General features: G+C 42.7%; 2 protein-coding genes across 3 annotated transcripts; one reads left to right on the top strand and one right to left on the bottom strand.

The window, feature by feature from the left end:
* Nucleotides 1-14,826: 14,826 nt before the first annotated feature.
* On the bottom strand, nucleotides 14,827-73,377 carry KLHL5 (kelch like family member 5; the record flags this gene model as incomplete). 2 transcript variants are annotated; one of them, XM_080926175.1, is made up of 11 exons in its annotated part: nucleotides 14,827-16,029; nucleotides 17,870-18,041; nucleotides 19,641-19,853; nucleotides 21,361-21,523; nucleotides 23,326-23,550; nucleotides 26,302-26,488; nucleotides 32,598-32,810; nucleotides 37,742-37,938; nucleotides 39,181-39,317; nucleotides 41,100-41,282; nucleotides 73,078-73,377. In XM_080926175.1, the coding sequence occupies 10 exons, from the start codon at nucleotides 41,240-41,242 to the stop codon at nucleotides 15,973-15,975; spliced, it is 1,707 nt and encodes a 568-aa protein (XP_080782301.1). The 2 variants fall into 2 exon arrangements, with proteins under 2 accessions (XP_080782301.1, XP_080782302.1); XM_080926176.1 differs by lacking the exons at nucleotides 14,827-16,029; nucleotides 17,870-18,041; nucleotides 19,641-19,853; ... (2 more) ...; nucleotides 26,302-26,488; nucleotides 73,078-73,377 and adding exons at nucleotides 29,564-29,644; nucleotides 49,194-49,573.
* A 14,401-nt stretch (nucleotides 73,378-87,778) lies between these two features.
* Nucleotides 87,779-121,790, top strand: TMEM156 (transmembrane protein 156; the record flags this gene model as incomplete). The annotated part of the gene is made up of 6 exons (XM_080926194.1): nucleotides 87,779-87,866; nucleotides 100,279-100,548; nucleotides 103,578-103,838; nucleotides 105,345-105,464; nucleotides 114,239-114,322; nucleotides 121,684-121,790. 6 exons carry the CDS (start codon nucleotides 87,779-87,781, stop codon nucleotides 121,788-121,790), a joined length of 930 nt encoding a protein of 309 aa, XP_080782320.1.
* Between the last annotated feature and the right edge of the window lie 14,660 nt (nucleotides 121,791-136,450).

Below are 136,450 nucleotides of genomic sequence, written 5' to 3'. Positions count from 1 at the left end.
CTAACACACACGTGCATACATGCATGCACACACATATGTATGCCCACCATATGCCTACAGACACATACACACACACATCCCTCTATGTACAGGTAATGTCAATCATCTCTGTTTCTGTGGAAACCAGGATTATTACATCTTACAAAAGAAAAAAAAATTGTTAAGCTTAGAATTCTATGACCTAGTTTTTCTATTCATGGATACATTCCCCCAAGGAACTGAAAGCAGACCATCACACAAATATTAAAACAACAACAGCAACAACAAAAAGCCTTCACCAAAGTAAATCAAACACTCAGCTGTGCACAACAGGGCTCTCTTGTACTTATTTCTCTCACTCTTTGTGTCTACGATGCTACTCCGTGTCACTGTGCAAATCAGTAGTTGTTTCTTCATAATGGGGACCAGGTGTTCATCACAACATGGTATAGTTTATGTATTTTCTGTGGCTGGACAGTAGCATATCTTTTTGTGTGAGACTATGCTACATTAGGCTGCCACAGACACTCCTGTATATGTTATTTTTTGTTTCTTTGTTTGATACGGGTCTCAATTAGCCTGGAGTAGCCTTGGACTCACTATGCAGTCAAGGATGACCATGAACTCTAATCATCCCACTTCCTCACCAGCAAAGCGTAGGAGTTTAGTTATTCCATGGTTGCCAATATCTAATGCTGCCCATCTCCTGAAAGCTTACCTGCTTAGAGTGGTGGTTGGAGCTGCATCAATAGACGTACATTGAGTTCACCCAATGGCTGGTGATGTTGAGCACATCATACATTAAGTATACATTAAGCTTTAGATTTATTTTACGAGTGGTGTGTGTTTTTTTGCCTGAATGTGTGTATGTTCACTACAAGTGTGCAACAGCTTCGGAGGCCAGAGTCAGATGCCCTGGACTGGAGATGCAGGCATTTGTCAGTCACCATGTGGGCGCTGAGAAAGGACTCCAGGTTCCCCACAAGAGCAAGTTCTCTGGACCTCGGAGCCATCTCTCAAGACCCACCTTGCATATTTTTATCATCTGTTTTGACATTCCTTCTAGAAATTGTCTTCAAGTCTTTGAGCATTTTTAACTCGGTCATCACTCTTCTTTAAAGTGGGCAGACGTGATTTCCCTGAGCTCTTGGGAGTGGGGCAGTAGCTGCAGCCCTTACATACTTCGATGTATTGATGCCTCATTGGTCAGAGAAAGAGACAAAAGTCTCTAGCATTTTCTGGAAATGTGAAGAGTGAAGAGAACAAACAACAACAACAACAACAAAAACCCCCAAAAAACAAAAAAACTAGAGAACAAAAAACAAAAACAAAGACCCCAAGGAAGCCCAGCATGTTCTGTCACGGGCTCCATAACTATTTTTTTTTTTTTTTTTACCTTGTTGATAGTATCTACTACTCAGGATTTAAGAGGAACAGTAAAGCTGCTTCTCAGATGCCTAAAAATTAAATTCGATAGAATTATTTGTGGAGAGGCATGTGTCCCGGGACCTCCCAGCCCCACGGAAAAACGGTGGACTCTTTCAATCTGCCGGACCAGGTGGATCCAGCTCCTCTCTTCCTACTCCCTGGTGAGCAGCTATAACTAGCCCTGGGTTACAAAGGCTGGCGAGCCCATCTCTCCAATTCTGCACTTTTAGTGATGTCATGCTGATAGCTCAAATGTGCCTGATGGGAACACTTACACCACTAAAGCTAGAAATGCTACCAACTGGAGGGTTGATTGCCAAACATTTACTAAGATGGATGCTTCTTCTTCAGATGCTTCTAGCTGACAAAAATCAATTTCCAGACTCCCACTGGCTTAAGTAACAACATGAAGACGCAGGCCTAGGGGCTGTATCCTGAGAGAATTGCATCTTGGCAATCCTTGCAGGTTTTTACCACTTGGCCTGTCTTCTCAGAGCAAGAGCAAAAAAGTAACTTATTCTTTTCCCTTTAAAATTATTTTTAATTTTGTATTATGTGGGGGGTGGGGTGGGAGTATTTGTGCACATGGGTGTGAATGCTCAAGGAAGCCAGAAGGGGGCGTTGGATCCTTTAGAGCTGAAGATACAGGCAGTTGTGAGTCTCCTGACACGGGTACTGGGAAACACACTTGAACTAGGGTCTTTTCCAAGGGTTGTAAATGCTCTTAAACACTGAACACACACACACACAAACACACACACACACACACACACACACACACACACACACACACACACACGGGTCTACTCACCCCAAATAGAGAGCCCATAACACACCAGAGCAGAAATAACTCAAAAGACGATTGATCACCAAAGCCAATTCCAGCATGGGTGACAAGAGCTGGAAACCTGGAGCCCACTGCACAGCCTGCAGGCAGCTCAGCAGGCTGGAGACGGTTCTTTCCACAAGGCTCTGTTGGACTTTGTTTCTTCTGGGCAGTTCAGCTGGTTTCTGCTTCTTTGGGGATGTTTGGTTGGTCTCTGGTTCTTCCAAGCCTTTGGGCTTGTCTGAGAGTCTTCTTTAAAGCTTATCTCGAGAGTGACTCTTCTATCTGTCCTGTTTATATACTAAAGGGACTCTAGCCAGCCAGAGCATGGCAAACATGGTTCTGGCTGACCTTGCCCTTTCCCCTCATTCCTCTGTCTTGCAAAAACCCATTAGATTATATGACTAAAGCTAGCCAACAATCTCTATTCCCTTATTTGACTACTTCCTCCTGTTGAGGCTCACTACCAAGATCCTACTATCAAGACATTGAAATTAAGCAACCAAGAGTCCCTTTTGGCTCACCTAACTAGGATGCCCAACTAAAATGAAACACCTCATCCTATTGTGAGGCTTCCCCCTTTACCTTATAAACAGCCATTTTCCTATGGGCCACATCTGTCTCTTCTCTATCCAGAGGCAGTCATCCGTACCCCTCTGGGACAAATATTCCTTCCCCCTCTCCTTGTCTCCTACCTGTTCACCCCTTGTTCTCTTGCTCCTGTCTTTGTCTCTTATCCTTGTCCTGTGACCTTCTGGGGCAAATAAATCTCCTTTGTGCTGACAAGTTGGTCTTGAGTGTCCTGAGTTGATATTGTTCCATTTCATATACTTGGGGGGGGGGTGGTTAGTAAATCTGGCCAGTTTCAGGGACTTCCTATAGCCTTTTTGAGTTTACTTTCTGTTTTAAGAAGCTTCCCTCTAGGATGGAGTGTTTCAATCTTGGAAGAAACTATTCTCTCTCTCTCTCTCTCTCTCTCTCTCTCTCTCTCTCTCTCTCTCTCTCTCTCTCTCTGCCTTCCTCACAACGTTCATGCAGTCCTGTCCTGTCAGCTGCTGATATTTTCAGCTTGCCTGACCTTGGCTTTTCTCTTTAATAAAAAAGTCCTCAGGATAGCAGCAGCAGCAGAAGAAGGAGGAGGAGGAGAGGAAGAAGAAGAAGAAGAAGAAGAAGAAGAAGAAGAAGAAGAAGAAGAAGAAGAAGAAGAAGAAGAAGAAGAAGAAGAAGAAGAAGAAGGAGGAGGAGGAGAAGAAGGAGAAAAAGAAGGAGAAAGTGTTTTTAAAACTGGGTGTGGTTGTGCATGCCTGTGATCTTAGTCTTCAAGAGGTAGAGGTAGTAGGATTAAAAAAATAATACAAGGCCACCCTTTTCTACATAGTAAGTTTGTGTCAACCTGGGATACATGAGATGGGATGAAACCATGGGATACCTGAAACAATGATAGAAATAGTCTTAAAAAGTAGAAGGACACAGAAGAGCAGGAAAATAGGATATATATTCCAATACAAAATGTTAGAAACGATACCATGTGGGGAAATGATTGATGATAGTCAACAAAACACTCAAAAGATGTCTTATTAAATCACCTTGTATAGTCACTTGATAAGTTTCTTCCCATTTTAAAATTGGTACCTTCTAGATATTCAACAAACGCCTACTAACCTAAACAGAGCTAATCTTTGAAAATGTTTCAGTTCATTTCTAGTTTAATGTGTGTTTTAAAAATGCTAATGCTTTAAGATGTGATAACTGGAGAAGACAGTAATATTTAAACAGTGGGCAGTATTGTCCCTGGGAAGGTGACCCTGGGTTATATTTTAAAACAAGCTAAGTAGGAGCCAGAATACACAAGCCAGTGAGCAGTGTTACTCCATGGTGTATGGAGATACCGTCACAGACAGGTCCAGAGTTGTTTCCATAGTGATTCTTAATCCAATCAAGCTGACAGCCAAGATTAATCATCATAGTCAAGGGCCAAGGGCTTTAGTTCTCTTCATGTAAACAGTGGACATTGTCTCTCTTTCTCACACTCTCTCTCACATTAGATGAAGAGATAGATAGGTAGGCAGATAGATAGATGGGTGGGTGGGTGGATAAGTGGATGGATGGATAGATGAATAGATAGATGATAGATAGATGAATATATAGATAGATGATGGATAGATGGATAAATGGACGGATGGATACATGGACAGATATATAGATGATGGATGGATGGATGGATGGATGGGTGGATAGATGAAGGATAGATGGATGGATGGGTAGATGGATAGATAGATTGATGGATTAATAGATAGATAGATGATGGGTGGATGGATGGATGAATAGATAGATGATGGATAGATGATGAATGGGTAGATGGATGAATAGATGAATAGATAGATGGATGATGGATAGATGAACTTGTAGAAACAAATGAGATCACAGTTCTTTCTCTTCGACTTTTCACAGCATCTCATTTAGCTGCAACTGGGCACCACTGATAATCTAATCTGCATGTTTTCAGTTTGTTGCTTGTTTTCATATCCACTCTCCTTTGTCTGCTGACTGAGAATGAATATGGATCCTTTTATCCTTTGCCAGGTGGAACAGTTAAGCATTATCAACAGAGGCTGCTAGAGACATTGCAGAAGCGGAGAGTCAGTCTGTCACAGGTCTAGAGTGTCCCTGCCAACACTTGGGCTATTTATCAGGCTTGAGTGTACAGTGAGAAGCTTTGGGGACAAAGCACAGGGCTGTGCCACCGTCTGCAAAGGACTGGGTTTCCTAAGCACGTCACATTTCCACCTGGGCTTCTCTGCAGCTGATCCACACATGGTACCCACAGGACTCTCTGTGCCGTAATAAACATTCTTTGTCTTTCAGTATCTTCTGCTAGCATTCACTGAACTTGTAATAGGTTAACATATCAGCTCAAGCAGGGCAAAGCAGATCTCAGGACCTGGTAACCAGCCAGTGTGCTGGTAGTCCATTCTTCCTCATGTCATACAGTCCTTGTGGTGAACGCCCTGTTCCTCTAACTGCAGGTTTTAGAGGCCTCAATGGCCTCTCACTGATACATCGTAGAGGCACAATTACCTCCTTCACATACCTCTATACTTTCTCTAGACTTGCACAGCAGTTGCCCCTCTTAAGTTATATTAGACTTCTAATAATAGATTGGTGATTTTCCCCGTGGCTCATCTCCTCATTTCCATTCATTACCGATGATCAGCATCCCTGCTCTATTTATAGCTCCAGTGCCTTTCTGCACACCGTAAGCATGCCAGCCCTCTAACACGCCCTTCCTCTGTCCTTCTATTACAGAAAGCACACACCTGTGCATACACACACACACAAAATACACTACACCATGTCACACCACACACACTACAGCACATACCACACCCACATACACCACACATACACACCACACATCATACCACACACACACACAACTGAGAGAGACACAGAGAGAGAAACTGTTCATGCACATAGTAGGCTGAACTGTAGCCTGTTGCTACCCACAGGAAGTAAAAATGTAAACTTTCCTTTAGACTTGGGAACTCTACACGCCACAACATCTAACCTTAGCATGAAACATGTCCTTGTGGGTAAACAAGACACCATGAACTCAACTTCACACAGCAATCTAAACCAGCCTTTAAAGCTCTCTAAACCTGTTGTACAAACCTGGTTTGTCTGTGCCATTTCCTAGAGTTTATGGACCATTAAACGGGACTAATTCTGGGTTCTTCATAAAGCCACCGTAAAGATGAAATGAGATAGCACATATATAAAGTGCTTAGCACATGAACAAGTTGACTGTGACTCACTCCCCTATACTACAGAAAACAAATGCCAAATGCATCTAAGATGGTTAAATAAAACATGAATTTTAAAACTTATTCCTTGTAAATGCTCCCCGGACAAGAGTCTGACTTGAACAAAACTTTATTCACAAAAAAAAACAAACACCAGAGCTGCTATTTGTTATCTCTAAAGCTATATTTTCCCTGAATAAAGATGTGTTTGTATTTAGATTGTTTTAAACTATTTAATTAAGATGTAATTACATTCTTCTCCTCCTTTCAACCCTTCCCATGTACCCCTCCCTGGCTCCCCTTCAAATTCATGGCCTCTTATTAATTAATTATTAGTGTTGTGTGTATATAAATCTAAAGAGATTATAAGTACATCCTGTTTAATGTTTAATAGGTCTGTTTAATGATGCTTGTATGCATTTTTTGTTTGTTTTGTTTTTTAGAGCTGATCACTGAGGATTGGATAACCATTGAAGGTTCTCGTTTTGGGGGAAGATTAATAATTCTCCCCATCACAGGAGTTATCAGCTGTTTGTAGTTCTTCATCCAGGGTTTGCCTCATTCATTTGGGCACATCAGCGGTGTTCTCTTGTTAAGGTCTTATTTAAGCTGTTGAGATTCCATGGTTGAAGCTTCCCTGTCTTGTCTAGAAGATACAGTTTTGGAACTGACTTCCTGGTCTTCTGGCTCTTAAACTTTTCCATTCCTTCTTCCACAACATTGCCTGAGCCATAGGCGTTCGGGTTATGTTATAGCTGCGTCAGCTACAACACCCAGACACCCCACAGTAGGTTGTTTTCTGCCCTTTGATCAATTGTGTGTCTCTGTGATGATTTCTACCTGTTGCAAAAAGATGCTTCTTTGATGAGGGCCGAGAGCTACACTCATCTGTGGGTGCAAGGATGAGCACTTAGAACACAGTTGGGAATCATGCTGGTGACAGTAGTGGGTTCTCCTCTAAGATCTATGACCTCACCAGTCACAGCTGATTGTCTAGGTGTGTGGTTTCCCTCATGTTGGTGAGGTCTTACATCCATTCGGATGGCTCTTGATTACTGCCAAGATGGCAGTGTCACTAGGACATTCCATGGACATCCTGCGATGCTGGCCATGGCTGTGTGTCATGGTGTCAAAGCTGGACAGGACTGTGAATGCTCTCCCCTCCTGGCAGCTGGCATTGCGCCTTCTGGTATGATGAAAGCCAGCACTCTGGGAGGAAGGAAGCTTTGGTGTCAGATCAGCCTGGTTCCTCTGTCCAGTGTCAGAAGCATGTGGTGTCTTCAGTAATAGGGATTTGCCTTCAACTTCTGAGAGGCAACAAAAGGCAACAGCAATTGTTCGGGGGAGTCTTTTGGACTCTCCTGACCAACACCCTGAAGAGAGGTTTTTTTTATGCCTTGGTACTGGGGTTTTTGTTAGATATTCTATGGCTTTTACAGGGAGCATTATCACCCCAAGTGGCACAATTTCCCTTAAATTATATACTTATGTGTATATATTATACATATACTTTTACACAAATATAAAATATGATCCTTTAAATTATATACTTAAGTGTATATAATATACATATACTTTTACACAAATATAAAATATAGTTCCTTATAGACTTTTAAAGCGTCTTTAGTATTATTTATCTCTTCCCTCCCTCTCGATTTGTATTGACTCCCCCAACTAATTTTATACAGGGTCTCAGGTAGCCTAGGCTGGTCTCCAATTCTTTACATAGCAAAGGATGCTCTCAGACTTCTGACCCTCTGCCTCTTCCTCCCAATTGCTGGCATTACAGGTGTGGCCCACTAGGTGATGGTGGGGATCCAGTCAGGGGCTTCATACTTGTTAGGCAAATGCTCTATCAGCTGAGCCACATTGTCAGAGTCTATGGTCTTGCACAGTGGTCTTCAAAAAAGCCTTGGGTAAATATTCATTCACTTGGAACTTCACTGTACTACAGATTTAAAAACACACATTTTAAATGTATTTCCAGTTCTAATAATACTTGCTGCTTTTTACTACTGACCGTCACTGGTAGACCACATCCTGAGACGATATCCTCTCTCTGTAGTCTGCTTCTTACACACTGGGATTATAGGCCTGTACCACCAGGCCCAGCTCTTTAGCTTAGCTTTTAAGCATGCTGTAACTGCTGGAAAACAGCACAGTGAGCTGAATACCCCTCACCACTCAGCATTCGGATCAGCATGATCCGTGAATGTCCTGACAGTGGGACCTGTGCCCTCGGTTCTCCCTCGCCTTAGGATTTGTAAGGCTTAGGGCCTCCAGGGCCATTCTGCTGTGGTCCGAACCTTGCCATGTCCTATGGTCCCTTCTCTAGCTGGTTTCCTGGGAGGTCAACAACACCAAAGGGCGTGTTTATGAGTTTGGCAAAGGTCTCAGGGCAACTGGCGTGATGCTCGGCTGGTCACCGTAGGTTCTTCTGTCGCTTAGATTTCTGTCCTCCTACTATCCCCACTGTCCTTCGATGCTCTAAAGAAAATATATTTCACAGCTTTCTTTTGTTTATGTTTTGATTTTTTGGAGACAGGGTTTCTCTGGGTAGCTCTGACTTTTTACTTTAGATTGTGACAGATACCTTAAGGAGCTTTTTATAAACGTATCCTTTTTATTATATAAGAAACACTGTTGTCTTGAACAGGTTATCCCAGACACTGTGTGCCCATGAGCTGCAATGATCATGATGTGCCTGGAAGACAGTAGACCTCAACCCTCCTCCTCTGGCTCTTACAGTAATTAAAAAAAAAAAAAACCCGAATATGTATGTATGCATGCACTGTGTGTGTGTGTGTGCGTGCACGAGCACATGCATGCATATACACACATATGTATGCCCCAGTACACACATGGAGGTTAGAGAACAAATTGGGGAAATTGGTTTTCTCCTTCTACAGTGTGGATTCTGGGGATTGGAGACAAGTACCCATTGACTATCCCATCACCTCCTATTATATTCTTTCTGTCCCCTCTTCTACGATGTACCCTGGACCTTGGAGGTGTGAAACAAATGTCCTACTCAGGCCAGAGAATTCAACCATCATTTATCTTCAGTTCAGAGTCTGCTGTAACCACTGCCCACTGCGGAAGGCAGCTCCTCTAGCCAAAGCTGAGAGAAGCACTGATCTGTGATCATAAACTTCAGATACATAGACGGCAGTATGTGACGGGCACAGCGTCCACTTAGTAAAACATCGATAGAATTCTCAGCAGGGCTTATGACATCCCCGGCCACAGCTTGTGATGAGGTCACAGCACTGGGCATAGATTCCCTCTCCTGGAGCAGTCTTGAAATCCAACCAGAGGGAAGCTGTTAGTGCTCTAAAAGCCATGCTAGCAATCGTGTCTTGCTCTCACAGGCCCATCTTGTTAGTAGTGAGCGTGCGGGGTCCACAGCTGGGTTAAGATTTGGTGACTTTTGTCCCCAGCTACCAGCACAGCGCATTCAGCACTCTGGAAGCTAGCCAGCCCAGAGGAAGCTTCTGACTCAGCTTCATCTCTACGTCCTTGTGACGACCAATTGTTATTTTGACTATTTCAGATTCCATGTGTAACACATTAACTCTCCCACTACGCAAATATTGAGCAAAATGCCAATACATTTGAAAATGTGCGAGGAAAGAAAACAGACATCTGTTAACATTCCTGTTGAAAGTGGTCCACGCAATTCTTTTAATAGGTCGGGAGGAAGAGCAGACAGGCTGAGTGAACAGGGTCCTGTTGGCCCACTGCAGGCCTCCTCGTAGTTTGGAGTCCTGGCATGGTGGTACACAGTTTTGATCCTAGCCCTCAGGAGGCAGAAGTAGGCAGATCTCTGTGAGTTACAAGCCAGCCAGGGTTACAAGGTCCTCACTGAGATAGTTTTCTTCTCCTCCTCCTCTTCTTCCTCTTCCTCCTTTTTCTCCTCCTCCTTCTAGATTACTAGCCTTAATTCTACTTGAAAAGGATCTCTATTTTAAATTCTGTATATACATGCATGCGTGTGGAAGGAGTGTGTGTGTGGTGCACATGCTTGTGCATACGGTGAAGGGGGCTCGAGATCCTCTGAGGCTGGAGTTACAGGTGGTTGTGAGGCACTGATGTGAGTGCTGGGAATCGAACTCAGTATGTGCCCTTAAGCACCGAGCCATCTCTTTGGCTCCTTATCCTCAATTTTAAACAATTCCAGATTTATTTAACAATAGGATTGGTATGTAAAATAACAAATGAGCTGATCCCCCGCCTCATCCCTCTGCAAATGTATAGCACTGCCGGGATCCCTGACTGCCCCTTAGTTCCCGGTGCTGGTCCGGCTTTCCCATCCCCCCCCCACTCACACTTTCCAGCCCTCCCCTAGCCTGTCTCCATCCCCAGCACAGGAAGAGTGAACCCTCCGGAGAGACTCTTAGTTCACCCTGCGCTCCACTCCCTTGGGTGTGATTCAGCCCAAACATCAAAGCCCCACCAGATCAACATTCATACACATATGAATTCACACATATATACACATATGAATTCATACATATATCGGAGTGAGGGCAGATGACGAGAAGGCATAGCAGGTACATGCTAACTACAAATATGAGTATGTTAACGGACACTAAATAAAAATAAATATAAAACCCCTCCAGGAAGCTCTGGACGAACTAGCATGTGGTCCTCTCCTTTGCTTTATGATCGATTTGTGTGTAAGACACATGCCCCCCTACCCTTTAGCTCAGTGCCGTACTGATCAGAAGGTTTCTGAGGTAAAGGAATTCTCTGTTGGATCGACGCCTTCCCTGCGTCCTCTGCGGCCTTGCCACTGCATTTCCGATACAGAATCCAGTAAGTAGGTCAGCGTTGCCAAACCTGTCATGTGGCATTTTCTCTCTGCCGTTCTCACATGGTGCAGCTATTCCTGTCGCTGCCCAGAGACAGCTCTCTGCACAGCAGCGGCTCACTAACCTCCTCCTCTCTCCAGCTGCCACGGAGCCAGGACTTGGCTGGCCACAAAACCGACTCCATCCACAGCTCTGTTAACTCTGCTTGTCATATATTTACAGACCTGCGTAACTTTAACGAGAGTCTCACGTTGTGCACCCCAGTCCCGCTCATCTCCCCGTCCCCTCGTCCCCGTCCCCTCGTATCTGCCCTCCACCCTTGCAACTCCCCCCGCCCCCACCAAGAGGAAATAAAAAACACACAAAGCAAAGCATAGAAAACATCTCATCGTGGAAGCTGCAGCCGTGTCACAGCGTGTCCCGCCCATCCTCACCGCAATGGATCATTGCTCTGGTTCTAGGCCTCTGGCTTCTGTGACATCATCAATGTTGAGTCCTCACCAGGACTCCTCCCAGTTATCCTGTTGTGGCCCCGTGCCACGGAGATCCTGCAGCTTTGGATCAGGAGGACTGGCCCCTTCACACTCTCCAACCGTTCACAGATGATGTAGGTTTCGGAGTGGGCCAATTGAAAGCTGTGGGTCTGGGGCTGGGGGGTCGCTGAGCTGGTCAGCCTGCTTCTCCCACATCTGCACCACAAGGGCATGCTCTCCAGGACTGCTCCAGCTAGGCCACCCCCAATGCTACCATTAGCAGGAGGCAGATCAGGTGTTGGCTCAACCACATCCAGGCCTCCAGGGCCAGCTCCAGCTCCACTGTGTCGCCCAGTTGAGGTGCTTACCCCCCCCCCCCCCGGGCCATCCTTAGGGCTGGCTCACCCATCCCTTTTGTCATCAGGGCCAGCTGTGTTGTCCAGGCAAGGTGCAGGGCCTGCTCACATGAGTGCTGCAGCCAGTGAGGAACAGGGCACGTGCCGCACAGCCCTTGGACATCTACGCGGTCCCAGGAAGCTTGCCAGACCTTCCCATGGTCTTTAGTGGTGATATGAGCCACAGACATTGACAATGACCCCGGAAGTGGACACATTTCTTCCTTCCTTCCTTCCTTCCTTCCTTTAACAACTCAGCTGTGTTGCATGGTATTTTTTCTGGATCTGTCTTGTGAGAGGGCATGTGATGTTTTGCTGAAAACAGACACTTGAGAGGGTGCACGGTATTTAAAAAGAATATAAATGGAACCCCACAGACAGTGAGAGGATGCTCTTGCATTGCTAAACCGTGTGACGCTTTGTGGGTCTTGGTTCTTTGCTGGTCTCTGCTGGTCCTCACTGGTCTCCGCTGGTCTTCACTTCATAGAGACATGCACCAAAGAGCTTGTGGCATTCCAGCGCTTCTGTTGACTTGTGCTGATTCAGTGGAGCCTTGCTGTTTCTGCTGGATCTAGCTACCACTACTGATTTGAATTTGGGGTTTGCTATTGGGCTGTATTGTTGGTATCCTGACAATGAAGAGGGAATCACCCCCAAAGAACTACTTCTAAACAGGTCCACAATCCCCTTGTCCTATTAACCTTCTTTCTCCCTACCCATGGTTGGTGGGCTAGAAGAGAGGGTGAAGCATTTAAGAATCCTAAATAAAGTATGTTTTGAAAAAAATCTAAGCCTATAGACCTAGATATGGCCCTCAGCGGCAGCCTGAACTGGGACTTCACCACAGCCTCAGGCGGCGGGGCTGGCCACTCAGAATAAGCTGTTCCTTTCTATGCACTCCAGTTCTATCTCTCGCTTCTCTCTCCCATCTGTGCATGGCACACTTGCACACTGTAGTAGCTCCTGCTACATGCCGGCCACACGGCTGGCAGGCCCCTGGATAACCTCCTCCTCTGCCTTCGGTGCATGGCATGGCAGCAAGTGGGCCCCTGGGTGTCCACAGCCCATCCATGCTGTGAGATGGCAGGCAGGTCTCTGGGTGTCTTTCCCTCCCAGAACTGCATGGCATGGTAGTGGGTGTGTTTCTCTGTAGTTGAATTCTTTTTTAAAAGATTTATTTTATTTATATGAGTAGACTGTAGCTGTCTTCAGACACACATCAGATCCCATTACAGAAGGTTGTGAGCCACCATGTGGTTGCTGGGATTTGAACTCAGGACCTCTGGAAGAGCAGTCAGTGCTCTTAACCGCTGAGCCACCACTTCAGCCCCTTAGTGGAATTCTTTATGTCATCTTTTCACTACCTTAGAAAGTGGCAGTAGCAGCTGGAGGTGGCTCAGTTGGTGAAGCATATGCTATGTAAACACGAGGACCCAAGTTCAGAACCCACCAGAGAAGTCAGACACAGCAGCCAGCTGAAGGGGTGGAGGCTGGAGGGTCCCTAGAGCTTGCTGGTCAGATGGTCTAGATAAATCGTTGAGCTCAAGGTTCAGTGAGAAGCTAAGATGGAGAGCCACTGAGGAAGATGCTAGTTATCAACCTCTGGCCTCTGTCTGTGCACATGTGCACCTGTATATGTACCATACATATATACTACACACACACACACACACACACACACACACACACACATACACACACACCAACGAACACACTACACACACATACCACACTACATACACAGACACCAAAATACTGTATACATACCACACACACACACTCACACCACATACACTCACACACACATACCACACACACATCCATCACAGATGACATACACCACACACATACACCACAGACCGCACACACTCAGAACACACATGACACACACATACATCACAGACCACACACAAACACACCACATACATACATCACAGACCACACACACCACACACATTACTGATCTTCACACAGAGTGGTAACAGGACCTTTCTGAGTAGTGTTTATGCAGAACCAGAAATACTAAGGCACCTGACCTGCTTTTAAGTAGTGTCCTGAAAGTAACTCTGTACCAAGTCAGAACTGGACACAACACATACTGTTTTGGGCACAAACATATAACATGTAATATTAACACAATAATGTAAAAGCACTAAAAAGCCCACAAGTATAGTTTAGTGTCTGCAAAGCAAAGCAATCAAGGCAAAATATGCATTTCTACACTTCCCAGTCAAGGCTGGTCTCAAACTCAGAGGTCTGCCTAAGGCTCACTAGCTCAAGAGAAGTTGTTACCCCAGGGCAGGGAAAGTGGCTGTCAAGTTGTCACGATGCTCCCAGTCAAACCTTTACCTCATTCTCTTCTTGGATTAAAGAGTTAAGAAGCTTTTCTTCATGTCTGAGTTCTAAGATTCATTTATTTAAAAACTATATTAAAAAATCCTCTCTGAGATGCTTATAACTTTGAATTATAATCTTGGTAATGCTATTGTTATGACATTTCAAGAAAAATATAGTGTCTTTAATAAATCCTTTTGTTAGTTTGTTTCAGACAAGGTCTCCTGGCATAGCCCTGGCTGTTCTAGAACTCACTATGCAGACCAGGGTGGCCTTAAACTCACAGATTCTGGGCCTTCCAACTATTGTGATTAATGGAAGATATGCCCAGCTCTCTAATAAAGCTTTTTAAAGAATTTTGGTAAGACAAGGTTCACTACCAGTGACACTTAATACCTTCACCATGTAAAACAATCACCAGAAAGCAGTTCCAGAACATTCATCCCCAAAGGAAACTCCTGAGTCCGCAGGCAGCCATTTCCTCCTCTCCTACAGTCTCGGACGATCACAGATCTGCTTTCTGCACGATTTTGTCTATCTTGGATATTCCGCTCAGTGCACACAGCCTCCAGTGTCATAATTCTATGAGTGATTTAAACAAACTTTTCCTTAATACTAAGGAGCCAGCTGGCATGGAGGTGTTTGCCTTTTATCCCAGCACTCAGGAGGAAATCTGCTCCATTTATTGAGTTCTAGGTAAGCCAGGGCTACACAGTGAGACCCTGTCTCAAAGGGCAAAACCCAAACCAAAAAAGTCAGTTCAATAAAGAGGAACTGTGTTTCACTTTTTAAAGAAAGCAACTAAAATAAAGACTATCTTAATATAAAATAACAACATATTAACCACAAAATAACGTACTTTGAAAGATGGGACTTTAGTTTATATCAATTTTTTATATTAAGGTAATGACTTCTCCCTTAAAGGGGAATTTCATACAATATTGCTGCCTAGGGCATTTTACAAACAATAAACAATCAGACACTATTAACATTCATGTATGTAATTAGAGTTTACAAATGTACAAAACTTTGAGTAACAAATGTTTTAAACTTATTTTTCAAATATTCAGTTAGCATGTCCCCTCAGCCCCCTAGTTTTTGATTACAAAGTACAATGGGTTCCTAACTGTGTCCACATGTCTGGAACAAGGAAGCAGACAGAACACAGGAACAGCTTAACAACTGTATCAGTATCAAAAGGACAAAACCAAATAAATGTTTATGATATAAAAGAAAATAAATCCATTAGTTAAATACTAGTTAGGATGGAGAACATTAGAGATCATATAGCATTTATTTTCTCTACATAAACTTGCATATCTTAATGTACGCATCCTGCTCTAATCTCAGTGGTGCCCTATCCAGGCCTGGATGGATCTAGACGGAATGGAATGGCCATTTACATAGGTCCAGAGATCCAATCCAGTTTTTATTTGGTCAGTCTTATTTCCAATGCTTTCCGTGCTTTTCTTTATTCTCGGGTTAAACCAATTTTAGTAATAAAATTCACAACTATAGCATACATAATATTATTGTATCTGAAAAAGCTAGCTAGTATAGTCTTTAGTGTATCATTAAAATAGTGGTTTGATTAAACGATAAAAAGTATGGAAGCTCATATATGACAAACTTACAAAATAACATTTTAGAAGTTTGTATGCTTGTATTGTAATAACTCTAGACAATGTGAATCTAGTTAGTTCTGGATTGTTCTGGGGGCAGTGCCCTTGTCTTCATATTGTATACCAAGAAGATGTGTTCCCAGTCCTCCAGCTGTGGCTTTAATGTACTGAGAAATGAAGTATCCAGTCCCTTGGAAAAGAGGCACTTTGTGCCTAGGAATGTGGTACTGCATGGTCACTAAACACGAATCAACAGGAGGACTGTCCTTATGTTGCAGAGGGGAAACAAGGTATGATGTCATATCTTCACAGTCACAACACAGGCTCCAGCTCTTCCCAGGCACAGCGGAGCAACCTGAAAATAGACACGAAACATAGGTGCTGGGTGTGGAGGAAGGTACACGTAAGAGTGCTGTGAGAACAGGTGAGCGGGACAACCAGACAGTTTAACTTAGACAGCTTCGGAAATACACTGCAACCCTTCCTGCTCTGGGGCAATGCTGGCAGCAGGGTATTAGTGGCTCCAGACTTTATAATCTCACCTCAGCCCCTCTATAAATGTGTTTTTATCCATTTATTAACAGTGTAGTGAAAGCAGTTATTTTTCATGCACTATAAGTGTAAGCTCACATTTTTAGGTGCTTAAAACAGCAACCGAAGTAGCAGCATTGTCTAAACAAGATACCTGTGTGGTTACAGATTATTTACTTATAGTAAAGACAAACCAGGTTCATTCCTGATTATGATTAAATCTCTGTTTCTCATGGATTGGGCTATGCCTCACCTGTAACCTTAACTATCGATGGTTCTTTTCTGTCTTCCAGGGAATGACAACTGTGCCTTGGTTTCAGGGGATTGTTATGACCATTTTACAGCCATGTCATGTCTTTGCTTCCGGAAGCTGTCACCACCCTGTTATGTTTATGTTCTCTTCCTCTACCCCCACCCCCATTTGTCTGCCAGATCCATTTGGAAACCTTCTAATCCTGAACTATAAAAACCCTCATCTTCCCCATGTGTAGGATGATGTCATTATACAACAAGGCGGGTCGAGCTTATCATTGGATGGGAAGGAAGGGTGGGCGGGGGAAAAGTCGAGGACAGGAAGCAAGGAGAATTGAGGGAGCTGAAGGAAGAGGTAGAAGGGGAAGGAGGTGGAAGGCAACATGGAAGCAGACAGGATGTTCCTCTCGGCGCATCTCTACATGGATAAGGTTGTTGTGAATAATTTATAAGGGATGGAACTGTACGGGATGATATGACTCATCTAGGTGGGCAAATTATATCATGCTAATTGGATCAGAGTATTTTGGTGAGTTCTTTGATGTGGTGACTTAATTGAGTTCAAAAGAGGGTGTAGTGGCGGAACGCACAAAGCCTGCCACAGAGTGGGGATGTGTGTGTGCCAGGCGTGGTAACAACCTGCCAAGGGAAAGGGAGTGCAAATAGCAAGTTGGGGCAGTCATGGACCACCTGGGTTAGAGAAAGCCGGGTCCACACGTGCCACATGGCCCTAATGGTGCTGAAAGTATTGTGGGTTAAAAGGTTACCACATTTTTTATTTACTGCAACACCCATGTCCAAGACTGATCCTTTCAACACTGAATTAGGGAGAGACAACCCATGTACAGAAATAAAAACGCTTGCTATGCCCCCTACATACGTAGCAGATATACAGTTTGGTCTTCACTCATGTGGGTCCCCCAAAAATTGGAGAGGGGGCTGTACCTGCCTCTGCTTCTGCCTGTTGATCCTCTAACTGTGCTGCTGTGCCTGGCCTCAGTGGGAGAGGATGAGCCTAGTCTTGCGGTAACTTGATGTGACAGGATGGAGTGATGCCTGCAGGGGATCCCCTTCTCAGAGGAGAAAGGGAGGGGTAATGGAGGGAGGAGCTGTGTGTGGGGGACTGGGAGGAGAGCGGGGTCTGCTATTGGGATATAAAGTGAATAAATAAATTATGGAAAAAAGCTTGCTTTAATTGGCCCGGCCATGGTTTGGGTGAGCGATCTTCCTGTGAGCATCTGCGGGATGAACAGTCTCCTCTACCACGTTCCACTGAAGAAGTAAGACTGAGTCGTCTCTCGGTCCCACATCTGTGTGATGCATGTTAGTGTTGGTTAAAAGTGAGAGGGTCTTATGGAAAGATGTTTTCAGGGTAAGAGAGAGGCGAGACAAGGAGAAATGAAACGGCGTACCTGGGTCCATTCATTTGTCTGGGGGTCATAAGCCTCCACTATGTTCAGGTAGGTCTGTCCATCATAACCCCCCACAGCATACAGCTTGTCACCAAGTAAACAGACGCCCACTGCATCTCTGCTAATGCTCATGGACGCCACTGCAGTCCACATGTCTGTTTTGGGATCATATCTGAAAGAAAAGTATACAGTTTGAGCTGACATTGCTCTTGAAATGTCTGTGTCCAAACATTTGTCCTGCAAGTCTGGCTTCTGTATTATCTCTGATAGAAATATGCTGAACGCACTTTAGAGAAAAAGATCAGTATTTTCCTAAGAAACAGCTAACTTATGGTGTTAGAGATTCATTTAGTAGATATAGCACACTTGAGAACTCAACACACGGCCTGGAGAGATGGCTCAGTGGTTAAGAGCACTGACTGCCCTTCCAGAGGTCCTGAGTTCAAATCCCAGCAACCATCTGTCAGTGGGATCCAACAACCTCGGTGTCTGAGAACAGCTAATGTATACTCACATAAATAAGTAAATAAATCTTAAAACAAAAAGAACTCAACATATATAAACTGCTTCAAGGCTTCATCGTCCCCATTGAAACTGTGGGCAAAGCAGTATCTTAAGCTCTATGCAAGGATAAATTCTCAGTTATGGCAGCTAGCCATTTTTTTTTCTTCCTTTAAACTAGAACTGCTCAGTGGCGTCGTCTAAAGGGTATATCGTTCATGATAGCATGTCATTGCTTTTGATGTTTTCTGTGTCAACACCTGTCTTTTCTTGGTGTAATTAATCACACTAAAGACTCCTGGATTTCCTTCCTGGATCATAGCATCAGCGGAGCTGTAATTCCCTTCTCCCCACCCCAGATGAGGTGCAGCTGGAGCTCCACTGCCTTCTGCTGCAGACCAGGTCTGCTTGTTACTGTAGATGGAGAGTGTCTTCAGACCAGCCATCTTGTCTTTTACAGGTAGTTCTCTAAGTAAGCATTCCAACCTTAAACAGCTGGATCTGTCTCCCTTTCTGGTACTCACTGATTTTATGTTCCTCTTTCAGATCTAAAGTCCTCGCCACTGCCCCAGCACGCTGTGCGAGCTGCTCCTCCCCCACCGGCTCCTCTCCAGCATCCTGGCCACACAGCTGTCTTTCATGGCTCAGGTGAACCATATTTTTTTTTTCCTGTTTTGGAGCGTTCATACATGATCCTAGTGATTCTTCCTGTAAAATGCATTCAATTCTCTCTTGTCCTTATACTAAATAAACAAATATACAAAGACTTGCCCTTCCAGCCAGATCCTCACTGCTGTTAGGTCCTCTACCAGGCCTAAAAGCCGAGTTTCTGGTGACTAGCATGTATGACTTGGTTAAGCCTTTTAGACTTGTAAGAATGTCTAATTTTTCTTTGTCATTTCCTATTATTTCATTGTATATCACAGTGGTTCAGCTATGTCCTTATCCTCTGCACTTCCCCTATGGCTTCCAGCCCTCACTCATTCCTTCTGAGACCCATCAAGCTCCTTCACATTTCTGGTAAGGTAGAATCCAGTATAAAACAGCTGGACCATAAATACTTGTCCCAGTGGATGAATTACAGGCTCAAACCCACGGTAATATATGAGGAGACAGAGGAGAGACAGCCAGAGAAGACAATCCAGTGTTCGCAGAACTGTGTGGAGAACGTGCTGATGGGTGCCCAGTGATCTTATGACTCTGTATGGAAGTGTGTGAAACTATTTTTTGTTTGTTGGCTTGCTCTTAGCTTTCCTTCACAGGAAATTACCTCTCCACACAGTCTGAGAGCCTGGAGGTCAAGTTGGATGTGGGAGCGTCATGTCCTCCAATGGCGTACAGCAGCCCGTTCCAAGTTGTGACTCCTACACCGCCTCTCCTTTTTGACATCTGAGCACACAGTGTCCATTTATTGGTATGAGGGTCAAAGCATTCTACTGACTTGAGGCAGGAACTCCCATCCCGACCACCAACTGCATAAAGTCTGTCAAAAAGAACAAAGGAGGTAACGGAGAAGACAGTGCTGGGGTCAGGCTATTGCTGTGACCGTTCCCTGACTTGGACACGCCGCCGGTGCTGCAGCACGCTGCGGGCACTAACAAAGAGGATGCACCACCAGTGAAGCGATACCCACAAAAGCCATCTCAATGCTTTCCATGTCTGTGCCCATTAGGTCCTTAGGACACCAACGCAAAGAACTTAACACATGGCCCCGAGGAAATAAGAGCTTAGAAAGAAATTATTTTCTTCTTTGTTTTGTTCTTCTGAGCCAGGGTCTCACTATGTAGCCTCTGCTGCCTTAGAACCCATTATGTAGACCAGCCTTGCTTGAGACTCAAGAGTTCTGCCTTGGCCTCTGGAATTAAGGATAGAACTTCAAATATTCCATCTGCCTCTGGAATTGAGGATGTGCGGTAACTCCACCCACTGTCTTCTTTTCTTAAATTCAACCTTTCCCCCTCCCTCTACCTGTGATAACATGAACACCATGAAACGAAGAAATTAATTAAAAATCATCTAGGGGTTTACTTTGTGGTAGAAGAAAAGGTGAAAGGGTTTATATTTTGTCTGCATACCATTGAGACCTGTGAGTAACCCCTTACAAATCAGTGCATTTACAGCAGACAGGGTTAGCTAACAGGTTTCCTAAAATGTATCCTGGAGTCAGCAGCCTACCAAGATAAGAAAGAGACACAAAAGTAAAGAGGAAGCAGTGGAAATGATGGAGAAGGTCTTTAGGAAGGTACTGAGAGGGGGGAGAGGGAGAGAGAGAGAGAGAGAGGGAGAGAGAGAGAGAGAAAGAGAGAGAAAGAGAGAGAGAGAGAGGGAGAGAGAGAGACCACATTACTGAGAGAGACCCTATCACTGAGAGACCACAATACTTTAATATTTAAATTTCTGTATCAGTGTTTCCATTTTCATATATGTGCATATACATACTTTGTATGTATGTGGGCACATGGGTTTTCGGGTACACATACATGTGCATATGTGCACGTGTCAAGCCTAATGCTGATGTCACATGTCTTCCTCCATTGCCCTGTACCTTATCCAGCAAGGCAGGTCTCTCACTCAAACCCAGAGTTCCTGGATGAGGCTAGCCTTGCTAGAGGCTTGCTCTGGTGACGCCCTGTCTCTGCCTTTCTGGAATGACAGGTGGGCTGCCGCACGCATCTGATACCTGCATGGGTATTACAGACATAACTGTGTCCTCATGTTCTGTCAGCAGCCACTTTAACCACAAACACCTTCCAGCCCACTGTAGTACTTTAAGAAGAACACCTAACTCTGAAGCTATTTCAACCGACAGATGGTTGCTGTCAGTTAATATTGGGTATTTACAAAAAATGTATACACTCCAAAGTAGCAGCACCTGGTCCCTTATCTCTGAGCAGTGAGGGCTGTTAGGGACAGAGGTTAACTCATGAAAATGCTAGCAATAACAAGTCTGCTTTATTGTGACTGAAATAGAACTTCAAGTATCTTCTTACTTTCCACTTAGTACTGCCACACCTACTGTGCTCCTGGGGGTGGACATAGTAGCAACAAAATTCCACTGGCGGGCCTGAGGGTCCCATCTTTCCACGGTATTCAAATAGCTCCAGCCGTCATGTCCCCCGACTGCATACATGGGGCCTTCCAGTACAGCCACACCTACAGGTGGAGCAGGAAGAGAGGACTTAAATTTGCTCATAGCTGGTATTTAATCAACACGTGAATACAGTGAGTCTGAAACATGCAATCGTAACCCTTCACAAATGAAGGCAATGGCTCCCGGTCTCCCTCAGGGACTTTCTGAGGTGGATGGGGCTGAACCAGTACCTCGACCCTTTCCCTGAAAATTAGAGACAGTATTCTAGGCACAACAGTGGAGAGTTATTTAAAAACTGCCAGATGTGCACACCGCCATCTCCTAAGTTTGTGCTAAGTTTCTACCAGGTAAGGGCCATGCCCTTGTGGATCAACACTGTTTTGCAGGACGCAGATATGAAATACGCATGAGGCATGTGCCAACCGAGACAAAGGAACAGTGTGAGCAAGGGCAGAGCAAGCTGGGGACACCTGTATGACCTGCCAGCAGAAGCTCAAGTGCCATCAGAGACCACGCACAGAGGGAGAGGTGGCACAGCAGGTAACTAGTGGGGAGAGGATGGGAGCCGAGGGAGTCAGAAATAACATTCTCTGACCGTATCCCTCATACAGGATGAGATTTCATTCTGAATGGGAGGGAGTCAGTCAAGGATTTCTTGTTCTGCTCTCAAACTCACAATCCTCCTTCCTCTGTTGGATTACAGGTGTGTACCACCACATCTGGTTAAGTAGAGGATTTTTAAAAAAAGATTTATTTCTTTGTTTTATGTATGAGTACACTGTAGCTGTCTTCAGACACACCACAAGAGGGCATCAGATCCCATTACATATGGTTGTGAGCCACCATGTAGTTGCTGGGATTTGAGCCCAGGACCTCTGGAAGAGCAGTCAGTGCTCTTAAGTGCTGAGCCATCTCAACTGCTGAGTACCCAAGTAGAGGATCTTAAGAAGAGGAATGACATGATTGTGGCCAAAAACACCTCCGTAATTCAAATCTTGGCCAAGTTGGATAAAATAGCCACCACTCATATGTGGCCCAAAGTAGCATATTATTTCACTTGCTATATATTGTGCCAATAGTACTGGCTATTGAACACAAACACATACACACACACACACACGCAAAATATATTTACACAATTTAAGTTTGTACATATTACCAATTTTACAAAATATATCCAATTTTACATATACAATTATCATTCATCAAGGGCCTAAAAGAAGGGCTCATTTAGTCCGACCTCTTGAATGGTGGATCTGAAAATACAGTTCATCAGGGAAAGCCCTTCCTAAATGAAGTCTTCATGTCATTCCCACACATGAAGACATCTAAAAATGTCTTAATTAAGTTCATCTTGTAAGTTCAGATATATGCAATTTACCTTTTAAAAGCATATGGCAGCTAACAACCATTTGTAACTCCAGTTACTGGGTTTCCACCACCCTGCACTGCATACAAATGGTGTCCATATATATGATCAAGTAAACACCCACATATATATAATAGAATGAAAAGAAATGTTCAGTTTGGGGATGTTTGTGAATTCAGTCATATTCTGCTTAAAAACCATAACACGCACACACACACATACACACACACACACACACACACACACACACGAAATTTATCATTATTGCTTTTCATATGATATAGAAGTTAAAATGCTAGTTTTAATGAGCATCTAACAAGGCTATTTAAGTCAATTGCTGACACAAACGTAAAGGCAAGAGCATGGCTTGGCAGACCGGCATGCTTCCCGGATGCTGACTGAGCCCACACACAGGTCTCCCGCCTGGTACAGACGGGAACAACATGGTGGCACCCCGACATCCATCTTGTAAGCAGGTGTGCAAGACTCACTTACCGAGCCCGTGCCGGTGTGTGGACATGGGCGGCATCACACTCCAGGTTTTTGTTTTGGGGTTGTAGCACTCTACAGTGTTCAAAGTCTTCAGCCCATCTCGCCCTCCAACCACGTACAGCTTGTCATCTAACACTGCGACACCGAACTGTAGCCTCCTCCCGTTCATGTTTGCCACAGGAGTCCACATATTTGTACGGAGGTCATACTTCTCAATGCTCGTTGCTCCTTAACAACAGTGAAAAAGAGTTATGAGACCACAAGGCCCACCGCGGCTCCCTTACAGACACAAAAGTAGGATTTATCTTGTGTGTGTACTGTAGGTGTGTGTGTGTGTGATGGTGAGAGGTCGGCGTGTGGTGTCTTCCTCTTTTGCTCTCCACTTTGTCCAGAGGTGTCTTTCTGAACCTGGAACTCACTGTTTTGTTCAGGCTGGCTGGTGAGGGGGCTCCAGCAATCCACCTGTCTGCCTCCTCTGCACTGGCATTACACAAATGTGCCAGCTCTGTCTATGGCTTCTGGGGATCTGAACTCAGCTCCTCTTGCTTGCATGGAGAAGCACTCTACCAATGGAGTCATCCCCCAGCCTCAAAGTATAAAGGTTTTTATCAGTATGGCTAGCCACACTTATTCTGTTTGATGAGGCTCCTGCAGGATGGCCCTAGCCTGCCCTGTGACCTTTTCTCCCATCATTCTCCTTGGCATACTCCAGGCTCCAGCATTAAAACATCCCAGCAGGAAATATTCTTTGTAGTGGAAGGAAGTGGAGGGCAGTGGAGTATTGGGGAAGCCAGAGGTACAAAGGTTTACAGCAGTTAGTCTGCGAACAATATCAACGCAGAAAGGAACAAATGAAAAAAATAAAATAAAAAGCATAGAAATGGGCTGCGAGGTGGACTATGGGGAGGACTCCTTATCGAGTGGCTGAGATGTGGGAGGAGGGAACAGCACGGGCTTATTCTGAGAAGTCTGGCCATGTGCAGACAGGGCTCCAGGACAGGCTGATGGAGGCCGTCTCCCTTGTAAGATCTGGATTGTTGGGTTGTTTATAGAAGTTGAAGGAAGGGTCTAGGGGGAAGGAAGCAGTGACCCAGGAGATAAAGGAGACAATTATTCTGTGCAGTTCTGGAGGAAAGAACAGTGACAGCAAACTGGGTGGAGTAGAGCTGACGCCATGGCAAGGAGGAAGGACAAAGGTCACTCGGGGACCATACTGTGGGCAGTGAAGGGAGTTACAACCCATGGGGTTTACCATGGAAAATTCCAGAACTCTTTTGCTCTCTTTAAGACGTGGGGCAGTGGAGATTCAGGAAAAAGTAAAAGAAAGCATCATCCTTCTTAAAAAAAAAAAAAAAAAAATCTAACTCCCAATTATGCAGAGCTTGAGTCTTTTTCTCTCTCCAAGCTGCTAATTCGCCAGCCTATTTGAACCTTATAAGGACTCCAATCACAGTGTGCACTTATCCTGCAGGCTTGTAACATCGGGCCGTCAGAGCTCTTACTGCAGATGACCCGGGCACTGAATTCTCTGACACTTACCCTACACATTCTTTGAGACTGACACCAAGTGTCACCCATCTTTCTATTCTCACAGCACTATGCAAACTCCCTTCTAGATATCAGCTGGTTAAAAATGATGTTTTCTTTGCATAATCTTTCTTTGTAATACGTGGCAACAGTGACAGTTTATTCATATACTTAGGTTATGTGTGTGTGTAAATTATCAAGATTGCGTGCATTTGATTCTTCGCTCTAACCACAACCTTACAATCTTCTATCAAATAAATTGAGATAAAATAAAAAGTCTTCCATCAAAAAAAAAAAATCTTTCTGGGGGCTGGAGAGATGGCTCAGCAGTTAAGAGCACTGACTGCTCTTCCAAAGGTCCTGAGTTCAATTCCCAGCAACCACATGGTGGCTCACAACCATCTGCAATGGGATTTGATGTCTTCTCTCTTCTGGTGTGTCTGAAGACAGTGTGCTCAAATACATAAAATAAAAACAAAATAATAATTTAAAAAATCTTTCATTGATGAATTTTCAAGCTTTTTTTTTTGTGTTGAATTTTGTTATAAACTGGAAACTCAAAATTAAAAAAAATCTAAAATAATGACACACACATATATATATATATGCCTCTACTACCCTCTTAACTTCCCCTATGACCTGAATAAACTCTATTCTATACTATGCTGGTCCCTCAGGGGGAAAGAATTCCCAATATGGGTCTCCCAGAGGCAACTCTCTTGCCCCCATGTCTCGCCGCACCTCCATGGAGCATACCCACCTACTCTCTTCATCTTTTAATTAACATTGAGCTGAAACCCAGGACATCATCTTTTATTTTTTAAATACACATCATTGGTGCCCCGTGTGAGGAGATTAGATTTCCTCCTTTTACTCAGTGCTTCTAAAGACAGCAGTTTACCTTTTGTAGTAATTGAGCCAGGGGACAGGTGCTCCAACACCTGAATCTCTTTGTCACAACTGCCCCATGAGCTTCTGACTTTCAGATCAGAGATGTTGCATTTTGGTGGCTGCCAAACAGTTAACCTCTCTTTCCTTGGTTTCTTTTCTGCAGCTTGGGGATTGAACCCAGTGTGCCGTGCATGTGACGTGTTCTCTCTGTGCTAGCCCACACCAAATAGTTGCTTTTTCCTAATCTCATCTTTCTTCATCAGTTGGCACCGTACTGAAAAGAAACTTTCCTTTTTCATTTGTGTCACTGTGGACTCATGGACACTCGGATTTTATGTTATCTTCAGTGACATCAGTTACTTTGACACTCAAGTTTAAACTCAGTGGAATCTCCCAATCTTCTCTAGCTTTTGACCTGTCCCTTACCATTCCTTGAATATTTTCTGGCACTGTGGTCTCATCTTTTCCCGCCCTTATCCCTCAACCAGCCATTTCTCCCCAGGGCCTCTTGGTGGTATTCTATTGCCCTCTGCTCCTCTAGATCAAAGATTTTTCCAATACCCTTTGTTGAGTCCATTCCTCCGACTGCAAACAATGTTCCAACAGTTGACTTCCGGGGTTTTGTCCGAGGACTCTGCAACATGGGTCGCCTCTCCGGTAACAGATGATACTTCATTGCTTCCATAATGAGTTTCTGGCATTCTATGTCATCCCGGAAAAGCGCATTGTTTTCCATGTCTGCCAGGAACTAGGAGAGAGCAGAGAGGAGCACAGTGAAGACACAGGAGCTACATTTCTTTGATTCGTTACTTTGTTCTGCTGATTGGTTTATTTCTGGGATTTTATCTTACTTTTGAGACAGGGTCTTGCTATGCGGCCCTGGCTGGCCTGGAATTTATGGTGTAAACCATGCTAGTCATGGACCCCTGAGTCTCCTGCTTTTGTATCTCACATACTGAAATTACAGGCAGCAGCCACCATCATGACCTATGAGTGCTGTGGCCTCGTGAGAGCGAGGATTAGTGACATTCATCAACGCCCCCTCCCCTTCTCTGTGTTGTTTCTGAGGTAGGAACTCATCTATTCTGGCTTTGAACTCTTATGTGCCCCAGGCTGGCCCTGAACTTATGGTCCCCCTGCCTCTGCCTCACAGGTGCTGACACAGCTGGAATATTGGTGTCTTTAAAGCATGCTCTGCAATCTGGTATTTCCATCTCCCCTCATCAGGTTTCACAGTTTAGTGTGAGGTTTAGTTTTCCATGTTGGTTTAAGACAGAGACATCCAGTTCTCTCTCATCATCTCCATTCTCTTGGCTTTCTGGTGTGCATGATGCTAAGTTCTTTCATTAGCTAGAGAACGTTAGGTCTTCTGTTCAAGGAGGCTTCCCACTTGTCTGGCTTTCTTTACTGACTTTGCCTTCATTTTATTAAATCCGTTCTTGTAGATGTAATTATTTTTATTGTTATTTTATTTTATCTTTTGGTCATTTAAACAGCTCCCGGTGACTGGAACTCGTGTCAGCCTGGCCCTTCACCACTCACCTCGGCTCTATCTTATGCATCTGCCCATCATCCAACAGGGATAGCTTGGCATCTTTTCTGGGTGGACGTCAACGCTTTTAGATCATGGCCTTAAGTTGCCCAAGCTTTCAATATGGCGGTAGATAACTGATAACGTAGAGCCTCTTTGCTCCTGGCTGGAGGTAGTATTGGTGCTAACTGTGCCAGGCAGCAGTTGGTATAGCATGCACTGTGTGATCCATTTTTATTTAAGCTGCTCCTTCTCTCCCAACTTTAGTGTTCAAATTAAGAACTGTTACCAATTTTTCCTCAAATATTTTTTATTTTATGCATCTATTGATAAGAACATATGCATTTTTTCCTTTTGCTAGTGATGTAATGACCCCCTTGAAAGGGTCCCTGATAACTGCTGTTCTTGGGAAAATGTCCCTGTCCAGGGTGTATATTCTTAAAGGCATACCACATAACTATCACTGTATAAGCATGGGGTACACAGCAGACTTGATCCGGTTAGATGACGTTTAGCAAGTGTATCACTGGAAAGGTTTGGAGCATTTCTTTCACCCGAGGCAGATCCCAGAACCCTGTTCCTATCAACTGCCACGTGTGTGCCATCTCCTGCCCCGAACACTGATTTACTCAAACAGATTTGTCTTGCCTGTGTATTTCATATAAACAAAATCAGCTCTTCCTGCCTTGCTTAGTTTATTCGGCATCTTCTTCAGGTTTGCCCATGGTGCAGCATGTATCAGTCTTGCCTCTTTGCTGCTGAATTGTTACTCAGTTCTAGTGACTGGCTCTATTTCAGTCTATCCATCCAGCAACGGTTCGACACTTCATTTGTTTCCTGTATGAAACAACTACGAAGTTGCTAAAGTTGTGCCCATTTCACTGGCACCGTGCGAGGCTCCTGTTTCCGTGCACCCTCACCGCCACGCCCGTTTTAGCCAGCTCGGTAAGTAGAAAGTGGTTTTTTTTTTTTTTTTATTTCTCTAACAACTAATAATGCTGGGAGTATATCCAGGCTTTAGTAACTGAAGAGAGCCCAAGTTTCCAATAAAAGTTTCCATAAAAAAACAACCAATCAACCAACCAAACAAACAAAACCTGTGGCATTTGGTAAGTATACATCATAAGCCAAAGGCAAAATAATCCCAGTAAGACTCAGGACTTGGGCCACTCCCCCCCCCCCCCCCAGGCTCACAAAACATAAACTTACCACAGAAGTCATTAGTGGATATGTATTGAGTTGGCTTATTTAGATTAATGTTACTGTTTGTATTAGTCTTGGTATAATTACCCAAGTGCTTTCTAAATAAAAATAGATGTGAAATAAAATATAGGAAGTGATGTCTCAGGAGATCTTATAGAAACTGCGGTATGAAGTAAAACATATTTCTTAATATGCTGGTAAGTTCTGTAGTTTATTAAAAATGAGATTAGTTATATTTAAGTAAAGAAGTGAGAGTAGAAAAATTATAAAGCAATTAATTTAAGAATAACATTAATCAAGTATTAGTGTAGTAGGTTTGCTATTGTGCAGAAAATTATTATGATTGGCTAAATATAAAATATTGATTCTAATACACTCTTGCATTTTTATGAAATCCAAATGCCTTGTCGGCCATAAACAATGGCAAACTATTTTTAAACAATATTTGAAGAGACAGGCATGTTGGCTGTGCAGATTCTTATCTTCACTCTTGCATTTGCTTCTCACGACTGTCCCTCAGACACACAAATGATACTTATCCACATTGCATAAAACCCGGTCGGCTCTGAAGCGTCCTCCCTGGGGCTTCAGCGACGTGCTGCTTCTTTCTTCTTGAATCTGAGTCAGTTTTCAGTAGGATTCCACCCAAGAGTAAAACAGAATGGCCACAAACACTTCCTTTCTGATTATCTAGTGTCTTCGGAAAGTCATGCAGAAGGATCGATTACTTTGGAGACTGGGGAATGGCTCAGCTGGTAAAAAGCCTGCCACACACGTATGAACTTGAATTCAAAACTCCAGTTTCCCCACAAAAGCAAGGTACCACGGCACATATCTGTGACTTCAGCACTGGGTGGGCTGGACCGGTGGATGCTCACTGGCCAGCCAGTCTAGCCATACGACGAGCTCCCGATTCAGTGAAAGATCCCCAAAAAGGTAGAAAGTGGTTGAGAAAGACATCTGATGTTGACCCCTGGTCTCTGCATACATTCACACATCCATGAATGTGCATCTGCAGAGGCATGTGCATATATACAAACAAATATACATAGCACACACAGAAGCAAAAACCAAAATTTTCACACAAGATCATTTTGGGGTTGATGAGATGGCTGAGTGAGTAAAGTCCTTGCTGGGCAAGTCTGACGAGTTGAGTTCCAACCCTGGAACCTATGTAAAGGTGGGAGAGAACACACCTCATGAAGTTGTCCTCTGACCTCCACATGCGCCCTGTGTAGCGCGTGCTCCTCCCCTACCACAGAGTACAAACCCACATATAAATAATAAATTAAACATTTTATAAAGTTCATTTGGGTGGCGTATTATTTCTTCATCATTTACTATGTCTACTGCTGGTGGCACCATAATAGAATTGACACTTGGAAGCTGAATCACTTCTAGCTAGGGTTCACGGTGCTTTGTCTAACATAATAAAAATCTCGTGATATTATTGAGAAAACAGGATTTCACAAGTGTAAATTCTCTAGGTTATTATACCTAGTCTCAGTTCTAAAAATAGTCATTGATTACCTGACAGACATCTGACAATTTTAATAATTGCTATATTTTCTGTATGTAAAGCATACAGAATATAACCTTAGAATTCTACTTGGTAATTAATTGTGTAATTTTGTTTCTCACTTTTATCACCAAAACCAAAATCCAAACCCCTATATTCCTCCCCCATGACTCAGGGAACACTGGAGGTCAGAGAGATTATAAAAGCCAGCTTGAGGGAGGATTGACAATTGTGAGTTGCGGACGTGGCAGGGCCTTTGCACTCAGGAGCTAATGCATCTGTGGTTGTCTGCACAAGACCTGTACAAGCTCAAGTTCAAGGTGTTCAATGCTCCAGCATGGATGGAGGAGGGGCTCATGAGGCTCCCCCTTTAGCTGAGGGGCTTTAGGCAGGTGACAGCCACTGAGGGAGGCACAGTCACCTTTCTACAGCCACACAAAGCACATGTGGAGCCACACAGATTGCCTATGAAGGTCTTCCCCCCCCCCCAGAGTGTGTGTGTGTGTGTGTGTGTGTGTGTGTGTGTGTGTGTGCGCACCCGCCTGTGTGGGTGGGTGAGCCTATGCCTGTGCATATGTGTTCCTTGTGCAGAAGAGAAGAAATGATAAATATCTAAATACATTATATCCTATTCACATCGGAAAGTTACCACAGGTGTATGAGAGTTGGGCAACAGAGTAAGTGTTACATACTGCAACTTAGTTACCGTTTTAAAAAAGAAAAACAGCTCAGAGCTCAGAGCGAAGTACCCTTTGACATTCCACAGGGCACTGTAGCCAACTTAACTGTATTTGCTCCTCCATTACCTCTGCTCACCAGGGTTCTCAAATCTGAGCAGGTACCCAAATCCATGGAGGACTGATTAAATCCCATGTTTCAGAGTTTTGAGATGAGGTCTAGTTATGATTTTATTCCAAAAAAATTCCCAGATGATGCAGATCCTACACTTCAAGAACCACTAGCTAATGCACCAGAGTCCGATCCCTACCTGTCTTCTGTGTAGCTCCCGTTTACATAATGCTTTCTCCTCCTCAGTCATGGGATGGAGTTCTAGTAACTCCCACTTGACTAGGCTACAGTAACGGCCACTGAACTTTAGCATTTCCCACAGTCTGTCCTTAGTACTTTTGCATTCTCCCTAAGCAGAATCATTCCTTTGCTTTGGATTTCAACATGCTGATAAGTTTTCCCATTTTTCCTCTTAATAGTGTGAGAATTTAAGATTTAAGGTGCCAAGCAATTCTGGGAATGATTCTCCATTCCCCTCCCACCAGGTTGTCTCTCACTCCGCATTCTTTGTCTCAGATTACTTCACCTAACCACATTCTGCACACAGGTTAGTCGGGGCCCTTCCAACCCAGTCATTAAGTTTAGCCAGTTCTGAACACCTGCTTTGTTTGCACCCCGGTTGTTGGACTGAATGATCTCCTGCCGTTTACGTTTAAGGGGAAATGTTCTATCCCTAAGTTCACAGGGGCAGGAGTTCTCAAGGTTGGTGGGAAGCCTGCCATACTACAAGCGCCCTTCGAACTGCAGGACTGGGTGATGTTTCCATGCTCTGTGGTTATACAGGCTCCAACATCTAAAAAGAGTTTTTCATGTTTTATTTTCCGTCATTTAGAAAAGAATAGGAAAGAATATCTGCTGGGAAGCAAGAAAATGTAAGTGCCCTTCTTAAATCTGATTTCAAGAGAATTATTTTATTTTGCCATTTTCCCATGCATTCATGCAGTTCCACTGTAAACAGGGCAGACTTAGCGTGAAGCCTTGGCAGTGACTTTTGTCTCTGCTAGAGAGAGTGCAAACAGCAGCTTCCACTCACAATAGCCAGAAACGATGCATTATCTTCAAAAGGAATACAACAAGGCAACATTTGGGGTACTTTAGATAATAAGAAAGAAGAAAAAGAAAAGGAGGCCAGGCCTGAATCAGCAAGCTTTCTCACCTCTGCTTTCAAGGCCATTCTCTGTTCAATGCCCACATAGGCAGAGGAAAAGATGGGGAAGTCCCTATGGACTCCAGGGGAAAGTGTACAAAGGAGAAACCGTGCCACTATGTGAGGGTTGATAACTTTGGATGCACTGTGAGGGCTTCTTCACTCTGAAATGGTGGCCGTATTTACCGCACACTTTGTTTCACAGAATGCATTTCTTTTGTCATAATCCTGACAGTCAGAAAAGAGGCATCTCTACTTGGTCAGAATCAAGTCATCTCTGCTTCATAGATGGAGAGACCATGGAGCTCAAGTGTCAGAACTTCAAGGGCTTCAAGTGTTAGAATGTTTAATCACAGAGCCTAGTACCTAGTGGGTACCTTACCTACATGTGACAATGAGTTAATCTAAACTTTCTGGCTCTTAGTACTACATTTCCTCTAGTTAGTAGAATAGGTATATAGTTACGTCCAAGGAAATTGCTAACTCAAAATCAATAGTTTTACTTAACTGATCAATGCAATTTAGATTGCTTGACCCACTAAACTACAAGAGACAGCATTTGCTAGTTCAATATCTTCTCAGCTATACATACCGCAGGAGTACATATATAAATTACTTTGACTGACTAGCCAAAATATCACACCTCTAGATGGGTGCCTATTAATTACCTGTGGTGCAAGGAGAGGTAGCCTAATGTAAGCCAAAAGTTTACTGAGATCTTTCCGCCTCTGCTCCAAATCGTGCCGGACCCAAGTGAGAAGTGCATTCAGTATGGTCTCCTCATTAGGAATGTTCATGTCATCACTGGCCAACAGTTTGGCAATTTCGTTGGCTGGGAGTAATACAAATTCCTGGTTTCTGATTACTTCCATGAAATGTTCCTAGAGGGGAAAAAGGGCAAATAAATTATACTGTTCCTTTGAATCACTGCTGTTTCATGAAAAAAAGCTCACTGTTTTATATTAGGTGTTTGGAATAATTTGTACTTTAGACACATTTTTATACTTTAGACCTGTTAGGAAAGAAAGCCAAGAAAAACCCTAACCTGAATCATCTTTTAAACATGTGTGAGTGGAAACGGTGTCAGATGACAACACTGTGAGTGGAAACAGTGTCAGAGGAAGACACTGTGAAGTGGGAACAGTGTCAGACAATGACACCATGAAGTGGAAACAGTGTCAGAAGAAGACTGTGAAGTGGAAACAGTGTCAGATGACAATACTGTGAAGTGGAAACAGTGTCAGATGACAACACTGTGAGTGGAAACAGTGTCAGATGACAACACTGTGAAGTGGAAACAGTGTCAGATGACAACACTGTGAAGTGGTAACAGTGTCAGATGACAACACTGTGAAGTGGGAACAGTGTCAGATGACAGTACTGTGAGTGGAAACAGTGTCAGATGAAGACATTGTGAAGTGGGAACAGTGTCAGATGACAATACTGTGAGTGGAAACAGTGTCAGAAGAAGACTGTGAAGTGGAAACAGTGTCAGATGACAATACTGTGAAGTGGAAACAGTGTCAGATGACAACACTGTGAGTGGAAACAGTGTCAGATGACAACACTGTGAAGTGGAAACAGTGTCAGATGACAACACTGTGAGTGGAAACAGTGTCAGATGACAACACTGTGAGTGGAAACAGTGTCAGATGACAACACTGTGAAGTGGGAACAGTGTCAGATGACAATACTGTGAGTGCAAACAGTGTCAGAGGAAGACACTGTGAAGTGGTAACAGTGTCAGACAATGACACCATGAAATGGAAACAGTGTCAGAAGAAGACTGTGAAGTGGGAACAGTGTCAGATGACAACACTGTGAGTGGAAACAGTGTTAGATGAAGACATTGTGAAGTGGGAACAGTGTCAGACAATGACACCATGAAATGGACCTGTGATTTTTATTTAGTGCTTTGTTCAAGTTCGGAAATAGTTTTGACGAGGCTTCTGAAGGAAGATTGAAAAAAATGAACAGCAAGGAAGAGAACTCGGGCTTATACATGTTATGGAATTTAGGCAACAGTGAAGGTGCCTCTGATCCAGGAATTGCCTACAGGTTGGCCAGCTAAGACAACACTGGATCAAAGTCCTACGGCCCACCATGGCAAAGCACAAGTCCTTAATGTTACTTTTATAACCGAAGTGGCTATTAACATTTTGTTCTGGGTTGTTGTGTTTTAAAGACGGGGTCTACCTATGTAGCACAGGCTGGCCTTGAACTTGAGGTTCTTCACTCCTGGGATCATATGTGTGTACCATGCCAGACTGCTCAAAAACACTCCTACGCTTTTTAGATGACCACCTAGGATTTCAGATCTATTCAGAAGACTTAATCCTTCTAATCTGATTTATGCCAAGTTAGTTTGCTTTTAGCAAAAAGAGTCAAAGCAAAACTGATAACCTATTATAACACATATTAGGACCTTAGATTGCTCCTGACTGAGTCCCAGCTATGATTGACATGAGACACTAGAAATGTCCCAGGTGTGAAGTAACTTGTTCATCATTATTATGTTAACTAATCTGGAGAGAAAGAAATCTTTTCTTAAAATCTTTTATTTTTAAAGTGTGTGCATGTACATGAATCTGTGTGTGGGTGCAGGTGCCTGCAGAGGCCAGAGACTAGAGTTATGGGTAGTTGTGAGCCATCTAACATGGTGATGGGAAATAAACATGGGTATTCTACAAGAACAGTGCACGACTGCTAAACTCTACCCTGAAAGAAAGAAATCTTTCTCTGCTCTGAAGTCTGCAAGTGTTAATGCATGAAGAGCTTACCATGGATATAAATGCAAATTCCATACATTCGATCTTGTAATGTCTCCTTTCTACTTTCTAATGTACTATCTGTACATTATCAGCATACAAGCTTTCAGTAAAATAGCCAAAGCTGCTTAAATCAGAGCTAGAGATAAGGCCTATGAATAGCTATCTTCCTTATTGAAATGAGAATCATATTTTCCATTTAGCCTGTGGTAACCCAAGCAAGATACTGATCTGAGATCTATCTTGGGCTGACATTCCTTTCAGCAGAGTCTTAGGAGGAAAACCATTCATGAATAATTAACTAAACTCAATTGCTCCAATTCATCATGATTTGTTAAAAGATACCAAAATGAATCTACTTTGGATGATTGATTATCATTTTCAGGAACATATTTTAATAAAATCTCAGTGCTGGAATGGCTTCAAGCAAACTGTTCTATTCAGTTGCAGACTGACATTATCAGATGATTCGGGAACACACAGCAAGAGCCAAAAATGATCAAGAGTGGGCTGGGGCCGTAGCTCGGGAGTGAAGCGTTTGCCTGGTGTGAGTGAGACCCGGCATTCAGCACTAGCCCTGCAAGCCTTTCAGCATTTAGGGCACTTGTCATGTTAACCCTTAGCAAGTACTTTGCACAATGGGAAACAAAGCCAACACCTGTCAATACTTGGCATAATTTTTATAGTAAAACAGCCTAAAGTCTAACTATGGGAAGTTATAACTCAGTGATTATGAAGTAGGCAATATGAATTTTGAAGATCATATAGTCGTATGCAAAGGTATTTAATATATACCGTTAGGTGGAAAGTATAAAGTTTCTAGTCATTTAACACTATGGTATGGCCGGGTGTGATGGCACACTCCTGAGATCTCAGCCCTAAGGCACAAAGGGCTGTGAATTTGAAGCCAGCCTGGGTCCAAGTATGGCACAGTGGATAAGCAATGCATCTGTACAGTACCAGTGTGACTTTGTTCAACTTTCCAACAGTAGTAATGGCATCTCCTCGGTGAGAGGAGGCTGCTCGGCGAACTGTCAGTGTTATCTATGTGAGAGAAATGCTCCTTCACCCTCAGAAGCTTCCATCACCGAAAGCTGAGTTTTCAATCGATTGTACAACACTATCGGAGCAAGTTTAAACACAAAGTTCTTTTCAGAAACATGATTTTGCTCTAAAGTAGCTGTCTTGGAAAAAAATTCAATGATTTTATATGTTTTCTAGGCTCAGAAATGAAATTTAGAATTTTAAAACGGAATGTTCACATTTGCTTCATAAAACTGACATTAAGTAGTTACAATGATAAAATAATCTAGAATGTCCTTTCTAGAGGTTAAATGACATGTCCAGGTCTTGTTCGGCAGCAATGAGAACTGGAACAGAAGCTTCCAGATTCCAGCATCCCGAGGAGCTGTTACCCCGTTCCTGCCCAAGTATGTGCAAGACGTCTGAGCATGCCCTGGGCACTGTCACACACTAACTGAGCTCACCAGCCCAGCTCTACCTTCGTTTGCCTCATACTTTCAATCTGTTTTAGGAAGCAGGCAGAGCCACCAACATACCAGATGCTTGCTAGACTTGCCCTTTCCCCTTCACAACTGCTCCTAAGCAAATGAAATTACTGAGGGGTTTATTTAAACTGAAGATTGAATTTTGCTTTACATTCTTATTCAGTTCCCATAGCAACATTCAAATCAGACGATCTGCCTCTAAATTACTTATTGTTATTAGAGTTCCAGCGCATATCTCTATTGAAGCTAAGTAATGTCAAGTAATGACCTTGACATAAAAAATCTACTGCAACTAATTGGCTATGAAAATAGCTTTAAAAACATTCAGCTAATTTCAATTGGATTTGCATCTGAGCTTTAAAGCAGCAATCATGCCCACACTGTAAACAGCAGGAGTGACCTAAATGCATACAAATGTTTTCACATGTATAAGATGTACAAGAAAGAGAGACTGGGCCCAGAGAAAAGGGATAAAGGCACTTGTCACCAAGCCTGACGACCTGAGTTCGACTTCTCAGACCCACGTGATGGAGGGAGAGAACCAACTCCTGCAAGCTGTCCTCTGATCTCCACGTGTGCTTAAACACCTACGTAATAAAGACATAGTGTCAACAGCCAGGCACTTGGGAGGCAGAGGTAGGTAGAGCTCTGTGAGTTTGAGGTCAGCCTGGTCTATGAAGTACTCCAGGACAGGCAGGGCTCTGATACAAAGAAAGCTTCCCTAGTGAAGACCGCTGAAGCACCAGGAATCTCTTCCTAGACAAACCAACCACAGGGTGGAAGATGGAAGAGGAGGAGGAACTCAGTCACAGTTCCTCAGCCTTGATAGACTCGTACATTTGGATAGCTACACACGCGTACATGAGCGCACATCTTCTTTCCTCGGCAGCTACCTTGATCTAGTTGAAGCAGCCAAGCCAAACTCTAGTCACTGCTCTGCAAGATGGCCCATTCCTTAGGAAACTGTCCTCCATTGCTGTCCCTCTCTACTGTTGAAACTGAAGGCATGTCCTAAGAAGACTCCGTCAATATGCCCCATCCCCTTGCTATCTTAGATCGATCCATGTTCCATTACCTCTCAGGCTGCTGAATCAGAACTTCCTTTGATTTATTCTGAACACACAATTCATTGCAGTTAGTAGGAAGTTGTCTTCACACAACTGAAGGTGACAAACACTTGTGTGTAATCAGAGGCGTCTGGAGTAGAAGGTCTCCCATTCGCCCTTTTATCTTACTGCGTACACTACGGCCACCTCCACCAGTTCGCATCAGTGACCGTGAGACGGACCCCAAACTCGTCTGCGTACTGCAGCAGAATGATCAGGACACCGTGCTTACGGAAGCAGCGCACGGCCACCAGGGTTCCATCAGGGGTCACGTTGCTTGTTTTCCGTCCCAACTTAGCGCTGGCTCATAAAACGGAACCTCAAAACTTGTGGCAAAGCCACATGAAAAGAGCAACATGTAGCTAAGCTTTCAGAGGCAAGAAGTGGGCCGGGGACGGCAGGACTTTGTGATTCCCAAGGGGATACGTACCATGGTGTAATTGTGAGCCACTTTATGCAAATCTGTGCAGCCTTGGGCGTCAGCAAAAGACCGAATCCCCAGGCAATTGGACGGGTGGAGCTGTTTCATCAGAAACTTGCAGCAGGCTTCCACCACCTGGGAGAGCTGGAGAAGGCACGCTGTGGACAGCAGGCACTCGATGTTATCCTCCTTCAGCTCAAGTCGGCCTAATAAAGGAATCGTTCATGAGGGAGCTTCACAGGTCTTGTTTTTAAACAGTGACTGATGCGGACATGATTTCTAAGTAAGAGCCCATTACACTGTTACAGATCTAGAAGCCTTAAGATTCCAAAAAGAAAAACTACTAAATGTGGGTAATTTTATCCCTTCGTGACCTCTGCTTAAAAAAAAAAAAAAAAGCATGGCTTGTTTTCAGAATTTTTAAATGTTGCACTAATTAGTAACTAATATCCATGATGTATAATTCTTAAATTTTACATGTAAAATTTGACTCTATTATGTGTGTGTTTCTGCACACACGTGCACATGGAGGCCAGGAGAAAGCACCAGCTCTCTTGTCCCACCAGTCCTTTGCTTGATTTCTAAAACAGGGCCTGTGACCGAAACTGTCCAGCCAGCAGCATCCTGCCTCTACCTTCCCTTCTGGGTTATGGGTACATACATCCACACCCAGACTAAGAGTGGTGCTGGAGATCTAAGTTGGGTCCTGTTTGCATGGCATCTAATCTTACCCACCAAGTCATTTCCCCAAACCCAACTCACGGTCATTTTTATATAATTATTTTAAGATGTTATTCAAAGGACTGGGGAGAGATGGCTCGGTGGTGAAGACGTGTATGCTGCTCTTTTCAGCACGTCAGGTGGCTCACAAATGCGGTAACTCCAGCTCCAGGGGAGCCAATGCCTCTGGTCTCCATGGTCACCTGCTCTGCTACACTCGTGTGTGTGTGTGTGTGTGTGTGTGTGTGTGTGTGTGTGTGATAGTTTCTATAGCACAAAAGTAGGCCACGGACACACACACACACAATTATAAAAAAATCTTTAAAACGTATTTTTCAAAAGTTTCATTATGATAATCATTTTAAAGGTTTGACACAGAGATTTTAACCAATAAAGAATAGTATTCTGGTCACCAGCGGTAGTGATGAGCATAGAAAAAAATTAATTGAACTTTATTATTCAAAGCAGAAATCTGAAATCCCGAAGGGAGGCCAGGAGCAGTTCAAGGCCATCTTTGGCTACATAGTGAATTCAATGTCAGCTTGAATATATGAGACCCGTTACCTGTGTGTGTGTACTGACGACCCGTTACCTGTGTGTGTACTGATGACCCGTTACCTGTGTGTGTACTGATGACCCGTTACCTGTGTGTGTGTACTGACGACCCGTTACCTGTGTGTGTGTACTGACGACCCGTTACCTGTGTGTGTGTACTGACGACCCGTTACCTGTGTACGCGTATTGAATCAAGGACCACAAGGAGTTCGGCTCCACACCCTCCATTTTTATTTCTTCTTGTCTTGCTTCCCTGACATCATTAGTAAACATAGCAGCGAAATAATCTGAGACGGAAGACAGCACCAGTCTGAGGAGACATTAGAGAGGCAATCGATGAACGCAGTAAGGCCGCATGCTCATTAATAAATGCATTCTCTCCGTTTTTCATTTGGCACGCACAGGGGTACACGGCACGAGAAGATGCACCCCACATCTGACAAACCCTTTTATGCTCTACTTCCTTCCTTTGCATAATAAATTACCATTACTGGAAATGTTCTGCTGAGGTAAATGATTTTACTTTGCAAACACCACTCTGTGATATCCTTTTTCAAAAGCTGTAAGTGCTTGCTATTAAGTTGACTTTATATGAAAAGAAAAAAAAAAAAAAGAAAAATGTAAAGGTCATTTTTCTCCTTGTCAATTCTGAAAAATAACCTGAATTATTTGGGACAGAGGTGAATGGAATATGTAGGACATAGTTTAAAATGGTGTTAGCAACTTTTATAATATTTTAAACTATCAATTTGTCTATATTTTTTGTTACAGTCTGGTGTAATTAATAAAAAGATGTTAAGTTCTATAGGACAAAAGTAGGCCACTGATAAATGGTGTCACTCGGGCAAAGATCTGTTTCATAAAGTTGTTATTACTGAAGAAGGTGAAGACTTTAGTTCTGGAGGTGCCCTGGAAGGGACAGTGGCTCACACCCACCATGCACAGGGACCCACAGGGACTCTGTGAGGCTCCTGCACAGTGAGCAAGGAGGGTGAGATTCTGAGACAGGCTTCCAGAGAGGCAATGACAAGTTAGGTCACACAGGTCACCAAATGTACTTTGGCTTTCAGCTCAGGGACCTGGGGAGTCACTGAAAGGTTTTCAGAGCTACTGGCTCTTTGCTGCAAACAGTGTAGGACAGAGGGAGCAGAGAGCCCAAGGGGTCATTTGTGTCAAGTTGGTGTCAGCACACGCTGGTGGCTGAGGTGATGAGCTCTGTTTCAGAGCCACTATGAGATGCCTCTGGGACACAGATGTTTATGACAGGAGTTTGTCAACAAATGTATGCTAAGTCACAGCTATAAACCCAAGCTCCTGCTTTCTAATGGGTTTACTGCCACTTTGAAGGGTTTTACGGAAAAACTCTGGACAATGTTAATTAATGTTAAAAGGCAAAAAAGAAAAAACAACAACAACAAAAAAAAAAAAACAAAAAAAACCAAAACCAAAAACAAAAAAAAACCCTTTGTGATCAATGTGGCAATTATCAATGAATACATCAACCTGTCAGAAAAAATTAATTCTTCTTTTCTAAACATTTCTTTTTACCTTAAGAAATGTCATTTGTGCTAAAGGGTTGCCAATGCCACCATCAGTGGGGATCAGAAAACAAATCAGGGAACACGTGGGAGTTTTACGGCTTGCTCAGGGGCGGGGTTCCAGGGTGGCCAGAGTGGCTAGCATTCAGGACAGGATCAACCACAGCATTAAAGAGAGGAAAGAAAACCGTTACAATTTTACCAACTCCATTTTGTGAGGTTTTCTTGGGTTTGGTTTTCTTGTTTCCCCCTTCTGGCTGTCCACAAACTCTAATTTCCATCAGGCTTACTTAAGACATCTAACGAGTATTTAATATGCATGGAAACTGTCTGCCACGGATGTCATCTACAGCAAACAATACTGACTGATTGAGGCTAATGCCTGCGTTTCCACAACAGGAAACACGAACGTTTGTGTCTAGTCGTCTCTCACGCCGTCTTCTTCATAGACATTCCGTGAGACAGGTCACCGCCCTGAGGCCTACGGGCCAACTGGCGTACCTCACCTCACCACAGGAATGTTTCACACATAGAGAAATGCAGAGGACAGTCACCTGTGAGCTGGAATCCTGCGGTCTCCAGCGACTAAAATGACGTCACACAGTTGCTTATGCCTCAAGTAGTTTTCCATTTTCTTAAATGTTTGCTCCGCATGGTTAAGGGCTTGAAAGAATTCGTCCGATGAACATGGCTCCATAGTCTGGCAGGATGACAATGCCTGACTACTGTTGGAAGTCCTGAAAAGAGCAAACGTACATTTCAAAGAAACCACCATGTAAATAAAGCCTTCCCCACTAAGTCCCCTCAGGGTCTTCATGTGCAGTATAAGAAGCAAAGGCGTCAGTCAGTGTTGGTGCAGAACCACTCTTTCCCTTCCTGTGCAGGGTCTCACGGCACAGCCCAGGCTCATCTCAAACGCTAGCCATCTTTGCCTCATGGTACCAAGTCTGGCATTACGGGATGCATGCTTACTACTTCTGTGTTTTAAAATCAGTGCTGCTTTGGGTATTCGTGTCTTGTAAACACATGGATGAAGGTACTACCAACAGCTATAGCTACTGATTGTATACTCTGGTTGCCATTTTTCAGCTGTGTTTGGTAAACTCTGTTACTCTGGTGAAAAAGAGCCAAGCTGTATTCATACTGATGGATCTATCTCCTAATCTCTTTAATAGTGTCATCATTATTGTGTTTGAGGTATAAGTTATCCTTTACTCAAACATGGGTTACTTTCCATAGAATTATCTATAAGATACATTGCCACAAAAACAGCATTGTAAATGATTCTCCCCAAAACTCAGAGAAGCAATGATATATATTTTAGAAGTTAAGTTACTTTAAAGTAACTGGAGGCTGGAGTCCAAGGTGTGTGTGCTGGAGTGAACCACAGCTGACTATGTTTGAGTCAGTTACTACCTAGGTAGGGTTTAACTTGGTTATTTCTCGGCAGCTCTGTAGAATGCCATATTGAAGTAAGCTTTAGATATTGTAAGAGAATCATCTTAATAGAACCAATAACAATATCAAAAACGAAAAAAAGTAAGATCTCTTACTTTTTAAAGTAAAAGGATCTGAAGGTAGTGAGTTCCTTGCCAAGAATTAGGGAGTTTGGTTATGGTTGTAAAGACTGCTGCTTGGTGAATGCCTTCCCAGCCTCTCCTACACAAAGATATGCGGTGAGGAAGGGGCAGGCACACACTAACATCTGAAGAGTAGGAGAAAAAGCACAGCATCTAATTTTTGTATGCCACAATTCTCTCTAAAACAAAGGAGAAGTACTCTTCCTGGGTTTTGATGTTCCTGTCCCACTCCCTTGCATCGCCTGAGTGAGCAAGAATGAAAGCCAGCGAGAAAGCTGAAAGGTCTGAGTCATCCGATCGCAAACACTAATCAACGTTCAATTTGAAAAGAACAGTCATTATTTAATAGTCGTTGCTAAGTTACTATAGTCTTACTTTGATATCGAGAGAAGCCCAATTCATTAGTAGACCATTTTATTTCTCATCAGGAACGTTCAGGGAATTTTGAGTTGAGATAAATCTGGATATCATGGGGATCACTCACATTTGGGGCAGCTTGCTGAGGTGAAAACCATAACCTATATTTTTCAAAAGCCATGAGGTTCTCCTGATATTTCCACAGGCTGAGGGTCACTGCTGTACACTTTGGTTGGGAGGTAGATGCGTGAAAAGGCTGAGTGTGAACCTACAGTTCAGAACACTGCTCTGAAAGATGGAATCTTTACTTCCGATAGATGCAAACAGAATTGCCTAGAAAAATGTAACCACTTTTACATTTTACCTTTTTACTCTCCCTCTGCCTCTCTCCCTCCCTTCTACACACACACACACACACACACACACACACACACACACACCCTCACACGAGTGCTGTGAAACAAACTTCTCTGGAAGAAAAGCAAGTGTTCTCAACTTCGGAGTCACCCTAACACTGTGCACATGAGTGTTAACCGAAACCTCTTATGTGTTTAGAATAACACTTCAAACTTCTTTCTTATTCTCTACAAGTCTTCACTGATGCCACATTAAGAGAACATATTATCTCAATGTGACAATTAACTATAGGTTTCTAGAGACAGAAATCACATCCGCTACTTCAAATGAAGAATCAAGAGACACACAGGTTTGTAGTCTCTGGAAGAGCCCAGGTATGTTCTTACAGTGGGGACGGACAGAAAGACAGAGCACTCCAACAGACTCCAGTGGCTGCACAACTCCCCAGCAAGCCTTGCCTTTATTTTTTTTTTAAAGGAAGTTTGGATAATACAATTCTAATAAGTACTTTCTTTAATTTATTGTACATCCATTCAACTATAAGGAATAAAGCTATATGTATTCAAACTACTATCTATAGAATTTTAACAACTAAAAGAGACATATTCTGTCATTTAGTCCAAATATCTTATCTTGGATATGAATACATTTGAGGTCCTGAAGGGCTAACATAATCAGCCAAAGAAACACAGGGCAGCCGATTACTGTCCTGGAGCAGAAGGTGTTCAAACCGTTTGAATTGTCCACACAAGAATGAGAAACCCTTCCCAACTTTACAGTAAGTCCCAGGACTACAGTACCAGTTCAAAGACTGAAGGTTCGACGGGAGAGTAAAGATCCACTGAGGGCAGACATTAGGATTGCAGATTTCGGGTATGGGAAAAGCTTCCACACGATGGAGCGCACGTCACGCTGGCGGCTTTACTGACAAGTGAACATCTCTAGCTCTGTCTTTTTCAATGTGATTTATTATTATTTTTTGAGAGTTTTGAGAGTTGAGTTGGAGAGCATTGGAGAGTGACTGAGAGCATTTTAGGAAGGTTCTAGAGTTGTTACCCAACGCAACTGGCCATTCTGAATTTATTTTCATCTAAAATAACCCACAGTTTTATTTTTATAAAATAAAAAATTCATTTTTTTAGTAGTTGGACTAGTCACACTTTAAATGCCTAGCTGGACGAGTGGGGACCCGTGCAAACTTCTTATCAACGCATAAAGTCTGATTGCACAGTGCTGGGCCAGAATCCTACCAACCTAGGTTCAACCCAATTCAGTCATCCATTGTAAGTCCCTGGGCACATTATTACTCCTCTAGGCCTCATCCTCTTCACCACCCAAATAGGCGCAATGCACAGTATTTTATTTCAAACGGTTTCTTGTTGGAAGGTTATGAAATGAAACAATTTATGCATTGTCCACCTAGAGTAGATCCATATTCAAGGGCAGTCAGCGTGGAAAAGGGCGCTTTGCAGTGGCCAATGAAAAGCCTTTTGCTGATATAACACTGTCTGCTTGTCTGTTAAAAGACCCCCATTATTACTAATCTTTATAACCCCTTTAAAATGGCCTTTAGTAAACCAAGCAGGCATTCTAAGTTACAACAGAAGCATCTGAGAGTAGGCTGTTTGTGGGACATTAAAGTATATTTCTCTCTGTTCTCCTTGATTCTTGATATCAGAAGAGCTTCACCCAGCATCTCTGCTTGGGCTTGCTCACAGCACATCACTAATGTGGTAAATCGAATTTCAAAGAACTGCCAGAAGTTATTCAAATCATTTGCGGCAGACCTTCAATGTGATGCATTATACATTGAGGAATATTTCCAGGTTGTACAGAAATGTTTACTTTTTAGTCTATGTCACTAAACTGGGGAATGAATTTAAGTCAGAAAATGGCTGAACGTGCACACACACACACAAAAGAGGCCCGAAAAAGGACAAAACAATTCAGATCACCAACTGTTTACATGCCAATCCCCAAGGATTGTCTGTAACGCTGTGACACCAGGATGCTGAGGGGATGCATAGAAAGGACTTTTAGTGAAAGGTCTGGAAATTAAACCTGTTTTATAAGATAGAAAACATCTATCTGGCAACATGACCCAGCGTGTGCCGTTTCCCAGACTTCACACATATGTGCACACATGGTGTGTGCCATGACACTCCTCACCACACCACACCCTCCACCCCTCTGGGACAGAATCTCCCTATGTAGCGGTGGCTGGTCTGGAACCTATTAGAAGATCAGGCTGGCCTCAAACATGGAGATTGCTGACCTCCACCTCTCTACCACTGTATCTGGCACAGTAGAATTTTTTAAAAATGAAGTTATTAATTTTAGTCAAGTTTTAAAGAGTAACTTGTAGAAATTACACTGCACATGGCTTTGAGTAGGTAAAAAGCTGGTTTGGAACTGTGACGAGCCTGCCTGGCTCACTCCCAGTGTAAGTGATTGATGCTTGGCACCTGCATTCTAACAGGTGACACCTAGAATCTACGCCTCTGCAAAGGTGCCACTACTGTACCGTGACCCTTTCGGCATCTTTCATAAATACTCACAACCACAAGTATAAAATAAAATCCAAATTTATTAGTGTAAGTTGTTTGTCTTTAATTTTTTCATGTATACTGTTTAGCATACTTAAAGAATGCCCTAAACTCATTTAATAAGTTATAAGGGATGTGCAGATAGCATTATAATTGATAAACTACAGACAAAAGCAGCATCTTTGTTCCTTATCTTCTCAAGAAAACCACTTTTTTATTTGGGAATTTCCCTTGTACCTCCACCCATGGACCCACATCAGAGATACCTGTGGCAGAGTTAAGAATGATTCTAAATTGAGTAGCCGGGAAGCGCTCACACACAATGCCGGGGGGAAAAACGAAAATGGCTACAACCACTGTCAAATGACTTTGAGGATACAAACCTGGAACCCAAAAAAACACGAGGTAGCCCCAAGTGTCTGTGCTAAGGAAATAATTATCTGTGTAGACCGAAACTCAGCTACAGATATCCAGAGTGCAAACAGTTGAAAGCAATTCAGTTATAGGGCTCTGGCGCCCTCTTCTGGCCTTTGTGTGTACCAGCAACACAAATGATACACATACATAGGTGCAGGCAAACACCACATAAAACAAAATTAAACAAGGTTAAAAATGTGTCTTTAATATCACTGTGGAAACTAAACAGGCTACCATGTTGAAGGTTTAGAGCTGTGCCTCAGACTTAAGTGAGACTCTGAGAATTTCTGCTATATATTTTTTCTTTTTCTTTTTGAAGAGTTTAAATTGCAGTAATATTTTGTGTACAACTGACTTTAAAAGTTCAAATATCAAGGCTCTAAAAAAAAGTTCAAATATCCACCAGGTGTGGCACATGCCTTTAATGCTAGCACTCAAGGTAGAGGCAGTGGATTTTTATGAGTTTGAGGCCAACCTGGTTCACAGAGTGAGTTCTAGGACAGCCAGGGCTACACAGAGAAACTCTGTCTCAAAAACCCACCACCATCACCAATAAAAATAACAACAACAACAGCAATAATAATATAATAATAATTTCTCTACTTAATAGGTGTCAAAATTTACCTAATTCTCCAGTGAGTAGGTTGAGCCATCTGTAAAGCACTTATACCGTGATCACACCTTGGACACCTTACTGTGGACACGCTGATGGCCTGGGTCAGAGCTAGTCTGGAATTAAGGCATTAGAAATCTATCTCACATAAGACATGGAAATTCCATTATTTAAAGTCAGAAGTCGCTCAGGCTATATCAAAACAAAACTAACGTTATACGTTAGCACCAAAGTTGACCTCCACAGAGAAAGTATAACTAAGAGTCAAGATGAAAGTTAAAAATGGAGAGATGTTTAAATGGTTCAGTGAATGGCAGTGAATGTGGTCAGGGGCCAATGCTTGGGCAGACCTTTCAACTAGTAACAGCTGACTGTGCAGTCCTTACATAGGAGACTGGCAGCCGTTGCCTTCAGCTGCCCACATCCATAATGGCCGCTAGCATTCTGATGATGCAAAACCACTGAGATGCCTTCCCCATCCTACAACCCACAAGTTCTGTTTAAGTCCTGATAGCTGTTTTGATGACTGCTTCTAAGGAGAAAATAGTATGTTATATGTGTGTCTTCACAGCATTTTTAATATTTTTAGATATTAATGTATAACATGCTCAGGAGGTTTCCTAGCTCACCATTTGCAAATACATATAAAAGAACTGCTTCGAGTTATGTATGAGAATCTGGCAAATGTCACCACAGCTTCTTTGAGGACAGTATTAGTGAGTTTTGATTTGCTGACAGTAAAGGACACCATTTAGGAACTTTGGCCACTTAAAAGGCTGAGGGCAATAAAGATTGAAGCATCCACTGGAGGACTGACGAAGGCATAAAAACTGGACACACTTAACACAGGGGAATGAAGACATGTTCAGTGCGGAGCACATTCTAAACTCCAGACTTTTTTTTTTTTAAATTAAGATTAAAATGTTAAACCATCGAGAATCAGCTCTTGCATATCTTAAAAAAAAAAAACCCTAGACATTCTCTTTTATTGTGTTTTATTGTAAACACAGCATTTTTTAAAGTTAGGTTTCTTAGGATGTGGACTGCCTATGCCCATCTTTCACCCATGTCCTTGATTAGCATTTTATTTTATATTCCTATAAGTAAAAATATCAACGTGAGATTATTGGGGAATACACAACTGTCTCTGAGTCAAAACAAAAATCTTTTCTTTCATAACCAGCATGTAAAGAATGTGGCAATGTGCACAAAAGAGGGTTAAATTTCGGTGACCGCTGGTGACGGTGAATACCTAGGATACAGGCACAAGTAGAAATTATTTTACACATCAGTATTAGACATGTGATCACATAGTTGGGTGGTAGGTAGATAAGTGTTAATAGTTTTATGACCTAAGCTGGTAAAGAAGTGAACTTTTTAAACATTGTTTAAATATTCCTAATATATTGATTTTTCAAATGGAATGATTATTTTCACACAGAAATTGGTAAACATAATATGAAACATTAAAAATTTGTTTTCTTTACGGCAAAAGTTTCACCCAAGATATGATAAGATCATGTTTGTTGAGTAAATCTCAATATTAAAATTATTCATGGCTCCTCTTCCATTATGATAAAGGCAGGTCATGAAGTAATACAAATTTTAAATTATACTATTTACCTAAGCAAAGATATTTCCCCTCTCTGCAATACACAGATTACAGATGACTGGTCTATGTTCTTATCTTCCCACAGGTTGGAATTCTATGTTCTGAAGGTTAGAGGAGGAGAAGGTGGAGAGACTTTTCAAGCAAGAGACACTTGAATACATAAATTCACTTGATCTTAATTCTTCAGGATTCCTACACTAGCAATAACCAACTTAGAGATTATAATAATTAAAACCTGTAAAGAGATTTTAAAGGGAAAAAACGGAATGTCAAATGAGTAGGTATCTGTGCCTTAAATATTTAGAAACATTTTAGAATGAAGATCTATCAGAAAGTAGACTTTAACTTGTTACACAGCATGTAAAACAGACCAAGAAAATCCATCTTAAAGATAAGAAGAATGTCAGGGAAGAGGGACAAAATTATTGTGAAATTAGCAATTTTTTAATTGCGTTTCTTTTAACTCATTCTTCTTTCTTTTTTACTGGCTGAGCACATCTTTCACCCTGACACCATCTTCTGTTAAACTTTTCTAAAAGGTTATCTTTCCTTTGCGTAAACAGCATGAATTCCAGTGGACCGGCAGCGTTACCCTTGAAAGAGACATGTTACTTAGTATTCTCTGTCTTAGTCTGCAGAGCTGCAATCTCCACAGCACAAAGACATAACCACAGAAAAATAGTATTGACAACTAAAATGGTGTCAAAAATTGGGAACTACAGTGTGTCTCTATGTGTAAAACCTTTCATTTCTATCAAACTGAAACGGCTCCATAATCTATTATAACCCAAAATATCACAAAGATTTATACTGTAGCAATGTCTTGCAGTTTTGCCGTAAATATAGAAGCCCAAGTGAATAAAGCCAGGCAATAATGTATAAAACTGCTCTATATATTATTTTCAAGGCAGTGTCAGATCTATACATGAAACGCAAGGTATTTCAAAATGAAAGCTGGTTGCTGACTTCAAATTTCATAGAATTAATGTTGAGACATTTTCCAAATCCTAGCAAATGTACACATCCATACCAAGATGCCATTCATGTGGTCAGCACCCAGGCAGCAGGTATACAGACACAGAGATCAGCTAGTAAATATTCAATTACTCCCACATATCACAGCGCTACCCCCACGCCCCGTCTCCGACAGTAAGAAAATAATCAACCTGCTCGAGCTGGAATCAGATTCATTTTCCTCTTCACTGGTGCCGTCGTCCACTTCTGGTCGGTCTAGCCAGTGCCCACCACCACAGCCTTCTGCTGTGAACTCGAATGCAGGGACATCAGAGGTGGATGCCATTGGCCAAGAAGGTGAATTCTGAAAATCCAGTTGGCTGGACCTTCGGTAACCAATTGAAGCCAAAGGCAATTGTAGGTTACACGGATCTAGAAACTTTCTCCCACCGTTTGCTCCAGTCTGTCCTCGGTTCCAAAATTCTCCCTGCTGGCTGTCAACCGAAGAATTAGATGACGCTTGGTGGCCAAACCACCTCCACCTGATTTTCAAAATCTGTTTCACATCAAACTCTTTGCGAGAACCAGACATCCTCAGAGAAACCGAGTGATCGTCTAGGCAACGGGCAAAAAGCACGGAGCAGAGATTCGTGCATCCAACCAAGACAAGGGAAGTAGATTCCTTGCTGTAGCCAACAAACGGCGTTAAAGGGAAACAAATCGCTCAAATATATATCTACGTTTACTTTCATCCCAGTATATCAGACTATAAGGAACAAAGGGTAATGAATAAAGATGAACCGCGGTGGAACATTCCGTTCAATCAGAGCGAACTCTGATCCACCTATCCTGGAGCAGCCACAGCACTTTCCCCAGCTCCTCTTTCCCATACAGACCCTTTGCTCGCTCACAAACACTGACAGCATTCATTAAAGTCCTTTCAAATGCAGAGCACCACCCCCTTTTCTAAACCACTACAGACAGAGAGGAGAGCACTATCCCGCAGCCGCCCGGATCTATTGCTCAGTGCATTAACTCTTTTATTGCTGAAACAAGAGCCGTGACCCAGAGTGTTTTCCTTTGTATGTAAGAGCCACTTTGCCCTCAGTAGTAGTTCCTGCTTTTAAACCAAGTTCCTAGGTAAGATGTCATAGAACAAGGATTTTAAAAAGCATGTTAAGTGAGAGTTGAGGATTCTTGAGCTGAGCTGGGTGGGGGGAGGAGGGTCTAAGCTGGGGCTCTGGACCACTGCCATCACCCTCCGTCTCCTCCCTCATCCCCGGATGCACAGTACCACCCTTGGGTAAGACTTCATTTGAACAAAGGACAATGGGAAAAATTAGGAGAAAAAGTTTGAAAACTACAGTGGGCTAAAATATGTCAGTATTTACTCTTTAAAAGAGCTACCCTAACGCCAACATCACTGTCATTCCAACAGGGCTGCCACCTCCAGTTCAACACCGAGATTTCCTATTTAGAAGAGGGAAGGTGGGACTCAGAGAGGCTACCAAGATGTCCTTAGCCACAGAGAGCACTGAACAGTGGCCAACAAGACAGAGCAGTGCTATGAACACACAGCAAATTGATAAGGAAAAAAAACCTCCAAAATTAAAAATACTAAATAATTACTTTGAGTATTCTAGTAGGCATGGTAGAAGACAGAAATACACACATACTAATAATGTCCAACCTCCAAAATGAGTAGATACAGTAACTGAAGCGAACAAAAATACTGATCAGTTAAAATATAAAATATTACAATGGTATAATATTGAGAATTTGTGATTCATAAATGCAGACCAGAACTCAGGTTTTCTGGACTGAACCCCCTGTCAAATCATTTCACATAAAGCTGTTTTGACATTGGTTGGCCAAAAGAAAAAAGTCTGTTTGGGAGGCATAAAAATACCACGAGGCCTGTAGCTTAATCTCATGTGGCCCCTAAAAATCAAGGCTGCTCAGAGATACAGAGTAAGAAGCAGGAGACGCCATGTGCAGGTCCCTACTGCGCCCTGTGAGGGAAACCTCTGGTCAGTTCCCTTAGCTCCTGAGGAGAAATGGTGTAGGCTGAATGGTGCTGGAGTAAGCGTGCAATGAACACGCTGGCAAGGGGCGGTTCAGCCAGACAATGCCCTGAGCACAAAGCCAGTGTGACTAGGAGAGCTGTGCCTTTGAAAGTTTGGTGAGAGCCAGCAGGTGGTGAAATGACGCGTTGGCTGCTCTCACCTACATCAGAGCGACTCCATCACTGGCTCCACGTGATAACCACACCCTCTTTTCCTATGCTGCTTGGGTTCCAGTTTCCCTGGCTGTAAAATCCTACTCCTCTCTCCAGGTTACACATCTGGAGCACTGCCACCCCTACAAACAATTTCTCCATCTCTCTGGGCTTGTGGTTCCTAGTGCGGGTGGCAAATCTTCTTGACAGAAGTTTCTGCAAGCTGGAGATAGCTTTCAGTGGCTGGGGTGACCAGAGAGTGCTGTCAGCCTTGAGGGAAGGTGCCAAAGACAGCAACTTGTCAAAGCACAGGCTACACTGCCACAGTGAGAGATGTCACAGCCGCGGTGCATGAGGAAGGACCTTACTTACCTTCCCTCTCTTCATTCAAAAAGAGCCGGCCAACGACAAAGTGTGCAAAGGAAAGGTTGCTGGCATCTTAGAGCTTTTAAAGATGGGTTTAAACTTACATGCCGATAAAGAAAAGGGTCATGAAATATTACAAAAAGAACAGTTTGTGTGTCGTGTGTGTGGTGGTGGTGCACACGTGCAGGCCAGAGCTAAACAGCAGGTGTCTCTCTCAGACAGGGCCTCTCGCTGACACAGCTAGCTGGCTGGCCACTGCCCAGCGCCACCGTTACAGGCGTGACGTCTACGTGGTGCTCAGCTTTTTATGTGGGTGCTGGGGACTCCAAGACCTTGTGCTTACCAAACAACCATTTTTACCACTGAGCCAGCCCTCTAGTACCACAAAATATACTTTAATAAATACAATTTTATAAAAGTGAAATTTTAAATTGAATTGGATCCATGTAAGAACATGTACCAGGAGTGCAGTTTTTAATAGGTAGAAGTGGTTTGGTTGTTATCTTCTCTGGGGAGCCACTGAAACCTGAACTCAGCAGTGGCTTTCGTTAAGGACCACTGAGACGTGAGGCATTTCTCAAAAGTAATTCTCCATCAGGAGAAACTCAGACGTGAGGAGCCATGGATGTTAAAACTATGAGGCCACACCCTACAGCTAAAAGGGTCCAAAGAAACTTTTGTCAAAAAATTGGGCTATACATTGAATGTATACCTGCTTAAAATAGTAGTTGTTCTGAGTAGGCTATCAGACAGGCCTAAAAGGCCTGAAAGACAGCTCGAAAAAGACACCAGGATTGGGTTGCAGAAGGACAAACAGCCACATCTAACTGCTGCTGTCATGACCAGAATTTAATCCACCCGCTCCGTCTCACTCCGACTATTGCGTTCACACATTTATAAGAATGTTGATTATTGTCAGAAGAAAGATCATCCTGTACCTACAATTTGAACACTTTTCTTTTTGAAACTATTTTAAGTCATGTATGTGTTTGGATGTACACTGGAGTGCAGGTACCCTCAGAGGCCAGAGCTGTAGGGTCCTCTTCTCCTGGAGCTGGAGTTTCAGATGTTGTGAACCACCACCCTACCTGGGTCAGGGAACTGAACTTAGTCCTCTAGAAGAGAACAGCAAGTGCTCTTAACCGCTGAGCCATCATCTCTCTAGGTCTATATGGTGCTTTTCTTATATAATTTCATATGCACATGGGATATTAACTAATAAATGTTTTAAACAGTTTCATGCCATTCCATACTTGTAAGACAGTTCATGACTACCTCTTTAAGGTAGGCGTGGTGGCTGAAACTGTACGTTTCAGAACGAAGGAGGCTGAAACAGGGTTGCTGCCATGAGTTTTAGGTCAGTTTGGGTTACATTTTGAGTTCCAAGCCAGCCTTGTCTACACTATTAGACTGTGTCTCAAACCAAACCAAACCAAACCAAACCAAACCAAACCAAACCAAACCAAACAACCAAACCAAACCAAACCAAACAAACCAAACCAAACAAAACCAAACCAAACCAAACCAAACCAACCAAACTAAACCAAACCAAACCAAACCAAACCAAACCAAACCAAACCAAACCAAACCAAACCAAACCAAACCAAACCAACAACACCCATCTTGTAAATAACAGACTTGGAGTTGCTTTCAAGTTTTTGTTTGCTACTAAGGGCAACAGTGAAGTGTCCTGGGAGACTTTTATGTTTCTGTAACTCGTTCCCAGGAGAATCACTGCATTGAAGGTGTGCACATTGCAGATTTGAGTGGTTTAACTTTCCTCACACAAACATTTCAAAAGAAAAGCACCACCCTCTGCTCATCTCCTTCCGCAGGCCAGACACTGGCAATGAGACTGTGATTCTTGTAGCTCTGAATGACCACTGACCTTGAGCACATGTTTACAGGTCCACTGACCGTTTCTGAACTGGCTACATCTATTTTTTCCCCAGACCGTTTGTCTTTGCTTTACCACCAAGTAGAGGCTTGCTATATTTTATATATTTTCAGACTGTATTGTTCTTGCTTTAGACATTTTCTAGTCTGTTTCCAGATGGACAGCAGCAGCCTTCGTACCTTTAAAGGCATGTGAGAGCAACCAGAGTCTGAACCACATGTGGAAAGCACAGTGTGTTCTCATGGACCAAGCATGTAATTTTCACTAAGGTTCGGTGACAATGACAAGCAGTTCACACTCCTTCCCAAAGGGAGCCACATCCCTTAGCAGAGGCTCCTTTTCTCAAATGTGCTCCTCTGTTCACTGCTGCCCTAAAATTTCATTCACAGACTAGGGCTGGAAGTATAGCACATGTGAAGGCTCAACTTCTCCCACCACCACCAAAAACAATCGGTTGTGTGAACCACTTGATGAATTTATGAATGACCATATAATATCCTAAACACAAAGTACACACATGTATATATATACACACATGTGTGTACATATATACATGTGTGTATATATATGTATGTGTATATATAAACATGTATGTGTATGTGTGTGTGTACATGACCACTAAGATCCCTTCTGTCGGTGACAAGACCATTGAGTTGTTCCTGATTTTAAACTTTGTCAGTACTGCTGCACATACTCTCTTGTGTATTGTCACAGTTACGTGGGCATCTGGGGGCTATTACTTTATGAGGAATACATGTGCTCCACTCTGACTGTTGAGCCAGTTCACATACCTAAAGCAGTGCCCGAGAACCCCCAGTACGCTTTCCAGCAGACAATGGCAATATCAGTCCCTCCCTCTCTCTCTCTCTCTCTCTCTCTCTCTCTCTCTCTCTCTCTCTCTCTCTCTCTCTCTCTCTCTCTCCCCCTCTCCCTCTCCCTCTCTCTCTCTCTCTCTCTCTTTTAGATTTATTTTGATTTTGATTGTGATTGTGTGACTATCTATGTGTATGCAATGTCTGCAGAGAACAGAAGAGGGTGTCAAATTTTCTGAGCTGGAGTTACAGGTGCTTGTAAGTAGTCTGCCATGGGTACTGGAAATTGAACTCAGTCTTTTTAGCCTTTTTTGTTGGGGATGCAGAGCTTTGTTTTTACATTACATTTGGTTATGAGTGACTGTGAGTGGCTTTTCATTTTAATTCATTTTTCAGCTATCAAAATGGATGTTTAAGGCCTCTTCCTCTGCATTCTTACCATCTTAGTTCATCTCTCTTTGTGGACGCCATTAAATCTTCCATATTCCCTTTAAGACAGGCTGTGCACTCGTGTTAGTAGGCCATGAAAATCTGCATTTCTTTGTTTATTTCTGTGACAGGGTCTCACTATGCAGCCCTCACTGGCTAGGAACTCAGATGTAGACCAGGCTGGCCTCTAGCTCCCCGACGTCCTTCTGAGTGCTGGGGTTAAAGGTGTGCACCACCACATCCAGCTAGCAAGCATCTCTGTGAAGAATACTTTTGTTTCTGACCCATTGGCTTTTACTCCACAACATAAAACTGTTTCAACCAAGCACCCAGGTCTAGAGAGAAGCGCTCACAGGCTGGAGGAAGGGCTCAGGAGGAGAGTATTGGCTGGCATATTGAAGGCACGGGGTTCAATCACAAGGAGCCCCCCCCATACACCTCAGCGATAAGTGATCAGAATGGGCTTCACTAATTAATCTATGCACGTAATTTCAATCCCTTATACCCCCCATACCCCGACCTTCCTATTTTGTTCAAAGCACTCACCTGGTACTGCTCTTTGTTTTCTGTCAAAATGAACACACTATGAAAACTCCCGGTATAACTTTTTGTCTGGAGTCATCACTGTGGCCCAAGCACTTGGCTAGGGATCGTACCAATAAACAGATCTACAGTGAACAAGCTCAGCAATCATTGCAACAACAGAAGCATGCATATTTCAACTGTAAGATAAATCAACAGCCTATTATTTTAAAAACATGAAAGATACATTTACCTTTGACAACAAAATCTTGACTGTTCCAGCTTGAGAGGGAAGTCACAGCATGGCATTATAAACATGTCTTTGTTCCTATGTCATTCTTGAGATATTACACTTTCATCAAATTGGTTAAACTGTATACTTTTTCCTCTAAATAGGCTTCCTTTTCTTCAAGTTAAACTTGAGATACAGAAGTTGGTACATTGTTTGAAAAAGATAATGTGTCTATTGTGAACACATTTTTCAAAAAGTAATTAAGAGCCTCTTTGAAACATCTCCTTTAAATCTGCTCAAATGCTGGACTGTGACTTTATGTCTTATTCAGTATTACAGTGAAAACAAGAACTTGTTATTAAACTCGAGTACAGATGGCTACACTTCAAGATGTGGCTTTTGAAACTCTGCCTCTAGAGTCTCTAATGCCCAGGTCTTAGATGTGGAGTTTGTGTTCTTTTCTCTTCTTTATTGTCTTGTCTTTAGCTCTGGTTTCAGCCAATTGATGAAATCACTAGTATTTGGTGATTTGTTTACACAGTAAATTGTTATCATAAAAATCTCAAGACCAACACATTTAACTAACCTGGACCCTTGGGGCTCCCAGAGACTGAACCATCAACCAAAGAGCATGGTGGACCTAGGCCCCTACATGTATGTAGCAGAAGTATAGCTTGATCTTCATGCAGGTCCCCTAACAACTGGAGCAGAGGCTGTCCCTGACTCTGTTGCCTGCCTGTGGATTCCAGTCCCCTAACTGGGCTGCCTTGTCTGGCCTCAGTGGGAGAGGATGTGCTTAGTCCTGCAGTGACTTGAGGTACCAGGGTGGGTTGGTACCTGGGGTGGAGGGCGTCCCCTTCTAAGAGGTGAAGAGGTGGAGCTAAAGAGATGGCTCAGTGGTTAGAGCTCTGACTGCTCTTCCACAGGTCCTGAGTTCAATTCTCAGCAACCACATGGTGGCTCATGACCATCTGTAATGAGATCTGATGCCTTCTTCCGGTGTGTCTCAAAAGAACACTGGTGTGCTCATATACATAAAATGAATGAATGAATGAATGAATGAGGTGAAGGGGAAAGGAGACAGGGGAGGCTGCAATTGGAATGTAATGCAAATAAGTCAGTCAGTCAGTCAGTCAGTAAGTAAATAAACAAATGGGGAAAAAAATCAAGTGGAATGGGTCCTTCGTTAGGTAAGGACTATGATCTTAAGATGACGATTTAGAGACAGATTTCAAGATGATTTCGAGAATGGTGAAAATGGTTTTGGAGAAAAAGTGCTGTGAGCAGAGAAAACAGATCATGACAATGTGAGAAGCACAGTTTAAACTCAGAAGCAAACAACAAGATTTGAAAGGGAGATGAATATTAAAAATATAGTATTAAGAGCACCCTAGATCCAGACCCCACTGGGAGAAAGCCGGTCTCACAGAGGTGCTGACACATCTGAGAGCACAGGGGAGACCACCAACCCTGCTCAAATTCCTGTCCCAAGAGGAACCCGCCTGGAGCACTCAAGGCACTACAACCCAGGAGCACTCTGGGACAGGATCCTTCCAGTTTCCACCTGCACCTGGAGCTGACCCTGAGCTACAGCTCTCTATACCAGGACCCCACTGGGAGAGAGCTGATCCCCCAGAAATGCTGACACACCTGAGGGCACAGGTAAGACCACAACGTCTGCTCTGTGAGTCCCTCCTGGAGCCCTAAGGACACAGGAACAGAGGAACAGTCCAGGACAAGGTACTTCAGGTTTCTGTCTGCATCTTGTGCTGACCCTGTGCCACAGCTCTCTATGAAGACCCTGCTGTGAAAGAACTGGTTCCCTAGTAGTGCTGACACACAGGCTTACAATAGGGTCAAGCCACTGTCAGAATCAGCAAGACCAGCTAACATCAGAGATAAGCAGATGGCAAGAAGCAAGTCCAAGGACCTAAGCAACAGAAACCAAGGCCCATAGAATCATCTAAATCCAGTTCCCCCTACATAGCAAGTCCTAGATATCCCAACACACCAGAAAAGGAAGATTCTGGTATAAAATCACAACTCATGATGATGTTAGAGGACTTTTAAGAAGGTCATAAATAACTCCCTTAAAGAAATATAGGACAACACAGGTAAAAAGGTCGAAGCCCGTAGAGAATTACAGGAAAACACAAGCAAAGAGGTGAAGGAGTTGAACAAAACCATTCGGGATCTAAAAAATGGAAATAGAAACAATAAAGAAATCACAAAGGGAGACAGCCCTGGAGACAGAAAACCTAGGAAAGAGATCAGGAGTCATAGAGGAAAGCATCAACAACAGAATACAAGAGATGGAAGAGAGAAACTCAGGGGCAGAAGATAACATAGAAAACATTGATACAACAGTCAAAGAAAATGCAAAATGCAAAAAGCTCTTAACCCAAAACATCCAGGAAATTCAGGACACAATGAGAAGATCAAACCTGAGGACAATAGGTATAGAAGAAAGGGAAGATTCTCAACTTAAAGGGCCAGTAAATATCTTCAAAAAAATTATAGAAGAAAACTTTCCTAACCTAACAAAAGAGATGTCCATTAACATACAGGAAGCCCACAGAACTCCAAATAGATTGGACCAGAAAAAAAATTTCCTCACCTCACATAATAGTCAAAACAGCAAAAGCACAAAACAAAGAAAGAATACTAAAAGCAGTAAGGGGAAAATTTCAAATAACATACAAAGGCAGACTTAGCAGAATCACATCAGGCTTCTCAACAGAAAATATGAGAGCTAGAAGATCCTGGAAAGACGTCATACAGACCCTAAGAGACCACAAATGCCAGCCCAGGCTACTATATTCAGCAAAACTTTCAATTAACATGAACGAAGAAACCAACATATTCCATAACAAAACCAAATTTACCTAATATCTTTCCACCAATCCAGCCGTACAAAGGATAATAGATGGAAAACTTCAACGTGAGGGAAAACAAATCCTGGAAAAAGCAAGAAAGTAATGTTCTTTCAACTAATCCAAAAGAAGATAGCCACACAAACATAATTCTACCTGTAACAACAAAAATATCAGGAAACAACAGTAATTGGAAAAGCATTTGACAATTTTCCACATGCCTTCATGTTAAAAGTCTTGGAAAGATCAGGAATTCAAGGCCCATACCTAAACACAGTAAAAAGCAAACCAGTAGCCAACATCAAACTAAATGGAGAAAAACTTGAAGCAATCCACTAAAATCAGGGAATAGAAAAGACTGCTCACTCTCTCCCTACTTATTCAATATAGTACTGGATGTTCTAGCCAGAGCAATTAGAAAACAAAAAGAGGTCAAAGGAATAGACATTGGAAAAGAAAAATTGAAAATATCACTATTTGCAGATGATATGACAGAATACTTAAGTGACCCCAAAAACTCCACCAGAGAACTCCTACAGCTAATAAACAAATCCAGCAAAGTGGCTGGATATAAGATTAACTCAAACAAATCAGTAGCCTTCCTCTACTCAAAAGATAAACAGGCTGAAAAAGAAACTGGGGAAATGACACCCTTCACAATAGTCCCAAATAGTATGAAATACCTTGATGTGACTCTAACCAAGCAAGTGAAAAATCTGTATGACAAGAACTTCAAGTCTCTGAAGAAAGAAATTGAAGGAGATCTCAGAAGATGGAAAGATCTCCCATGCTCATGGATTGACAGGACTAATATAGTAGAACTGGCCATCTTGTCAAAAGCAATCTATAGATTCAATGCAATCCCCATCAGAAATCCAATTCAATTCTTTATAGAGATAGAAAGAAGAATTTGCAAATTAATTTGGAATAACAAAAAACCCAGGATAGCAAAAACTATTCTCAACAATAAAAGAACTTCTGTGGGAATCACCATCCCTGACTTAAAGCTGTATTACAGAGCAGTAGACATAAAATCTCTACAGTATTGGTACGGAGACAGGAAGGTAGATCAATCGAATAGAATTGAAGATCCAAATATGAACCCACCCAGCTATGGTCACTTGATCATTGACAAAGGAGCTAAAATCATCCAGAGGAAAAAAGATAGCATTTTCAATAAATGGTGCTGGTCCAATGGCGGTTAGCATGTAGAAGAATGCAAATAGATCCATACTTATTGCCCTGTACAAAGCTCAAGTCCAAATCTATCAAGGACATCCAGAGAAAACCAGATACACTCAAACTAATAGAAGAAAAAGTAAGGAAGAGCCTTGAACACATAGGCACAGGAGGAAAATTTCCTGAACAGAACACCAATGGCTTATGCTCTAAGATCAAGAATCAGCAAACAGGACCTCATGAAATTGCAAAGACTCTGTAAGGCAAAGGACACTGTCAAAAGGACAACATGGCAACCAACAGATTGGGAAAGGGTTTTAACCAATCCTATGTCTGATAGAGGGCAAATATCCAATATATACAAAGAATTCAAGAAGTTAGACTCCAGAGAATCAAAGAACCATGTTTAAAAATGTGTTACAGAGCTAAATAAAGAATTCTCAACCGAGGAATATAGAATGTCTGAGAAACACCTAAAGAAATGTTCAATATCCTTAGTCATCAGGGAAATGCAAATCAAAACAACCCTGAGATTCCACCTCATATCAGTCAGAATGGCTAAGATCAAAAACTCAAGAAACAGCAGATGCTGGTGAGGATGTGGAGAAACGAACACTCTTCTACTGTTAGTGGGATTACAAGCTGGTACAACCACTCTGGAAATCAGTCTGGTAGTTCCTTAGAAAATTGGACACAGTCCTACCTGAGGACCTCCCTATACCACTCCTGGGAATATACCTAAAAGATGCTCCACCATGCTCTATTATGTTTACTGCAGCCTTATTTATAATAGCCAGAAGCTTGAAAGAAACCAGATGTCCTTCAACAGAGGAATGGATACAGAAAATGTGGTACATTTACACAATGGAGTACTACTCAGCTATTAAAAATAATGAGTTCATGAAATTCTTAGGGAAATGGATGGATCTAGAAAATATCATCCTGAGTGAGGTAACCCAATCACAAAAACACACCCATGGTATACATTCACTGATAAATGGATCACTGGGCCCAAAAGCCCAGAATACCCAATATACAATTCACAGACCACATGAAGTTCAAGAAGAAGGAAGACCAAAGTGTGGACGCTTCGGTCCTTCTTAGAAGGGGGAGCCAAAATATTCTCAGGAGAAAATATGGAGACAAAGCTTGAAGCAGAACGTGAAGACAAGGCCATCCAGAGACTGCCCCACCTGGGGATTCAGCCATATTCAGCCACCAAACCCAGACAATATTGTTGATGCCCAGAAGTGCATTCTGACAAGAGTCTGATATAGCTGTCTCTTGAGAGGCTCTGCCAGAACATAACAAATACAGAGGCAAATGCTCACAGCCAACCATAGAATGGAGAATGGGGTCCTAAAAGGAGGAGTTAGAGGAAGAATTGAAGGAGTTAAAGGGGTTTGCAACCCCATCAGAACTACAATACCAACCAATCATAGCTCCCAGAGATTAACCGACTATCCAAAGAGTACACATGGACAGACCCATAGCCCCAGCTGCACGTGTAGCAGAGGATAGCTTTGTTGGGCATCATTGGGAGGAGAAGCCCTTGGTCCTGCCAAGGCTTGCTGCTGCAGTGTAGGGGAATGTCAAGGTGGGAGGTGGGAGAGGTTGGGTAGGTGAACACCCTCATAGAAGAAGGGGTAGGGATGATGGGATAGGGGATATGGAAGGGAATCCAGGAAAGGAGATAGCATTTGAAATGTAAATAAAATAAATCTAATAAAATCATTTATAAAAAATTCACATTTACCTTTAAAGATATAATATTATAGAGACTAGTTTAGGATGTCTGTGGCTAAACAAGAGGAAGTCAAAAATCATATTTTCAGGCCTGTGTGGCTGGGAAAAAGGATGTCAAAGACAAGGAAACTAGGAGGCAGGTTTGGAAGGACCAAGTGTTGCTTAATATAATTAATATAATTAATATAATTAATATAATTATTAATGCAGCAACTGAATCAGACAGGGTTCTCTGAAGAATCAGTTCTGATAGGATGAATATATACATATTAAGTGGGTTCATTAGAACAGCTTGCAGAATGTGATCTGGAGAAGCGGAGAGCCTGGAATTATTCAGTCTACAGGGTTGGATGTCTCGGCAGTTCAGTCTGGTACTGGAGTCCTCGAGAGCTGCTTGCTGGTCTTCAGTTACGTTGGAATCCAGAAACAGGCTCTAATGTCAGTGCAGAGACACCTGAGCAAAGGGACAGGCAGACTTGACAGCAAAAGTGAGGGCAAATACTCCCAAAGCAAACTAAGTTTCTCCTACGTCCTTTGATCTAGGCTGCCTCCAGACAGGTGCTGCATAGATTTAGGGCTGGTCTTCCGGCTTCAGATAATCGCATCAAGAAAATCTTTCACAGCTGTCTGTGCCCAATAACTTGGATTTTGATTCCACACATGTGCAACTTGGCAACCAAGATTAGGCATCATAAGTCTACCACTTGCCAAGGTGACACACATCATATCTTATGCCATAATACATTTCTAAATGCAAACAATAACCAGGTCCTAATTTTGCCTAACATGATATGACTATTACATGAACAACGGCAAATGCTTCATGTGTTTTAGAACAGGTAGCAAAGTCCCTTGAGGAATGCAGTCTTTCAGTCTCTCAGAACTTACATATGTGAGCCAGGCATGGTGACACACCTTCAATGCCAGCACTCAGGAAACAGACAGATCCCTGTGAGTTTCAGTCCAGCCTGGTCTAAAGAGAGAGAGTTCCAGGACAGCCAGGACCACACAGCGAGGCCCTGTTTCAAAACAACAACAAAACCCTCTTAAATATGATAACATAGATCTACAACATTTAACCACTGATATTTCCTCCACTGATGCTACATTACATAATAAGGAAACAGAGGAAAACAAACACAAATATTGGCTTACTACACACACAAATGTGTTTTTAACAAAAAAACATGACAGATAGTCTCATGTCAGTCATAGCCGCTGGCCCTAGCTGCTATTTATAACTACATTCCTCTACCTCCTATCCTCGACTTCCTGTCTGGAACCAAAACCCCTCTGCCAGCAGAAGTTAAGGTCGCCAGAACAGAAAACAAAAATTTCCCTAGTAGTTACTAGGAATGACAGGGAGTGGACTCGTCCCCATCCCCATGACTTGGTTCCTGGACCTGAGTCCTGGCTGTGAGAGAAACTGTACCATATATCACACTGACTCAAAACATACACTATCTTCCGGAGAGCCGTACTCCAGCCTGCCAGGTTGCTGCCACCTAATTGCCCCTGTAAATGAGTCTTTAAAAGGTCATCTGCCATTCTACCAAGGCAACTTTTTTAGGGTGGTGGAGAACATGGTAAGGCCAGGGGATTCCGTGAGCACGGGCCTACTGCCACACTTCTTTGGCTGTGAGTGAGTTTTCCTGGTCAGAAGTGATGCTGTGTGGAATGCTACAGTAGTGGATAAAGCGTTCTCTAAGTCCATGGATGGTGGTCTTGGCAGAGGCATTCCATGCAGGAAAGGCAAATCCATAACCAGAATAAGGATCTATTCCAGGAAGGACTAAACATTACCCTTCCCACAAAAGAAAGTTGTTCAATGTGGTAACCCTGCCAGTAGGTTGCAGGCTGGCCATTCTGGGGAATGGTGACCTAGGGGCTCTGTGTGGTCTCTGCTGATTTATTGGATTACTAACTTCTTCTCTGCTGAAGTCGCTTTCTGATGAACGTTTCCACACGATGCAAGTATCTTCATTTCCTTTGCCCGTTTCAGGGGGCAGAACTATTCACATCCTTCTTCCCCAGATGTCTTTCTCTCCAATTTCACAATCATGTTCTTTCCACGTCCCTGACCGTCTAATCGAAGCACTGGCCAGAGCCCCATGAATTGGTGAGCAATCATACATCTGGCCACTTCTTCTTTTTCTGCCCATCACCAGTAAGTTTAAGGGTTGTACAGAACCAGACAGGCCCCAGTCTACTCTTCCTTAGTTAATCACTATAGGGCATGTGCCATGAGGCCATGGGTATGTGCTTGGGATCAGAGGCACTGCACCAGGAGTACAGGCATTTAGGAAACTTCTTCCTGTAGCTTGCTGGTGTCCTCAGGACCCACCTTGGCCCTATTGTGTATATCACTTCCATTTGATAACAGGTTGATGCTGTGCACACCCTACTTTATGGCTTGGTGGGTCAGATAATACCCAGCACATGGTGAGCAGCTTAGGTCTCACTGTCAAATGCTGTTTCCATTGAGGCTCCACTATGATTCACCTATATGGGCCGACCAGTGAACAGCCTCTGAACAGCCTCCCTATCTGCCTTTGACATGTCAGGTACCAGTAGGTCTCCTGGATCATGTGGTCCAAGTGATAGAGCAGTCTTCACAACAGCTTGGGACTGCTGAAGAGCCTTCTCCTGTTCCAGGCCCCACACAAGGCTAGCAGCTTTCTCAGGCACTTGATATGTGCTGCCTCCAGAATCCAAAGAGGCCCACTAAGTGCTTCTTTCTTGGTGGTGGGAGGGGCTAAGTGCAACAACTTATCTTTCATCTTAGAGGGAACATCTCTGCAAACCTTACAGCACTTCTTGGAAATTTGACAGAGGTGGAAGCCCCTGAATTTTGGTTGGGTTTCTTTCCCATCCTCGAATGCACATATGTACAAATCTAAAGTGGTTGCTGCCTCCTGTTCACTAGGTTCAATCAGTGTAATGTCATTATGTAGAGCAGTGTGATGTTTTTGTGGAAGAGACAATCAATCAAAATCTCTCGAAACTAAGCTAGGACAGCGAGATGGAGAATGAATATATCTCTGAGGCTCAATGGTACAGGTGTGCTGCTGGCCTGGCCAGATGAAAGCAATTGCCTCCAGTGGTCCTTATGGACAAGTACCAAGAGAGAAGGCATTTGCTAGACCAATAGCTGCACACCAGGGAGTGGAACGTGGTAGTTATTTGAACAGTTGGTCCCCCGATGGAGGAACTGCTCGGGGATGTTTATACGGAGCAGTCTTGCTGGAGGAAGTACATCCCTGGACTTGGGCTTTAGATTAAAAGGCCTGCATCATTTCCTGTTCACTTCCTCTGCTTCTTGCTTGTGGTCCAAGATGTGAGTTTCAGCTTTCTGTCCTGCCTGCCGCTTGGCGCCGCGCCTCCCTGTCATGATGAGTTCCTACCTGCTGGAACCATAGCCCAGTTCTGTCATGGTAGTCTGTCACAGCAAACAGTAACTAATACCACCACCAAATGGTCACTTATAATAGGCATCCAAAGTAGAACCTAACATATCTTCAAAGGTTAATTGATTTAAGAAATAAAAACTTCAAATGCACTTTTTGTTTTGCTGCAGTGTTGGGATTGAACCCAGGGCCTTGCACATGCTGGCAAGTCTTCTGCTAATGGTCTGCATCCCCGACCCTTGGTTTGAGAACGCCTTACCAGGAACTTCAAACTGCCCTTCAACTTTCCGTGTACCCTACAAAGGCCTTAAACTCACAACTGCCCTCCATCTTCCTCCCAGGTGCTGGAATTACAGGCATGTGTCCAGACAGCTGGCTTACCAATACACTTTGAAACCCCAGATTAAGACTGATATTACAGTGATAAATCACCCTGCCAAAAATAATTGGGGAATAATTCTCATTTAATCAGTAAATAAAAAATTAAAAGTTAAGTATGAAAGTTTAGTTTAGCTGTGACAAGCTAAGGGATTTGGCTTTGTAAGCTCCATGGCACATCAAAAACAGCAGTTAAGAGCCCTGAGTTAGACCGAAAAGTGAAGTCTGGCTTCATGGTAAATACCTTTTAATAAGGGATTTACCTAAATAAAAGCACCGTAACACATAACTATAAGATTAGGGTGGAATGAAAGTGAAATGAACTTTAACCTTAAAAACTAAATTATGCCTTCATGCTATATGATGCTATCATATCCCATAATAGTTGCTCAGTTATCAAAATTGCTTATTTAATACTTTTTCTATGATGATGACAGAAAGGATTATAGATTTCAAAGCATTTGTAATTCAAGAACTGATATTTAATACAAGGGCTGGAGAAGGCTCAGAGGTTCAGAGCACTCACTGCTCTTCTAGAGGACCTGGGTTCAATTCCCAGAGGGTCACTACCTCTATGTGTAACTCCAGTTCCAGTGACGCAATGTTCTCTTCTGGTCTCGTGAGGCATCAGACTTCCAGTGTGGTACACAAACATGTGTGCAGGCAAAACACCCATACTCATAAAAATGAACACATCTCAAAAGTTCAGAGCAGTAGGACAAAGACACAGACATTGAAGAATAAGCTAGCACAACTGTAGAGGCCACTGGTGTATTCCCAGTCAACCTGAAGCCCGTAGTAGGGTACAAGCTCCCTTTACCAGACGAAGCTTATAGCTAGTGCTTTAAATGAAAGAAAAGGTCAGAGGTCATAAAGCTACATTTATGTGCCACTAATGATATCATCTTAATCTGAATGTGTAAATGCACACACACCAGTCTTCTTGTATAGCTAATGCCTATATTCAACAGTCATCTCCTACTGAGTGTGGGTCTTCTTATTGCATAAGTCGTATGGGATCTTTTATGTATGATTTTTACTTATGGTTTGTATAGTGGAGAATTTAAAAGCATTTCTCAAAGAATATGAATAGCCTGATCATTATGGAAAAAAAATCTCATGTCAGACAATAAATTAAACTCAGTGCTTTCTTAATGGTGACAGGGTACTCAGTGATGTAGTTGATTTGTATTCTTGTCTGAGCCCCTTATTCTTTTGTCCAGGAAGCTGCTTCATGATCTTTTGACAGGAAAAACTTGGGGCGTTGGTGACTTTTCTCTTCATCACTTATAATTATCCAGCCTTCATTAAGTTTGACAGCAAACTTTAAATAGCTCATTTATACTGAAACATCCCAAAGCACTCAACTTAATTTTTATGGAATTCTCTTCACAGTCATTAATTTAGATGTTTTCTGATTTTACTACTACTCTAACTTTGCAGCTACTAAAAAACAGCTTGCAAACGAACAATCAACTTTCAGCTTAAGTGTGTACCCAATTGCACAGCTAGGAGAGGAGGGCGTGTGTCTACTCATGAGCAGCCATGGAGGCCTAGGTCATCCCTGAGCCCTTGGGACCCATGCATACATTTCCTAAAGGACACTGGGCTGAAGCATGAGTCAGTTCAGAAGGATCTGGTTGAGAGTTCCACCGTTATTTTCTGACATCATCACTTAATGGTAGACAGAGCCTGGGTCAATAGCTAAGCCAGTCACTTCGGGCAACTCACCTCCTTGTTTCTTAGTTGTGACTACAACAAACTTCTAAGTGCCTATTTCCTAAGATGTATGTGTGTGAGAAAGACAATTACCTGTTGTAACACCTAAAGAACAGGCATCCCCTCCCCATCTGACAGATGCAGACCCTCCAGTGAGGCTGACGAGGTTCTGGTGAGTAGAAATCTCCATATATTTCAAGTGGATTATATTGTCACTTGCTTTCAAAATAGTGTCATCTGCTGCTCACAACAACTTTAAGGGCAGGTAGTTATGAACCAGTCCTTAGGTATTTTGTGGGTTCTTCTCTCTTCCAGCCTTCTCCACCCCTTTTCTTCTACCCTTTTAATTCCCTCACACTAGAAAGGAGAGAGAAAATGGCTAGAGAAAAAGAGGCAATGTTACCATCAGACCACTCCCTGATGATTATAAATTCCTTGGGGGAAGTTTGATCTTCTTCCTTCAGGATATCTAATTTCTTCTTGTTTCTTCTTTTGTACATGACTACTTAATAAACCACAACCAACAGCAACCAACCCGTCAATAACAACCCACAACAACCAACCTCTCAGGGCCCTAGCATTTATACACCCTCTGAAATTTCCCCATAAGTCCAAACATCACCCAATCACAGAAACTATCTGCTGCTGACAAAGCCACATCTCTGCTACAGCACACAGCAAATCACAGTCAGCTGCTGTGGACACTCTGAAGCGGTCCCACATCCCACACCTGGGGTTAAAATGAAAACATACTTCCATAATATTTCTATGTTTTTTAAAAGAAACCAAAGTTCTCGTACACTGCTGTACCAAAGATGGAGTATAGCTGACTTGTTCAAGCGCCGTGTGCTGCAGAGAAAATTAAACTGAACTGAAATTGTTAGCCATTGTGATCAGATTAAACTATAGTCAAGCGAGACAATGAATGCTTAAAGAATGTATCAGCTCTTAGACAAAAACACTACAAAAATTCTCATAGCTGCAATTAAACAGGAAATGGCCCAAACACAAGTGCCTCAATTTCTGTTCCTGTCTTCCAGTTTCTGGCATTTGCCTATGAAACAAAATATTGACTTATACATCAAACAGTCTCCATTATCCATCTGTACTAATGTCTGGTAGGAAAACATGGAACATTTCACAAAACTAGCTGTTACGTGCCCTGTATCCTTTTAAACTCATCTAGAAAAAGATTACAGGTGATACTATAATGACTGCTTGATTATAACAAAATATTTGGTTTTGAAAATACCCCGTTAAGCCAAGTGTGGTGACTTGTGCCTATAATACCAGCAGTTGAGAGGCTGAGGCAGGAAGACTGACATAGTTCCAGGTCAGTCTATGCTATGTAACCTAATGAACTTCAGATCAGCCAGGGCTACAGAGTGAGATCCTACTTTAGAACAAGCCTGTCAGCCAAATGTGGTGCCTGCCTTTAATCCCAGCACTTTGGAGGCAGAGGCAGGCCGATCTCTGCGAGTTTGATGCCAGACTAGTCTACAGAATGAATTCCAGGCAGCTAGAACCACACAGCAAGACAAACAATGTAGCAAATGAAAAAGCCTTTTAAGGATGGAGTTGTAGCAAAGAGCAGATAGATGCTTAGCACACATGAGGCCCTGGGTGCTGCTTTCAGCATTTGGAAAAGAGATCGGAAAAGAGTCCTTTGTCCGGACAGCTGGTGAACGGAATGGGATGGTTTCCTTGCCACACATTTTCCTTAGTTTATGCATATATGTATTTTCAGGCACAAGGGTGGAAAGTGAGAGGGCACAGAGATGGAGAGAAGCCATGGCTAACCTCTTGCCTGATCCATTACTTGGCAAATGTCCTGTGACACCCAAATGTCTCATGCATCATAAAAAGCAACACCATGAGTAACTGTGATTTTGTCTTTTACCGACCTGAACCCAATCCAAAGTGCTTTTGTTCCCTTGATGGAGGGAAAAAGAGGTGATCAATCAGTGCTCTTGGGCACAAACACCCTTAGGCGTCTCAGCAAGCTACCAGACCTGCCTCGTCTTTTCTACAAAGTTGCCAGTTACTTTGTGGTATATTTAGAGTCAACTCCATTATTTCCAGATTCTGACACTGAGATCACTTAAGTATTAAGTGGTTCTCAACCTTCCTAATGCTGTGACCCTTTAATATAGTTCCTCATGTTTCGGTGACCCCAATCATAAAATTATTTTCACTTCAAAACTGCAATTTTGTTACTGTAATTAATCATAACGTAACTATCTGAGATGCAGAGGGTCTTAGGTGACTCCCTGAGAAAAGGTCTTTCCACTCCCAAAGGGTGGTGATCCACAAGTTAAGGACCACCAAAAAGGCTAACTTCCATGTTGCATTTACAAAATGCTAGGCTTGGAGAAACTGCAAAAGTTCTAGTTTCAAGCCCATGGCCTCTTAAATTAAAGTTCCCCTGTGAGAGCAAAACAGAAAAAGGCTAGTCAACAGAGAAACCAAGCAATAAAATGTGCATGCACAGAGAGACTGGAAAGAAATCACATAGAGAAAACAGCCCTATTTCCCATTTCCCATTAGTGATGCCAAGGGCCTCAAGGTCCGACTGGGTTTCTGGTCTCTGACATTGACGGGAAGCCACATCACTGCTAACAAAACACTGGTTACTTACTCTACTTTAAGTAATTTTATATAACTTGTTAGGAAATAAACCTTAAGAGCAAAACAAAGAGAGGGAAATACAAAGTATAGTGTGTGTGTGTGTGTGTGTGTGTGTGTGCGCGCGCACGCGCGCTGAGTGTTATACTCCAAAATTTTGTTAACGCTGCCTTAAAAAGGAGAGAACTCAAATTATAGCTATTTTCTTTTGGCATTATAAACCCCCATTCACTGTTTTATTTTCAGAAGACATAACAGTGCCTTATACACATTTAACAAATGTTTATTGTATGGACATACAATTCAAAATGAAACTCACTTGATCAAAATAGTACATCTAATTGTGGGGTTTTCAATAGCGTTTCATTTCAAATTAAGATGTTCTTTATAATCCTCATTACCATAATTCTGTATACACACACACACACACACACACACACACACACAGAGAGAGAGAGAGAGAGAGAGAGAGAGAGAGAGAGAGAGAGAGAGATGTTGTTTTCCATTTTTTTTTTTAAATAGAAGAGTGAAAACCATGGTGGTACAGCTTACTCAGATGTGTTAATGCTTACGAGTATGAAGCTGTAAAGTGGTCATTGAGACTGTTCACAGCCTGTGTCTTGTCTCTCCCTTCTCCCACATGGTAAAGTAGCTTTTCCATTCTCCTTTGAAGTTAGGTGTAGCTTTATGAGTATGGCCACTTCCAATGGAAGCCTTGAAGAGCTACTGACCTGTTACTACCCAGAACATCCTTTCCCCTCTCCTTCCAACTGCAGAAGAATGCACTGAGATGCAGTCTCTAACAGCCTGGGGGTCGGGTGAGCACCGGAAGCAGAGCTCTCAGGCCGACCCTCATCAAACATACAGTATGAAGGAAATAAAGCCTTGCTGACTCAAACCACTAGGATCTTCTGTGACCACAGCCTAACCTATGCTGTTTGACACTCGGCAAACAACTTTTTCACAAACAGGGTGAAGGGAATAAATAGCATGGGCTCTCCAGTTTTCAGAACAGTAACATTTTGTATACCTGTGCGCCCCAATTACCTTTGTATAAGAGTATTGCACTTCCATACATCAGCTCCAGATAAGATTTCAAACCAGTCCCTCATCCTCTCAGATCTCACTTCTGAAACCCAGGATCCAGGAATATCTGCATAAGATTGGAGTCTTGCAAGTCAAACTCCTGTCCTCATTTGCAGCCTTAAGGCTGTTTTACTACCAGTATTCAGCAAATTCTCAGCATTTATTCCATGAATGAACTGTTTGCTAGAACCACACTAGTCTTATAAACTAGAATGTAGATCCAAAAGGCTCATAAACTTGCTGGAAAGAGCCCCAAACATTAATAAGTGCAATTAGAGATTTTTGAGTTTTGTTTTGTTCCAGATCTCCCCCCCCCCTTTTATTGTTGTTTTGAAACAGTCTTAAATCTCACTAAGTAGCCCTGGATGGCCTGGAATCTGCTATTTAGGCCAGGTTGGCCTCTAACTCATAGACAACTGGATACCTCTGTCTCTAGAATGCTAGGATTAAAAGTGTGGACCACCACACCTAGCTTTTTGTGCTTTCTACTATGTGGCATGTTTTTTGAGATCTTTTATTGCTACAAAATGTAGGGTTTTGCAATAAACTAATAGTACAAATAATGCTTGTGACAAGATGGCATGCAAACCACATATTTATATTCATTAATAATTAAAAGTAACTCCTCAAGGATTCTTACTTGCCTAAACCTAATCCTAATTCTCAAACAGTAAACATTCTGAAGCATAAACAAAAAGTCCTATAGGTCATGTAGTCCAAGAGGCAACTTGCTGAAGATCTATGGAGTATGAGAATAGCCTTTTCCTTTGATGTGTATGGTATTAAACCCCGGACTTCTGGCTTAGCGTCCTTACCAAATTCACTAACTTCAAACACTTTCTCTGCAGTTCTTATCGGTTCTCAAGCTGTTAGAAAATATCCACGAAGAGATGCTTTATTATATTTGGAATAGGTCACAACATGCATTCTTCCATCAACCGATTTTACAGCAGTACGGTAAAAACTTTCAAGAAACTCTGGGGGGCGGGGGGAAGCATCTATCTAATCCAGATATCTCGAGATCATCTGAGCTCAGAATCTTTCACCATCTCCCCTTGTCCGGGAGGTGGGACAAAGAGGACCTTGTGCAGAGCAGATAAGGAAGTCCTCTGTCACTGAGCATGGCTTGGGAAATAATAGCTCAGATCATCTCGGCCATGGATTCACAGAATATATCCTTCCAACTTCAACGTGCCCTATGTTAAAAAACACTTTTTGGGTGTGTGCGTGCAAAATTTACAATTTTCTGCTGGGATCTTTTGAAAATGTCAGCTGGTACACCAACTCTCTTTCTTTTCTTAGGGCCCATAAAAACTGTTTCTCTCAGGCCTCATCCTAGGAAATGCTTTGCTTACGCAAAAAAACTTTTTTTTTTTTTTTTTTAACTGTGGAATTATAAACATGTTGTAGCTGACTGTGTCCCTTTCTTGGCTCTAAGAAAGTTCAAAAGCCAAACTAAGATTCACGTGTAGTACAGGACCTGACAGCATGCACTTTCTAGTCCTTCCCAGCCTGGCTTCCTCCTCAACCTCAATATTATCATCTCGTATTGTACACATCGATACAAAACTCTTCAAATAGATGGATATACATAGGCTCTGTGAGTATATATGCTCGTCTTTTTTTTCTTACAATTTTGAACTTTTTTCGATTTTCTTGTCACAAAAATATTAGTGTATTCGCCGTTACTTAAAAGCATTTTACATAAACACCCACACGGAACATTCATTACAGGTAGTCAAACCTGTAAATGCTGAAAGTCAGAGAAAAAAAAGAGTTGTGAGTCCCTCCCATAACATCGATCTAATTAATAATAAAAACTCTTATTAAACTGTTCATTAACAGGAAGTTATTAAACTGCGTTCTAACAGGAAGGAGAATGAGCGTTTATTGTGCATCGGTAAAACTGCCAGACATAGTATAGCAGTTCCAGTTTCCAAACAAAGTTGGGCGGCGTCGGCCAGCGCATAATTCCTGAATCATGCAGAAAAAAGTTGACCTTTCATGGCGGTAGAAGGGGCGTGAGAATACACTCTGCATATTCCTTTCAGTAAAATTCTCAAAAATCTGATGAGATAATCATAATGGCAACAATATATATTCTCTGACAGCCAAGTTCTCCCAGCAGCTTCTAACTGCGGAGCGCGCACGGAAGCAACTGTCTAAATGCCAAAGTTGTGACCAGTCAAAACCAAACACAGGAAGCTATAATAAAAGTATTCTCCACTTTCGTGGCTAAGGCCATTACTTTAAAACTTTAACAAGGTGTACATGTTGTAGGGGATCAGAAATAGTTTACAGCGTGTTTTATTCTTGGGAACAATTCTGGAGAGCAGCAATCGCTCCACTCGCCTGCCTATCAGCGCCGCGTGAAGAACTTTTAGCAACTCCAGGGTGGCAGGGCCGCGTTCCGGGGATGGGGTGGGGGAGGGAGTTGAGGGGGAAAACCGGGTTCGAGTCCCGACTGCAGCTCGAGAGTCCCCAGCCCGGGCTGGCTCCTACTGTGGGCTGCTTACCCTGGCCAGCAATTCCTGGGACCCCGAAGGGTCTCCTGTGTAAGGAGCTGGCCTTAGCCCACCGCGCCGAGGAGGAGGAAGTCACACTTACCGCGGGGGGTCAGGAGGGAGGCCCGGGATCACCGTGGCGCGGGGCGGCGGGCCGGGAGGCTGCGCGGGGCGCGGGCAGGCGCGCTCAGCCGAGGGATGCTCGGCCCCGCGCGCGCCTCCAGCCCCTTCCCCACAGCGTCGCCCCGCGCAGCGGCCCTCCCGGGCCGAGCCACTCCTCTCCGTCAGGCGACGCCAGGCCAGGAGTCAAACTTGTCCCGCAGCCCCTGAGGGGGCGGGCGGGCGGGCGGGCACGCGCGGCACTGAGTGGGGGTCGGGCACACGCTCGCCGGTGAGTCCCCGGCCCGGCCGCCCCGCCCCACGACAGCAGACCCCGCCCACCACCGAGTCCCGCCCGCTCCGCCCAGTGTGCTAAGCTCCGCCCCCTCCCAGCAGGGCCCAAAGACCGAGGATTCGGTTCTTCTGAAGGGTGCAGGTCTAGGCGGGGAGAGCCGGGCCACCCTGTACATCCTCTTTCTGGGCGGAGCTCCGACGAGGGAGGGCGGGCAGGGCGTATTCAACGGAGCGACGAGTGTGCCAGTCCCTAGAAACTGGGAGCAGGGGAATTCTTGGGGATGGGAAGTGAGGGAGAGTTCCCTCTGCAGGACCGGAAGGCGACCAGAGAGAGATGGCCTTTATGTCTCAGTTTACAGAGGAAATCTGCAAAAGTCTGCCTTGGAGAGCCCCGGAACCTTTCTTCTTGCAGAAGTCTGATAAGTGTGCTGCGGAGTGGGAGTGGATTTGTACCATCGAAGTTATGATGTGCAGACCCTGTGGTTGTTTTACAATGGGGGATATAATTTACTCCGGTAGAAATCATGTAATTCCTCTATGCTCTGTGCTGAAAAATAAAAAGCAATAATCAATCTAATCTGTGACACTTTTTGTTACCTCATCGATAGTAAGAATCAGCTGTGATTCCAGGGTAGAAGGAAGGAAGGAGGGGGCTCCCTTTTTTCTTCTGTGAGTTAGTCATATGTGGATGAAGTGCCTCATCACACTCCGTTCTTAAAGAAATTCATGTATTCAGTGTGTGTGTGTGTGTGTGTGTGTGTGTGTTTGTGTGTGTGTGTGTGTACTTGGTGCTTGTGACACTGACATGTTATCCCTCTTCCATGGTTAACTGTGGCTATTGCCCCAAATAGCATTTGCCCACAAGGTCTTCAATATGTCTTCATAATAAAAACCCGTGGGAAGCAGTCGTCCTAAAGACTAATAGCAGAATAATATGACCTAATTGTGTAGGAGCTTGGGGTGGTTGGGAGATCTATTTAGGGATGTTTTGTGAACTGGGAAAATGGTTAGAAAAAGCAACAATGTAAAACTACGAAGCACTGACAATCCCAAGAGAAAAGGATAGAATCACTTAATGCTCTTAAAATCAGGACAGATACGTCAAGAAACAAACCTACCGTGCTGGCTCCAATCACAAAGCTCAAGATAGTTTTCATCAGAGACCGTGGAAAAGTCAGTGACACAAAACTCCAGTAGCAGTGCCTTTAATTACAGAATGCAGAGTATAAACCCACAGCCTGTGTTTGTGGAATTTGGAACTACTCTGAGGCTTGGTTCCTGTTTTCAGTGTTAGAGAACCGGACACAACAAAAGAACAAGTACCCCAATTTAAAAGAGGCATCTTCACATGTCTTGTCTTTTCCCTCTACTGACTAAAACCCGCCACTCGTATGCTGATTAGATTTACTAACTGATTCTGATTTTCTAATTACTTGTTCCCTTTCTCCAGCAAAAGCCAGCAAAATATCCCTTACAGTCATGATCATGAACACTCGCCTGGGCTACTCTCACTTGCTCTTTTAGCTGTCCCTGACACTGGACTACGTTTCTCTGTGTGACCACACACCAAGGGTCCCTTACTCGGCGTGCTGTTAGCCCTTCACACAGTGGGCTCCTTCTTCATTGTCACCTATAGGAACCTTCAGTCCTTGTCCAGTGCCTCACTAAGTGCTCAGCACCTGCCACCTCTGGTTCCCTACCATCATTTGGATGTAAGCCCTGTGAGGTAGAACATTGCTGATTTAGATTCCCGCTGCATCTTGATGCCTATTATATCAAAGAGGTGTGAAACATACAAGTATGTTCTCAGCAGATGAATGATTCCACATTGGAGAGATAGCTTATATCCCCCTTTGTAACTCTTGAAGACTTTCATATAATTTATCTTTTTGAGCTGTAGGACTTAGACAACATATTAATAAAGTCTGAAAAGTGTAGCTCGATTTTACTGTTTAATTCTAAATTTGAAAAGGCTGGTTTTGACCTCTTACTCTAGCATACTGAACATCGGAGTTGAAGAAGCAGTTACAGTTTCATTTCTATGACAAGGTCTTATGACCTACCCAGGTAATTATTGGGTATATAATAATAATTGTTGGATCAGACTTGTTTGCTATACTTTTCTATTTTTTCCCCTTACAATAACCCCAAAGAACAATACAGAGTTAAAACTAAAACGGAAGTGCAGTGACTATGAGCAGGAAGGAACAGTGAAAAGAATGTCACTCCGCAGAATGGAAAAGTGTTGATAGATCGATAAAAGCCAAGATATTTGTCCCTGAAATAAAACCATATAACAGTGATTAGAAGTGGAATAGCTGAACCTAGAATCTTATTGCTGATAACTGACAGATGATGTTACTACAGTGTCCTTTGTAGTCCTCAAAAATTTTAATTGATAATAATTATAAAATTGAGGTTAATGGTTGATGCTCAAAAACCAAAAAATACTCCAAATGAAAACCTCAAAAGCAATCTCAGAAATGGAGATTTTTTTTTCCTAGTCCAAGCAGTCAGATGGAGATAAAGAGATGTTTAGACACATATTCTACCGAGGTCTCAAACCTGGGAGGAAGAAATGTTACACCTGGGCCGGCAAGATGAAAGCTTTCCTTGCAGGTCTCATGGTCCAAGTTTGTTCTTCAGAGCCCGTGGTAGCGAGGGGGACTGACTACTTCAGACTGCCCTCTGACTTCCGCAGGAACACGGTGGCACACATGACCACGTGAGTAAGTAATCAGTTCATTAGTTCAAAAGTTGGGTGTGATAGCACACACCTGTGGCCCCAGAACTTGGAAGGCAGAGAGAGATGGGTGACTCTGAGACTGAGGCCAGCCTTGCTGGAAGAAGTGTGTTGCTTGGGGCAGCCTTTGGGAGCCTGAAGCCTCACCCCATTTCATTTTGGCTTCGGCAAGTGACTAAAGGCACCTGACACCAGGCTTGCTCTGTCATTATGGCCTGTCCCTCTGTAATGAAGGACAAAATAAACTCTTCCTTCTATAAGACCCCTCACTCAGGGCACCTCATCACTGCAGCAGAAAAGTGACTGAGATAAACTGATAAGCACATGTCCCCCGCCTTCCGTGTGAGAGTCATGGAGCCTGCCCTGGCGGAGAAGAAGCTACAGCAGGTTAGGTCTAGTCCCTGTGAAACCACAGAGCACCGTGATTCGACCTCATCATGCCCGAGAGGCAGAGTGGGAAGACTCATTCTTTCCGTGTGGAAGGGAGATACTTTCCTCTCCTTACGAACCCTTACAGAACATTTACCTCACGGCTGCACCACTTGGTGCTGGGGACGTGGGGAGGAATGTGCATTCTTTCACAAACCTATCTCCATCCCGCCATCTGTAAATAGATCAAGAGATCTACGAGACCACACTTTCTGACTTGGAGATGAGGCTACCCGACCCTGTTGACTGATGTTTTCATGATTCACCATAGCATAGCTTAAGGCCTGTCATGGTCTAACTAGCTGCTGTTTGCCACTGTGCCCATTCTGAACTGGTTGCTTTCTCTATAGCACACTATTTTTCCCATAGTCAGGGCTTTAAAACTGCTCACATGCGCGCACACACACACACACACAAGCACACCTCTGGTATTTTCTGGGCCTGAAGACAACTCCTGCCCTGGTGGTTTTTATCTAGATCTTTCCAAGCTTGCTGTGTTCTTCTTCTACATGCCCAGGGTGCCTTGCTTTCTGTGGTGTGTACCGGCTATGAATGTGGGTTACTTGACTGTGTCTCTGACTGGTGGAGATGTCTACTATAGGGATTCATAAATATTTTATAGATAAATGAATGAAAAATACCCTTGGCCTATAAAACATTAAGAGATAGCCACTCTATTGAATAGGACCACTTTCCCTCTGAGCATTAGAGCACAATCAGACAGAAGCTTGCTTTTATTTTACAGTATTATACCACGAGTTTCATGAGATTTTAGAAGGTTTTAAATGTATTGTTTCATCGTCTTACAAGAATGAGGAGATGAATAGGAAGTGTTTGTGTTGGTTTTTATGTATTATGATAAGAGTCTAACATCTCAATGTGCCTGTTATACACTGCTTTAAAAAAAGAATAACGGTTTCTAGCCTACTGATTGATTGTTGTTTCTCGATTTAAAGACTGTTCCAGATCTGGGTTATTTCCTGATGACTGTCTAACAGACAAGACAACCCGCTTTGGTGTCTGCTCTCATGTTTTTTAGAGCAAGCTCATAGCCATGCTATGTATGAATGTTTACAGACGTAGGTTTGTTGCTGTGAGTGCCAATGGTCAGCCTGCTGTGGATATATCCATCATCACTAACCGACCATATGAAGTGATCGTGGCCCAGGAGACCCTGCTTCCTCTGGAATGAACAATGGAGCACAGCCACACAAACCCCACACTGCCTGTTGGTTTTCATGCTTCCTCTTTCACCCCCATCTTGTTCAACTTTTAAGCACATACACACCCTTTCTGCCTTCACACTTGCTTCTGTATTCAGTGTCTATTCTTAGCACGGAACACTTGGAGAAAGACTCTGGCTGTTTAATAAGCGTCTGACCTGAGATGCAAAGACATCGGGTGTGTGGAAGGTGGCGCGCTGCACACATCTGAAGACCATCAGATAACAGTCTACATGATACCGGGGAGAGAGGAAACAAAGCCTCTCATACTCTGGGTCAACCCCATAAAGTCAAGAGATGCTGTTAATAAGATTCAGAAGGCTTCTCTTGTTGCAGCCAAACTTGTTTCTGTTGCTTTGAAATCTGAGCCTGCATCTATGGGATCTCATATTTTCAGACTGAGCCATTCATGTTTTATGTTAGCAAACAATCGAAGGTTGCTACGTTACTCTAGGGCTGTGAAGGATGTCTTGATTATGTATTTCCACTTCCGTACGCACACACCTAAGATAAGGAACTTCTCTATCAAAGGAGTTACCCAAAGCTTTGTGGCCAGAGGCTGGAATGCCCCAAAGATGCAGGAACTCATTACAGGCCAATTGTTCCTTCTGAGGGTACTAGCTGAGGAGACAAAAAAGCGGCTCCAACAAGTTCTTTCCTGAACAGGCTGCAATCTTAGTACAGCAGGTTTTTTGGTTTTTTTGTTTTTTTTTTTTTTTAATTAAAACAAGTCTTTCTTCCCAGCCACAGGTCACTTGGGTGGGGATGGTGGCTACAAAGCAGCTGGTGGTGTGTGGACTGGGTATAAGCTTCCACTCTGAGGAAGCTTAAATTAGCAGGCCTGGGGTGGCTGCCCAGTTCTGAGCATTCTCAAGCCAGATTTCCCCCTCGGAGGAAGAAATATATGGGGTGACACCCACCATAGCCTGGTTCTCTGTGGAGCTGGTTATAGGAGCTGCTTACACTTTCAAGGCTGGCCCGCTGACTTACCCCACCATGGCAGGGTGATGTCCAGTGTACCCTTATGCTCTGGTATGTTTTGCCAAAACCTTGCTGCAACCACAGGAGGTGGGGGAGCATGTCAGTTGTCCCCTGGTAGCCTGCTCTGAGGCTCTGAATTTCTTGTCAGCGCTGTTTGAACTGTTGCCCAGGAGGAAAAATGCCAGCTTTGGGAACAACATTATAGTTCCCTTCTCAACAACCTTTATTTCTAAAATAACAAAGAGGCCACACTAGGGAAGGGAAAGACTGTGGAGGGAGAAAGTTGCTATCATTTACATATAGTACAATCTACTTTTTTCTAGTGTATAGCTCCAGAATTTTAACTGATATACAGTTGTCACAAGAAACAACATAGTCATGGAACATTTTTGTGACCTAGCAATTTCAGTGTGTCTCTGTGTTGTCTATCTCCAGCCTCTGGCAACCGCTCACCCAATTCCTATCCCCATGGTTTAAGTCTTGTCCCACATGGTATAAGAGTAGGATTGTAACAAGTCTCTCTTAGCATCCTCACATAGCCAGCCTGTGCCCAGCCCATCCGTGCAGAGCGTGGAACATCACCTGACAATAACTTCTTTTCATTATCGACTTGATTTCTCTTTCATTTGAGAGTCCACCTGCACTAGGAAGCAAGTCGGGGATTTTGCCCGTCTGCTGCCGACTTTCCGAGGCTCACGAAGCAACCTAAGTGTTCAGTACACATCTGTTGGATAAAGTGTTATGTGAATGAAGAGACTGGGGACTCCTGGGATCCTTCCCCCGGGCTCAAACAGACCTTGTTAAAAAGAGATCATTTTCCTTACAAAAATGTGTTAACTGAAGAATTTGTCGGTTGCCAAAGTAGTTGGGAAACATCAGGGCGGCGAATCGTTTCTTTAAATTCACCTGGATGGTAAGATTAACCAGAACAGAACTGGCCTGAGGTGAGGCAAGCTTCAGGAATTCTTTCCTGGGGTGGTTACAGGCACCAGATGACTTAATATAATGGACATGAAGTGTCTACTGCAGTGGTTTTCAACTGGGAGCCGTTTTCTTCCCCCAGGGGCCATGGCAATGTCTGCAGACATTTTCTTTTTGTTGTTGTTGTTGTTGTCAAAAGTGGGACAAGAGGACAGCTACTGGAATCTGCTGAAGTTAGGCTTGAAATAAAGGCTGCATTTACATTCGATGATATTATTATTATTATTATAACTATTCCTCCTCTGTGTGTGTGTGTGTGTGTGTGTGTGTGTGTGTGTGTGATGTACATGAAAGGTGTGTGCAGATGTTGCTGTACAACAGAGGTTCTGGATTGCTCCTGGAGCTCTGAATTACGGGCAATCGTGAGCTGCATAATGTGGGAGGTGGGAATGAAACTCTCATCCTTTGGAGGAGGGATGTACCCTTTTAATGGCTGAGCCACCTTTCCATCCCTGAGCTAATGTTATTTAGAAATGATCCTTCCTAACAAATCCTCTCACCCAGGCTGACAGTGACGCTGAGCACTAAGTCTCAAGTCAAACTCTTTTATGTTTGGAGCTCAGCATGACCCTTAGCAGTGTGCCTCTGAGTATGTTACTTGAGTTTTCTATACATCACTATCTATGAAAGGGAATTAACTAGAGTAACTGCCTCAGGGAATTGCCAGGGAGTCAAATGAAGTAGACCAGACAAAGCACACACCACTGCAGTAGTACATAGTAAATGTTCAATAAACGTCACTGATTGTTTTTGTTCCTGATGCCAAAAAGATCTTCCCACAGAATATAATGAAGGAATTCCGAATAGATTCCACTAAGGGAGGAGAAATAGAAAATATTGCTAATATAAAATACATACTGGCATTAATTTTACATAATGATAAATAACTACAAGAGGATTAAAATTCAAATAAAGCACCATAAGGCTATTCAGGTGTGTGTGTGTGTGTGTGTGTGTGTGTGTGTGTGTGTGTGTGTGTGTGAAATCAAAGTCAGAATATTCCATCAACTGTGTTCTTCACACACAGACTTGGGATGGACACTTTCACCATGCTGGCTCAGGAAAGGGAGCATCCTCTCTTCCGCAGAGGAGATGTCCCATGGGATGAGACCAGAGTCGACCTTCAAGTCTTCCTGCTGAAGAAAGACTCTTAATCTGAAGATGACAAAATGAGTGTTTCTAAACCCAAATCCGGAAAGTTAGCATGAGGAAAGACAAAGTCTACCTCAGGACCAGTGTCCCCAAGAGTGACTGCTACATGTGGTGCTTCCTGACCCTGAGGTTAGGCACAGTAATGCCAAAGCTCTTTCAGGATCCCAGCACACTCATTCCTTAAGGATCTTGTGGTCACACTGGCCTGAGGTCTCTTCTTCCTTTTGTATCTGGGCTACAATGATCTCTTCCTATTTAGGTTTTCTGAGTTCTAGTTTTGTTTCAGAAACCCACAAACATTAAGAAATACAAAATGGTAGAAATAAGAGGAATACCATGAGGTCCAGGAACCGCAGTATGGCGTAGTCAGCAGTAAAATTGCATGTCACTTCACCCTGAGCCACAAGCAGCCACTGCAAGGGGTGCCACATGACTACACTGTCATTGTGTCTGTCAGCCCACGCCAACACCGAGGTTGGCTTCCATCTAAAAGATACCCAACTATTTCGGCAGTATAACTCGTGTGCAGGACAGACTCTGTAGGGTCATAGTTTCTCTAAGGAGCAGAGTAATGTCTAGATCTGAAAGCTGAGCCATATGTAAAAATAATCAATAAACCCACTGAAGTTATTCAAACTTACCCTGGACTCCTTAGTATTCCTGGTTACAGGCTGCCCAGACATGACAACTCAAACATACGTAGCTTTTCCTATCGAAGATAGCTATGGATACATCTAATGACTCTTGGTTTTTAGAAATTACCAAACAGACTGTGTTAAGTTTTCATAAGGACCTTCCGGAGTTCTGTCCCTCCTCTACACTCAGACTTGTAGGCAAGGGACAGTGAAACTAGATCACCCTCCATGGTCTCTGCATCAGCACCTGTCTCCAGGGTCCTGCCCTGACTTCCTTCAGTGATGGACTATGATGTGGAAGTGTGAGCCCAAGAAGCCATTTCCTCCCAAACTTGCCTTTGGTCATGATGTGTCAGCACAGACATAGTAACTGTAACTAAGACAAAGACTACTACCAGGTAAAAGGTTAATGATGTGACAGACTTCACTATACTGTTTTGGGGAGGATTGGGAAGGGGCTTTGGCACTTTGGGCTAGAAAAGCCATGGAGTGTTCAAAGCTTGGCGAACTGTTCTGTGGGAGCATAGAAAAGAGAGTCTTGTTGGAAATGTAGAAACTTGAGGTCTGGCTTATGAAGGTCTCATGCTGGAAGCCAAACTTCGCCATGTGTTGGTCTCCCAGGAGGTACTGGTTTGAAGGGAGTCTAAAGCTAGAGGATGAGCAACGTGTGTTGTTGATGGCTACCCATGCCCTGTGGGAACCCCAGGAAACCCTGAGGTGCAAAATTTAGCATACCTGTTTGTTTCCGAGGGACTCTCACTTAAAGCTGAACCGATTACGAGAAAGTATAACTTAATATTTTTGGATTTCTGGTATTTAAACTGCAAGTGTATGAGGATGTACTTTATATATTTAGAAACTTCAGTTGGGAAACACTTTAATGGCTGAATTATGGCAGTCAGAAGAAGCAAGTCACATTGGCCTATTGTTTTCAATCCTTGCCACTAAGCATTGAATACAATTGTAAGAAAAAAAATGTCTTCTTTTCCAGCCAAAGTACCTAGTCTGACAAGAGCCAATAGTCTATAGATTTCTCCACCTTGTAAAACTTTTATGCAAACCTTTTACTCTCCTGGTAAAATGTTGTTTACACAAAGACTGGGCTGCATTCCCGGAACTTCAGGGACTGACGTAGCCAACCCCTCCCCTTCTTCTCCTTCATTCGAACATATTAGTTCTTCCTATTAAATTATTCTTTTATTATATTATGCGTGTGGGTGTTTGGCCTGGATGCATGTCTGTATACCTCATGTGTGCCTGAGGAGACCAGAAGAGGACATTGAATCACCTGGAATGCAAGTTAGAATGCTGTGAGCTGCCATGTGGGTGATGGGAACTGAACCTGGGTCCTCTGGAAGTGCAGCTAGTGCTCTTAACTGCTGAGCCATCTCTCTAAATTGTGAGGTTGGACCCCAGCCCATTGGCATTATATGTTTCTACTTTGTTTTTTGTTGTTGTGATCTCTCTCTCTCTCTCTCTCTCTCTCTCTCTCTCTCTCTCTCTCTTTTAAATCTCTACCTCCCTTCTCCCTTCTAACACTTATTCCTTCTAACACCCCAATGCCAGGTAGGAGAAAAAAGGTTAGAGGAAAAAGGGGGTGTAGGTCTCTTTAAATTACTTCCTACTAAATAGGGTCATTGAGTTCCTTGGGGCAAGTCCAATTTTTGTCATGTAAGGATATCTCCAATTTCTTATCTCTCTTCTCTCAACCACAGCAACAGCAGGAGCAGGAACCAAAAGCAGGAACAACCATTTTCTTCATCTTAAGAGCGCGCCCCTCGGTTTATGACATTCATTCCCTCTAGAATCATCAGAATCAAACTATCTGCAGCTGGAAGAATCACAGTCCTGTCAGAGCACCACAAGGCAGAGTCTGCTGCTGTGGATAATCAGCCTTATATACTACAACCTGAATTAAAACAAAAACATGTTTATATAACATCACTGTTTTTTCTTTTAAGACACCAAAATTCTCAGGACACCAGCCAGTTCTGGGGATGGCAGGGGGCATACTCTCTATCTGCATTAGAATAAAAACCAAGTGAAGTCCTTGTTCTGATGTGATAGAGAGTTTAGTTTATGTCTGCTGCCACCTTTTCCCTATAAGAAGTTGCTTTCTTGTGGTGGTTTGAACGACAATGGTCCTAATAGGCTCATATAATTGAATGCTTGGTCACCTTGGAGTGGAATTGTTTGAAAGGATTACAAGGATTAGGAGGTGTGGCCTTGCTGGAGGAAGTATGTCACTAGGGGGTGGGCTCTGGGGTTCCAAAAGCTCATACTAGGCCCAGTTTCGCTCTCTCTCTTTTTGTGAATCAGGCTGTAGTCTTCACCTATAGCAGCATGCCTATCTGCCACTATGCTTCGACTATGAAGATAATGGGCTATGTCTCTGAAACTATTAAGCAGTCCCCCAATTAGATGCTTTATGTTATGAGTTGTCTTGGGTCACGATGTCTCTTCACAGTAATAGGACAGTGACTAAGACACCTGCCAAAGCTACTTTTGCTTTGTCTGTGTGTTCCTGTGCTACACTGAGATTACTCTTTTGTTTCTAGCAGACCAAACACCCACTGGGGAATTTGTCTTTGGCAATTGTTTTGCTAATATTTCAAGCAGTTTGTAACCACAGACAGGATGTTTGAAAAACATTTATAGTAACCAGATATGGCAAGATGGCTCATCAGGTGAAGACACTTGCTACTGGTTGCAAAGAGACTACCATTCCAACTGGAGCATCTGCACAGGGCAAAGCTTTATTGATAAAGAGGGTGTGTTAAAGAAAGGAAGATCAGTTGCACATTAACAGAAAATGTGTTTGGTTTTTATTCTAAATCTGGAGATGGTGACTGTGTCTTCCTCATTGGGTGGGGTCTGTTCTTAAAATCATATTTCATTGGCTAGACTGAAAAGAGTGTACTCAGGAAATGAAAGAAGGGGGGTGGATTTGCTTCTAGGAGAAAAGAATCACTAATTCAGGTCATCAAATTCTAGGAATGCAGCAGGAACATTTGTGTCACCAAAGGTTCTATTGGTAGGAGGGGTTAACACAGTGGCATAGAAGTCTTACAATGTGGGGAAGATAAAAAGATTCCAATTTCTTGCTGACTTAGGGCTTTACTTTGGTGATCAGACACTATGACCAAGGCAACTCTTATAAGGATGACATTTAATTGGAGCTGGCTTATAGGTTCATAGTACAGCCCATTATCATCAAGGCAAGAGCATGGCAGTATCCAGGCAGGCCTCGTGTAGGAGGAGCTGAGAGTTCTACATCTTCATCTGAAGGCTGCTAGAAGACTGGCTTCCAGGCAGCAAGGAAGAGGGTATTAAAGCCCACACCAACAGTGACACACCTACTCCAACAAGGCTACATCTCCTAATAGTGCCACTTCCTGGGCCAAGAATGTACAAACAATCACACTTGCCCTAAACACAAGTTTTACAGTATTTGAAAGAGAAGACTCATTTAACATGTCTTACACCATCAAGCAGGCTGACCTGAGTTTGATCTCTTAGGCCTACACTCTGTAAGGAGAACCAACTGCTGAAAGTTATCCTCTGTCTCTCCCTAGTCTCTCTTCCTCCCTCCCTTCATCTCTCTCTGTCTCTGTCTCTCTGTCTCTCTGTCTCTCTCTCTCTCTCTCACATACACACTTAGTAAATGTAAAAACATAATTGGATTAACAATCTTCCATAATGAATAAACAATAACATTATTTTTCTTAATATTTGGTAACTCAGAGAAAGCACAAATGTCTAGCAAATGAATTTCAGTCTGGCTGAAAGAGTCTGATCCCCTGTATCCTCAGAGCAGCCAGCCTGTGGTCTAGGATTTATGGTCCTTCTGTTGCTCTCCTGATAGCCACCATCTGGACACCACCAGGGAAGCCAGGTGCAGAACACATGATTGTAGCCAGGACAAAGGGCCTTTCAAGAAAATTGACTCTAAAGTGTCTAAAAATATGATAACCAGATTGAGTCAGAGTGGTAGGGAGCAGGGTGCTGGTGGCAGCAGCAATAGCAGGAGTGACAATGCTTTGTGTGTGTGTGTGTGTGTGTGTGTGTGTTTGCACGCACACATTGGAATGTCATTAGGCATTATGTCAGGATGGCTTGATTGATTCTAAAAAAAAATGTTTCATGTCTTTAAGGCTTGGTTACCAGCTGACAGATTTTTGATAAATGAGTCAGAACACAAGCTCTGATTTAATTAATAGTTTAGTCCGTGGAATTCTTAGTGGAATGAATTATTAAGTAGGCTCTTGTAGGGAGCGGATTTCTGGGGGGATGCTCTCAATGGGTATATTTGTTCCTATGCAACTTGTCCACAACGATTGAGCCACTTTGCTCTGCCATGTTCTGGACCATATTGTGCACAGCTACAGCAGCAATGGAGCCACGTGACCATACACCAAAGCCCGTCAACATGTGAGCCCAAGTAATCTTCCTCCCCAATTAATTTTGCTCACATTTCGACACTGTGACTGAAAATGACTAATACAAGACCTAGTGGAAATGTTACAACATTTAATAGAAAGCCATTAAATCAATAATTTTTATTATGGATATAAGAATTACTGAGTATTTTAAGATATTATTGCAACATTTATAAGGGAAAGAATAGACATTAAGATATCCAGGGAGGGGAAAGTAGAATATAGTGTTAAAAAGGGATAAGAGGGAATTACAACAGGAGAAATGATGGGGCAGGGCTGGGAGGGCAGGGTAGAGGAGGGACTGTGCCAAGGACCATGAACACTAAAGGCCTTTTGAGAGGTTGTATGGAAACCTACTACTGTAGAAGCTTTCTAAGATGCATGTTCACAGAAAGAATTTATATGGAGTTAGCATATCATGGGGCAGGGGGACCTGTATCTCAACTAGATGTCATATGCTACCACATACAACTCCCAGTCCCAGGAATGAGTTACATCATTTTGAATTACTAGCCAGAGGGATCCCAGTCCCAGGAATGAGTTACATCATTTTGAATTACTAGCCAGAGGGATCCCAGAGACCCCACAAGCACTCCAGGGTATTATTAATGCTATTGGTTCTCTCCACCATGGGACAGTAAAACCCTATTGATGAAGACTACCAATGCTTAGAGTGTCAAGGGAACTAGATGGTACTTAACTGGAACCTTCACTCCTACCGGCTAGTGTTCACACAACAATCCTTAATGATGTTCTTAAGATAAAGTATACACTTGGGAATTCTATTTCTATCTCTACTGCTCAGGTCTTAAAATCCCCATACTGAGGATTCCCATGTGTATGTAAATCATAGTATACAATAGGAAGACAAGTCACTTGATTCTTGGCACATATTCCCAGCCTAATCTTTGTCCTTTCTCTCCCCACCCACCTGTTGTTCCATAAAGCCTAGGAGTGGGTGAGTGAGAACAAAAGAGAGGGTCAGCAGAAAGGAATAGTTACAGAGCTCCAGGGACAGAGCCAGGGATACATTTGCTTCAAGTACAAATTGAAGAACTGGATACATTTTATTCTAACTGGGGTGGTGGTGGGGAAATGCTAACTATTTGTGTAAGAACATTGGCTTGTACGCTGTATTCATCATGGTTTCCCCCCATCCTTTACACTCTAAAACAAATGATTTTATTCTTTTGTAAGAAGAACAGGAATGTGGATTGTGTCATAGTAAACATTGTTTATAGACTGTAACCCAAACAAGGTCCCTCAGACCACTTGCAGAGGCAACGGTAAAGCAGGACCCCAAATTTTCATAAGCCTTTTGTTTATACTCCTCTCCTGTGCTGTTTACTGTCTTCCAAACACCAGAATCCAGAGCAGCATCTGGCTTTCAGAGAGATTAACTATTATTTACGAGGTGAATGAGTGAACGATGTTAATAAAGCCAATGTTAATAAACATTGGTGCTTTGGTTTTTGGTTGTTAAGTTGTAGGTTTACATGTACTCTTACACATTGGCAAACACGAAAAACAGCTTCAAATTTGGATGAAGCCAGACCCCCTTTGTTTCTTAAGATCATTTCCTGGTCATCTTGTTTACCAGTTAACTCAACAGTTCTTGTTAGACGGTGGGGTGGCTTTATTAGGCAAAGTGACTCAAAGTGAAGAAGTCTCTGTTGGGGTAACTTTTTTTTTTTTTTTTAAGTCAGACCCAAACGGAAGTGAGTGTGAGGTGAATCTCAGGAACTTGAAGTAGAGCTGAGCTGAGAAGCAGGAAGCAACATAGTTATCAAGCTACCGATGGAAACAGGTTTGCGTCCTGGGAGTAGACATGCCAGAAGCCGCTTCCCTTAAATTATTTATGGCAATAGTGATCGCCTTCATTTTAGTCCTGCCAGAATTTTTCAAGACACCAAAAGGTAAGTTTTTTTTTTTTTTTGCATTGCAATTGTCCTCTCCTTGCTTACTTTAGAGTACGGTGGCAGCTAGTGGTGGCAGACAAGCTCTTTTTGGGTGTATGCTGAGTGAGCCCAAGTTCAGTGACTGAAGCGCCTTTAAGGAAAATGAGATACCAATTTTTAGTAGACTGCTGTCTAGCACAGTGACCTTAGGACCTAGTTATGGTTACATTTAAAAATGAAAAGAAATATTTAAAGTCCAATTTTAGATTCCAGACATGGGACTTAAGAGAATACCATTCTATGAGTTTGTTTCTTTCAAACAGTTTCCATTTTTTCAAAATAATCTTACTCTGTTTTTATATTCTGGAACTACTTACTAAGGAAAACGACATTTATTTATTTTAAAAATGATCCATTTAATTACAAGGTGATGCTAATAATTTACTGCTGATTTTAGAAAGATAGGAATAATTCTAGTCTTTTGAATATATAGCAAAACCCAGATGGGCACAACTATAGGCAGGTATGTGTGTGGGTGTGAGCATTAGGAACAGGGTACGACCCACTCTGAGAGCCCTTCAAAGAACTGTTATATGGTTGTTGAACTTCAGCGTAGAGAAACAAACAAACAAAAAAGGGGAATTTAAGCTAATTCTTATATATTATTAAAAGACTGAAAAACATATTGTGGATGTTTAAGTGATAATTGTGCTAATTAGCCTTTAATTAGAAGAAAAAGTGAAAAAAATCCACTGTTCTATTACTAAATAGAAATCATATAAATTTACTAAAACTAGAGAAAAAACTTATACTTGATATCTTGCTGCAATGAATATTTATTGTCGAATATATGCAAGGCTAAGTGTTCAGACAAAAATACTTTTGCTAATTTTATTTGATGACATACTGCAATGGTTATTTAATGTCTCATATTAAACGATGCTAAGTAGCCAGATAAGACTATTTTTGCTAAATAAACACTGTAGCCGAAGTTTTTACAAATGATCGAATTTAATTTTTTTTTCCTTTAAGTTTGGTTTTATTTTTTTGCTCAGATTGGGCAAGCATTGAGTGTATCTTTGATGCTTATTTCACCCACTGAAAATGGGTCCTAAAGGAAATAGAAGAAAGACGAGTTATTTTTAAGATATTTTAGGCTGAGAGGAAAACATGTCTTTAGCCATCTAGGCTAGGCCTTCTCTGTGTTTATATTCCTATTACTTTGACCAATTAGTTTGGATCTAATGAAAATCAGGTAATCAGCTACTGTCTGCTAAGCTGGTCAGTGCTTTTCCAGAGATGGTCACTCCAAGATCCTATTAAAGACTGGGAGGAGGAGGGAAAAGACAGAGGCCTCAGAGGTGACATCAGAGGACCAGTGCAGCCCAGGGAGAGTCAGAGAGCAACATGGAGGAAACCTCAGTGGGCCTTTGATTTTGTAAGCAGAACAAAGCCGGTTTGTTTTTGCTTTTGCTTTTTTTTTTTTTTTTTTTGTTTGTTTGTTTGTTTGTTTGTTTTTCAAAATCCTCTTCGCTGAACTCCCCTGGCTGGAGACAACCGGTCTGTTCTTCATGTTGACAAGGGTGACAAGCGCCAGGTACATGTTTGTTCTTTCAGCTGCCACTGTTCCTTTGCTGCTGTCCTAAGCCGAAAGAACCGCTTGTTTTCTGGTTAAAGAACAGCATCGATGGCTCTTTTCGTTCTTTGGGATGGTGACATTATTTGGATATTTTGTTTCAAAGGATCCCTATGGCAGAACAGCACACAAAACGGTTTGCAAACGGCTGTGTTCTCCTGATGTCCTTCAGGGGTGGAAGGAATTTTGCTCAAAGCCACCACAAAGTATTGATTATTGGGTTAACTATTTCACACATGCAATAGGGTAATAATGGTCTATGGGTCATCAGAATTATTGCTATAACCCCAACAGGTGTAACCTTATGTTGATTAAACTAAGGAGGTTTGGATTTAACTATTTTGCTGCTTAAGTTTGGGGGGTGGGGTGGGACAAGGTCTCCCTATGTAGCCCTGGCTGTCCTATAACTTGCTATATAGACCAGGCTGGACTTGAACTCACAGAGATCTGGTTGCCTCTGGCTTCCAAGAGCTGAGATTAAAGGTGTGTGCCATCATTCCTGGCCATCGATGTTAGTTTTTAATCCCAGTGAATTGGTTCTTGAAATTAATTGAATGGTCAATCAGTGAATCTAATAAAGAATTATACAGTTATTTAGATAATGAAGTGAGATCATTCTCAAAGCAGAAAAGTGAATCTTAAGACTCTCAAGGCCAAGGCCTGTTGGGTATGTTGTCTTTTCTTCCTTCAGATTGCATTGCTCTTTAACTCTACAATAAGTACGACAAAATTATTTGACATCTAAACCACTTACCTATACCCTGCCTTTGCCGTGTCAAATGAACTCAGAAGGAATCTCAAGGTGGAACAATGTATAAATCAGGTTTAATATATTTGGTTTCAAAGCAATAAACTCTAAATCCCCAAGTTGAAAAGACGGCATCATGTCTGATCATAGTTTATCACAAACATATCCAAGTCTTTGAATAGTTAAAAATTATTATCATGAATCTTCAGTTGCTATAATTATGTAGTATTAGCTATTTGGTTTAATTTTAAGAATGAGAGCTTCTTAGATATTGATAGCCACTCAAAAGGGTGGCATTGGCAAGGTAACCTAGCCCAACAATGATCCGAAGCCTTCAGTTAGTTTAGAAGGTATCCCGGGCACAGCAGTTGGTGAACAGCTGGGCCTACTTCACTTGCTTGTAGAAAATGCAGATACTGATTCCATTCCTTGAAACCGAGGAAGCAAGTTTGCTCCCAACCACAACATCACTGATCTGCTCTTGTTGGATGAAACCTTTCAGATGGAGAGTTGGGAGGCTCGAGAGGTGGCTCAATGCTTAAAAGCACTGGCTACACTTTCAGAGAACCTGGGTTCAATTCTCAGCACATGGCAGATTACAACAGTGTAACTTCAGACCCAGGGCCTCCTACACTCTTCTGGGCTGCAGAGGCACTAGGCATGCACACGGTGAGCAGAAATGTGTGCAGACCAAATGCACGTATAAAATTTGGGAAGGAGCCTTGGTTCAACCTTAGATAGATCCCAAAGGTCTTTAATTTATTCTTTCTCTTAGCCATGGTGTCTCTCTATGCTGGGAAAGTGAGGCTGACAGAAGGAAAGGCAAGTCTTTCTTAAGGGTTTGCAGTCATGAACAGAATGGTTGGTCAGGCGATTAAGTACAACCGCATAAAGAGTAAAGGCAATGTCAAAGGAGTTATGAGAACATTAATGATGTTCCCAGGCCTATGCTGAGAGGAGGTTCCCTCCGCTCCCAGATGCCAAAAAAGTAATAACTTGGCAGAGTTCAAATAATCCCCCACAGTACTTGTTTACAGAAGCACTTTCTAAGAGAAGTCATGATTCTTATTGAATTTCAAGTAAAATGTTTGCATATCAAATCTCAAAACTTTGTAAGAGCAGACCTGGTCGGACGTTACAGAGGTTTGCAGCAATCAGGACAAGAACAATGCAGATGAATACTCTGCAAGTCTCATTATGCCCAGCTGTGTTGATGTTGTTTACTTTGAAGAGTCAAACTCCCATGAAATAGGTACAGTGGGTTTCATTTCTCTTCCCTGTCACATTTTCTGGTGGAAACCGTAGCGTGATGAGTGGTAAACTGAGGCAAGCCAAGGATGAAGGACCTTGCCTTGTGAATTACAGGACAACCCCTCCTCAACTCAGCAGTGTGTCTCCACTGTGTTTATGTCCTTACTACAGAGGCACTGTACTGACAGGGCTGCAATGAATGAATGAAATGCCCCTTGTTTTCAAAGTGAGCACTTTCTTTTCTTCTTACTGACTTTATAAGAATGTAATCAATGATTCCTAATAAGGTTTAGGCCATATGACTAAACTTTAAACTATGTTGCCTGGGATGCTCTCAAACCTCTAATGCTTCTCCTACTTCAGCCTCCCAATTACTGGGACAATGGATGCTCAGCACTACATCTGGCTTATAATTTGAAGTGTGTGGGGTACGGGGTGGGGAGTGCAGTGCATGTGGCAGCCAGAGGTCAATGCCAAGCATTTTTCTCTATTGCTCCCCACCGTAGTTATTTTAGGCAGCGTTGCTCAGTGAACCAGAGCTTATGAACTGGTTTGACTGGTACCTGGTCACCTCTAGGGATCTGCCTGTTTCCAACCCCCAATCTTAACGAATACATGAAGCTACACATACCGAGGAGCACAAGGCTAAATATTTTTACATGTAACTCATTTTTAACTGATTCAATATTCAACTAATCTACTGGGAATGTAGTTCGGTGGTGGAACGCGTGTTTGTCAGGTAGAGAGCTCCAGGTTTGAGCTTGAGTAGCTGCTGACCTGTGAGCAGAAAGGGAACTCTACCTTGACCTCCTACCTTACTGGGGTCTCTGACAAACACTGCCATGCCAGAGTTTGATAAAAGTTCAGGGAATCCAAACTGAGGCCGTCAGTCTAGTTTGGCAACACTTTTACCTACTGAGTCATCTCCTTAGCTTTATTTTTAGTTTCTTGAGAAACTGTCATACAAATTTCCAAAGTGGTTGCACTGGTTTACACTCCTACTAGGGGTGCATAAGGATTCCTCTCTCTCTGCACCCTCACAGCATTTGTTACCATTCATTAATGGAGAGTTAGCCCTTCTGACCGCCTTAGGACAGGATCTCAGCATAGTTTAACTTGTATTTCCTGATGGATGATGGTGTTAAACACAAATGTTTATTGGTCATTAGATATTCTTCTTTTTCGAACTCTCTGTCAAATACCTATTTTTTGATTGATTGACTGTGTGTGTTTAGTTTCTTGAGTGCTTTATAGATTCTGTATATTGATCCTCATGTCAGATGTATAACTGACAAAGTTCCTTCTACTCTGCCTGCTGTCTGCTTATTCTCCTGTGAAGCTTCAACTTCACACAGTCCGGATGCCACTGTGGCTGGGTTCCAGTAAAGGGTAGTCTTTTGAGACATAGACTGTCTAGTTCCCCTGAATTTTCATGAAATTTGGAAAGGGAGAAAATTATTTTCTTGGCCTCATTTTATAGAGCACAATTGCTACTCTTTAGAATTCTACTTTCATGAATTAATTACCCCACAGACCCCACCTCCAAATATCATACTGGGACTTGAGTTCAGTAGATGGGTTTTAAGGGGATACAAACAATACATGAAGTTGGTTATTTAATTTTATAAGACGGTGCTAAATATCTTCCCCAAATGATTATATTAGCACCATTCCTAGTAGCAAAAATACTATTTATTGGGCTTTCACCAAGCATCATAAAACTGCACAAATAATACATATACACTTATATAATTCATATGTTCCTTTCAAAGTTTACTAATGATTTGCTAATTGAAAAATAGCTAAAGCATTGGGGAAACAAGACTCAGAGTAGTTATCTGGCAAGCAATGGGGAAAATGTCTGGCTGTGGGAAAGTTTTCATTTGTTTGTTTTTGCCTTGAACAGAGTAAGGGGGGGAGCTGTATTGAGAGTTTATACATATCTGCCATAACTTGGATACTGAGGTCTATTGTGTGCAAGGTATAAAAAGTTCAATTCAAGAAATGAATTGAAGGCGTTTTGGATCAATGGTGCCATTAGACAGTCAACAGAGGCAAATACCAATATTCTGTGGAGGAAGAAGAAAACACTTCAAACCAGTCCTCAAATAACTCCCAAATAAAACACCAGAGAAAATAAGCTATTAACCAAAACATCATGAAACACATGTAGACTCAACAGACAAGAATCAACAGAAACAACAGGCAGTAGAACCAAATCTTGAAAGAATATCATAAATATTACTTATATTACAATTAGAGTATTATAAATAAATACTTAACTGTTTCAGTAGATAAGAGAAGCCATCAAAATGATGAATAATATAAGCATATGTTTGGAACCTTATTTCATATCATATATGGAGCCCAACTGTTGGTAGAAAATATTCTTGATTTGTTGGCTCTTACCGTGACTTTTAGAAATGTTGTCAAAAGCTGGAGGGATGGCTCAGTGGATGAGGGCACTGACTGCTCTTCAGAGGTCCTGAGTCAAAATCCCAGCACCCACATAGTGGCTCACAACCATCTGTAATGAGATCTGATGCCTTCTTCTGGTGTGTGTTTGAAGACAGCTGCAGTGTACTCACATAAATGAAAAATAAAAATAAAAAAGAGATGTTGTCAAAAGCAGAGTGAACAAAGACTTTAAGACAGGCAAACAGAATTCTATCAAACTAAAAAAAAAAAAATCTAAACAGCCAACAATCAACACAGCTATGGACAAGAGAAAGTATTTCTAAGACACAGTTTAACAGCTGTATCTACCAACTTGACTATCACATTGTAACCACAATTAAGGCATAACTTTCCATCTTCCCAAAAAGTTCCTCTTGCTCCAACCTGTAAGATCTCTTCCACAGCCAAGTATTGTGCATTTTCCTAAATCTCATAGAAGCAGAATCAGGCGACCTTGTGTGGCTTATTCAATTGCACAAAAACACCATGTGATTCGTCCATGATGTTACTGATAGTTTCTTCTGTTTGTCACTGAGTGAGATTCCATCGTATGTCAGAGGTTGTTTTTAGATTCACTGTTTGCTGGAAATGTGGATTGTTTTCAGTTCTTGGCTCTTACAACATTTGGAAACTACCATAAAACTCATGTGCAGGTAAGACAGAAGCACCTGATTGTGTGGCTGTTTTTATTTGTGTGTGTGTGTAAATTCCTAGGATTGAGGTTTGGGGACCATATGGTAAGTATATATTTAGCTTATAGGGAAATGAAATCTGTTCCCCAATGTAATTTTGCTGCTTTGAATTCCTATCAGAAATGTATGAAGTCACACTTCATAGCGTCATTATTTTGAACAGCTGAAAATGGAAACAACCCAAATGTTCACTGTCAAAAAGTAGATAAATTACATAATATGTTCATTCATAAGACTCAACAATTTAAGTACATCTGTGCAAAGCCAACATGACCAAAACATATTAAAGAAAAGGAGTAAATCACAGAAGAGTGTAGATGGTACAGCGATGCATTTGTGTGCTTGCCCAGGTGCAGGGGCTGCTGAGAATGCTGTGGAGGTGTTGGCAACAGCACACTTCTTGATTTGGGGATAGGAATACTAATATTTGCTTATTTTCACCCACCCTGCCCTCAGATAGAGTTTCTCTGTGTAGCCCTGGCTGTCCTGGAATTCACTCGAGGGCTGGCCTCGAACTCAGAGATCTGCTTGTCTCTGTCTTTAATGGGCTCAGAGCATCTTGTAGAAGCCTATGTGTGATGTGTTTTTACAATAAAAGTCAAGGAAGAAAAATACAGCTCTTGAGCATTGTCATTTGCTTTCCTTTGAGAAGGAGAAAACAACTGGCCCGTACCTTTCTCCTGCTCTGCCAAGTGTTTTCCTAACTCTATTCAGCATTCTGCATATTTCCACAGACAAGCTGCTAACTTGGTACTGAAGCATTCTGGGATGCACTTGCAATTCTCAGAGCGGGCAGGTAGTGACTCTGGGAACATTAATGGAGGTGGTTGATTCACAAAGCCATGTTTGTGAAGTTGGAAATATGATCCACCTGATGATAAAGTGGTTGAGGGGGGTGGTTTATTTCTTAAAATTATACCAGGAAAGGCTGCACCCTCTATTTATTCCTGTTCCAATGGAATTATATAAAATTGAGGTTTAAAAACCACGTAAAACAACCCAATGGCCAAATATAGAGGGTGTTCCATCCATTTGGAAAGCCCGGTGACCACTTAATTGAGTAAGACTGCAATGTTGACAGCAAAATTGTTTCACTCTCCTTTCTAGGTCATGGCATAGCAATATAAATTCAGGAAGTTGAGTATCTCACAAGATGGAAGCGCCAGTGAGCAAGATGGAGAGGTGGCAGGAAACACAGTCTTGATGTGTTTTGGTGATGCTGAGAAGACTGTGAGAACATTGTCACTGTGTGCGTGGCCATCTGCCTCCTCTGACCATTGCTACTAAAGGAAATGATTTTTTAAAGATTTATTTATTTCAGTCTATGAGTACCCTGAGGCTGTCTTCAGACACACCAGAAGAGGGCATCAGATCCATCACCAGGTGGTTGCTGGGAACTGAACTCAGAATTTCCGGAAGAATAGTCAGCACTCTTGTTACAGTTATGAACTCCTTATAATTTTTACTGTAAATATTTATGCATCATAAAATTTATTTGAATAAAATTCTCTTCCCCCAAGAGAAACCTTTATTAACAGTTCAATTTTGAAATTTCTTCACTGTTAGAAATTACATGTGAGTTGCTGGGGAAATAACTTTTTTTTGGGGGGGGGAAATAACTTTTAAATACAGAGGGCTAGGACAAGGGCATTTAAGTTATTATATGACAGTACAAATCGCTAATAATCAAATGCTTATGGAGTTACTATTAAAATACAAACTCCATTAATCAAAACTATTTTAAGTGTTAGTTACTAGTTTGGCTTCCCCTTTAAGCCTGAGCCAAGGTTGAACTAAAAGTAACTACTTTAAAAGTGACCCAATGTGCTCTGTGGCACTTGGAGACCCTAACCTACATTTCAGAGAGAATGTGGAGAAGCCACAGAGAGGCAGGATTAGCCATGTCAGTTACTTTGAACCTAAAATATAGCAGACAGTGTCTGAGTCATTGGAAGGTTTGTTACCAGGTCCTTAACTGGTCACACTGCTAAATGATTATTTTCAGTAACGCAGTGAGCTCAGATGTGTTCACATTGATTAAATCACAGGTAAACCCTAGCCAAGGCAAAGGAGGCATTTAAGATAGACTTATTTCTATTTTGTGTGCATTGGTGTTTAGCCTGCATGTGTGTCTGTAAGGGTGTAAGCGGTTTTGAAACTGAAGTAACAGACAGTTTTAAGGAGCTGCATGGCTGTTGTATTAGCTTGGCTCCTGTGCATTTAATTTTTTTAAAATCTGGGAGCCAACAGATTGGGAAAAGATCTTTACCAACCTCACATCTGATAGAGGTCTAATATCCAGTATATACAAAGAACTCAAGAAGTTAGATGCCAGAGAATCAAACAATCCTATTAAAAAATTGGGTACAGAGCTAAACAAAAATTCTCAACTGAGGAACATCAAATGGCTGAGAAGCATCTAAGAAAGTGCTCAACATCCCTAGTCATCAGGGAAATGCAAATCAAAACAACCCTGAGATTCCACCTCACACCAGTCAGAAATGCTAAGGTCAAAAATTCAGATGACAGCAGATGCTGGCAAGGATGAGGAGAAAGAGGAACACTCTTCCACTGTTGGTGGGGTTGTAAGTTGGTACAACCACTCTGGAAATCAGTCTGGAGGTTCCTCAGAAAATTGGACATAGTCCTACCTGAACACCCAGTTATTCCACTTCTGAGCATATACCCCAGAGATGCTTTAACATACAATAAGGACACATGCACCACAATGTTCATGGCAGCTCTATTTATAATAGCCAGAAGCTGGAAAGAACCCAGATGTCCTTCAGTAGATGAATGGATACAAAAATTGTGGTATATTAACACAATGGAGTACTACTCAGCTATTAGAAACAATGACTTTATGAAAGTCCTAGGAAAATAGATGTATCTAGAGAATATCATCCTGAGTGAGGTAACCCAGTCACAAAAGAACAGATATAATATGTAGTTACTGATAATTGGATACTAGCCCCAGAAAGTTCTGAATACCCCAGAAAAAACTCACAGGCCATTTGAAGCTCAAGAAAAACAGGCCAAAAAGTGAAAGCCTCAGTCCTTCTTAGGAAAAAAAAATAAGTATAGCACCCTCTCAGAGTGTGGTACACCTGGACTTTAAGTCATTAATAATCCAAGAGCTAAGAATATAGCCTTATGTCAATTTTTGGTATTCAAAAATTATTATGTTTAATCTATACTCACCAAGAAAACTCTGTTTCCATGTTCTGTTCTGCTCTACATGTACTTTATGCTTATGGTAACCAGTGGGATTTCAAGGCAGACTATCAAACTTCTAAAAGAATTTAGTACTGAGAAAAAACATATTCATATAGTGTTATGCCAAAATGCCTTTAAAAATCTGTACATGTATCTCTCTTTTAAAAAATAAAGTTGAAAGAAAAAAGAAAAGAAAAAAAAAAGAGAAAATCTGGTAACATGGGCTGGAGAGGTGGCTCAGTGGTTAAAAGCACTAGCTGCTCTTCCAGAGGTCCTGAGTCTAATTCCCAGCAACCACATGGTGGCTCACAACCATCTGTAATGAGATCTTACGCCCTCTTCTGGTGTGTCTGAAGACAGTCACAGTGTACTCATATAAATAAAATATTAAAAACAAAACAAAACAAAACAAAAAAAAAAAAAAAAAAAAAAAAAAACCAAAAACAAACCTGGGAACACAGACTTACATTTAAAAGTTTGAAAGCCAGAAGAGGGTGTTGGGTGTCTTGGAACTGGAATTACAGAGGGTTGTGTAATCACCATGTAAATGCTGAGAATTGAACCCAGGTCCTTCAGAAGAGTAATCTGTGCTCTTAACAGCTGAGCCATCTCTCCAGATTCAAAAACCTGAATTTTAAACAATGCATTGAGGTAAGGCAGAAACACATGATAGGCCAGAACTTTTTACCCACAAATAGGAACAAAACAGTCAAGTCTCTTGTGAAGGGTTTGGTTTAACACTTGTCGTATGTTAATTGAGTTTCCAAAGTTGCATGTAAGACGCTGAGGGTACCTGCCCCTCATTGGCTCTGATTGGTAAATTGGCAGCTAATGCTGGGCAGGAAGACAGAGATGGGAATTTGGGATTCAAGGTCAAGGGGAACAGAACAGGGAGGAGGATTTAGAATCACCATGGGGAGGTGGAGATTGGGGGAGAAGAAATAAGATCCAGGCTTGAGAGTCGCAGAAGAGAGAGCACATAAATCATGTAAGGGGGAGGGGAGAGCAGCCCCAGGGGGCCCCAACTGGGTCTAGGGTAGCAAAGATGGAATATAGATTTCAGAAAGTAATAACTCAGGAGTATCAGAGGGGAGGTGTTAGCCAGGAGCAAGTTTGGGAGTAGCCTTGCCACGGAACTGTTTAAGGCACTTTAAAATAGAAGGCTGTGTTTGTGTGTCTTCTGCTCGGGAACTTAGAACATTGGGGCAGGCAGTGAGGAACTCGTGCCGAACCTCTGGGTGATTTGAGTAGAGGGTACTCACCTACTGCAACATCTCTTTGTCTACTTGCCCTCAGTCTTTCAGGCAAGTTCATTCCTTCCCTAGAGACTGCTTTTTGGGGGGACTCCAGCATATAATGAAGATCAACTGAACCTTGTGAACTCAACAGCTGCTGGGTTTTTAGACCCTCCTCCAGTAAACAGACACTGTTGGTCTAGCTGGATGGCAACCTATAAGCTACTCTAATAACATACATACATATATGTATACAGATGGTATATATTAATTAAATATATTTATTTATTTTCACTCATCCTATCAGTTTGTCTTTCTAGAGACCCCTGACTGATACAGAGGGGCTTTGTCAGAGTTAGAAGAGTAGAAAGCAGAGACACAGAGCAGAAAGCACCTCGATGAAGGAGACACTGGTGCACATGAGCCAAGGAGCACAGGCAGGTACCAGGACTTAGGAGAAGATGCTTCTAGGTTCTCTAAAGGCTATTTATACAGGCCAGGATTTCTAACTATTGACATTAATATTGAACTTCTGGACATCCAAACCAGGAGAGTTCTCTTATTCTGAATGGCCAAGGCTGTGGAACTCCTCTCTAGCAGACTTAGAAACAAACACAGAAACACTGTCCAGATTTTGTTATCCTTTCTCTGGATCCATGCAGTTGACAATTTAAACATGGATAGATTCAGACAAGCTTAATACTTATCTGTTACCTTTCCCCCCATGGACTGGAGAGATTGGTTGGTGGTGACGAATACTCACTGTTCTTGCAGAGGAGCCAAGCTCAGTTCCCAGTGCCCATGTCAGGCTACTCCAGTTTCAAGGGTTTCTATAGCATTCTCTGGCTTCCACGGATGCCCATGTGACATATCACACACACACACACACACACACACACACACACACACACACACACGTGCACACACATGCACACACATTTCAGAAGTAGGGATGGCTAAGATTTTACTTCCCTACATGGATATTTGTTCTCTGAAAACTTAAACAGAATGTTGACAAGTTTAAAAAAAGAAATACTTAAAAGGAGTAGATACTAATTCATGTACAAACAAAGCCTTGTCATGGACTAGCCATCCTTTGCCTAGGAATAAGGAAGAGCTTACTTTGTGTTTATTAAAATGTCAAAAACTCAGAAATGCACAGCTGAAGAGAGCTTTTTGTTTTGTTTCTCTGCAGAAAGAACACGAGAGCTCTTCTGTCTGGAAGTGTGTTTGCTACCCAATTTCACCTACCCACCTTCCTCCTTCAATTTTTCTTCTGTGGCTTTTCTGCAACCAGCAGAGGAAACACAGACTATAATTGGAACCCTTCCAAATCACTCCAGTTCCCAAAGCTTCGCTGAGATTTGCCAAGACATCACAAGTGGATTGCCGATGTGTTCCTTGTGTTTGGTTTGTGAATCCAAGGGAGACATGGATTTCACTTCTCGGGAACAAACATCAAAAGGTAAATACAAAGGAATAGACTGACATTTACCAAGTCTAAATTAAGTTATTTTGAAAAAAAGGAAAAGCAAGAATTCCAGGGCTGGAGAGCTAGCTCAGTTGGTAAAATGCTTTTTGCTTTACAATGTAAAGAACTGGGTTTGAACTCCAGAACCTACATAGAAACTGGGCACTGAGGCTGGAGGATGGCCCAGCATCTCTTTCAGAGGACCAGCATCCACAAGGAGCAGCTCACACCCACCTGTTACTCTAGTGCTACAGGATCCGATACACTGTTCTGGCCTCTGCAGGCACTGGACTTGTGTGTACGTACATACGAATACATAATAAATACCAAATAAACATTACAGAAAAGAAAACGCTGGCGTGCCGGAGAGCCTTCTAGTAATCCCAGAGATGCCAAAGTGAGAGGCAGAGACAGGCAGGTCTCTGGAAGCTCAGTGGCCACACAGCATAAGCTACTTGATGGAGTTCTAGGTCAGTGACAGACCCTGTCTCAAACAGAAGTGGAACAGCACCTGAGGAATGAAACCCAAGGTTGTCTCCTAACCTTCAAATGCTTGTGCTTGCCCGGATATACTGTGTGCCTACCCCCTCAAAACATTCTGTTTTAACATCTAGTGACACTGAAACCCAGTGGTGTGGCTTCTAATGGGTGATTTCAAAAGGCTTTGTAGTCATGATGAATTTTAGTATAACCTATCGAAGACAAAATGCTCTTTCATAAAATCCATCAGAATGCCAGTGCATTTGCTAGCTAAAACGTTAGCTGGGTATTCTTTTCAGATAGTGATTGTTTAAAATAAGATTTAAAAGCAAACAGGCAAACGAAAACACTTCTAACTAAATGATTAGCAATCGCCCACTGGGTATGAGTTGCCTTTTGTCTGGCTCTCCAGTGGGCCTCTTGAGGGTAAGACCTATGTCTGTATTTACCACCCTATCCCCCACACCCCCATCAGCATTGTACCTTTTGGATATATGCCAGAAAGTGAGCTTGTTGGAGTAAACGGTGGTTAGACTGTTCCGTTTTTGAGGAACTTATTTACTATTTCCCAACTTGACTGGGAAATAGTATCTATCCCACTATCAGAAGGAGGACCCAAAATTCCCCCCACTCTCAACAGTACCGCTTCTTCATCTTGTCCACACTGCTCATCCTGACAGGAGTCAGGTTGTATCTGATCGTGGTTCGAATTTGCATTTTTATGATGACAAGTGATGTTGAATGTGCTTGCATATGCCCACTGGGTGTTTGCATATGCCCACTGGATGTAGATCTTTTAACAGATGTAAAAGTCTGTTCAAGTTCTGTGTGGGTTTGTTTGTTTTGAGTCACTTTTTTTTTTAAAATGTTTCCAAAGATGGGCCTGAACTCAAAGTATCCAGCAATCCTCCTGCCTCAGTCTCTGGAGTAGCTAAGACAGCAGGTATTGTTATACCTGACATTTGCCCATTTTAAAATCAGATTGTCTGTTTTCCTCCTTACTCCTCCGTCTGGGCATTCCTTACATATCTTGGATATTCTTTTTTATCTGTTATACACTGTGAATCGTTCCTCACATCCCGTGGGCTGGTTCTTCCCTCTGTGGATAGTTTCCTTGTTGTCTTTCCATTTTCATACACCTAGGACTTTCTTGCAGCAAGTTAGCCATAACATGGGTCTTTTCACAGTGACTCAAGGCTCTGGTCTCAGTGTTTCAAAGGACCAAGGGGAACTGCTTCACTTTTTCCTGCTTGGTGACGAAATGCCGTTCCCCCACCCTGAACTTGACTCTCTTAAAATTAGGTCTGGGGTCTTGAGAAAGTGACCACAAAATCCAGAGTATTTCATCAAGGGAAAAAGGTTTGCTTTTCCAGAAGGGTGTGATGCTTTAATCAAACAAGCAAGTATGTCTTCTAGGGGTCTTGCTGGATTTTGATTTCTAACTCCAAGGCGTCCTGTGCCTCACTGGGAATGACCGGCTCTTAGCTGGAAAACTTAAAGCTGAGAACTGAGATAGAACGGAGACGAAGATACTTTGATCTTAGAAAACTGCTGACTGGGAAAGTTTTTTCGGGGCGGCAGCTTTACAAACTTCTTTAAAGACAGAGCTAACCGTGTCTTGTTTAAGTCTTTGATAGAAAAGGTGATGTTTCATTTACATCCCCACAGCGAGAAACCAGTCCAGCTCTTCAGTACTCTATGCGGAGGGAGTTAGGTCCCCCTATTTGCAGGAAGTCGGTAAAGTTTTAGGATAACGCGGTGTAGACTGAAAAGCATCCTCTCAAATTGTAATATATTGAAGTATTAACCTTCAACACCCGAGGCTGTGGCGTTTGGAATAAGATTGTGATACATACAATTTTCTTAAGATGAGATCACCGTCCTGGCACCTAGCTCAGTGTGACTGACATCTTTTTTAAAAGGAGAAATTTGGACTAGGGATGTGCTCATTCTTAAAGCGCTCACCAGGCAGGCATAAGGACCCACGTTTCATCCCCAGAACCAGAAGGAAAAGCTGTGTGTGTGACACACACACAATCCCTACAATGGGGAAGTGGAGGCAGAAGGGTCCCTGGGGCTTGATGATCAGCCAGGTTAGCCAATCAGCAAAATAACAAAGGCTCTCTTCTGCCCCCTACAGGTACATGCAGGCACACACATCAGTTTTCCTGTACACACTCTATGCCAGTACATGGACACAGAAACACACACATGAAAAAAACATGTGAGGATGAAGGAAATGACTAAGACGATGTTTCGGGAAGCCAGTGACTTTAAAAAGTTACAAATTGGATAATTATTTGTAGTTCCCATAAGTTTTTTTTTTTTTTAGAAAGGAGATTTGGGCCTTTGTTTTGTTGTGATTGTTTTGTTTTTGAGACAGGGCCTTGCAACGTAACCCTGGGTGGCCGGGTCCTGTCCTACACAAGCATCCTGAGGATTACAGGCATGTGCAGCTACGCCCAGTGATACTTAGCTCTCAATTGTGTTTTCTTAGTAGATATCACGACTCTGCACATAACCGGTTCTCACCCTCTCTATAGGTCTTGTCATGAGGGGATCAATGGAAGTGACGGCGAGTGACTTTTACTCACCCTGTCAGCATTTCAATATCACCGTGGCTCTCGTAGCTGAGCCGACGAAGGAAGACAACACCACCTGCAACCCCGAAGCCCATCCTGGAAAAGCCACAGCCGTAGACGAAGATCCAGCCGGGGAAAGGTCTCTCAACCACACTTGTAGATTCACGAAAAATACGAACAGTTGCACTCACATTTTCTTGCACTTAGAAATGGATGTGAAACGTAAGTTTGAAAGGAAATTAGAGGGAAAGGGACAATCTTGGTATCTATACATAAAATTAAGAAAGGGCTATGACATTCACCGGAAGTCAAGTTACTGAAGAATTTCGTTGCCGAAATGATGTAGTATGTCTGGTCTCTGTGCACGATGAAAAGCCGACAAATTTAAAGGTTCTTTTAAAAGGGTTAATATCCATACATGATTAAAGTTGGCTTTTAGCCAGTTCAGCACAACCTCTCTCAGAGCTGACTGGGTGAAAGGAGTTTTCTCATGAGGTGCTGTGGGGATTAGGTGCTTGGCAGAGGTGGGGGAGATGCCACTGGTTGATTCTGATTCTGAGGGGAAAGAAGTCAGACATATCTAAATTCTGTTCACGGCTGATTAAGTTCCTGACACCCTGTTCTGAATCCCACAGGCACTGTGCCCCCACCTCACTGGTTAAAGTCTAGTGTTAGAAAGCATCTTATGACGGATCCATCCACCGAGTGCCTTCTCTATGGCAGACAGTGTGCTGGGATGGGGACCCAGAGTCAGACAGGAATCAGCTGTAAACAAGTGTCTCCTGGAGCTCCTGCTATGACCGGACTGTTCCCTGCATCTTTTGGTAGTCCTAAAATATGCTGTTTCCCCATGGCTTCAGAATGCTTTTCTAAAGCTTAATCTCCTCCAGAGTAATTATTTTTTAAAACTATGTTTACAGCAAATGCAGATATAGAAGGTGTAACCGCCCCAACTGTTCTATCACAGGAGTTCTGGCGACACTCCCTATTTAAGCTGTAACAGCCACCACCTGGCAGAAGCAGGGTTTGATCCCTCATCGCCATGGCCACCCATCCAGCTCAGTGGGGTCTCTGTCAGCCTTCATGTTGTTGCCCCATCTCCAGGGCTTTTGCTGGACCTTTGTTAACTGGAGGGCACATATTTGGGAGCCCATGACCAAGATGATTAATGGCACACAGCTCTAACTGTTGGGCTGCTGTCCTGTGGCACTGTTGATGTAAGAACATTGATTGGTATCACCTGGAAGTGAAATCAAATGCCGGGAGTCTGAACAAATCCCTGCGAGCCACCTGGCCAATTTCCTCATTTAGTAGCTTCATTTCATATAGGGGAAAGGTGTTCAAGGGAGCAAGTGACCCTGTTCCAGTGAAGGCTGCAAACTCCTTCTTCATTAGAGGCATGAGCTATAGCTTATCAGAGGTACTGTCTCTTTGTATAGATAGATAGATAGATAGATAGATAGATAGATAGATAGATAGATAGATAGATAGAGAGAGAGAGTGTGTGTGTGTGTGCTCTCGCGCACTCGTATGTGTGCATGCATACACACACATGCATGCCATGGCACATGAGTAGAGGTCAAAAGACAGAAACCAGGAGTTGGATCTGTCCTTGCTCCCTGTGAGCTATAGAGATGCTAGAACTGTGTTGGTGAGTACCTACGCTGCTACTAGTCTTTTACTTTTCATAGTGTTTATTTATTTATTTTTTATTTTTATTTTTTGCAGCTGTCACTTGTTCCATGAAGATCACTTGGTACATCTTAGTGCTGTTAGTTTTTATTCTGGGTATCGTCTTTATTATCCACAAAATACTTGAAGACCACAGGAGAGTGCGGAGAAGGCAGAGTAAGTATTGAGAACTAAACGCAGCAAGGGTTGTCTCTGTGAGGGCATCCATTCCTTTGCCCAGGGAAACACATACAAATACCCATTTACCCTTCTTCTCCCATGATTTTGTTTTTAGTTCAGCCAGACACTTATTGTGTACCTACTATGTGTAAATGGCTGGTTCTAGATACTCTAAGGGACTGAAAGCGTAGGGTAGATGCCAACACCCGTGGTTCTATGCCTTTCTATGGCACATGGACAAGAAGGTTAAGGTAAAGAAGGAACTGTCTGGATGGGGGCTGAGAGGGCTTAGTGGAAGTGAGGGCAGAAAGAGGCAGAAGACATGGTGACATTTGCAGAGACCCTGAGCAGAGTGGCCTCTAGATGACAATGAGTATGGACATCACTAGCAAATTCGGATAGGGCAGAACTAGAAGTCTTTGCAGTCAGGATGGTAGGAGCAATGCTAAACAACTTTAAAAATCAGAATGACCGGGATCACCTATCAGGAAAGACAGGAAAGAAGCTCCTGCTGTGTTTCCTGCTGTGCCCTGAGGTTCCTGGTGGAGGTGACAATGACAAGCAGGCCTGCCTGGACTGCCCTCCATGCTAGGCTGCTGTTACCAGGAAGTGTAGACAAATAAATCCCTCCCCCAAGTTTGCTTTTGGTTTTGGTATTTGTCTTAGCCCCTGGATGAAAAATAACAGTGCTATTATTTGTATTTTATGCATGCAAAGGGGAAAAAATGACCAAACTCAGAAAAGTTAGTGGTTTTGTCCAAAGCTGCACAATTAGCAAAGTTACCGTATAAAGATTTGATATCTTTTTTAAAAATTTTCAAATGCGGTTCATATATTTGCAGCACTTAACAAAAGAAAAACACAATTTGTGTTAGTAAATTGATTATGAAAATCATAAAATTTAACTATGCTAATTGAATTCACCCAAATTTTAATACATATTAATTATCTTTTTAATGCTGTACCCAGGTACCTGGTGCTAAAAACCAGATGAAGTAGAGGAGGGCCGGGCTTTGAAACAAATTCAATGTGAAATAGACTGATTCATGTAAATAAAATGTTTTTGAATAATTTTTGCAATCATGAAGTTAGGTTTTTTTTTTTTTTTTTTTTTTTTTTTTTTTTTTTTTTTCTGGAGTAACAGTCTCCTGAAAAACCTTTAAATAAAGGGTTGGGTAGAACTAGTGTAGAAATACATTTTAAGAATATGAAATCGTAAATGAGCACAATCTGAAGATAGTCGTAAAAATAAAAAAACTGTTCTTTGATTAGAATAACTAGATCAGTGATTCCATAATGCCCTGGATAGAAAGAAATTGGGTTTCTCCAAGAAATCGTCTTGACAAATGTAATCAGATATGTAGGCTTATGTGTTTTATGGTAAGGCTAAAAAATTGAGAATAAACATGTCAAAGTGGAAGAAGAAAAAGTTCTGACTATTAATACAAAGAATAGAGCAACAGATAATGTGGTGGGAAGGACCAGGGTTCTGTAACTAACGTTCTGGGAAAACTGATAATGGAAGCATAGAGGTAGACGGGTACTGTAGAGCGTCAGACTAATAGACAGGCAAAGAGAGATCAAAATAGAGTCTGCTTTTAATAGAATAAACTCATTAAGGTTGTATTATTTAATTTGAGAGCTTTTCAATTTATGTGGGTATATCTGTGTTATTTATTTTTAATTTGAAGTAGATATTTGTCTTTAAAAGTTTTGTAAAACAAAAGGTGACGAATTGAAGTGGAAATCTCTGGTTTCTATGGAGACTCAGTTGTGTCATGTGATGTTTTCCTGGAGGCTGTCTTTTTTTTTTTTCTCGTGCAAATATTACCTCCATTTTCAGAACGTTTATTTATTTCTTTTTTTCTTACAACTTTATTTAAAAAAGAGAGATACATGTACAGATTTTTAAAAGCATTTTGGCATAACACTATATGAATATCTTTTTCTCAGTACTTAATTCTTTTAGAGGTTTGATAGTATGCATTGAAATCTTACTAGTTACCATAAGCATAAAGTGCATATAGAACAGAATGTAACATGGAAACAGTCAGAGTTTTCTTGGTGGGTATAGATTAAACATAATGATTTTTAAGTACCAAAAATTACTACAAGGCTATATTCTTAGCTCTTGGATTATTAATGATTTAAAGTCCAGGTGTACCACACTTGAGAGGGTGTTATACACTTATTTTTTTTCCTAAGAAGGACTGAGACTTTCACTTTTTGGCCTTTCTTTTTTGAGCTTCATATGATCTGCGAGTTGTTTCTGGGGTATTCAGAGCTTTCTGAGGCTAGTATCCAACTATCGGTGACTGCGTATTATGTCTGTTCTTTTGTGACTGGGTTACCTCACTCAGGATGATATTCTCTAGATACATCCATTTTCCTAGGACTTTCATAAAGTCATTGTTTCTAATAGCTGCGTAGTATTCCATTGTAAATATACCACAATTTTTGTATCCATTCATCTACTGAAGGACATCTGAGTTCTTATCAGCTTCTGGCTGTTATAAATAGGGCTGCTATGAACATTGTGGTGCATGTGTCCTTATTGTGTGTTGGAGCATCTCTGGGGAATATTCCCAGAAGTGGAATAACTGGGTGTTCAGGTAGGACTATGTCCAATTTTCTGAGGAACTCCAGACTGATCTCCAGAGTGCTTGTACCAGCTTAGAACCCCACCAACAGTGGAGGAGTGTTCCTCTTTCTCCTCATCCTTGCCAGCATCTGCTGTCATCTGAATTTTTGATCTCAGCCATTCTGACTGGTGTGAGGTGGAATCTCAGGGTTGTTTGATTTTCATTTCCCTGATGACTAGGGATGTCAAGCACTTAGAATGATTCTCAGCCATTTGATATTCCTCAATTGAGAATTTTTTTGTTTAGCTCTGTACCTCATTTTTTAATAGGATTGTTTGATATTCTGGCGTCTAACTTCTTGAGTTCTTTGTACATATTGGATATTAGACCTCTATCAGATGTGGGGTTGGTAAACATCTTTTCCCAATCTGTTGGCTGCCATTTTGTTTTCTTGACAGTGTCCTTAGCTTTACAGAAACTTTGTAATCTCATTAAGTCCCATTTCTTGATCCTTGGTCTTAGAGCACAAACCATTGGTGTTCTGTTTAGGAAAATTTCCCCTGTGCTTATGTGTTCTAAGGTTTTCCCTATTTTATCTTCTAATAGTTTCAGTTTAGAGATTTAATGTGGAGATCTTTTATCCACTTGCAGTTGAGTTTTGGCCAAAGAGATAAGAAAGGATCTATTTTCATTCTTCTGCATGCTGAGTGCCAGTTGAGCCAACACCATTTGTTGAAGAGACTGTTCTTTTTCATTGAATGTTTTCAGCTCCTTTGTCAAAAATCAAGTGACCATATGTGTGAGGGTTTATTTCTGGATCTTCTTTTCTGTTCCATTGATCAACCTGCCTATCTCTGTACCAGTACCATGTGGTTTTTAACTCAATTGCCTTGTAATATAGCTTGAGGTCAGGGATGTTGATTCCCACAGATGTTTTCTTGTTGTTGAGGATGGATTTGAATATTCTAGGTTTTTTGTTATTCCAGATGAATTTGCAAATTGCTCTTTCCAACTCTTTGAAGAATTGAGTTGGAATTTTGATGGAGATTGCATTGAATCTGTAGATTGCTTTTGGTAAGATGGCCATTTAAAAAATGCTGATCCTTCTAATCCATGAGCATGGGAGATCTTTCCATCTTCTGAGATCTTTTTCAATTTCCTTCTTTAGAGATTTGAAGTTCTTGTCATACAGGTCCTTCACTTGCTTAGTTAGAGTCACACCAAGGTATTCCATATTGTTTGTGACTATTGTGAAGGGTATCGTTTTCCTAATTTCTTTCTCAGCATGTTTGTCCTTTGAATAGAGGAAAGCTACTGATTTGTTTGAGTTAATTTTTATATCCAGTCACTTTGCTGAAGTTGTTTATCATCTGTAAAAGTTCTCTGGTGAAAGTTTTGGGTTCACTTAAGTATATTATCATGTCATCTGCAAATAGTGATATTTTTACTTCTTTCTTTCTGATTTGTATCCCTTTGATTTCCTTTTGCTGTCTAATTGCTCTGGCCAGGACTTCCAGTACTATGTTGAATAGGTAGGGGGAGAGTGGGCAGCCTTGTCTAGTCCCTGATTTTAGTGGGATTTCTTCAAGTTTCTTACCCTTAAGTTTGATGTTGGCTATTGGTTTGCTGTAGATTGCTTTTATTATGTTTAGGTATGGGCCTTGGATTCCTGTTCTTTCCAAGACTTTGAACATGACGGGGTGTTGAATTTTGACAAATGTTTTCTCAGCAGCTAGTGAGATGATCATCTGGTTTTTTTCTTTAAGTTTGTTTATATGGTGGATTACATTGATGGATTTCCATATATTAAACCATCCCTGTATCCCAGAGATCAAGTCTACTTCATCATGGTGAATGACCATTTTGATCTGTTCTTGAATTCAGTTTGCCAGAATTTTGTTGAGTATTTTTGATGCAATGTTCATAAGTGAGATTGGTCTGAAGTTCTCTTTCCTTATGTGGTTTAGGAATGAGGGTTATTGTGGCCTCGAAAAATGAGTTCGGTAGTGTTCCATCTGACTCTATTTTGTGAAATAGTTTGGAGATTGTTGGTATTAGGTTGTCAATAAATGTCTGATCGAATTCTGCACTGAACCAATCTGGTCCTGGGCTTTTTTTGGTTGGGAGGCTTTTGATGACTGCTTCTATTTCTTTAGGTGTTATGAGATTGTTTAGATGGTTTGCCTGGTCCTGGTTTAACTTTAGTATCTGGTATCTGTCTAGGAATGTATCCATTTCCTCTCGATTTTCCAGTTTTGTTGAGTATAGGCTTGTATAGTAGGATCTGATGATTTCTTGAATTTTCTCAGTTTCAGTTGTTATGTCTCCACTTTAATTTCTGATTTTGTTAATTTGGATACTCTCTCTTTGCCCTCTAGTTAGTCTGGGTAAGAGTTTCTCGATCTTGTTAATTTTCTCAAAGAACAAGCACTTGGTTTTGTTGATTCTTTGAATGGTTCTTTTTGTTTCTATTTGGTTAATTTCTGCTCTGAGTTTGATTCTTTCTTGCTGTCTACTCCTCTTGGGTGTATCTGCTTCTTTTTGTTCTAGAGCTTTCAACTGTGCTGTCAAGTTGCTACTGTATGCTTTCTCCAGTTTCTTTTTGGAGGCACTCAGATCTGTGAATTTTCCTCTTGGTACTGCTTTCATTATATCCCATAAGTTTGGGTATGTTGTGCTTTCATTTTCTTTAAATTCTAGAAAATCCTCAATTTCTTTCTTTATTTCTTCTTTGACCATGCTAGTGTTGAGTAGAACATTGTTCAGCTTCCATGTGTATATGGGCTTTTTGTTGTTTTTGTTGTTATTAAAGACCAGCCTTAGTCCATGGTGATCTGATAGGATGCATGGGAGTATTTCAATCTTCTTATATCTATTGAGGCTTGTTTTGTGACCAACTATATGGTCAGTTTTGTAGAAGGTGCCGTGAGGTGCTGAGAAAAAGGTGTACTTTTTTGTTTTAGGGTAAAATGTTCTGTAGATGTCTATTAATTCTAATTGGTTCATAACCTCTGCTAGTTTTCCTTGTTCAGTTTCTGCTTCTGTGATCTGTCCATTGATGAGAGTGGGGTGTTAAAGTCTCCCACTATTATTGTGTGCGGTGCAAAGTATGTTTTGAGCTTTAGTAGGGTTTCTTTTATGAATATGGGTGCTCTTGTATTTGGAGCATATATGTTAAGGATTGAGAATTCATCCTGATAAATTTTCCTTGTAGTGAGTAAAAAGTGTCCTTCCTTATCTTTTTTGATAACTTTTGGTTGAAAATGTACTTTATTCGATATTAAAATGGCTACTCCAGCTTGTTTCTTGGGCTTGTTTGCTTGGAAGGTTTTTTCCCAGCCTTTTACTCTGAGATAGTGTCTGTCTTTGTCTCTGAGATGAGTTTCCTGTATGCAGCAAAATGCTAGATTCTGCTTATGTATCCAGTCTGATAGCCTATATCTCTTTATTGGGGGATTGAATCTATTTATGTTAACAGATATTAAGGAATAGTGGTTGCTGTTTCCTGCTATTTTTGCTTTTAGAGGTAGAATTATGTCTGTGTGTCTTTCTTCTTTTGGTTTTCTTGATTAGTTATTTTCTTGTTTTTTCTAGGATGTAGTTTCTCTCCTTGTGTTGAGTTTCCCATTTATTATTCTTTGTAGGGCTGGATTTGTGGTCAGATATTGTGTAAATTTAGTTTTGTCCTGGAATATCTTGGTCTCTCCATCTATGGTGATTGAGAGTTTTGCTGAGTATAGTAACCTGGGCTGACATTTGTGTTTTCTTAGGGTCTGTATGATGTCTGTCCAGGATCTTCTAGCTTTCATAGTCTCTGTTGAGAAGTTAGGTATAATTCTGATTGGTCTGCCTTTATATGTTACATGACCTTTTTTTCTTACTGCTTTTAGTATTCTTTCTTTGTTTTGAACACTTGGTATTTTGATTATTATGTGTCAGAAAGAATTTCTTTACTGGTCTTACTTATTTGGAGTTCTGTAGGCTTCTTTTATGCTCACGGTCATCTTATTCTTAAGGGTAGGGAAGTTTTCTTCTACAATTTTGTTGAAGATATTTACTGTGCCTCTTAGTTGATATTCTTCACCCTGTTCTATTCCTTTCATCCTTAGGTTTGGTCTTTTCATTGTGTCTTGGATCTCCTGTACATTTTGGGTTAGGAGCTTTTTGGTTTTTGCATCTTCTCTGAATGTTTTGTCTATGTTTTCAATGTTGTCTTCAGCCCCTGAGATTCTCTCTTCCATCTCTTGTAGTCTGTTGGTCATGCTTGCATCTGTGACTCCTGATTTCATTTTTAGGTTTTCCATCTTCAGGATTGTCTCTTTTTGTGTTTTCTTTATTGTTTCTATTTCCATTTTCAATTCCTTCATCTCTTTGGTTGTGATTTCCTGTAGTTTTTTGAATGATTTTCATGTTTCCTCTTTAAACGCTTCTATTTGTTAATGGTTGTCCTCCCATACTTGTTTAATGGAGTTATTCAAGCTCTTTTTAAAGATCTCCATCATCATCCTGAGGTACGATTTCAGGTCTGATTCTTCTTTTTCTGGAGTATTTGGCCATCCAGTGCTTGCTCTGGTGGGAGAACTGTGGTGATGTTGCCAGGTTGTCTTGGTTTCCATTGCTTAAGTTCTTTTGTTTTCCTCTTGCCATCTTGTTTTCTGTGATTATACATGGTCTTGTTGTCAGTGACTGGCACCCGTCTCTCCTGTGGATCTGAGGGCCCATGGGCTCAGGAAGAAAATTGCTTCTGCGTGTTCAACTTTTAGTGGGCAAGCAGTGAGTTCTGGTAACCGTGACTCAGCTCTGTCTTCGTAGGCTCAGGTGTGGGAGTTCTTGTGAGGCTGTTCTGGGAGCTCAGCCCTCTGCCCACAGGTCCTGAGTACTACTGGCAGGGACCTGGCTCTTTCTCTAGGCCAAAATGGACCCTTTTCCAGATAGCATGATACTTTCTGCTCTCTGAGGACTCCTGATGTGCTCTCCCTGGGCCTATGTGTCAGGCTCCTCTCTGGTCCAGGTGTAAGAGGGTCTGTAGAGTTGAACTTCAAGCACTGTCTTTCTGGGGCAGACTCCGGTTCCCACTGACAAGGGCCTGTGCCTTACTGTGGGCCAGTGTGTTTAGTCTGTGAGCCCAGGCTTTCTGGGTGGACTCCCGACTCCCTCTGCCAGAGGTCCGGCCCTACTGAGGGCAGCAGAGGAAGGTTTTCCACGTGCTTCGCCTAGCCCTCTCTGTGCTTTGGTTACTTACAGTGTAATATTACCAGGCCTGTGTTCCTGGATCTCTGCTGTTCCAGGTGGCAAAGGGCCTGAGCATTTGATTTGATATCATATAGGCATTGAAATCTTTATTTTAAGTAAGTGATGTTATTTAAAAATAATTCATAGTTCTATGTTTCTTGAACTATTTTCTTATATGAATACAATTTAAGAAATAAAGAAACAAGGCAAGAAAATGCATAGAAAGACATGGGTAGTGGGAAGTATGTTAAATTCTTTCAAATATTTATCCAGATGACAAATTTGGTGGCTTTACAGAGGTTTTTCTTACATGTCTAAGCACATAAAGTAATGAAATAACCTACAATACTCATGCACACACAATTAATACACACAATTAATACATACAGTTAATCTAAAATGTACTCTAATTAATCCCTAGTACTGTGCATATCATATCAATGTAGATAAAAACAGTATTTTTTAAATAAGGGCTGATACTTTCATGAGCAGATGGGCCAAAATGATATTTACGGTAACGGAGAAGCCATTATTTTAGAAAGAGTCTGTGGTTTGTTGTTGTTGTTTTGTGGATTGTTTGTTTGTTTTGAGACAGGGACCAGTGTGTAACCCTGGCTGGCCTGGAACTCACAGAGATATATCTGCCTCTGTCTCCCTAGTGCCATGAGGTTAAAGACTTGTACCAACAGGCCCTTGTGTTTGTTACTGAAAGAGAACTTAACAGTAAACGCCCTTAATGTCTTGTTGCTTAACCCTTTGAACTACAACAAGGAAAACAGCAAGAATGTTATTCTGGAAAGGAGGGGGACCAGGGCCTTATTAGGTAGTTCAGACTGACTTCAATCAGGATCCTCCTGCCTCAGTTTCCCAAGTGCTGGGATTGGAGGCAAGGACCACCACAGCAGGCAGAATGTGCTTGTTTGTCATCTAAATGTTTAATTTCTTTTCTTGGAACAGGTAAAAAGTACAAATCTACATCCGTTCTCTTAAGAGGGGGTGACTCTGCGAAGCTTAGTGCTTTGAACGTGAGGGTTATTGCAGGTGAGTTCTGCATCAGGCAACATACGGCACAAGACAGGAACTCCCAAACATGTGGTATCTGTTCAGAGCAAACTTGAGATCCGAGTTCATTTTAAATAGCCTTGGGTTTGGAATAAAGGAACCGTGCCAAACGGAATCCAGCTTGGTACGTCTCATTATCAGGGGACAGTTATGATCAAAGCCACCTCCTTAAATAATGGAAACTTTGCCTAATTGGCAAGAAGAAACTCGTGAGTAGGCAGGGGAGAGAAAGCCATAGGGAATACGCCTGGGGTTTATTTTTAAATGAGACAAGATATCATTATTTCTCAGCATTGCATGAAGCAATTGTAAAGTGGGCAGAACTTCTGCTGGAGCCTTCACTTCGTGGGGCGTCATTGTGTAAAGAGAACTCATAATAGCCTCAATTAAAAAGCCCCCTGTCCTCTCCGGAGGAGCAGGGAGGGACTAAGGGGATCCTAATTAGAGGATCTGTGAGCCCAGATGCTCTGGCTCAGACTTTATCTCTCTCTGATAGTGTGAGCTCTTTCTGAGTCCCTGCTGTCAAAACACATTGAAAGGAAAGACTGAGATATAGTCAGGAGGTGTCCTTTACCTTCACAAAAGAGAAATGATTTTTTAAAAAACTAGAAGTCCAATCTAGGACCTTGGGCATACCAGGCAGGCACGCTACACCCATCTACCCTTTCTAAATTTTGAGGCCAGATCCCATTACATTGCTATAATTTACTGTATAGTTAAGGTGGTACTCAAACTTGTGATCCTCCTGCCTCAGCCTCCTGAGTACCTGTTACAAGGCCTGGCTTCTGTTAGTTTTCATTTTAATCTCCTCCAGTCTGTGTGACAATTCCTAATCTCTCTCTCTCTCTCTCTCTCTCTCTCTGTGTGTGTGTGTGTGTGTGTGTGAGGGGGGGGGAGAGGAGGAGGAAGAGAGAGAAGGGGGAGGAAGAGAGGGAGAGGGGGAGGGAGAGGGAGGAAGGGAGGAAGGGAGGGAGGGAGGGAGGGAGGGAGAGAGAGAGAGAGAGAGAGAGAGAGGAGGTCTTCCAACATAGCCCAGACTGGCCCTCAAGATTATAGTTATCCTGCCTCGGCCCCCCAAGTGGTAGGATTATGCTTGTATGCCCGGCATGAGAGAATATTTTGGACTCCTTGGAAAGCCACAGAATGGAGTGGTATTTACTAATATTCTTTGTCTCCAGTGGGTGGACAGTTCCTTTGCACTTGTGAAAAGATAGAAAAGGAGGCTTCAGATCTGCTGTGTAAACTCTTATAATGACAAGAAACTAGACAATGCCCTGTCTTCTACTGCAGGGCAACAGCAGCCGCCTAGAGATCCACTCAGCATATCCCTGGGGGATCATGTGCCCAAGGCTTTTGTTAGCTACTGAAACAGGCAGTCATCCTAAATCTGGGGAAAAATTAGACTATGTGCACCTAAGGACCTAAATTTAAATAATTTAGACTTCCTAGTGGGTGATAGCAAGTTATTAAGCCGTGGTTGGTTAGTAAACATTAGCTAAACAATGTTTGGTGTCAGCTCTATGAGTCAAGTCAATGGAAATTTTGTGTGGTTCATGAAAATTTTTTAATTAATAATATATCCAAAAACAGCCCATAGAGTTGTTTGAAGGAGAAAAATAGATTTTTAAAGGGGAGTAATGGTGATCCTTCTGTTTGTCGGCTTTCTTATGTAGTATACCTGCCTGTACCTCAGGAATGGTTTAACCCAGCTCTGCCGAGGTTTGTAGTTGCCTGAGAAAGCTTGGCCAGTTCTTGTTCCTGGCCATAATTTTGAGCACAGCAATCTTGTCTGAGAACAAATCAGTTGTTCCCTTGTCACTTCATATAATTGGAGAAGTCACAAATTTTAAGTCCTGGCTAGCCACAAGATGAACCTCACAAGTTATATTTATGAGCCTGTGGCTTTCCTGCATCCAAAAAAAAAAAAACAAAACAAAACAAAACAAAACAAAACAAAACCCAGTCTTGGGCCTGCCTTCCCTCAATGGCTCTCAATCAAAGCCCCCTGACTTTATTACCAGGCATATAGCTTTACTGTTCAGTGCAGAGCCAGGGTGATGCCTTTTTTTTTTTTTAAAGACCAACAATTCTTTTGAGGCTTAGCATCTTCAAATGAAGAAGAGGTGGATTTCTTTTTATTTATATTCCTTTATCCTAAATGCCCCCCACCACCCACCATTCTAAGTTGTTCTTTTTTGAAAGAAGTGGAAAGAAATTCAAAGCTCCCCTGAGCACCATTTTTAAGGCCGCTCTTTGTAATGATGGATTACAGGCAGCAGGGTGATAGGGGTAAGAAAAAAAAGAAAGAAAGAAGAAAATGAGTCTCTGGTAATGCGGTAGCCTGAGATGAAGAAAGGGAACGGGAAAAGCTATGCCTTTGTGCCACATTCAATAGTCCCCAGTCAGTGCGAGCCACCCCCTCCAGAGAGCCTTTGAGACTCGAACTACAAAACTAGAATCGTCACACAGGTACCCACTGCGATGGAGGGAGACTCATCCATCCCCCAAACATCCACCCTCCAAAAGAGAAACAAGGAGAGCTCCCTCGAATGCCCGACACGTGTCACGTGGCAGACGTGGGCCCCTGATACCTTCCTCCATGTCGGTGTTCATTTCCTTAACGTCTCATTTATCAGTTATCGTCGTCACCTGGGTGATGACGTGTTTCACCCATCCTTGTATCCTTCACGGTAGCATAGCTTTTGGAAGGCCGTTCACTCATGATAAGGTTTATGAAACAGCACAGCCCTAGGGGGACGTAGGTATAGGAAAGGTAAGGCCAGCAAGAAATGAATCCTGCTAGGTGTAATGGCCCACACCTTTAATGTCAGCACTCGGAGGCAGAGACAGGCAGATCTCAGTGAGTTTGAGGCCAGAATGGTCTACATAGTGAGTTTCAGGACACTCGGGGCTACATAGCAAGATCCAGTTTCAAAAGAATATATATCAAAAATAAAATTTAAAATCAAGAAATGAATATAAAGAATGGAAAAGGTGAAAATGAATGCGCAGGATAGTACGGGCTCTTAACTGCTGAGCCATCCCTTCAGCCACTGCCTCACGTTTCTGAGATGAACAGGAACCCACTTGCATGCTGGGTCTCTGACATCGGTACTTCCACTCGGTCCAGCTGCCGAGGGGGAGAAGGTGTCATTCCATATCTTGCCCCCAGTGATGAAACTATCAGAACCCAAAGCTCTTTGTTCTTAACTCTCTTTACTGAATACCCACAGCAAATACTGGTGCCTCAGGCCCAGCTCTTCCTGCACCGAGCCCCAGCACCGTTACAGAGAATCCAGGCTATCTTAGAAGGGAAACCCTTGACGAATCCAGCGCTGTATCCGTGCTGTTCTTTAACACAAATGAATTTACTTAAATATATAAGCATTTCATTCTTCCGCTGATGAGAAAACGAAGTCTAAGGGGGTTTATGGTCAAAGCAACCGAAGATACGCAGGCACAGAGGGTTTATAATCTGTTGGTCACTGGTTTATAGGCAGTTCCCAGAGACAGGGTTTAATCACTTCTGCCCAATCAGCGTGCTCTGTAGCACAGTATTCAATGGAGTCTCGACCTGGGGATCAGGCTGGTTCCCATCAAAACTCTTCTTGCTCTTTATATCTAACCCTGGGAATGGAGATGAAACACATTCCCTCTAAAAGGCCGTAGCAGCTTCCGTGACACCGTGAATCCTCGAAAGAGACAGTTTGGCATTGGCTAAGAGCATTTTCTTTCCTGCAGTTAGTGTGGGCGGGTCCTAAGTAATCTAGAGAAGAGAAAATTGACACTTGAAAGAGGCTTGCTTAGCGAATGTCAAAAGTAGGTGGATGGCCCAATTCATAGTATCCCCAAATAAAACTAACAGCCGTGTAAAGTTATAGTTCCCAGCACGTTTATGACCAGGATAATAAAGACTATGCAGGTTTCAATTTTCTGCCGAACAGAAGATAAATGACTTGTGCCAGATGTTTTGGCAACTAAGCAAGATAACATGAAATCTTAATTTTTACTTGCTTAACTATTACCCTTCATATTGATGACTCTTAAAATGCAGGTTGGGTTCATAAAACAGGGAAGGTTATAGCTATTCGCATGGTTATAGACTGGCTCAAAATGCAAAAGATGGCTCTTTTTCTTGAAGGAAGAAATTCGTAAGTGTGAAGAGTCCACAGCTGGAATAGAGTGATTTATTCTAGGCATCCACTGGATGTCTTTATGTGACAACCATTTATACCAGCTCTAAAAAGAAGGGCTGCAGAAAATATGCTTCCAACATGTCCTCCATCTTTTCCCAGATGGGCCCTGCCTGGACCCTCTACCTACTGACAACAAAATTAAGTCAGTAGGTTGTTTGCAAATAGGAGGACCCGAATTCAGGAATAGCCAGGACCTATTTTTAAAAAGTGCCGACAGTGGTGACAGAGACAGGCAGATCTCTGGGGCTCACTGGCCGGGGAGCCTAACTTAGGTGAGACCCCAGGCCAGTGGGAGACCCTGCTTCAAAACAGCAGCAGGAGGGCTGGGCCTGAGAAGAAATGGCACCTCTGGCTTCTACATGAGTACACACATGTTCACTTGTGCATGCACATCCATGCATCTGTACATACTCACCCACCCACTCCCAAACCTATTACATGTAGAATGTGTGTGTGTGTTTGTGTGTGTGTGTGTGTGTGTGTACTGACCAAGTAGTTTGGAGACAAGCACACAAAGGAATTGATGGGAAAAACAGACTTTCCAAACATGAGGTATAGATATGTTCCCCTGTGGGAAATGAACCGATCTTGGACAGAAAACCCACCAGAAACAAAGTGATGTGAAAACCCCTTGCAGGTTAAATGGTGGCAACACAAAGTTACACTGGAAGGGTGAACTGAGGTTAGACCCCAGATGTCCTAGGTCCAAAAAGACCTTTGAACAGTAATAGAAATCATTGCAGGGCAGCCTGGACATCACCACAGGCAGTGTGATAGGCTTTATTCTACTGCTGGAAGTCTGTCCTGTCTGTGAGATTCAGTCAGGCCGATATCCACACTGGGGTACTTTTTAATTTTTAAAAGCTCTTTGGAGGTTCCTGAAAAATGTCAGATGTTTGGGAGAGAGAATTGACACATTCTTGAAAAGACATTTGTGATGTTTTCAAATACTCCTGACAGCCCCTGTTGCCTTCACAAGCATTGGTGAATTTATAGAATTTGAAAGAAACTATTTTCCAGTGTCTTGTGAAAGGGAAAAATATATTCACTTGTCTTGGTTGTGCTGAAGAAGGTATTTAAATGACACACATTTGACTTTGGGTGTTTTTTTTTTTTTTTTAAATCAATTCTTAGAGGCTTTGCAATTAGCATAGGAGTTGCATGTCTTTGGAGACTAGGAGAAACCGAAAATATTGTAACACTAGAGAATATTCCAGTCCAGCCATCATTTTGACAGGTCGTAGTTTTTGATACTACATTATGGTTATTCGATGCTGCGAAGCATCCACAAACCGAATCCACAAGCAGGCGGTGAGCAGCCTGGCTCTCTAGTCAGGAGAGCTTTATTAATTCTCCTTGATAATTATTTCATTTTATGAGTAGGCTCCTTTGATATAACCTTTAAGAGGAGCCTTCAAATCTCAGACTGCTGAAGGCCGCCCAAGATGTCTTGTTAAGGGATGTCTAAGCAATTATTTGCACAGAAAATTTATTCTGAAAGCTTTCATGTACACCCATGTCAATTTGGAAGTCTAGAACATCCAGGCTCCCAGGCTTCTGGGAAGGGGGGATTCAAATCTAATAGATCTTAGACAGAACCCAAGAACCTGAATTTGTAATAATTGCCGCTGGTGAAGTTCAGGCCGATTGCTATATTAGTTTATGCGGTGTAACCAATTACCCTACACAGTGCCTTAACACAATATATGTGTGTAATCTCTGCTTCTTTGAGTTGCTCCTTAAGTGGGGATGGCTTAGCTCAGAGACAACCAAAGCAGAATTAAACAGTCGGTCATGCCAAATTCTCATCTAAAAACATTGCTTCCAAATTTATGCCTGGCAGAACTTACTTCTTTGCCATGATACAAGGACCTGTGTGGGCCTGTGTTCTGGAGGCCTTACACGGAGATCTCTGGTCCAGTTAGGTGCTCTGGTTCAGGTGAAGGGGAGAGAACTCAAGTTGGGGCTTGGGGGAACCCGTTCTGCTGCTTTAGCTACTGGTGCTGCCCTGCTTCCTTTCCACCACTCTCTGAGGACGTCGGCCAGGCTGAGCCAGCAGGAGACTCCAGGGGTGTCTAGGAGAGCTTCTGGCAGTGGCGATTTCGGGAGAGCGGATCTCTTCCCAAGCGGTAGTGTTACAGCTCTTATGACAGAAGCTCTCAGATGATGGAGTAATTCCTGCACACCTTTAATCCTAGATAGGCTTCTTATAAACAGTTTTGGGATGGTTCAGGGTCTGACAGCCTCCGGTACTTCCTATTGGCTTAGCCTGAGAGCTTGGGAATACCTCATCTACATATTTGGGGGCGTGGTCCTGCTTACATCCTTACCTGGAGGAGGAACTTGGGGCATGACCTACATGAACTCAAACCTCTCTCCAGGGGACTGTTCAGGGGCTGTAGCTAAGTGGCCTGATCTCCTGGGAGACTAGGAAGCGTCCTGCTGTCCCTTAGGGTCCCCAGGGCTTCATTTATCTCGATCGAAAATCAGGGTACCTTCACTGTGCCCCACAGTATCCCAGGCTGGTCTCAAATTCACAGCCCTCCTGCTTTATCCCCAGGAGTGACAGGCACGTGTCTATCCCTGGTTCTTTCTTGCATCTTCTGGAAGGTGGTGACATTGAAAGATGGGGACAGAAGGTATCCGGGAATTTTGATGTGAGGCTGGGCTGACAGAAGAGGTGCCCTAGGTATGGTTAGTGTATTTACTGACTACGAAATAAAATCATAGGATGCCAAGTACAAGGGTCATGTGAGGAGATAAGAGGGATGTGGGGGCTCCAGGCCCAAGCAGAGACTGTGTTTCCGATCTCATTGGACCCTTTTGGTTGGGGAAGTTTTGTCGTCTTCCCCTTTAGAGGACTAAATGATGAATGAATGCTACCTTTAATGGTGACTCTAGCAGGGCTTCAGGTCACAGTCTCAGGAAACAGAGTAAGAAGGTGAAGCAAGAAATAAAGGCACAGACACAGAGCTGTGTGGAGCAGGTTAAAAGTATTAGAACCATTGGGAAGAAATCGAATGAGTGATAGAAAGTGCCCGAACCCTCTTTAGATGAAGGGCAGGGCAGTCTTCCAACACGTCCATATTACGAGTCCCTTTTGCCTTGCTATTGGCTGACACAGCTCTCTGTCTTGAACTGTAGAGACCACTCAACGGTTGCCCTTAGTGAGGGTCATGGAAGCGCTTCCCTCAATACCAGAGCTTGAAGTCACTTCTGCTGTGCACCAGCAAGATCAATACACACGGTGAGTGCTGCTCAACCCTATTGACTACTTGACTTGTGCATTAGAAGCCAGGATGGACTAAAGGAACTCCTGTTGACCCTCATCAGCATTTCTGTCTGGGTGGAGAAAACAGTTGTGATAAACTCCAGAAGCCAGCTCACTGGAGTTGGGTGGCAGAAGCTAAAGAGCCTATTTTCTCCAAGATTTAGGGAGGATCATCAGGCTAATCTCTTAGTCTCTTAGACTAATCTCTTAGCCTGTTCAGCCATCCCTGAAACGTCAGCTCATCTCTTACATCACTTGCCTTGGAGTTGAGCCACAAGTCAGTCAGAGAAGGAGAAAAGGGAGTGTGCGATTTGTTCGGTTGAACCCAGTCACTGAAGTAAAAACGTTACATTTAACATTGGATAGTCTAGGTGACTATGCCTTGACTTGATATATTCTAATTGGAAACGATAATTGGAAACGATGCTCAAGAGTGTCTTAGAGATGCTTCAGCAAGTATGCAGTCCAAGGCTACAGTGACAATACGGTCATGTACAGTATATAAAGATGGGGACAGAAAGGGGTAGAGAATGGCATTTCTGGAGACCTTCTATTGTGTTTATCATGGCTGGCTGTGTCACAAATTCGTAGTATCAGTCCAGGTTCTAGCAGGAAATTGGCATTTTGTTCGAATTGAATCAAGCAGTCAAATTGAAAGTTTTGATAAAGGGTATACTAGGCCAAAACGTGGAAACTCTGGAGGAGGGAAATACGTTTGTGTGGGAAGAACCATCTGATAAGAAGTTTGGCCTCAAAGGCTACCGTAGCTTTTGGTTGCCCTGAAGAGAGAAAAAATAAGCCCTTGGCCTTTCCTTTCTCAGCTATGCCAGTGTTCTCCACAGGGACAGATACACAAAGCCAAGCTGAGGTGGCTTGTGTAGCCTCCTGCAGGGTGGTAGGATGGTGGAAGGAAGCAGAGAGCAGATCTGGAGATGTAGTTGAAGATCCTGCCCAAATGGTCAATATGCAAAGTGGAAACCTAGTGACATGGACCCTTTCATGTTCCAGAAGAAAGCGGGGGGGGGGGGGTCAGGGGTCAGGGGTCAGGGGGCAGAGGGCAGGGGGCAGGGGGCAGGGGGCAGTGTTAGTACTGTCAGGGTTTGCTGTTGGCCAGAGATTTCTAGACCTGATTAATGAGTGTGCCAAGGAAATGTTCCTGAGCTCTGTGTCTGGCACCTCCCAAGCTGGTCCTCAAGCAGGGACTGTTCAAGCTCACAGATGAACATGCTCCACTTTGGTCATTCACCCCAAACACAGACTTTGTGTCAAGAACTCTACTCGCTGGCAAAAGTAACAAGGAAGTTGGGGGGGAGTTAGAGTAGAGAAACTCTATGTTTGTTAAATAAGGAATGTTCAGTGACAGCAGGGTCTAGAAGTGCTTACAATGGAGACACCAGTCAGAGGACAAGATGCCCAGCGCTTGCTAGATTCTCAGTACACACGGGAAGTAGAAGAATCATCCACTGCTGGTCTCCCATTACTGTGGGCTGTCATAACAGCGAGAGACCTGAACCAATCTTACATTTCCACCTAAAAGAAGCCAAAGGCCCTGTGGTAGCGGGGGCAAGAGGAATCTCTAGGTTTCTTCTGCCGCATGCCTGCAAGTTTCTCGTTATTCCAATGCTTCCCTTATAGGGATAGAGTAGGGGCATCACTGTATAACGCAGTTGTGAATAGAGGACCTAGTCACTGACTGAGGGATGTTGAAAGAACCAGCATTTGAGATGAATGATTTGAAATTATTCTCCGCCAATTCTAATGCAGGCGATACTTTAAAAACTATTTAGGTAAATAGTACTTGTTTTCCTTTGAAATAACCTTTCAGGCTATCCTTGGACAATCTGGACTGAAGACGTTGAAGACAAATGAGAATTTTATTTTGGACTGAGTGGGCTGCTCAATTGGTCCAGCTTGGAAGCACTGATAGGAGAATGGCGGCGCTAGAACCCTGGAGAGCGTCCGTCTGACCCAAGAGATCAAGGGAACAAGAGTGTGAGTCACGGAAGGAAGGCACGAGAGAGCACAAGGGTGCTCACCTTTACCACCCCACATCATCCTGTGCACTGTGGATCTGAGCAGTCAGTCAGTGACCATGGATGAAAATCCTCTCTCACTGGGTCATGCTGCAGGTACAGAACAGTCTTTCCTACGCAAATAATGAGTTTATATTTGGCACGTTATGTAAGAGGGACTGTGTATTTATTCATATTTGCATTTATAAATCTTGCCTCTTTTTGGCATAAGACTGTTTAGAAAAACCTTCAAAGATATTGAAATAAAAAGAATTTAAATGATATGCCTTGAGTATTTGCATTTGAGAGCAAATGTTTCCCTGATGCTTTTGGTTCTCATATTTGTTAAAGCCATCATGGGTATCAGGAGAAAGCCTGGGTATCAGTTTCAATGAGAAACACACATAGACATGAGACCAGTTCTTCATATTGAAAAAAGAAAAAAAATATTTTCCAGAATTAAGATGGAACATGGCCAGCCTTCTGATATGATTATGTGACTAAAACTGTGTGCCTGGATAGCAGAAGTGAAGGCCCCATTCTGAACTCCTTGATCCATCTTCTATGAGGAAGTTAATAAATCCTTTCCTGACCTTCCTCAGAAACAGTCTCAGACCCCATGGGAGAGGTGGTTCTCTCATCCCCGAGCATAAACAAGCTGCATCCTTGTCTCCAGAGATTCGGGACAGTTCCAGTCATAGAACTGGAACAAATAGGTCTCACCAGTTCCCACCCTTACTAATCATCATTATAGTTTCCACCTTTGGCCCTACCATATCCTCTATTCCTCAGCAAGCACACTCTAAAGCACACTCATGTCCTGGGCTGCTGAGAGAGCTCAGTGGGTAAAGTGTCTGCCGTGTAGACATGAGGACCCAGGTTCTGATCCCTGCACTCAAGAGAAGCTGATCACAGGCAGGCCTGTAACCACAGCACTGGGTGATGGCGACAAATGGACCCTGGGGAGGACACGAGAGAGCAAGAGGGTGCTTACCTTTGCCACCATTCATGTCTTCATGTCTCCAGCTCCAGACTTGGGGAGAGACACAGTCTCAAGAACCGTGGCAGAGGGCTAGGGAGACGGCTGAGCAGGTAAGGGTGCTTTCTATCAAGCCCGAAGACTTGAGTTTGATCTCCTGAAACCCATATGGTGGCAGGAGAAAACTGACTCCTCAGGTTGTCCTCTGACCTCTAACTGTGCACAGTGGCATGTATGTACACAAATATGCACACAAAATGTAAATAATAATGATGATGATTAAGTGGGAATAATAGAGAAAAACACCTGTCATTGACCTCTGTGTGCACATGTGCACACATGCATTCTCTCTCTCTCTCTCTCTCTCTCTCTCTCTCTCTCTCTCTCTCTCTCTCTCAGTGGTCATTTTCATATAAGGCTGTTGAACCACATAATTTTTATTTAAATAAGTTAGTATGTTTTCTCTTTTTAACTTTTGTTAGACAAGACTAAGACATGGATTTAGAATGGGAGAGGGAGAGGAAGAGGGAGAGAGAAAGAGAAAGAGAGAGAAAGAGAGGGAGAGAGGGAGGGAAGAAGGGAGCACTCTGGTGGAGGCCTGGCAGCAGGTGCCCTCACCCACTGAACCATGTCTCTGGCAGCTTTTTTTCTCTCTTCTTACACAAGCAACTAAGAAGAAAGTACATTCAAGAACTTACTTTCATTTCTAAATCACAAACTAAAATTTCAATTTTAAAATTTAAGGACCGTAGATTTGGCAAATGGAACTCAGCTTGTCCTTCTCCATCTTGTCTGGGTATCTCTAATTAACAGATGAGTCAGCTAGGGTCACAGACTTTTCTGCAGTTTAGTCTTGCCACATGATGAAGCGTGGGTATTCTACACTTTCTGAAATGCCAAATTACTTTTCTCTTCACACTCCCTTCTAAGCTCTGACAAATGACTTGGGAATCAATGGGAACTTGGCTTACATTGCGCTTCTGGTTCTGCTGGATTGTGGCAGCTTCCAGAAAGCCATTTTACTACCTTATGTTGAGTAACACCCTCTAATGAACAGAGAAAATCGTGCAAACGTGTAGAGAGCTGGCCATGGGGCATACTGCTGCACATAAAAGAGCCAGTAACTGTGCTGATGTCCTGCAAGAATTTAAGCTCATAGAGCTGCTTCTGGTTGTGGGGAATCATGATCCTCCTCCAGGTGTCCGAATCTCCAGAACTCCTAGGTATATAGGTTCCTCCATGGTTCCACCTTCTTCATGGTTAGTATTTACAATGGGTTTTGTAGTTATTCATATCTGGCTTTCTCTTTAGACTAGATTCTGAATGAGGGCAGGTAACATACCTGATTCTGCACACGGGAACATCTAGGCCAGCTGGTATAGTGTTTCGTTCACAGTTGGGTCTTCATAAATGTTGGCTGGACAAAGAGCCATTAATGGAGATTTTACTCTGCATTGGCATGAGCCGCATGTAGTCAGTTCACATCTTCTTCACAGAGACACCTGACACTTTCCCCCAGGAAGCTCAGACAAAAGCATCTCTCTGATTTTCCTTCCTCCTCAAGTTGGCTTAGTTGTGTTCTTCTTCATGTCCTTTAGGCAGAAGTAGCAAAAGGGAGAAGGGAGGCGGAGGACTGCCTGAGAGAGGAGGCTGCAGCCAAGACCACCATGGGAGCTTCTCCTCTGGGAGAGCAAGGGGCTGGTAGAAGTCATCGTGCAGGATACAGATTGTGATTACTACCTGGTCCCTGGCCCTGAACATTTCCTCCAGCCTGATGGTTCTGTTCCCATCTCCAATCAACTAGTGTTAGTAAAAAAATCAGCCTGTGGTCCTTAAAGTCTTCCATAATTCTTCCTGTGGATAACACCGACCCCGGCCTTTAGTGTGTTATGCATTATAACTGGTCCAAACTTGACCGGACTCATTTTATGGACTTGACTTATAGCTTAGCCTTGACGTATATTGACCTTGAATTTTGTGTCAAGAGTGTGTTGGAGAGAAGAAACATGGCCCCTCACTGGATGCTGCCACAGTGGCTCTGCCTCTAGTGACATGGTGGAGTTACGGAGCAGGATGAGAGGCAGATGGAGGAGAGGATACAGAGGAGAGTTAGTGAAGCATGGCACATACCTTTCTAATGAAAGTGAGAGTGTCTTAGGGCTTCTATTGCTTCAACAAAACACCATAACAAAAAAGCAAGCGGGGGAGGGGAGGGTTTATTTGCCTTATGCCTCCAAAGCACTGTTCATTATCAAAGAAAGTCAGGACAGGAGCTCAAGCAGGGTAGGAGCTGATGCAGAGGCCATGGAGGGATGCTGCTTATTAGTTTGCTCCACATGGATTGCTCAGTCTGCTTTCTTATAGAACCACAAGCCCAGGAATGGCACCAACCACAATGGCTGAACCATCCCCCATTGATCAGTAAATGAGAAAATGCCTTACAGCTGGATCTCATGGAGGCATTTTCTCAACTGAAGCTTCTTCCTCTCTGATGGCTCTAGCTTGTGCCAAGTTGACACACAAAACCATCTAGTATACACAGAGAGGCAGAGGTGGAGGCAGAGGGGTAAGGGGAAAGAGGAGGGGGAGGGGGAGGAGGAGGGGAGGGGAAGAGGGAGGAGTATGGGAAAACTGCAGGCTTCTGTCTGAAGAAGATAGCATTGCCCAAATGTATATCTGCTGGTGGTAGTTTCTAGAAGAAACCAGACATTCTAGGGCTCCTCTTCCCACGTCTGGTCCGTACCTTTCCCTTAACTTTGAGTTTGGTTTGTTCCTATTCTGTGCTCGGTCACTCCGGGTTGAGGCAGCTATTCAGATCACCTTCTCTTTCCTTTTCTCCATTGTTACAGACATCATCTTGCTTGACTTGTGCACTTTAGAATATTGTTGTGTGTGCACGAAAGCACACACATACATGCATGTGTGTATGTGTTTTCTCTAGAATTTAGTCCTTTTGTTTTCACATGCCACTGTATCACAGATATTTATTTATGTCTGTTTCTTCTCCAGACTTAGAGGGGCAGCTACACTCTGGCTTCTGAGTCCCAGCAGCTGGGGCTCACTTCTTCCTGGTTTGATCCTTATTTGCAGTCTTTATCCTGGCTGATGATAAATATTATAAATTCATTAAAGGGTTACTTATAAGAAAACAGGATTGCAGATTTACTCACCAGGATCTGCTAACATGATATTGATGATGTTCTTTAATAAACAAGGTGGCAGGCACCATACATAAAAATCCATCCTATGGAATTATACTCAGCCATAAAAAAAAATAAAAATTTCAGGAGAATGGATAGATCTGGAAAATATATGAACTGAGCTGACCCAGATCCAGGAAGACAAATACCTGTTTTCTCTGATATGGAATCTGCTAATAATTGAATGTGTGTGTGTGTGTGTGTGTGTGTGTGTGTGTGTGTGTGTGTGTGTGTTTGAGGAGTGCATGGTGTGAGACTGGAAAGGAGACCACAGGAGTAGAAAAAAAGGAGATGCTGAGGAAGGGTGGATAGGGTACTCCATAGAGTTGCCTACATCAGATGGAGGCATGTGTCATGACAGAATAAACAATGTTACCGAGGTGGAGGCACCCAAAGGAAAGGGCTGTGGAAGAATGGAGGGAAGAAGATCAACAGAAACAAATTATACTTCAAACGCTACAACGAAACCAGCTAGTACAGCTTACAGTTGAGGCCATCAGGCCATCATGAAGGGAATTCGGGGCAGGAACTCAAGACAGGAACTGAAATAGAGACCGTGGAGAAATGGTACTAACTGGCTTGCTCAGTCTGTTTTACACAACTAAGGACCACCTGCTCATTGGTGGCTCTGACCTCACTGGGCTGGACCCTCCCATCAATCATTAATCAAGACAATACTCCAGACTTGCCCACAGGCCAATCAGATAGAGGCATTTTTTTCAATTAAGGTTTCTCTTCTCAGACAACTCCAGCTTGTGTCAAATTGACAGAGAACTAGCCAGGACAGATGGCAACCTTAGGATAAAGGATGTGGAAAGAATGCTTGCATTTGAAAGATCTGGCTATGATCTGAGGACAGGGAAGATACTTACAGATTCTGGCTTTAGTCTGTCTGCCAAGGTTTGGGTTTTTTTATTATTTATTTTAACTTAGTAACGATCTAGTAAACTCATACCTGTCAAGCAAAAACATCTAAATGTGATGTGTTATCAGATAAGCTGAGAGGTCTAAATGATTTTAAAGTATTTAAATTAGTGGTTCTTAACCTTCCTTGTGCTGTAACCTTTTAATACAGTTCCTCATGCTGTGGTTACCTCACACCATAACTGTAACTTTGATACTTATATGAATCATAATATAAATGTCTAATATGTCAGACATCTGATATTTCAGCCCTCAAGGGGGTTATAGCCCACAGGTTGAGAACTACTGATCTAAAAGAGTCTTTTAAAAATTCCTCCATGAAATTTATATTTATGCACTGGGAATTGTGGGTTAGTAGAATGGCTGGTTTTGCAGTTCCTGTGAAATAAAGAAAGAGTGTACTATGCATGATCAGGCAGGCAAGGAGACAATACTTCAACAATCATGATTGGAGAGATGGTTCAGTGGGTAATATTTAAGGGAGAGAGAAACTGAAGAAAATATCAGCATTAACCCCTGGCTTATACCCTTCCATATACATGCAGTCACATATGTGTCCATATACATGTATAACACACACATGTATCCATGTACATATAATACATACACATGTTTCCATATACATGTATAATACACACATGTTCATATACATGTATAATACACACACACACACAAACACACACACACAGAATTCCACTGAGAATTATAGCTACTACTGGTGAGAGCTGAGCAGATAATACTGTTTACTGGAGAATATAGTTTTATTGGTTACCACTTGATACTTTCATCTTTAAACTATGGAAGGCTCAACCTGAAATCACTTCAATGATGAGATTATTGTTTTGCTTAACATGGAATTCTGGGTGTGCTGCTCTCAGGATCGGTTAATCCAAGACTCATGCTGCTGGACACTCAAATACTCCCTCTTCTGTCTCTGCTACCTTTAGCTAGCTGGCTTTGGTCTTCAGGCTTTCCCCCATGAGGCTTCTGGGAGAGATTTATTAAACAGTGTGTTCATGACACCAATGGTCATCACAGACCCAATCTCTTTCATGAGCAAAGAAACTTGTCATGAAATCAAAATTGAGCCCAGGGGCCATGACGGAGGCGAACTGGAAGGAAATGAGGAGGCATGAAAAAGGGAGTCTATCAGGGCAAACATGGGTAAAGTATGTGGCATATTTCATCAAATTCTTTTTCAAACCCATCAGTATGTACAATGAATACACATTGATTAAAGGGAGGAAGATGGCTCAGTGGGTAAGAGTACGTGATATGCAAACAAGAAGACCCTAGTTTGAATGTCCAGTCTCTATATGAAAAGCTGAGAATGCTGAGCATGCCTGTAACCCCAAAACTGGGAGGCAGAGACAAGGAGGTCCACAAACCTCTACCTTTCATCCCTACATCTAACTAAGATGGTAAGCTTCTCGATGAATGCTAGACAGTGCTAGACCTTGCCTCAAGGCAATAAGCTGACAAGGAGTAGACGAAGGTACCCAACATCCTCTTCTGCTCTTTACACATATGTGCAGATACAAACACTCCCACACAATCATAAATATGCACACACATGTGCACGCATGCGCACACTCATATACTTTTAAGAGGGGAAAAAAAGCAGAAGGAAGAACAAAGAAGGACTTTACCAGTCCCTCCTTTATCAGAGCACCTAACATGGGCCACACACTCACTCCTCGCCACCTCAGGGCAGGGTGCTAGAGACCCACTAGCATATGACTAGTATAGACCTGTCAGGAGTTGAGATGATTCTCAAGTAACGAAGGGAAACTGACAGCCAGTTAAAGACAGGGCTTTGTAAGCAGAGAGGAGGAAACAATTGTTGGGTACCCCTGGGAACATTCCTCCTCAGTTTCCAAAGTGTGGAGAGAGATGTTGTAGAATTTGTTTAATCTCAATCATGGGCTTCTACCCCACCTTTGATCATTCAGTTCCTGGATAAAAGATACACAACTTTTATATTTATAATAAGCCTTAATCAGCACTCAAGCTGGGCGGATATCTATTCTCACTCATGCTCTTAGAATCCATTTCCTCATGGATAACCCCATTTTATAATATGCCATGTTCCATCTGGGCAGCTCTTAACTTTAATTGGCTAGCCCTCGTGGTCATATTTTTATAACTCGCCTGCACCATGGCAACTTCCTCCCCGCTCCACCTTCTTCTCCTCTTCTCCCACCCCAAGCCCAGGAACCCCAAACCCTGCCTATCTCAGTCCTGCCTATAGCTATAGGCTATAGACACCTTTATTTAACCAGAAGTTTTAAATTAAAAAGCAAGGTCACAATGTATGTTCAGATTCTCTCATTCCTGGGGCAATCAGGCCTTAAGGGCCAATATTTAGCCTTAACAACACAAGCAGCTTCAGACCAACTGCAGAGAGAGGCTGATTTAAAACCATATGCTGAGGACTGAACCCAGATTTTGGGGTTATATTAATCAATGGTTAGGGACTGAGCTGCATCCCTGGTTCCAGAAGAATCTCTTCAAAAATGCTAAGACCTTTTAAGGCAATGTGCCATTGCTCCACATCCTGAAGTAAAAGTCCATGTCTAAGTTTGAAGACAGTGCTGTTTGGGGTCACTATCTCTATTCAGAGTCACATGTAATTGCAAGTGATCTGTGAAAATGGTCTATGTGTTTTCACACAGGAAAGTGACCAGAGGTGTCACAAAGGCATGTGGCAGTAACAGCAACACAACAGATGATCTCACCTTAGTGTGGCCCCTTCTCCAGACTCTTCCTCATTTGTTCAGTGCTTGGAAAGACTGTGAATCAAGGTTCCTTGTCCAGCACCTAACAGTACCCAGCAATTGATCAACACGATTGTCTGCCTCAGGACTTCAATTTATAGGGGCACTGACAGAAAGGTGGGGAAATGGAGTTTATTCACCTCAGAAGCAGAATTGCCCAGTGCTCTGGCCTCCACCCACAAATCTCTCCCCACCTTCCAAGAGGCCCCATTTCTCAGCTGGGTTCTCCTTGCCTCTCTGACTCCGTGAGCTCCAGGATGTCAGGTCCAAAGGAAACCCCAATTCTCCAAACTCCAAAACACAGTCTAAATATCCGGAAACGAGCTCAACCTGTTCTGACAGTTCTGACAGTTAGATAAATGTGAGCATTCCTCAGGAACACAGTCACTTTCAGAAAACCAGCCCAAACTTCCCCAGAACAAACGACATCCTTTCCAACCTCAGAAGCCCATTCTGCGTGCCAAAAGGAATCATTTTCTTACCTCTGGCAAATGAAATACATAGCTCTCCAATTAACATGGACCCTTGGCACTTATCAGCACATCAAGGACCATGTTGGCGTCCAGGCTGCCTCAGTCCCTACTACAGGTACTTGTTAAACCTCTCAAAGCCTCTGTGCCAGCCTCCTGCCCCTCCCTCCCCTAAGTACTCACTCTCCTTATAACCCAGCTATTCCTAGTATTCTTTCTCTAGACTCGGTTTCTCCTACTCCCCTCTCTGCAAGATAGCCCTGGCCATGCCCAGTCTACTGGCCATGATTAGTCTAATTCTCTCCTTGGACTCTTCCAGAAGCCTCTGGCTGTTCTCTCTCTCTCTCTCTCTCTCTCTCTCTCTCTCTCTCTCTCTCTCTCCCTCCCCCTCTCTCTCCCTCCCTCCCTCCCTTTCTCTTGCTCTCCCCAGCCTGCCTCTTCTAGCTGTGTGCGTGGAGAGAAAAAGTCCATTGCTGCTCAGTGCTTTCAGTGGCCCAAAGTCAGTCATAGGTTAGAGGAGCACAGCCAGGGAGCATAGTCAGGGAGCACAGCCAGGGAGCACTTTTATGTCAGCCCTGGGTCAGAGTGGAATTTAAGAGGGCAGTTGTACCAGAAATGATGTTTGAATTCATGCATTTCTCCTTCCTTGGCTATGAGGGGATTCCCTCTGTCGGCCCTCCCTGGGGTAGTTTGAATAGGAATGGGCCCAATGAGCTCATAATATTTGGATGTTTGGTCATTAGGGAGTGGCGATACTTGGCAGGGATTAGGAGGTGTGGCCTTATTGGAGGAAGTGAACACTGGGGGTGGGCTTTGGGATTTCAGATGATCAAGACAAGCCTAGATTCTTTTTTTTTTTTTTTCTTCACAGCCATAGAACACTGGTTAAAACAACCCCCTTTATTTGGAAGGAAAGGCAGAGTTAAGTCCCTTGCTCAAGCACACAGCAAGCTAAAGAGTGGAGACTTGGATACCACCAGAAGTGTTTTCCTTTCTTGCACGGGGCCTCACTTCTGCTAGGCAAGGGTCCTCCTCACTGAGGTAGTCTCCGTTCTTTCAACCACAGACCCCTCACTAGGGAGCTAAAGTAGATCTTTCTTAGGAACAAAAACTCCAGTAAAGTAAGATGCCTTCCCAGAAGCTTTTCTAGTTCTTTGTCTCCTTTGTTTGAAGGCTGTTCCAAAGATCTACCCCCTAGCAATTCTCTACCATAAACCTTCTCTTATGTCTGCCCAGGAAACCAGACCTCACAGACTTCAGTCAGGTGGTAATGATGAAGAATCACTACAGGTTCTTGGTTTCTTTGGGGGGGGGCATGTTAAATGCTCAATAATAAGATCAAGAAGTAACGTGTTAATTGACTTTTTCAAGCAAATTCTCAAGATCCTCTAGCGTGAAAAATACTAATTACAATGCAAAATAAACAATGTCAAGAAAAGTCCCCTTTCTTCTTCAAGAGTTTAAAACACAGCTTTCTATTTGAGATTTGCTATGGAGAGACAGGAAATACCTACAGTCAGTCTGTATTTGGTCTGGGTGTGGGTGGGTTGAACCAGCACCTTGCTTGCTAGGCTCGGCTCTGTGCTGAGCTTCTCTTTAGGCAGCTTATTAGTACAGAGTTCCACCATGTCAAACAAACAACGGCAGTGCCAAGTGACTATATGGTTTTTAATCCATGATTTTTTATTCAGAGTGAAAATTTCAGAAGGAATAAAAAGTTGTTTACTTCAGCCATAAGAGACTAAGATTAGAAGGAAGGCTTTCTAGGCTTTTGTAATTGGTGCCTTTAACACAGTTAAGGCAGGCATAGACAACCTCCTTCAATGCTGTGTGTTTGTGTTAGAGATTTGTGTGTGTGTGTGTGTGTGTGAGTGTGTGTCCATATGGGTGCATGTGTTAGTAAAGGTATGAGGACATGTGTGTGAGGGGTCATGGAGGTTAGAGGTCAATCTCTTGTGTTGTTTCTCAAGAGCTATCTATAACTATATACTTACATATCTAATACGTGTGTGTGTGTGTGTGTGTGTGTGTGTGTGTGTGTGTGCGCGCGCGCGCGCGCGCGCGTGTGCACATGTGTATCAAATAGAGTCCAAAAGAAGACACTGAATGCCCTGGAACTGGAGTCGCAGATAGCTGTGGGCCACTCCCTGTGAGTTCTGGGCACTGAAGCCCACCTCCTCAGCACTGGGATTACAAGCATCCTGGTGTCTTTCTACAGACTTTGGTATCTTACCTGCTGTCTTTCTACAGATTCTGGGCATGCTCTTGGGGAAAGCCCTTCAGTAACTGAGCCTCCTCCTCAGCTTCGAAGGCCAGAAACTGTATTGGGGGTAGCACAGATGGGATGGGAAATAGCAGGCAGAGGAGCAGGAAAGACTCCCCGAGGTGCCAGCTGCATGGGCCATGGGTGCAGAACCATCCAAACTGGGCTACCGGAACCCTGGCAAAGCCAATGTGAGATTCCATCTTTCCCCTCTGTTCACTTACCACCATCACAGTGGCCGAGAGCCCTGGAACTCACCCACGCATCCAAATCTGGCTAATTAACAGATTTCGTCTTGTTTTTATTTTATGTGTATTAGTGTTGTAGGGGTAGTTGGCTACCATGCTTTGGCTCCTGGTGGGTCACACACGCACATCCACCCAGAAGCAATCTAGCAATCTGGATTCTTGAATGAAAGATACACACATGCACACACACACACACACATACACACACATATACACACACATACATACACACATACATACATACACACACATATACACACATACACACATACACACATATATATACACACACACATATACCCACATATACACACATATACACACACATACGCACCCACCCACCCACCCACACACACACACACACACACACACACACACACACACCATTTATTTTTTGACATGCCATCTCAAAGGCTGGGCACTCCTAAAACTTCCCCTGCTAGCAAACGCTCTCCTCTGTTACTCCCGAGACTCCTGAGCCTTTCCCTGCTACCCCAGACCCAATCAGGGAAGTGGCCAGTGGCACATCCCGTCCTTCTTCCCTGACTCATGGTGATCCTCTGTCTTCCTCTCTCCCAGTTCCTAGCCCATGCAAATCTAGAGGTCTCGCCTCAGCCAGTCTGCCCAGCCATTGGCCATTGGCTCTTTATTGATCAATCAAAAACCAATTAGGGACAAAGACCTTCAGCTTTTGGACCGGCAAATTTCCAATTTTGGGGGCCAGATTAATTCAAAGCATTGGAACCAATCCCCCAACAGATTGTTTTGCTTATATGTACACTATGTTTGTGCCTGGTATCCAAGGAGGTCCGAAGAGAGAGTCAGATCCCTGGAGATGGAGTTAGGGATGGTGTGAGTCACTCGGTGACTGCTGGGAATCTAATCCAGGTCCTCTGCAAGAGCAAGTAGTGCTTTTAACTGTTGATCCATTTCTTTAGGCCCCATACCTTTTCTTTCTAGTGAAAAATGTATTACATAACTTAGGTGGTATGTTTTCATTGTTAATATATTGCTGAAGAGGTGGTCTTTTATTTACCCATCTGTTTGTTAATGTTAGACGTAATCCTAGCATTCGGGAGGCAGTTGTCTTTGAGTCTGAGTCCAACATGGTCTACATAGAGGATTCCAGGACATCCAGGGCTACATAGAGAGACCTTGTTTCGATAGACAAATAAATAAATAGACATTAGTTGGGTTCCTGTGTAAACTGAAAAGGTGTGGCTAGATGTGAGCCTCTCCACCCTGAATCTTAGCTTTTTTTTAATTTAATTTTATTATTTTTTTGTGTGTGGGTATGTTGTGTGTACCTGTGGCTGGCTCCACATGCATTGGGTGCCCTGGAGGACAGAAGATATTGGATCCCCTGGAACTGGAGTTGTGGATGGTTATGAGCTACCATGTGGGTGCTGGGAATTGAACCTGGATCTTTTGCATGAACAAGTGCATGTGCCACAACATAACCACTGCACCATCTCTCTTTCTAAGGGACTATATCTGAATACTCAGTACAAACACCTGATCCAAAAAATAACCAGTGTTCGCTAGTGAATGAGGAACTCACAGAACACCTGAATCGAGGTAGCAGAATCAAGAAAGGGTTTCCTGAAGAAGGGGACCCAGGTAAGGGAATGACCTGCTCAAAGGATGAGCAGGTCAAGGTGAAAGAAACACATGCCTTCACAGTGTGGGGCAGGTAGAGGGGGAGGGAGTTGGGTGAGAAAGAAGCTGGGAAGATGGCTTCTCTGGTGAAACACTTGAGGCTTAGGG

This window comes from Micromys minutus (assembly GCF_963924665.1).
Source record: "Micromys minutus genome assembly, chromosome: 1".
NCBI lineage: Eukaryota > Metazoa > Chordata > Mammalia > Rodentia > Muridae > Micromys > Micromys minutus.
Note: the sequence above shows the minus strand (reverse complement) of the source record. Positions and strands in the feature narration are given on the sequence as shown.